Source organism: Leopardus geoffroyi, chromosome C1 (assembly GCF_018350155.1).
Source record: "Leopardus geoffroyi isolate Oge1 chromosome C1, O.geoffroyi_Oge1_pat1.0, whole genome shotgun sequence".
Lineage (NCBI taxonomy): Eukaryota > Metazoa > Chordata > Mammalia > Carnivora > Felidae > Leopardus > Leopardus geoffroyi.
Genome location: NC_059328.1, coordinates 23,650,375 through 23,792,760, shown reverse-complemented (window position 1 = coordinate 23,792,760; position 142,386 = coordinate 23,650,375). Strand labels below are relative to the sequence as shown.

Here is a 142,386-nt window from a genome sequence, read left to right as displayed (position 1 = left end):
TGAACCCCCACACTTAAAAATGGCTACACTGGTCAGTTTCATGTGATGTGGATTTCACCACAAGAAGGAAAAAGAGGGGGCAGTTTTCAAAGAAGAGTGAGCACTTAGCTAGGTGGGGAAGGGAAAGGTGTTCCTGCAAGGGGATTGGCACCTGCTAAGCTGTGAGAAACACAGTAGCTTCGGGGCAGCTGGCAAGAGAGGCTACAGGGGTGACGGAAGTGACGGCCAAGGTCCCTGCGGGCAGTGCCAGGGAGTCTGCACTTTATCCTGAAAGCCATGAGCAAGACTGGTGCGGAGGAAGCAGAGCATCAGATCTGCATTACAGAAATGTCACTTTGGGCACAGACGGAAGACAGACAGAGGGGGTGGTGGGCGGTACCTCTGGGAACAGGGCGAGAGCGCTGGTGGAACAGATTCCAAAAGGGAAGGAAGACAGATCCCAGAGTTTTTGTTGTGTGCTTTAACCCACGATATTTCCCCCTCTCGTTCATCTGGGGTGATATCGTTTCGATATCATAAAAACAGATCTCCATTTTAAATATATATACCATGTTTCCTAAGATAAATTACAAGCTCCTTGAAAACCAAAAAATAAAAGGTTAAAATGCAATCTTTTTAAGAAAAAAAATTTTTAATGTTTATTTATTTCTGAGAGCGAAAGAGCACGAGTGGGATAGGGGCAGAGAGAGAGAGAGGGAGACACAGAATCCCAAACAGGCTCCAGGCTCTGAGCTGTCAGCACAGAGCCCGACGCGGGGCTCGAACTCACATGACTGTGAGATCATGACCTGAGCTGGAGTCAGACGCTTAACTGAGCCACGCACAGGCGCCCCGTTAAGATTTTATTCTTAAGTAATCTCTACACCCAACCTGGGGCTCAAACTCACAACCCCGAGATCAAGAGTTGCATGTTCTTCACTCATATGAGGACTTTAAGAGACAAAATAGATGAACATAAGGGAAGGGAAGCAAAAATAATATAAAAATAGGGAGGGGGACAAAACATAAAAGGCTCTTAAATATAGAGAACAAACAGAGGGTGGCTAGAGGGGTGGTGGGAGGAGGGATGGACTAAATGGGGAAGGGGCATTAAGGAATCTGTTCCTGAGATCATTGTTGCTCCATATGCTAACTAACTTGGATGTAAATTAAACAATAAATAAATTAAAAAAAAAAAAAAGACTTGCATGGTCTACAGACTGAGCCAGCCGGGCACCCCTAAAATGGTAAATTTTATGTTATGGATATTTTGCCACAATGATACAAAAAACTGGTCCCAGCCAACCTAGGACTAGACGAAATACAAGAGAGAAGAGATCAGCCCCCAAAACACTCAGTGCACGCTCACTTCCCCCTGCAGCACTAAGAGTAATAGCCTTTTCCCCACCGTGGAACTCAGTTTCCTCTGCCATAAAATGGGCTCCTGTGGGCAGGACAGTGAAGTGGCTCAGACAGAGCCCAGGCTCTACAATCAGACAGCCGGGATGTCACGGGCTTGACCACTTCCTCGAATGTGGTCTTGAGCATTTTACCACCCTGGGGTGCTTCGAGTAGCCACTGCAGGCCAGCCTCCTGCTAAATATACTGGCGTGTTCATCTCAGTTCCATTTAATCGTCCCAACTGAGAGAGGCCCCACCGTTCTCCCCACTTCCTAATCTCTCAGCCCCAGGGAGAGGGGACCAGTGACTGCCCACGGTCCCACAAGCAGAGGAGATGGAGGGGCCGAAGTCACTGCCCTCACCAGGATCTGAGTCCCATAGTCTGACCCTTTCCTGCTCCCTCACACGTACAGGGCAGAGAATTAGATTCTACGGCAGGCAGATATTCAAGGAGGCCTTCCCGAAACATTCGGCCGTGTGCTGGCTTGCCCTGTGACTCCCATCCTGTTGTGCGCCCATCTTTGTTTATTTTATTTTATGTATTTTAGAGAGAGAGTGAGAGAGAGGACAAGCAGGGGAGAGGGGCAAAGGGAGAAAGAGAGAATCCCATTGTGGGACCATCTTATCTTCTCTGAGCCAGGACTCATGCTCGGCCCAATACAAATGCTGACCCAAGGGCATGATGGGCAGATGCAAATACGTCAAGGCTAGAAGTCTTCTCCAAGGATCCTCAGACTCCAGAATGTTCCAAAGATGCCCAGGAGCCCCCTATTAGAACTTTGCTCCTATGGGGCAAATCTCCATTGAAACAGGTTGTTATCAGTGTCCAGTCACACCCAACTGCACCGCTTAATACTGTGTGGCTGTGGAGAAATCACCTTCCCTCTCTGATCCAGTTTCATCATTTGTGAGAATGATTAACTACCTCACTGGGGTCACTGTGAGGACTGAATGACGGGATACATATATAGTGCTCACTGCAGTGCTGGCCTGTGCCACCACTGGACAGCGCCTGGACCAGGAAATCAGATTTTAATCTTGACTCTGCGGTTCCCTATCCGTTCACTGTGCAACCTTTGGAAAGTCAGCTAACCTCTCTGAGCCGCAGTTCTCTTCATCTGCGTGTTGAGGGTTCGAGCAAACCTGTCATGTGGCTTCTGGTCTCAGCCTTGTAGGATTCCGTGACTCAGTGACCAGCTTAGGCTCCAGAGGGAATTCTCCACCCACCTTTCCAAGATGAGAATAACAATAGCTCACTATTGGCCAGGAACTGGGTGGGGCACTTTTCAATCTTCCTCAAATGGCATTATGAAGGAGGTGGCGAGACCAGGCACAGGGGATTGGCAGGTCGCCCCTCAACGGGTGCCACTCCCAAGCTAGCGCAGCCAAATGGAAATCTGGTCAACTTGGAGGAAGCTCTCCCTCCCCCACCAGGAAGCAAACCCCTCTTGGCCACCAGAGCCAGCCCAAACCTAGAATTCACTGGGCAGAAAGGGATCTCGGGGACCAGCTCTTGATTCTGCACACGTGCGCCCCCACAGACGTCACAGGTGGGTAAATGGAGGCCCAGAGAGGACAGGGACTGTCCAGAGACCCACTCTACAGCTTTTCTGTGCAGATATCACTCTCAGAAAATGGTTGTGAAGTAAATCGCTAGATCCCTAAGTTGCCACCCTTACATCCCATCCTAACGCACAGACAAATCAGGGACAAAGGAAAGCAAGTCCTGAGATTCAGCAGCCACCAGACCCCCCTCTTCCTCTCTGTTCCTCTTTGTGTAGGGCAGAGGGGGAGGGAGCTGCCTGAATGAACCTCGGGTTTAATGAGGGGAAGAGGGAAAGGAGAGGGGGCTGGGAAGAGGGAAAGGAGAAGGGGCCTCCCAGCCGGGGTCTGGCTGAAGCTCCTCCCCTTTGCTGGCTGCGGGCCCCAAAGCAGAGGCTGGCTGCCCCCCACCCCAGGTCCCTGGGCCCAGGCTCCCAGGTACTCCCCCCAGGCTCTCAATTCCTGGGTTTTCCAACCCAGAGTTGGGCCCGGTGGCGGTGACAAACCAAACCGACCTCACTCAGGGGTGGCTTAGAAAGGCGGATGGGGGCTTCCTCCCCACCCGCATTTCAGGCTATGGGGCCCAGAGTGGGAAGGGGCTGGGGTTCCTTGGGGAACTGCCCGCACTTAGCGTGAACCAGGCTGAATGAGGCAGAGAAGGACGCAGAGAGACAGAACTGGACGGTAGGACAGACGGACAGACACCCGTGAGACAATAACCGATGGAGCAGCCACGGGCGGACAAAGACAGTCGGATAAACGAACGGACAGGAACAGATGTCAGACAAATACACATGGACAAACTGAGGCAGGCGGACAGGGCCACAGGCTGACGGACGGACTGCCGGAGAGACAGAGAAAGACACACCGCAGAGAGGGGCAGGGACCAGGCGGGCCACACAAAGAATCATAATGTCCGAGAGGGAGACGAGGGGCGCCCCGCGAGGAAGTTGGGCCAGCGGGGGCCGCGGCGCGCACCCCCACCCCGGGCTCTGGGCCTCAGTGTCCCCAGTCCCCGGGAGGGGCGCCCGCCCAAGGCCCTCCCCTCCCCCCGCAACCCCGGCGCGCCCCGACCCCTCCCCCCGGCGGTAACCCGAGCCCCGGACACCAGCTGTCCCCGGCGCCCGCGGGTCCGGGATGGGGGTGGGGGGACCGAGGGACACGGGGACCCGAGGGGCAAGGTGGCGGGGTGCGGGCCCCGAAAGACAAGTTTGGAGGAAGGAAAAAGAAGAAACTATTTGGAGGAAGACGACGGGACAAAAGTGCGGGGCCAAAGAAGGAGCCGGCGGCGCGCGGGCGGGCTCGGGGCTCGGGACTCACGCAGCTGAGCAGGGAGCAGGCGCCCAGGCAGGCCCCCATGGCGGCGGCTTGGGGCGCGGGGCGCGGGGCGCCGGCGGCGAGTTCGCTGGGGCTCCGGACGCCCGGTCCTGGCCCCGCCCCCGCCCCGCCCCGGCCGGGCCCCGCCCCCGCCTCGCCCAGCCCCACCTGCCGAAGCCGCTCGTCGCTTTCCGGCGGCGCTCGGAGCCTCCCGAAACTCACCTGGGGCAGGTGCGCCCGGGCGAGACCGGTAGGGAAAGTGAGCGGGGGGGGGGGGGGGGGGGGGGCCAGGATTCCCCGCGGCCGTGCGAGCCGTGCCGCCGACCCGACTCTGCCCCGGGTGCAAGTCCTGGTCCAAAGCGAGGGTTTGGAAATACCGAGACCCGGGTTCGAGTCCGACCGAGGCCACGGTGCGACCTTACAACACTGCCCCCCTCCCCAGGCGCTGAGGCCAAGTTGTGGTCACCCCAAACCCCTCGGTGTAGAGCCTCTACCCAAAACATGGGTGTTGAATGGCGCATGATTGGATAAAGAAAGTTGGGCAAGTCGCTTCACCTCTCTGAGCCTCAGTTTCCCCATCTGTAAAGTGAGGATGCCCACCTCATGGGGCTGTTACGACACATAATAGATGCCTGACAAATGTGAGCTCTTCATCATCCCTGTTGCTCCTAAGACCCCGGCCTCGCACTCTTTCAGCCATCCTTCCCTCCATCCACCTGTTGACTCCTGTCTTGGGCCACCCGCTCCCCTGAGCCATTCCTGCTGGCCGGCTTATTGCCGCCTAGAGATGCCCAAACTCTGGCCCCCAGCTAAGGAGGTCAGAAGGGGTGGGTGGATCACATTTCCAGCCGACCACACTGCAGGGTAGGTGGTAGAGACCCAGAAGGGGAGCTCTGTAATTACTCTCAGTTTACCCTCCAGCCCTCTCCTCACCCAACCCTATACAGATAATGTTAGGGCAGGAGGTCTAGGTGCCTCACAGCTGGCCCTGGGGCCAAAGACCCGGCCTGACTGCCTCCTTGGGTGATTCATAGGGTGTCAGGCTATTAATTGTGACCAGGACTGTTCCACAATCACACCCTACAGTTTCCCTCCTCCACACTTTTGTCCACATGACTGCCTCCCCCGCCGCCACCGGAAAGTCTTCCCCACTCCCGGAAAGTCTTTTTTTCTCCTTGCCCCCCTTTCTTGGAAGACTTTTTCTCCTTGCCCCCCACCCCCTTGGAAGCCTTGCTCACGTTCCATACCTACCTTCTCAGTAAAGAGAACCACCAACACCTCCAAACCACTACCCGGCCCAATTAGGAACGAATATCCGCCAGCTTCTATGTGTTTCTACCCAGCAGGCCCCTGTTATGGCCTCACAAATAACTAAAGTTACCACAAAGCTCGAGCATGTACCAAATTCTGTCACCCACACGGTCCCATTCAAGCCCCACAATAACGCTGAGAAGTAGACTAATTGCCCACCCCATCCAATTTGCAGATGAGGAAACTGAGGCTCAGGGAGGTAAACCGATGTGCTATATGGCAGCTGAGCACGGAACGAACAGTGGCCGTGACTATGGCGTGTTCTCGTTATCGTTACTCAAGGCCACACAGGTCAGAAGGGCGGGGCCGGAAGACCACCAGGCCTGGCCTTGACCTCAGAACCCAAGGTCTGCCCCTGACATCTCACTGCCTCTCTTGGAAAGCAGAGGTGACGATACCCTCTCTTTCTCTCCAGTAATAGGCGCAGTGCTGGCCTAGTCTGAGACCCTCAAGAGACTTTGTCCAAGTCGCGTCTATGCCAGCACCAGGCCTGGCACGCAGTGAGTGGTTGGTGCTTGCTGCATGAATGCATGTCTGAATTCTACTGTAAGCCTAGTTTCCTCAGCTTGCTTGTGACTGGTCTGATCCCCAAAGAGCCCATTCCCAGCCCTCTTCTCTCCAGCCATCCTCTGTGTCTGGAATGCTACCAAGCAGGCTGAAGTGAGCCCTTCTCACAGCTGTCCACCCCTGGGTCAGCTTCTTCTGACACGTGTGCCCCAAGGGCCTAAGGCTTCCTTCCTGAGCCTCTCCCTGTCTCCCACAGCCTGATCCAGGAGGAGGCATCCAAAACCAAGATAAGCAATAGCTGGGGGTGGGGGTGGGGGGCGGGGGGTGTCACTTCACCTCCATCACCTCCCCTGAAATGGGGGTGCTCGTGCTGCTTAACTTCACTGAGCAGTTGTGGACACGGAGAAAGCACTCGAAGCAAGAAGCAGTCGTCTGAAAGGAGGGAGGGATTAACAGGACCCCAAATACCGCGTATGGTTTTAGGTTGCCATGTTCCAGAGCAGAGTGATGCACGGCCATTGTCCCAGTGCCCCCCTCCCCGAGATCCCCAAGACCGAGGCGTGCGGCCCCCACAGCCCCCACGGCACCCTGCATGGAGGGGCCACCCGCGCTGTGGATAACTCACTGGGCTGCTTTCTCCCGGCGACCCCTCCTCCTTCAGCCTCATGCTTCTCATCTGTAAAATGGAGACCATGATTTTTGCTTGAGCTATCTCAGGGGGTTATTGAGAGGTGAAATGAGGAGGTAGATAAAGAGGCTTCGTTTCTTGCATCTTGCGCAGCCCGCCCAGCCCTCTCCCAGTCTTGAACCTCCTGCGTGGACCAGAGTCACTCTGTCTCTCACGCCTCCGGAGGCAAGATCACGGTCAGCAGCTTCTCTGAGCCTCACTGGAGGTGGGGGACTCAGGATCATCACAGCTTTTCCAACCACATCAAACTATGTCAACTGTGCCCATTGAGAGAAATACGCAAGAGTTCTTTGGTCCATCCCTCTGTGCCTCTCACCCAACCCAGGCAGGTGCTCAGCTCTCCAGATGCCAAAGGAAACAATCTCTACCTTCTTTGCCACTCACCCCAAGGCTTCTCCAATCTGATCTCACCGGGCCTCAGTTTTCAAATCTCAATATAAGAATAATCCCCTGATCAAGCTCCCAGTGACCCCCAGCATTCCCCGGTCCATTCTTGTCCCATCCTTTCTTACCATTCTCCCGTCCATAAGGACTCAGATGCACTCCCTTTGATCCTCCTATCTGCTGGGCCTTGCTCTCCCCACTGGCCTCCACTTCCTGCTTCTGACCCATTTAACAGAGTGGGGCTGAGGCTATCTCTCATGAATATGCATGTGGGATAATGAGGGCTTGGGACTGGAGGAGGATGTGGGAAGTGGTGTTCACTAAGCACCCTCCACCCGCTCTCCCCCTACCCAGCCCCCTACCAAGGCTGTCCTCCCCCCTCAAGGTGCATGGGAGTTTGGGGCAAAGGTTGAAATCATAGTCATAATCATAATCATAATCCACAGCAACCATTTTAAAGTGCCTACAACACGCCAGGCACCCTGCTAAGAGCATCTCCTGTAAGATGCTTTTAAGGTGGAAACCATTCTCCCCCTTTAACAGATAAGGACATTGATGCTCCAAGAAGTTAAGTATGGCACACGTGAGCCATATGTAGAAGGTACACAGTGATTACAAGCAGAGCAAGGACGGAACCCAGATTTTGTCGGGTACTCCTAACCCCCGCCACACAGATGCACAGGACCAAGCCCAGAGCCCTCCCTGGTCGTGGGGTCACATTTGGACCTCACACCCCAGCAAATGAGCTCATAGTGGTCTTGGGTGGCCAAGCCTTTGGGAAAGGATCCAGGTACTGGAATCGACTCCATCTGTGTGGAAACAGGGAAACAGGCAGACAGGTGTGTGCACGCAGCGCATGGTCCCACGTGTGCAGATGTGTGCACGATGCATGTGCGAGCATCGATGAACGCACAGAATGTCGTGCGTGCCTGGACGCACGTGGGACGGGGTGCCCCCGAGGCTGCTCGGTGTATGCACTGCTCTGCCACGTTTGTCCTGTTTTCAACCAACACTCGGAGGGGGCCTGCCACGTGCCACGTGCTGGGGACTCCTGGAGGGACAGTCTGGTGGGCTTTGCACCCATACCCATATGGAGGGACCATACGAACTTTGCACCCATAGGCGGTAACCCTCGGAAAGGATCTTTGCGGGAGGTGCTCTTTGTGGGGACGGGGCTAGGAGGTGAAAGAGAAGGCGGGGGAAACCAGGAAAGGTGGGACACGGCAGGGTAGGAGCTGCCGGGGAGCCCCTGACACTTGCCACAAATGAGGAGTGAGGAGCCAGCCAGGACCTGGCATGGGCTCCATGAGGGTCACAGGTCTGAGGAGTCATAAAGGTCTCTGGATACCTTCCCTCACAGACATCAGGGGGGGGGTGCCGTGAATGCACATGTGGGCACCGTGTGTGTGTCTGTGTGTGTGAGTTTACACGTGTGTGCACGGGTGATTATGTGCGGTGTTTGCTTGTGGAAACGCATACATCGAGTACACAAGTGTGCATAGGGGACACGGGTGAATCACACACGGTGTGTGTGTGCACATGGGGGCTTTACATGTCAGTGTGTGTGATACGTGATGTGTGTGCAGCAGGACCTGTGACTATCAGGGAGGAAGAGGAGAGAAGAACATCATTTGGCCCAGACCTCTCATTCATGAGCCTCAAAAATTCACCAAAAAATATGGGGCGCCTGGCTGACTCAGTTGGTTGGGCATCCGACTCGATTTTGGCTTGGGTTATGATCCCGGGGCCGTGGGATCAAGCCCTGCGTCGGGCTCCACACTGAGCATCGAGCTTGCTTGGGGTTCTCTCAATCTCTCTCTCTCTCTCTCTCTCTCTCTCTCTCTCCTCTCTCTTCTCTCTCCCTATGCCCTGTGTGCACATATGCTCTCTCTCTCTTTCTCAAAAATACATATAAATAATTTTTTTTAAAAAAGGATGGATGGAGGGATAGAGAGATGAGTAGATGGCAGGATGGATAGAGGGATGGATATGTGATGATGCAAATATTGCAAAATGTTTATTGTAGCTTCCAGGTGGGGAGGGTATGGGTATTCACTGCACAATTCTTTCAAGCTTTCTGGACGCGCCACGTTTTAACATAATAAAATGTTAGAAAACAATGCACGTGCAAAAGGGGGCTGGATGTCTAGTCCCAGAGAACCATGCACGAGATGGCAAGATTTGGATGCTCCTCACGCAGTTGTAAACTTCTGGCCCGCCGCTAGACTATGCGCAGCACTGTGAGCTCGTATCTTTCATGATTCCTGCGATTATCTTACGAATCTCTCAATTGCACGGCATTGGTGAGTGTGTGTGTGTGTGTGTGTGTGTGTGTGTGTGTTAAAAAAGGTTAATGTGTTAAATAAAAACATGTAAAACATCACAATTGTGAGCAGCCTGCTGAGGCATTTCTTCACTCAAAATTTTTTTAATGTTTATTTATTTACTTGTTTATTTATTTTTAAGAGAGACAGAGACAGAGCGCAAGCAGAGGAAGGGCAGAGAGAGAGGGAGACACAGAATCCCAAGCAGGCTCCAGGCTCTGAGCCGTCAGCACAGAGCCCGATGTGGGGCTCGAACCCACCAACCCTCAGATCACGACCTGAGCCAAAGTCGGACGCTTAACTGACGGAGCCACCCAAGTGCCCCCGTTTCTTCATTTTTAAACTTATGGGAATTTGCAAGAAAACAGAACTGCTTGGTTCTCTCTCGGCCTGTGAGAGTCCCTGCTGCATGAGGGTGTGTGGGTTTGTGCCCATGTGCACGAGAAGGGATGTGAGCACAAGAGGGTGGCTGAGGCTGATGCCCATGTGAGAACCCGCCCGGGAACTCAGCCTCCTCTAAGCCCCCATGAGGTCAGCACCACACCTGGGGTGAGGGGATGTCTTGGGGCTGAGGAAGGGCGGCCACTAGCCCCAGGGCAGCCTTGGGCACCAAGAACACTGTCATTTGAGGCTTGGACACGCTCAGGCCAAGCAGCGTCCTCGGGCCAGCAGCGGGAGTGTTGGCGGGGTGTCCCCCGGAAGAGATGGGGCACAGGTAGGGAGGTGTCCTGGGGCTTTGCGGCTCCTCCCCTCTCCCCCCCCCCCCCACATGCGTTCTGTCCTGTCTAGCCATTCTTCTTCCCCAGCCCAGGGCCTGTAAGCCCAACTGTCAGCACACTCCCCCATTGTACAGATGGAGAAACAGAGGCCTGGAAAGAATAGAGCCACCGAGGCTACCCAGCAAATCAGCAGCAGAGTCAGAATGGAGATCCACCATGGGCTCTATTCTCTGTATCCACTGCCTGCCATCTCTGTGTCTCCCTTCTTCAGTCACTGCAGGAGAGGCCTCCAGGCCCAGCAGACACGGCAGGTGAGGCCCCAGAGTGCCCTCCTGCCTGTGCAGGTCACACACGGGATCCAGGAGGCCATGTGGGCACTAGAAACGTGTGCGGCTGGGAGGCAGGACCTGATGATTTCCTATGGACCCTGTCAGAGTGACCCTGGACAGCTCCCTGCCCTTTTCAGGGCCTCAGTTTCTCCATCCATAAGATGTGAACTACAGCACTGGCAGAACCCCCAGCCCCCTACAGGAGTCGTTGCCCTGGTCAAGGAGGGAAGAAGTGGGTCTCCACCACCCCCCCCCCCGGGGCCCCTCACCTGCTCTCCCCCAAGAAGCTTGCCAAAGAAAGTCCCACCCAATCGCAGAACCAGTGGATAAACGATCAGGCTTCAGCACAGAAGCAGGGGCCAAATCCGGCTGGGCCACTTAACTCACTGCGTGGTCCCTCAGCACCGAGGGCAAGGCCCTCCTGGCCTCAGTTTGCTCCTCTGTAAAATGGGGATAACGATACCACCCTCCTAGGGCTATGTAAGATTAAAGGATTCATTTCCAGTGCTTGTACACGATGAACACATTAAAATTCGAGCGACAGTGTCTGTAACCACTAGTGACTGCGGCGGAGAACCACGCACGAGTTCACTGTCCTCACCATGAGTTGCATGTGTTGTTCCGGACCCCAAAAACGATGCATGTGGCAGCTGTTACCCCAGATTCCTCAGCCCATCTGTCTCTGCAGCTGTTCCAGAACAGCTGGGCAAGCAGAGGTTACTGCGGGGCCAGGCCTGGGCCAAGGCCCTGGGGAGGGGAAGCACAGGGCTCCCTGTAATCAGCCCAGGCGTTGGAGCAGGGTCCGTTTCATCTGGACAACCAAGCCCCCAGCAGGCCATCATTAGCTCCCCCACCCCACCCCTGCCCTGCCCCAGGCCCTGACCTGTTGCCAAAGTCCCAGGGAGAAGGCAGCAGGTATTTAGCCGGAGCCTTTCATTCCCAGGGCCCTCCTCAGGACCACTGGGGTCAGGGAAGGGTGCCTAGTGACACAAGTGGGAGGGAAAGTCTGCCTGAAGGCAGCCCCCCCCCCCCATCAGGCAGCAATCTGCCCTGCAGGAAGACAGAGACTTGCCCTTGAGAATGCTACATCATGGGAGCTGCGGGGAGCTCAAAACCCACCTGATGTGTATATATATATATATATATATACACACACACACACACACACACATACATGTATATATACATATACATGTATATGTATATATACATATGTATGTATATACATGTGTGTATATATTATACACACATATATGTATATATTATACACACATATATGTATATGTGTGTGTATATACATATATGTATACATATACATGTATATGTATATATACATGTGTGTGTATATACATGTGTGTATATATATATATACACACACACAATGGAATATTATTCAAACTTTGCAAGGAAGGAAATGGGGACCCATGCTGTAACACGCATGTACCTTGAGCACATTATGCTAAGTGAAATCAGCCAGTCACAACAGGACAAACACCGTGTGACTTGTACGACTACCCAGAGTAGTCACATTAATAGAGACAGAACATGGAGTGGTGGGTGCCAGGGGCTCGGGGGAGAAGGGAAGGGGGAGTTATAAAAAACAAACAGAAACCCCCTGACGGGGCACCTACCTCAGCGGGTTATGCGTCTGACCTCAGCTCAGGTCCGGATCTCACAGTTCTTGAGTTCGAGCCCCGCATCCAGCTCCCCGCCGCCAGCGCAGAGCCTCCTTCGGACCTTCTGTCTCCCTCTCTCTGCCCTTCTCCTGCTCACTCACTCTCTCTCAAAAGTAAATACACATAAAAGAAAACAAAAAAACAAACAACAAAAAAAGACCACATGTAGTGTCTCTTCTCATTTAACAGCTGGGGAAATTGAGGCCAAGACAAGGGGGGAAAGGACTTACACAGTGGGTGTTGGGAGGTGCCTCCCGGCTTTCTTCTCCTTCCCAAGGAAGCCCCATCCCACACCCTGGTTAGCCCAGCTGTTACACAGCCTCCTAACTGGACTCCAAGCTTCCATCTGGTTCCTTGGTTCACCTCGTGTCATTCATCTTTCTAAATAATAACTTTTCTTCTTTCCTCTGGGTTTCGTTCCTCCCAATTATAAAGTCAGGCCTGTTCCCTGAGAGCAGGGACCTCATCTGTCCGGTTCACCTCATTTGCACCTGGCAGGGCACTGCACAGGCGGAATACGTGAATTTTAGGAAATTGGGAACACTTGAAAAAGTGAAAAGAAACGGTTGATGGATTCCCACCCTCTCTCTGCTTTAATGTGTCTTATTCTAGGGGCGCCTGGCTGGCTCAGTCAGTGGAGAGTGCAACTCTTGATCTACACCCATGTTGGGCATAGAGATAATTTAAAAATAAAATCTTAAAAAAAAAAATTTAAAAATATATAAATAATAAAAAAACAAAAATAAAATCTTAAAAAATATATATAAATAAAAATATATATTATTAAATATTAATTTAATAATTAATATTTAACTGAGAGTGGCTCATCAGTGCTCATTGGCCACTCAGAAGTCACCTTCTGGGGCGCCTGGGTGGCTCGGTCGGTTAAGCGTCCGACTTCGGCTCAGGTCACGATCTCACGGTCCGTGAGTTCGAGCCCCGCGTCAGGCTCTGGGCTGATGGCTCAGAGCCTGGAGCCTGTTTCCGATTCTGTGTCTCCCTCTCTCTCTGCCCCTCCCCTGTTCATGCTCTGTCTCTCTCTGTCTCAAAAATAAATAAACGTTAAAAAAAATTAAAAAAAAAAAAAAGAAGTCACCTTCTTAAGCAAGGCCCCTGGGACCACTCAGGCTAAATTAGCTCTCCAACCACCTCACTTGATTTCTATCATGACGGTATCATATCTGAAAATATCTCACTCCGTCTCCTGTTCACTAGCATTATCATCTGTCTGCTTGTTACACTGTCCCTGGGGCCGTACGAGCTAAGGGACCATACGAACTGAAGCACACTGGTCCCCAGCACGCGGCTCCCCTCGACAGACATTTAGAGAGCGGGTGCCAGGCACAGTCCGGTGAACCCGTGAATAGAACAGACAGAAATCCCTACCCTTATAGAACTTACACTCCAGTGGGGGGAAGGAATGAATGAACGAACGAACGAATGAAAACTAATGATCGAATTCAACTACCTCCTGTTGTTGGACATTTAGGTGAGGGCTCCTTAAAACTTTTCCCTGCAGTACCTTTAATGGGCTGGCAGCAGGCAATTCCTTTAAATTCTCATATCTTATCATTAAAATGAATGCAAAGCTTGCATTCTATGCGGGGCAACCAGCTCCTCCTGTCTTGCCTGGGGCTGTTCTGGCCTTAAGCACCGAAAGCCTGTGTCCCCGGAAAAAACCTCCAGCGTTGGGCAGATTGGGACAGCTGGTCACCCTACTTCTATACCGTACTGTAGCCACGATTTTGTAGAAAACAACTTTATTGGGGGCCGCCTGGGTGGCTCAGTAGGTTGAGCATCCAACTTCAGCTCAGGTCATGTTCTTATGGTTCATGAGTTCGAGCCCCACATTGGGCTCTCTGCTGACAGCACAGAGCCCACTTCAAATCCTCTGTCTCCCTCTCTCTCTGCTCCTCCCTCCTTCTCTCTCTCTCTCTCTCTCTCTCTCTCAAAAATAAATAAACATTAAAAAACAACTTTATTGAAACACATACCACCCACCATCATAGCCACCTATTTTAAAACTGTACGACTCAGTGGGTTTTCGTACATTCACAGAAGTGGGCAATCGCAACCACCATCGAATTCCAGAATGTTTCGGCGCCCCAAAAGGAACCTTCAAGTCCACCAGCAGTCGTTCCCCATTCCCTCCCGCTCCTCCCCCAGCCCCTGGCAACCGCCAAGCTACTTTCTGTCTCTGCGGATGTGCTTATTCTGGACATTCCGCCTAATGGAACCGTATGAGTGCGTGGCCTTCTGGAACTGACTCCTTTCACTTAACATCCTGTTTTCAAGGCTCATCCCTGCTGCAGCCTGTGACAGCAATTTTCCTCTCTTTTATTACCAAATAACGTTCCATTATATGGATAGAGCACACTTTATCCGCTCGCAAGCCGGTAGATCTGTAGGTTGCTTCCACTTTTGGGGAAGTTATTGTATGCATGCGGACTTCTGTTTCTCTTGAGTATAGACCTACGAGTTGAGTTGCTGGGTCACACAGGAACTCTGTTTAGCAATTTGAGAACAGCCAAACTGTTTTCCGAAGTTGCCGCACCCTTTTACTTTACTGCCTTCTCCTTAGGCGGGGCCAGCAGGGGGTGAGCTCTCTAATTTCTCCACACCCTTGTCCAAACTTGTCATTGTGCGTATTTTTAATTGTGGCCCCCTTTGTGGTGTGGAAGGCCATCGTTGCTGCAATGTAAAAATTTCGATGTAAATTACTTATCATCAAATACAATTGATCTCCTTTGAATGTGCCTGATGTCAATCATGTGGCTCAGAGGACCCCAACACACTTACCAGTACCTGGGAGGACAAGGGTACCAGCCTGATGTGTGTCAATGAAAGGTACTTCCTGTGCGACTGGGTGGCTCAACCGGTTGGTTAAGCCTCTGACTTTGGCTCAGGTCATGATCTCACGGCTGGGGGGTTCGAGCCTGGAGCCTGCTTCGGATTCTGTATCTCCCTCTCTCTCTCTGCCCCTTCCCCACTCACAGTCTGTCTCTCCATCTCTTAAAAAGTAAATAAACATTTTTTTTTTTTTTAAAGGTACTGGGGCGCCTGGGTGGCGCAGTCGGTTGAGCGTCCGACTTCAGCCAGGTCACGATCTCGCGGTCCGTGAGTTTGAGCCCCGCGTCAGGCTCTGGGCTGACGGCTCAGAGCCTGGAGCCTGTTTCCGATTCTGTGTCTCCCTCTCTCTCTGCCCCTCCCCCGTTCATGCTCTGTCTCTCTCTGTCCCAAAAATAAATAAACGTTGAAAAAAAAAATTTAAAAAAAAAATTTAAAAAATAAAAAAAAAAATAAATAAAAAGGTACTTCCAGAGCCAGATGCTGGGCTTGAACTCACAAACCGTGAGATCATGACTCGAGCCGAAGTCAGACGCTTAACGGACTGAGCCACCCAGCGCCCCAGGAGAGAGAGAATCTTAAGCAGGCTCCACACTGGCATGGAGCCTGACGTAGTCTCACAACCTTGAGATCACGACCTGAGCCAAAATCAAGAGTTGGACACTCAGCTGACTGAGCCACGCAGGCGTCCCTGAAGTTCTTAACAAATTTTTAGCAAGAGATCTTGCATTTTTATTTTTCACTGGAACCTGCCAACTATATAGCTGGTCCCACTTGTTTGCCTTCTGCCTCTTGCACAGGGTAATTCACTCTTTTTTTTTTTTTTTTAATATTTATTTAAGTAATCTCTACACCCACATAGGGCTTGAACTCACGACTTGAGATCAAGAGTTGCATGGTCTTCTGACTGAGCCAGGCAGATACCCCAAGATAATATACTCTTTGACCTCAGGGTCTTCTCTACTCTCTGTGCCCCCAGTGCTTGGCAAAGCCAGATGAATGAAGGCCCAAAATGTATGAATGAAATGAATGAATGGATGAAAGGGGAAGGAAGAAAGGAAGGAAGGAAGGAAGGAAGGAAGGAAGGAAGGAAGGAAGGAAAGGAAGGAGCAGGGTAGAGAGGGAGGGAGCGGAAGGGGACAGGGAGGGAAGAGAGAGGAAGGAAGGGAGGGCGAAAGGGGAGGGGAGGGAGGGAGAAATTGAGGGAGGAGGGGAGAGGGGGAGGGAAAGAGGAATGGAGGGAAGAGGAGGGAGGAAGGAAGGGAGGAAGGGGGAAGGAGGGGTTAAGGGGGAGGACTGAAGGGGGGAGGGGAGGGGGGAGGATTTGAAGGGGGACAGGGAGGGAGGAACTGAGGGAGGAAAAGGGAGGAGGGAGGGAGGAAGGGAGGGAGGGGGTTGGGGAGAAAGAGAGAGAGAGGGAGAGAGTGGAAAGAAAGGAATTAGTCTGTTGCACCTTGAAGAATAAAGTCAGGGGCATTTGCACTGCAAACAAAGTCGAAATGGTATTCCAAGCATGCTAAGGGAACAGGGTGGACAAAGGCACCCATGGGTGAAAATTCTCCAAGGGCAACACCAGGAGGACCTGTGGTTTCAATGCCCTCAGCTGAATCCCCAGGATTTAGGGGAAGTGGGAGGATGGAGGCAATGCCTGCCCTCTGGAAGGAGCTGTCTCCCTGTCTGTGGGCAGAGAGAAAGGCCTGGAATCCAGAAGAGGATGTGCCAATTAGTGCCCTCACAGGGGCCTCTCCTGTCATTGGGGGGTAGGAGAAGTCAGTCCAGGAAGTTGAGGGGAGCCAATGGGACAGTTTGGCTCAGGGCCAAGCCTTCAAGGCTGGATGATTTTCATGACTCCAATCAAAATGCCTTTGCCACCACTGGGCCAGACCTCAGGGCCTCTGACTCAGGGGTCAGCACCTCCTGCCCGGCACCCCATGAGCAAAGAGTCTTCTCTGGGCCTCAAGCTCCACCTTGGCTCCCTTCCCCCGGAAACTGGTGGTCACCAGAGTCCCAGAACCAATAAGAAGTTCGAAAAGGCCCTGGCAGTGGGTGCCCAGCTGCTGGGCAGAGAGATAATGACCTCTGGGGGGTTGTGGGCATAGAGCTTGGCCCTGCCTGGCAAGGGAAAAGGACCAGAAGGCTACAAACCCTGGAGGAGTTTATATCGCCAATCTGGGTCCCTCTACTCCTCCCCACCTCCTACCTCCCTCTCTCCTCCATTTCCACCCTCCTAGCCCCCGTAGCTTTCTTTCCAATGAGCTTGATAAATCCCGCTCATTCTTGTTTCAGGGACTTTGCACTTGCTATTGCCTGCCTGCAACGCTTGTCCCCCAGCTCTAGCATGGCTGCTATCATTAGGCAGGTCTCAGCTCAAACACCGCCTCCTCACCAAAGGAAACTGTAAGCGTCCTCCCCAGCTGGACGCATAACCAGCCCCTGTCCGCCTCGTGACCTTGTTTGACTTTCAGCTTGCTGGCCCAGAATCCTACCCCTATCATCTCCTAGCTTGGGCGACTTGCCAGACCTCTCTGTGCCTCCATTTCCTCCCCTATGAAGTGGGGATCCTTGCGGCACTTACATCCTCGTGCCGTTGGAAGGAGTAAATGAGAGGACACAGGGTCCGGAACATAGTAGGGACTCCGTAAAGAATGGCCATTATGGGGGCGCCTGGGTGGCGCAGTCGGTTAAGCGTCCGACTTCAGCCAGGTCACGATCTCGCGGTCCGGGAGTTCGAGCCCCGCGTTGGGCTCTGGGCTGATGGCTCAGAGCCTGGAGCCTGTTTCCGATTCTGTGTCTCCCTCTCTCTCTGCCCCTCCCCCGTTCATGCTCTGTCTCTCTCTGTCCCAAAAATAAATAAACGTTGAAAAAAAAGAAAAAAAGAATGGCCATTATGACCATCACTGACTGCCCCCCTCCAGCTCCCCTTGAGAGAAGGGACTGTGTCTGTTTGCCCAAGGCTGCAACCCCAGGGCCTGGAGCAGTGCTTGGTACATCAAAGGCGCTCCGGAAATAGGTACTGATGTAACTGATCTGTGTCTTTCTTTCCTGGTATTTTGCCCTCTTCCTACACTATCCTCCCAGTACAGGCAGGCGAGAGGCCTCCCCAGGCTGGAAGGCGAGGAACGATGGAGGAAGTGGTGAGGACAGAGACATCAGTGGCCCTGCAGAGGGCAGCCGGAGTCCCAAGGGAGGACCTGCCAGAAGGATCTCAAGCCTCAGCGTGACCCCCAACTCAGCAGAGTTGTGCCCTCCGGTATAACCCGGAAGTGGAGAGAGAAGTCGGCCACAGGAGGGCCATTCAAAGCAAAAGGGACAGCAATGTCACAGAGGTGAGCTGTATGGACAGATGACTGGGAAACACATGGGCCCACCCAAGCCTGAGCTCTATAGGAATTCATCTCCCACCCTAATTTAGACAAAACCCATTGAGGAAAAAGAAAGTTCTATTCGTTGCACCCTTGGGCGGTGGCCTGGCAACTGGACCTGGTGCCCAACTAGAACGTTACATTGTGTGGCCCACTGGCTGACCTCTCCGAGCCTCAGCTCTGTCATCGGTAAGGTGGAGGGAGTTTCACCCCTCTCCCAGGATGCTCGCACAGGTTTTAGTCGTGATAAAAAGCTCCCGAGGACTCGCTATGCCTCTCACTGAATCCTTTCAACAACTCTAAGGACGACTATGATCTCCGCTTTACAGGTAAGGAAACGGAGGCACAAAGAGCTGAGTCACCTGCTCTGAGGTTGAGTAGTGGGTCTGACGGCAGCTCCCCTGGTCTAACCCCAGGCCCACCCTCTCCTCCACGCAGACAGAGCAGATATGCAGAGAGCGCCCCTGTCCCCGAAACCACAGATCTGGGCTGCTAAAAGGGAGGGGAGGGGACGGGGTGCCACTGGACACAGCAGGGACCAGGCAGAGGTGTGGCTCAGCACAGCCTGGCCCAGGACCACCTTCCCAGGGCTGCAGATCCTTAATGAAAGGAAAAGCCCCGCCCCCAGCCCACTTCAGCCATCCATACGGCTGGTGTCAGGAGGCCTGGGTCAAGTGCCAGTTCTGTCTCTGGCTCTCAGGGTGACCTTGGCAAGGACCTCGCAGGACCTCTCTTTTGGCGGCCGGCACCCAGTACAGATGAACCAGGGCTCAGTGAGCAGATCACTCTCCCAGCTGGGCTCTGTAGTGCCCCCTGGTGGACAAATGAGCGCATGCTTCTAGCAGCTCTGAGACCGGGACCCCTGGAACCGCTCCTCTTCGCCCTGAATGCATGAAGGAGACACCCTCAAGTCTCATTTCCAGGCCCCAGGAGGAGGGGGAAGGTCCGGAGGAGATCTGGGTGGGCCAGGAGAATTCTCTGGTTTTGTCCTTCACTTGCTGTGTGGCTTTGTGCTCACCTGCCTCTCTCTAGGCCTGTTTCCCTGACTGTTAAGAAGGGAATCCTTTTTTTTAAAAATTTTTTTAATGTTTATTTATTTTTGAGAGAGAGAGACAGAGTGTGAGTGGGAGAGGGGCAGAGAGAGGGGGAGACACAGAATCCAAAACAGGCTCCAGGCTCCGAGCTGTCAGCACAGAGCCCAACACAGAGCGGGGCTTAAACCCACAAACCCTAAGATCAGGACCTGAGCTGAAGTCGGACGCTTAACCGACTGAGCCACCCAGGCGCCCCATCTAAGAAGGGAATCCTAGGGGCACCTGGGTGGCACAGTCTGTTAGGCATCTGACTCTCGGTTTGGGCTCAGGTCATGCTCTCACGGTTTCTGGAGTCCGAGCCCCGCATCACGCTCCGCGCTGACAGGGCAGAGCCTGCTTGGGATTCTCCGTCTCCCTCTCTCTCTCTCTCTGCCCCTCCCCTTCTTGTGCTATCTCTCTCTCTCTCAAAATGAATAAATAAACTTAAAAAAAAAAAAGATAAGAATCCTGATCCGGGAGGCATAAGGTTTGAATGAGCTGTGCGAGCTTGGGCAACTCCCTGCCCTTCTCCGGACCTTATTAGTTGATCAGACCAAATGGCCTCAGGTCCCCTCTGGCTTTGACATCCAGAGGTCCAAGGGGAAACTATGTATTTAGGGAGATTTAAGAGGAGGTGCAAGGGGCCCCAAAGGGAACTTCCTTGAGGGAAGAACTGAGTCCAAATCGTCTCCCAGGGCTCAAAGGAGTCCACATGGCATTGACTACATATTCAGGTTTTTTAATTTGACATATTTAATGAGAAAATATTCAGCGCCAGACCCTGCACGAATCGTCACTGTCCACACAGTAACATACAACACACACAGTCTTTGCCCTTGAGGAAAACTTGACAGCCTAGTCGAGGGCAGTGATTAGTGGGCAAAACATTCACATTCTTGTCTCAAGTAACAAGAGGAATAGGGACCAGTCATAGCCACAGCACTGTTGGAAGATGAGGCTTCAGAAGAGAAGGGGCGTGTGAGTGGGGTTTTGAAGAATGGACAGGAGCCTATCAGACGCTGCGTTCTTTTCAATTTAAACAGCTTTTTCCTGTCACGCTGGCTTGTGCAAAGATACCGATCTTAGTGAGAGTTCCGCCTTTCCCTGGGGAAGAGAGTTGTGATGCGGGTGGAAAAACCTAACCAACAAGATCTGGCTGCTCCCCTGGGGGTCTGGGGTGAGAACAGGCAACTACTGACCATGATGAGTGGGGTGAGTTTCAGGCACAGGGTGGGAGGCAGAGGTAGGCTGAGGCCACGGGTCAGACGCCTCACATGTTGATGTGGAGGAATGAAAAAGGCCGTGACAAACCAGCTGTGTGGATGTGTCCCGCCCTTAAGTTTGCCCTTGAATCTCTTCGTGTCAAGTTTCTTCCTCTGCTCCAAGGCACAAACCAGCTCAGACTTTCCCAGGGCAAATGGGCCTCACCAAGTCTCTCCCGCCACAGGAGTCTCTTGTTGCCAGTGTGCCGCGGGATGCCTTTGGGTGGAGACGTGTCCGCAGTGCTCTGGAGCTGTCTTAGCAATTCACGAGTTGGCGGATTTTCAGGAGTTTTGCAAACCAGTTGTTGGGCAGTCATCATTAAAAATGAAATAAACTAAGTTTACAATCAACTAATCTTTACAATCAAATGCAGTTTATTAAAATAAAGACAAGACTCAAAACTCTTCACTTCCTCGTGATTTTACATTTTGCCATCATCGAGTCTCTTGAGGTCATCCGCGTCGATGGTATCTAAGGGAAACTTGAATAACGACGTGCTTCAGCACATCTCTTCCCAACTCTGTGTTTGGTGACATCACATTGGTAACTTGAAACTGGCCAAGGCAGGATTATTTACTACCCGGAAATTGCACACCAGGGCTTGATTTGCTGTTTTGACTTTCTAAAGAAAGTGATGGACAAAATGGTAATGGCACAGACTATACCGAAGCGATGAAATATAGTATAACAGTAGTTCATGTATCAGACCTAATGACAATAATTTTTTGAGAAAAGAGTTAGTAGACCGGAATGGAACCCCCCTGCAAATTTTGATTGAGTTGCAACAATAGGCTGACCAGAGATACAAGGGTTTGGCAACAATTAACAACAGCATTCTGTGAAATTAATGGACTGTACAGAATTTACAGTCAAGGGTGCATGCCCTGTGTTATTTGTAAACTGTGTGCAACACATCCTTTATATCCGTGAAATTCATAATAGACATACATACGTGTATAATGAATGTCTTTGGATTTCTGAAGAACCAGTCGTCAAACATTTGCCAGCACACCACTGGACAAATCTAAATCCAGGTTTAATAAAGTCCTTTTCAGAGCACGTTTCTTCTGGGGGAAGCCCTTTTCACCACAGGAAGTGATTTCAGGACAAAGAGACAGGTGACCTCACGCTTCCATTGTGGACATTCCCCTGACCTCGGTGGCTCTGTGCCTTTGAGCTCCGTCATTTTCAACAATGACAATAAAAATTCAGAGGCTTTGTGGTACACATTCAGGGGCTTTGTGGTACTTTATTTACATTTGCCAACTGAAGCGCCTTAAATAAGGCCGATTTGACCGCAAGTAACAGCAATTTCGCGGGCTCGTTGAAACAAGGCAGGAATTACCGGAAGTATGAATTCGGGCAGAGCGCGAGAACTCTCCTCTGCAAACCTTCATCCCTCCCTCACCCTTCCCCGGCCTGCGCACAGCTTCCTGCTTCTTTTCTCTGGTGCAAACAGCAATGAGGGGAAAGGCAGTTACTTTACAGTCAACAGGTTGACCCTTTCTTAGGTCAGGGACCAGTCTGAACGAGTTGTGCCGGTCCGTATCCCCCGAAGGATCTGATTGGCCCGCTTGGATCAGGTAGGCTTTCCTGGACCAATCAGCCGCGGCCATGGGCGTGGAGGGGCGGAGTCACACGCGCGCCGCCCCGGCCTCGAGGTCAGCGCCACCGACTGGGACGGGAGGGGCCCAAGGGCTGGGCCAACGCTCGGAAGGTCGTGTATCAAAGGAGGTGACACGTGAAGTGCAGACGGGTGGACGCCCAGGACTCCCCGGCAGGGCCGATTTCCTTTCATTCCCAGGGAGAAAGTCTCTGGTTAACAGGCCACCTCGTGCACTGTCCAGTATCACATTCAGTTGCCGCTGAATATGCCTTAATTACACACTTGATAGTTTTGTCTGTAAAGAGGTGAAAAACACATATGGCTCGCGCTCAGATAGCTTCTAAATATTGAGATCGAAGTAGAAGACAGTCATCTCTGTGTCTGCGGTCTGGTGACCATCCTGGGGCTCCCAGGGTTGCCCGTGGGTCCCCATCGGGGGGGATTAAGACGCAGATTATGATGCTGCGTCATAATCATGTTGTTTCCTTACTTCACAATACGCCCCGAGCACCTCCCCGCCCCCTTGCCCAGGGTGGGCCACAGAGCCACAGGGTCCACAGGGCCTGGCACACTCCAGGTACTGAAGCAGCTGACAGAGCAGGCTCTTCCGGGGGCGGATGGCCTGCCTGGGTTCGAATCCCAACTTCCCTACTAGCTGTGAGGTAAGTGACAACTATTCTGTGCCTCAGTTTCCTCACCTGTAAAATCGAGATAAATAACTGTGCCTACCACATATGGTTGTAAGGACTGAATGGGTTTGCTTTTTTAAATTTTTAATATTTATTTATTTTTGAGAGAGAGAGAGAGAGAGCGCGCAGGGGAGGGGCAGAGAGAGAGGGAGACACAGAATCCGAAGCAGGCTCCAGGCTCCGAGCTATCAGCAACAAAGCCTGATGCAGGGCTCGAACCCATGAACTGAGAGATCATGACCCAAGCTGAAGTTGGATGCTCAACCTACTGTACCACCCAGGTACCCCAATGTTCAAGTCTTAAGTATTATTATTATTAGCATTAGCATTCCACTCTCAGCTGCACCCCTGCAGACTGGCGTGCAGAGTGGCTGGAGGGGCTAGCATTTGCCGTCTCCTCTGTCATCCACTCCAAGCCGGCAGGCAGGCTGGTGTGTGTAGGGGGAGGAGCTGTGTGGGGCAGAGGGCAGGAGAGAGATGGCAGTCCTGATAAGGGGTGAGTGTAAGGGCCCTGGGGGTGGCTGCATCTGGCCCCCCCGGGGAGAGGCCCGGGCTCGGGAGGCTCCAGCAGCACAGGGGCCCTGACAGCGGCATGTTTGGGGCGTATGGCCTCAGTGCGGTGAGTGTAGGGGTGCGAATGTCTGCAGGTGAGCGTGTCTCCGGCAGATGTCTGTGGGACTGTGGGTCCCGAGGAATGGCCTGAAAGCCCTGGGGATGGGACCACCCTCAGGCGTGTGCAGTCTAACATCGCCTTCTGCTCTGAAGGGCTCTGCTCTTGGTCTAATGCTTGGCTGTCACCGTCTCGACATTCTTAACACATTTTTTTTTTAACCAGGGGCCCCTATTTTCACTTTGCAGTGGGCCCGCCAGTTATCTAACCAGTCAAGGGTCGGGGGTACGTGTGTATGTGTCTGGGGGTGCGTGCGAGGTCACGTGCGGTTTTAGGTGTATGTGCGTCACGTCTGGGCTTGCATGTGTGTCTCTGGGATGGGTCTTCCTCTGGACTAGGGGACCAGGATGCTGGTCTCTGTGGGAATTACCTCCCCCACCCCCACCCAAGACACAGAGAAAAGCCTCTCGCATCAGTTCCGCCCTGCACCCCCCAGCCCAACCTCACACCCACACCAGGACCCCTCTGTCTCTGCAAGATCCCAGCGCCCCACCGCACCCCTAGCCCTGCCCCTGTGGGAAGATGGGAAGAGGAAAAAAAAAAAAAAAAAAATCAGTCCTGGGGAAAGGGCTGGGAGAGGAGAGGAGAAAGTGTGACCCTGACAAGGGACCACATTCACCAACCCAGCAGCAGAGCCCAAGCTCAAACCGAGTCTTCCCGCCAACCTTGCCCCAGCCTCTCACCCCCTCCACGCCTCTGACGGCTGCGCCCGCCATCTCTGCCTCTGAACTACAAGCAGGATTCTATCTCTCTTGGGAAACGCGGCACCCATAGCACAGTCTCCACCAGCCCCCATCTCTCCTCCGGCCACAAATGAGAAAGGGTCTGAGGACATTGACATTATCGCGTTCATCCCTCATTGTTCAGATGGGGAAACTGAGACCCAGAGAGGCATAGCGGCTGCTCCAGATCACTTACCCAGGGTGGCACCAGGAGCTTCCTAACCCCAAATCTCGTGGTCTTGTGCTCAGTACTCTCCTCATTTCTCCTGTTGCTCAGTACTCTACACTCAGGTAAGCACCCAGAGGCCCTGGCGTCTGAGGGCTCTCTTTGCCCCCGCCCCCCCCCTCCAGCCCGAGGGGTCTTCAGGGGTGGTGATTGCTGCCAGCTCCCAGGGATAGAAGGGCAACCTAGGTGGGGGTTCTGCCTGCTGTTTGTCACAGCTGCCTGGACCCCCGTCCCCACCCCGCCTCCACCCCAGGCTGCAGAAAGAGCAGGCGGGGGGGGGGGGGGTTGCCAGGCCCACAGAGGCCCAGAGATCCAGCCGGCACTCTTTACCAGCAAGGGCCAGGCCCCTTCTCGGCTTCCACCATACAGCCTTCTCTTATCTCCTGGACGTGCATCTAAGAGTTTGTTTGAAGACAGGGTTCTCCGGTGTAAAGGTAGCTCACCGGACCCCGCCCCCCGCCCCATTAGCTCTCTCGTCCCACCCTGTTTTACAATCCGCAGCCTGGGGACTGGAACACAGGCCAGATGAGGGAGAAGGCAGGACAGCAAGTGGCTGCAACGCTCCACCCTCCTGGGACGGGTCACGCTATCATCTTTGGCGACCCATCCCTCCCGGGTGTTTAGCCCTGCAGATGCAGCCCAGTTTCAGAGCCAGGACAAACATCTTCTCAGCCATGTGGCCAGAAGGCTGGGCCAATTGATCTCCAGCTTCTGGGTGGGAAAACCCAGGTCCGGAGAGGGGCAATGGTGGCTGGAGGCCTGGGCTCACACAGCAGCTATGAGCCTGAGCCCCGCTTCAGGTGCCCTTGACTCAAAACTAACCACGTCCTCCTGGTTCTGGGGGATCTGTAGTCCCGTGAGAAGGAGCTCAGGGCTGGGCTGCCTCTGAAACTCCTGAGTCCCGGGGTATCTTTCCTTGAGTTACCTATTCTTTGTTGTTGTTGTTGTTAATTTTAAGGTTAAGAAAAAAAGTTTTATTTATCTTTTGAGAGAGAGAGAGAGCACAAGCAGGGGAGGGGCAGAGAGAGGGGGGTGGGGAACAGAGGATCTGGACTGACAGGCTGACAGCAGTGAGCCGATATGGGGTTCGAACTCCTGAACTGCAAGATCATGACCTGAGCCGAAGTCAGACGTTGGGTTTCCTATTCTTGAATCCCCTCCAAAATCAACCTTTCTGTTCCCAACATCTTCTCCCTGCCTCTTCTGCCTCAGCTAAACCATTGGTTTAAGGGATGGGGGCTGGATAGTTCCAGATGTCCCAGCCATACATCAGCCCCCCTCTGGGTGCCTCAGCCCTGCCAGGGCGCTCAGGCAGAACCTGTCCCCAGAACATCCCCTTGTCTCAGAAACTAAAGACAGCCCTGGACCTCACTGCGTGCCAGGCTCTACTCTAAGACTTGGCATATCAGCTCGTTGTGCCTCGACGGGGTGACGGAGGTGCAGAGAAGGCACGTAATCTGCCCACAAAGCTGACATGGTAAGGTAAGGCTTTAGCTCAGGAAACCTGGTTTCAGAGAGAGGACTTTTAACCACTGTGTCAGGGACCTTGTGTCCCGTGATGGCCACCCTCTCTGTTTTCCAGACTCACAGGCCGTCCAGAACAATGACCATGTGTCCCAGTTTCGCTTGCAACTAGATGTGGCCACGTGCCTAATTCCTGGCCAAGAAGGAGGCCATAAGTGCAGCTGCCAGGTCACGCCTTTAATTAGGAGAGGTGTGTCCTCCTCTGTCCCCTGCCTGCTGGCTGCTGGTGAGAGCCTGGGATGACTGCCATAGCCTCCTAACTAACCAGTGTCCAGTCCAGCCTCCACACGACAGCCGGAGAACTCTTAGCCATGATCTGAGTCAGATCATCGTGCTCCCCCACCTGAGCCCTCAGTGACTCCCCATGGCCTTCGGAAGAACGGCCAACTTCCTTGATGGTGGGCAAGGCCTTTTTTCCTCCGGACCTAAACGATCTTCCTATCTTTTATTTATTTATTTATTGTTTATTTATTTACTTGAGAGAGAGAGAGAGAGAGAGAGACAGAGAGAGAGCCTGCACATGAGCGGGGGAGGGGCAGAGAGGACAGAGAGGGAGGGAGAGAGAGAATCCCAAGTGCCACCCGTGCACAGCCGGACGCGGGGCTCGATCCCGCGAACCGTGAGACCATGACCTGAGCCGAAATCAAGAGCCGGACGCCCAACCCACTGAGCTACCCAGGCGCCCCTCATTTGCTGCTTTTATCCTCTGCCCTCATCCCAGATCAATCACCAGGAAAATCTCATCTTTCCTTAACTGTCTATTCCTCCTCTGCCTTCCCAATTTCTCACCCCACACCTGGCAAACTGCTATGCATCCTTTAAGATCTAGTCCAAAGGGTACGTCCGGTATGAAGCCTTTCCTGACTCTCCTGGCAGAGTGAGTGGCTTCCCGCTCCTGGCCTTCCGCGGTCCGTGTGTGGTCCGCACGTGGGATAATGATAGCCTTTCTGTATTGCCATAGTCTGTAGGCATCCACCTCTCCCCTCTCTCTATAGGGGTGGAACCTAAGTTTAGGCCATCGGTTGGTTGCCAGTACGGGTCCAGGCACCAAGCCAATGGCAGTCAAGTTCAAGAATGCACGTGTGTGTGTGTGTGTGTGTGTGTGTGTGTGTGTGTGTGCATGTCCTGAGCTGGCTGGAGGCCCAGGCCAAGGAGACAGGCAGGACATCTAGAAATAGCCACCTCCCTGGGTCCAGACCAGGCCTGGCCCCCTGATTAACTGACCCTGAGTGAGGGTGTCGGGGCCCAGGATGGGTGGGTGGAGACCAAGAGGTATGACTCAGGCAGAATGTGGCCCTATGGCCCTCTGGGGTCTGCTAGCCAAGGCAGATGGGCCCTGCCTAACTGTTAGTGGTCTGTTCTGGGACTCAGACCTCAGTGACCCTCAGTGACCAGTGGGTATTTCAGGACAGGGCTGGGCATCACCTGCTTCTTTGGCCCTGCGGCTTGTAGGTCAAAGGGGAGCCTGCCAGCCTACCCCCTGAGGAGGTGACGGGATTGGAGCAGAGACACTGGAAAAGTTTGTCCTCTCCTGGTTCTGGCCCCACCCCACCCTCTTCCCCCACTTGGAAGTACCCTCCCTGAACCACCAACTGCCAAAGCTTGAAGGATTAAAGGGTTCATCTGGCCCAACCACCTGCCATGGCGTTGGGGACACTGAAAGAAAGAGACTGGCCCAAGGTCACAGAGCGAGGCAGGGCAGAGTGTCTCTGGGAAAGGCGGTGTGGAAAGGTGGCAGGCCATACAAGGCCTCAGGGCCAGGGTCCTGGGTCCAAATCCCGGCTCTCATCTGTAACCTGGGGATGGGAACGAAAGCGCCTACATCACTGGGTTACTGTCAGAATCACAAGAGCTGCGAGGCTGAAACCTGCTGAATCCGGTGCCCGGCGCTTCGTAAGTGCCGCACGGCCGCGGGCAATCGTTTTCCGCACCGCGCGTCACAGCGTGTAAAGGTTCTCTGTCTCCACGATCTCATGCGCTCCTTCCTCCCACCCTGGAAGGTAGACATGACTATCCCCATCACGCAGAAAAGGAGACAGGCACAGAGAGATTGACTGGCCAAGCTCACACAGCCGGTTATCGGGTCTCCCAACTGCCCCGCCAGGGGTCTTTCCCCCTCGTCCTCCTGGCCCCTGACAGCTCATACAGTGACTCATCAAATGGAGAGAGTGACCGCGCACAGGCCAGTCCTCAGCTCCTGATGCCACCCTGGGCTGTTCTGACCCCTGCACGGAACAACCCCATTGCCCATCTGACGTCACCCTCCCGACTCTGGTCCCATCCTTCTAATCTCTTCCTACCTCCTGCCTCTAGGAGGGCAGCTCTTTCACCCAAGTCCACCCAGTTCAAGTCCAAGTAGATGGCTCCTTGCCTTTCCTATCTAGTGTCTTTGGTGACTACGGGGCCCAGAGATGCTGCCCACCCCCCACCCCCCCACCCAAACAGCCGACCCCAAGAGCCCAGGTCCCAGACTCCCGAGTCCAAGATCCCTTCTCTGCCAGACCCCTGCCAGGGCTTGCCAACCAGCTGTCCTCACCTAAGGACACACAGGGGTCACCTGTCCACACCAGCTAGGCTCATCAGATCTCCTGGAGCTGCCTGCCTCTTTCCAGAATCTTAAGCGGGCTGTTCCTGAATGAAGTGTGCTCTAGGGAGTGACCATTGAACCAAACGTTTGTTTGCCGCTAGGACACATGGCACATGAACCCGCCCCGGACCTCGGGGTAGTGTGCTGTTTATAGGTTTCCCTTTCTTATTATACTTTACTCAATCTCATATTATTTGTAGTTTTTGTTTTTTTTTTTTTTTCAACGTTTATTTATTTTTGGGACAGAGAGAGACAGAGCACGAACGGGGGAGGGGCAGAGAGAGAGGGAGACACAGAATCGGAAACAGGCTCCAGGCTCCGAGCCATCAGCCCAGAGCCCGACGCGGGGCTCGAACCCACGGACCGCGAGATCGTGACCTGGCCGAAGTCGGACGCTTAACCGACTGCGCCACCCAGGCGCCCCATATTATTTGTAGTTTTATAGGCATTAGGTTTCCCTTATTATACTTCACTCAGTCTAATCTAATATTATTTGTAGCTTTGCAGAGGCAAATTTTTCATTGGATAGAGGGGAAGGAGTGTGGGGAAGGAGCCGGGGGCTGTCTGGAATCTGGTTTGATTACTTCCCAGGACCGGAGCTGTCCCTAAAGAGAGCTACTGTCCCTAAAGAGGCACCTGGCTGGCTCAGTCAGTAGAGCAGGCAACTCTTGATCTTGGCGTCGTGAATTCAAGCCCCGCGCTGGGGATAAAACTCACTTACACACGGATGATAATAAATTAAAAAATAATGAAGAGCTACAGTTGAGATTCTGGCTACAGCTATGTGCTCAGAAGGGCAGTTCTCAGCCCCACGACCCACAGGACAGGGCGCAGTCTCAGGGCCCTGAGGGATGGAGTGGAAAGGAGGCTACGAGACAGGATACTCTGGCAAGAGAAAAGCTGAAAGTAACGGGAAAGTGGGGGGGGACAAGTGGGGGCAGAATTTGCAAACCGAGAACTCTGAAGAAGACAAGCGATTTCCGTTGCTCTCAGGGAGACTGCCTACTTCGCAGACCCGTGCCAGGCCCTGTGAGAGGCTCCGTGGACATGGCAGGGTCGGTGTAATAGGAAAAGTCAGACTCTGAGTCGAGTGGACCACATGGAAAGTGGGGTGAGCGCTTTGCTGGGGAAGACGGGGCTTCCCGGAGGAGGGACAGTCAAGCTGAAAAGTAAGGAATAACTAAGAGAGTAGCAGCTAGGGAGGAAGAGTCCTCTTAGGCAAACACAAAAGAGATACATGGCACCCCTTTGAGATACAACAAGAACAGAGTGGCTGCAGCGTGGAGGGTGTGGAGAGGCAGGTGGAGGCCAGAGCCTGGGGGCCTCCCTGGAAGGAGGCTGAGAAGAGAAACAATTACCCTTTGTACTGCATTCCCAAGCTTATCTCCCCAGAGTCCCTGGGACGCCGGCTTGGTGGGAACTGTGATGTGCTTTTCTCAGATAAAGAAATACAGACCCAGAGAGGTGGTGACTTTGCCCAAGGCCACACAGCTGGTCTGTAAGCAACAGGGGCAGGAATGGAAGCCAAGTGAGTCTCACTCCAGAGCCCCCAAAGCTAGAGACGTAGACAGATTCACTCACGCACCCACTCGTTCATTCATTCATTCAATCAATATTCCATACACTCCTTCATTCATTCGTTCAATATTCATTCATTTATGCCAACCATCTGCCAGGCACTATTCTCGGAATAGGATTTCAGTAATCAACTTAACTAATGAAACAGACGGAGCAAGGCGGAAGAGTTTGGGCTTTATTCTGCCAACAGGGAGGACAGCTGGCTTCTGGGAAAGCCGAGGTGACCGCCCCACCACCCTGAGCTACCCCCTCTCCTCCCTGGGCAGAGAGAACCATTGTTCTCCTTCCAGGGAGCATGTGCCACAGGCAGCAGTTTCTCAGAAGCAACTGGTGTTGAGTAAATCCCTACCTTTTGCCATCATTTGTTCTCTCAGACCCACAGTATCTAGAACTCTTGGGGAACGAGGAAGCGATTTCCTTGTGGCAGAAAGAACACTGCATTCCAGCCACCGCGCTGCAATCCCCCTACATAGTGAGCTCAGGGAGGATGGGGGCTGTGGCTCTCCTGTTTCCCCTGGAACCTGCTGAGCCCAGCACAGTGTCTGGGCGCAGGAGGTACTCACGGAGACTGGTGAAATGCATGAGTTACTTAAAGAGAAAGGGAGAGATGTGGAAAACTTGTCTGCAGTATCTGAAGGCACTTAATGGCCCCAGTGAGGAGACAGACACACCTGGTCCTTTGCTATTGGTTCAATGTCTCAAAGGGCCTTGGCTCATTCACGCGTTATCTCTGGGAAAACTGCCCCGGGGAGACCCAGAAGGGAGAACGTAATCACCACTCATTGAGTATTCTGTGTGTTAGGCTTCCATATGTTATCTCTTTTAATCCTCCTGTCAACCCTGGGAGTAGATGGCCCTTCCTCCATTTGGGAGGAAAGGAGACTCAGAAGGGGAAGGGACTGGCTCCTAGTCTCTTGACTAGTAAGTTGCAGGCTTGGGATTTAGAACCAGGCTTCTTTCCAAAGATGCCGCTTCTGAATACATCATGCACCAGGGGAAGCTATGGAGGGTGTGGAGAGAAGGGTTAAGAACTTGATTCCATGGCAGAGGGCTGCACCACCATTACCATAAAAAAAAAAAAAATTCCAGCAGCAGGTCCTGGGGGTGGAGTGGGGCAGTCAGCATGCACAGATTAGGCCCCAAAGAGGTTATGGGGGGGTCTCTATGTCCCTGGGTCAGTGGAGGCTCCAGCTCAGCTTCTTTGGCCTCTACCTCCGGCATTTCTCCCCGTGCCAGTGGCACATCCCCTATCGGAGGCGTCCAGATGGCAGGGAGGGTCCAGGAAGCAGCCCAAGATGCTGAGTAGGCCCCCTGCTCTCCCCCCAGCCCCGCCCCATGGCCCCACGGATCATCCGGTGCAGTTGGCCCATCTCATTGGCTCTCTCTTGGTTACTCGGCTCTCCTCTTCTCCATCTTCCCAGCCTGTGGTTGCCGTGGAGACACAGAACAGTGACATCACCATAGGGCGAGGGCTGCGGAGATGCGCTCTTGGCAGGGACTGGCCCTGCGGCCTGCCAGATGTTGTATCCACAGCTGGATCTGCCAAGGGCAAGAAGGAGGGGCAGGAAAAGGGAAGGGCTCACATTCCCTCCCCTTACCCCTCGTTCCCCAGATGCAGGGAGTATCACGGGGCAGAGAGGATGCAGGTAATCGGAGGGATGAGAAGCTGTACATATTTGGAAGGGAGAAGACAGCCCAGTGGAAAGCAGATAGGGCGTGCCTGAGGAGTCAACCGACTCAGGTCTGGGTGTGCTGGGGAGATGGGGGTAGGGCAGCAAGGCTAATGGGTCTAGGCTTTGTCTCCAGGCTGCTCAGCTTAGGCAGGGGACGAAAGAACTTTGTGGCAGTGTCCTTCTCAACCCATCCCCCAAGTCTCTGCAGCTCCTTCCCCACGGCTGCAGCAGGTTCTAATCCTGCCCAGAAATGAGAAGATTGGGGATTGGAGAAGCCAAGCGATCTGCTGTGGGGGGCCCGGCAGGTGAGGGACAGGGCCTGAGAATCCCACCCTATCCAAGGATGACAGTAACGATAACAGCAGTGGAATCGAGCATGGAAGTCCCCCATGCTCAGCGTTTTAAATGCACGATCTCGTTTGCTCCCCAGACATCTCTAGGGGGGTAAATACTGTCATCACTTCCATTTTCAAGATGAAACTGAGACCCACAGCCACACGTCCAGTACCCAAGGGAATCAGAACTGGCTCACAGATCTACCTGCCCACAGCTGTTAGCCCCAGCCCTCCATGGCTGCATCGGAAGGACCATGTAGGGAGACCGCTCTGGCCTCTGGGGTCTCTAGCCACCTGGTCCTTCAGAGAGGAGGTCCAGTGTCTAAAGGTTGTGACCTTGACTTAAAAACCATCCCACTCTCCTCCCCACCCTCCCCTGCACCTGCTCCGGCAATGAGGTCAGCAGGGCTCCGTGCCCGGCCCTAAGGCCTTCTGGCAAGTGGACCTGTCCGAACAAACCAAGAGCTTCGGCAAACGAGGGCTCTTCCTCCCTGGCTTCTTCCCAGAAAGTCAGGTAGGGGCAGAAGCTGTCCACTTCCACATGGAGAAACTGAGGCCCAGGAAGGAGGGTCTGCCACACTGAACATGTGCAGAGCTGCTGGGACCCCAGGGTTAGTGTGCCCTGTGCTCCTGCAAGCCCCCTGGGTGGACCTCTGCTGGCTTCAGTTCGGTCGGGCACCATTCACTTCTTTTTTTTTTTTTAATATTTATTCATTTTTGAAAGGCAGACAGAGCGCGCGATGTGGGGGAGAGGCAGAGAGAGAGGGAGACACAGAAACAGAAGCAGGCTCCAGGCTCTGGGCTACCAGCACAGAGCCCGACGCCGGGCTTGAACTCACGGACCCCGAGATCATGACCTGAGCCGAAGTCGGCCACTTAACAGACTGAGCCACCCAGGCGCCCCGGGCACCATTTACTTCTGCAGGGCTTCCTATCTGTTCGGCACTCGCTTACCCCTCACTTCCTCTGGGGAGTCTCCCCCAAGCCCCTAGGTCAGGACAGGTGTCCCCTCAAAGCCACCAGGCGAGGTGAGGTCTGCCTGCCCAAAGGGGAGCTACACGAGTGCGTCTTATTCATGGTGGTCTCTCCAGAGCCTAGCCCAAGGCCTGGTGAAAAGTAGGCGCTTTAATAACGGGGGGGATTAAGAAATGAATGGACCCCTCCAAGCTTCAGTTTGCTCATCTGTAAAACAGTGGAAATGATAAAACCTACTTGGTGGACTTTGCTCCGGAAGTTCAAGGAGAAAATGCACTTAAAGCCCTCGGCGACGTGCAAAAAAACACATCAATACAAGGTGGATCTTCCTATTAAAAGCGCTTTGTAAAGTGTCCATCACACCGCAGGCTCTGTAAAGGAGGTGAGGGAGATTCTGTGAAAGAGGTCAGAGAAGGGCCGGCAGGCAGGTCGGGGCTGCAGCGGTCAGGAGGTGGGGAGCTGCCCTTGGGCCTGTCAGGTGGCTGGGGGACGGAACTTCGGAAGGAGGTGAGGGGGCAAGTGACCCGATCAAATGCTCTGAGCCCTGCGTACAGGTCAGAGAAGCCTGAAGCGTTGGCAAGGAGGATGGGGAGCAGCCCTGCAGGGCGGAAAGGCCCGCGCCGCGCCGGTGACATTCCACGGGGAGGGGCGAGCACGTGCGGGGCGGGAAGGGCGCGGCGGCTGGGGTCGCTTTCGCCAGGGGCAGGTGGAGGGCACAGGGGCAGCTCAGCCTCCGACGGTGCCCCCCTGGTCTCTTCCCGCCACCGGCCAGTGCGGTGTGGCGGGAAAGCGCGGCTTCCGGGACCAGCTAAGACCAGGCTTGCAATCTGGGCTCCAATTAACCCTCGCCTTATTTCCTGCGACCTTGTCACTTCCCCTCTGAGCCTTGGGCTCCTCACCTGCAAAATGAGGACCGAGATGCCTGCGCCGCTTAGGGTCAGCCAGAGCTTTCCCGGCGTGGGCATCAGCCCTGTCTCCTCTAGTCTCTCACCTCTGCTCTAACCCCAAGCTCGGGGAGTCACTGGGAGACGAAGATGTCCGGAGCGCGCGCCCCACCTCGCGGGCACCGTGCCCTCAATGCTTCCTCCTCAGATTGCGACGAGCGCCTGGAGGCCTGGGAAGAGAGCAGGTCCCGCCAGCGCGGGGCAGGGACTCGGAGGCCGGGCCCCCGCGCTGACGCAGGAGAGCCGGGAGCCACTAGCTGTCCCCCTCCCCCGGCCGGGCGGGTCGTGGGGGATGGGCAGCCAGCTCCGGGCGGTGGAGCGCCAGCCTGAGGCTTCCTATTTCGGGAGCTGGGGGTGTGGGCCACGCCTCACCACGTGATGCAAGGGCTATTTAAAGCGGCAGCGCGGGCCGGGAACCGCGGGTCCCGGAGTCCTTGCACGCGTGTTCTGTCTCCTCAGCTTTCTCGGCCTAGCCCAGCCTCACCATGGTGGACGCCTTCGTGGGCACCTGGAAGCTAGTGGACAGCAAGAATTTCGATGACTACATGAAGTCGATTGGTGAGTGCGACTCGGGATGCTGGGCGGGAGAGGGCCTGGCCGCGTGCGCAGCCCCGCGCAGCGTTCTGGCTCTGGCTGCTACTACGCCTGCTGCGTCCCTCCTGCTCAAGGTTGGGGAGTAAGGGAACGCGGAGGGGGTGGCAGCATGGGCTAGGGCACGCGAGGCCTGTTGGAAGGGGGTTTTCATGGTCTGAACCCGGCTAGAGGGATTCCCAGGTAGGGAGGAGCAAGGAGGTAGGTGTGCAGGTCGACGTTGGGGCAGGGAGGGCTTTCGAGGAAGAGGCGTATATATATAGGATCTGGAGCTAGGAGGTGGGTTTGTATGAAAGGAGAGCATTGACCTAGAAGGTGGGAGGCTAGCCAGAGGACCAAAAAACCAGGAGCATGGGTGGTTTAGGGATTGGAAAGTGTAAATACGCAAAGGGAATGGGGCGGATGGGGAGTGTACTATGGCGTAAAGAAGCGGGAACCCCGAGGAGGAAGGAGATAGAAGAGGGAACTACCGGTGAATGGGATATGAGGAGGCGCCGCACAGTTAGCAACAACCCCTGCCCCTCCACGTTGAACTAGGGAAAGGATGGCTGCTGGAGGATGCCCTCCTTCTCACCATCCAGTCTGACCTTGTCCCGCAGTGGTGTGTAGCCAGGCTCTAATCGCGGTCTGAGAGCCTAGTGGTAGGGTGGGGCAAGAGGACCCATTATCAGCTGGCTCAGCCACTTGTTGGGGAGGGGTCTGGTGGAGAAAACCAGTGGACTTCTGGAGTGCAGCAAGGGTCCTGGAACAAGGCCAAGATCTGTTAAAGGCAGGGAGGGTCTTTGGTCTCCGAGGGCGTGGTGTTGGCTGGGGAAGAATAAAGATTCCGACTCTTTACAGGTGAGGTGCTTGGAGATCCCCATGCCTTGCCTAGTTTGACAGATGGGGAGACTGAGACCCAGAGAGACTGGAAACTGGTCAGACCAGCCCCACAGCAGAGCTGATAAGAAAACCTAGATTTCTAGATGTGCAACCCAGAACTGTTTTCCCCTATGGACCCTGGAGGGGGGGGGGGGGGAGTGGTAGGAACTGCTTAGCTAAGAATTGGCCTCCGAGTTTCCCCTCCTTGTATGGGCTTCGATGGAGGTGATGATGCCCTTTCACCGAAATCCCCAGGTGTGAGATTATCTTAGTCCCCCAGGCTGGGACAGGGAAACCAGCATATTGTTCATAGTCGAGCTCCATTCCATGCCTTCCTACTAGGGAAAGGGGGCTGGATTCTGGCAGATATCCAAATAAGGTGTGGGGGACCCACCTCTTAGCTCCGTTCCTAACCGTTTCCTGAACTAGGGACCACAGGTGTTGGCTCTTGAAACCAAAGCTCTCAACTGCCCCACCACAGTATGCTGGGTACTATGCCCACAGACCCCAGGAAAGCAGCCACACTTGGAGCAAGTGAGCCCCGGGACAGCTGCTGGGAAGTTGGGATGCCCAGAGCCAGCCCCTCCTCCCTTAGTAGACATTCCAGCCAAAACCTGTGTCCCTGAAGTGAGCTGCAACATCCTTACCACCCTTGTCCCCTTATTTTGCCCCAAATAAGGGGGCGAATTTGGGCTGCAGGGCTGAGAATCCATCCAGCCTGCTCTTCTCCATATACAGATGTAAAGAATGAGAGGCCCATGGGGGAGAAAAGACCGTCTTCAGCTCTGGCAGTAAATAGCTTCAGCTTCATCTCTAAGTAGAACCCAGCTCTTTCTGAGCCTCCAAAATTGTCAGCCCCATTTTTGGTCTCCGTTTCTCTTGGCTCAGTCCCTCACTCACCTCTCAGTGGTTTCCTTCCTCAAATACACCACACCTCTGGGTGGGTCCTATGCAAACAGAGCTCCTTCCATGGCGACAGGGCCCTGCTCTCTGCTGGGGAGTGGGATCGGCCTCACTCTGACAGCAGGGCTAAGGCCAGTGCCCTTACTGGCCAGGCAGGACAGAATCTGCCCTCGCCCCTCTAGTGTTAGACCCAGGGTTCTCAGGACATCCAGGCAGACAGACCCAGCCCAGTTAGTACCAGTGATCACAGGCACACCTGGTGGCCATGCTGGGAGAATGGCCCAGGGAGGAACAGCAAACAAGTTTTGGAGCCTAGATTCGTGTCTAGGTCAGTCACTCACTCTTTGACTTTGGCGCAAGTCACCTCTCTCCAAGCCTCATCTGTTAATTGGGGATATTAAAACCTGTTCGGGGCTGCTACGAGCATCAAGTGAAACAACCCGTGTAGGGTCTGGGTGAAGTCCCTCACTTCCAGCCAGGGCTGCGTAGCCCGGCACACCACCTCCCCACGCCGGGCTGCTTCTGGAGGGCTCACCACAGCTGCTGGGGGCAGAAGGGAGGGCAGGGTGTCGTGATGGGAGGTTGGAGGCAAGAGGGCAGATCTCAGGGAAGCTATGACCCGAGGGGCTTAAAGCTCTGTCCAAGAGCTCTTTGTTGCACACTCTTGCGGGACACTCGGGCTTTGCCCAGCACCCAAGGAAGCGGGGCTTGGGTCAGCAGGGAGTTCCTACAGGGCCTCAAGACTAGGAGCCAAGAGACCTGGACTTGCACCCTGACTGCACTAGCACCTGAGGTGTCTCCTAAATCTGTATACTGACACACACACTCCCTTCTGGGTTATGGATGAGAGGCTTTGAAAATACCTTGCCAAATAAATAAATAAATAAATAAATAAATAAATAAATAAATAAATAAATAAAAATATGTTTTTAAAAGGTTAAAAAGAAAAATAGAAAATATCTTACTGCTATACATAGAGGACAAGGGTACCAGTGCATTTCAGGGCAAACACTTCCAAGGTGGGAAATTCTTGTCCCTCAGGCTCTGGAAGGCAAAGTCTACATTTCTCTTCTTTCCTCAGCCTGTGGCTGAAAGCTGCTCAGGTGCCCTGGAAGGCAGCCCTTGCTCCAGCCTAGGGAGGCCACATAAGCCCGCTCTTCAGTCTATCAGTTCTGGGTGTGAATTCCAGGTCTGTGACCTTTGGGCTTCAGCTCTGTTTTTTGCATCTGTAAAGCAGAGCTAATAGCATCAAGCCTTCAGGGAGAATGGGAGGGCGGAGGGCGATAACATGCACACACACGAGGACAGTCCTCACCACACAGAGGCCCCTGGGCCACCGACTTGCTGTGGCATGCCTGTCCCTTAAGGTTCTCTTCTGTCTATTGCAATCAAGTGTCTCTTCACTGCACAGAGCTAACAGGAAAACTGAATTTAAAAATGGCCAGGGTCTCTGAAAGCTCTCATACTCCTCTGCTCTCGGTCCCACGTCCAGGCCTGAGAGTTGTTCACTGAGGTCCCTGTGCTCTGCCTTCCCGCTTCACTCATATGCTCATAACCTTCCCCCTGCTCTCAGGTGTGGGTTTTGCTACCAGGCAGGTGGCCAACATGACCAAGCCTACCACAATCATCGAAAGAAATGGGGACACTGTCACCATAAAAACACATAGCACCTTCAAGAACACGGAGATCAGCTTCCAGCTAGGGGTGGAGTTCGACGAGACAACAGCGGATGACAGGAAGGTCAAGGTGAGTCATGGAAGGGGGTCTGGGAGTTGGAGGGTGTGGAGACGTGGCACCTTACTGTTGCACCCCGAGGGGCAGGTGGTTATGGGGGACTGAAATGAACAAGGTACATAAAGCCTGTGCAGTGCTGGGATGCCCCAGGTGCTAGAAGCACACTAGTCCTGTGTTCCTCCCTCTCTTCTTGGGGAGCATCTATCTGGGAGTGGGCAGCACAGGGCCAGGATGTTCTTCTGACCTCAGCGTTGACTCCAGCTCCAGCTCAGTGACCATGCATGGCACGCAGTAGTTCTGGATTTCTTTCCAATCCATAGACGGGAGAGTTATGTGGCCATGGCTGTGACCTCCAAGTGCTTTAGGAAGAATGCCCAGAATTCAGAGCTCTTCCCTGATGGAGCAGATCATCCTGGCCTCCAGCAGCACAGGGGGCAGCTGGGAACAAGAGGTGGGGACCTACTCAGAGGCTTCCTTTTCTCCAACCTCCACCTCCCAGCCTTGGCCAGTGACCCTGAAGAACTATTTCCAATGTTGCCAGCCCACAGGCAGGAAAAGCTGTGTTCTGGATGGGGCATGGTCTATGGTGTGTTTGTATGTCTTCTCACCAGGCCTTAGCCCCTCTCCTCCCAGGGAGGGAGGGGACATCTACCTCTAGTCTCAGGACTTCTCACCTGTGGTGGCTCTTGTCTTTGCTGCTTGCCTCAGGCCTCCCAGCCCTCTCGGCCATGCATGGCAGACAGAGAACTAAGGGGCTTTGATCTCTAAAGGGAGTTCCTATAGCAGTATCTCCACCAGACCCTGTCAGCCAGCCCCTCAGCTGTTTCTCGGCTTCCTCACAACTGCCCCAGAAAAGACAGGACAGGGTCTGGTCTTCTCCTTGTCAAGGAAGCTGGAGCCCAGGCCAGAATCAACAGGAAGCTGGTGGCAGAGCTGGGATGGTGCCCAAAGATGTCATCCTACCTTGGAGAGAGGTAGCTGCCCTATCACATGCATCTGCCTCCTTGACTAGCCCACTTTTTGAGGAACAAGAATCCCAATGAAACAGTAGTGCTCTGGGATGCCTAGGCTAAAAATAATCTGGAGTGGGCAAAAATATATATAAATAAATAAATAAAAGAAAAGAAAAAAAAAACACCACCTTGGGGGATGGGAATGAGGAGTAAGGTGGTGGGAGCAAGGATGCACAACTACTCCCCATGTGGCCCCGAACACACACAGAGCCTCCTCAGATTCTCCTACTGAACCCTGCTCAGCCAGAGTCCCCTAGCCTGACCTAGAGCCCCCAAATTCCTAAACAAGAGAGACCTGGGAGAGCTGCCAAATGAGAACCAGCTGATGCAGGCTGGCAGAGCCCAGAAGACTAAGTGGGCATTTGACCAGAGTCTGGAACACTCCAAGGGCACCCAGTCCCAGGACCTAGCAGTTGCTGTCCACTTGTCAGCTGAAGGGGCCACATGATGTGGATCGGGAAGAGAGAGGAATACAAAGCAGGAAGTCTGATTTCCCAGCACCTCCCATCTCCACGGTCTGTTAGACGTTATGTGTGATCAGCACTCGGCCGGAGAGTCTCAGGACCCCTCCTCACCGGTCTTTCCTGGGGATATAGGATGATTCATGTCCCCTGTATCTAAGGGGCTCTAGGGCTGTGGATATCACCCAGAGGAGGGGATGAGTGCCCATCCCGAAGGCTGGTGGCACTTCTCAGAACCAGGCTGTCTGACTCCACCATGCTGCCGACGTCTCCCTACCCGCGCAACACCTGAAGGCCCCCGCCCCAGCCAGGCAGTCGTGGAGCAGAGGCTGGAGGAGGACTAGACCACCTGCGGGGCTAGGTTGGAGGCGGCCGCCTGAGCTCCGTTCGTTTGGGACAGAGGCAGGGTCCTCTGTGACCCCAATGACCAGACACCATCCTGTCACTCAGTCCTGGCTCAGATCGCAGCTCAGACCTCTACCCTCTTTCACAGTCCATCGTGACGCTGGATGGAGGCAAACTTGTCCACCTGCAGAAGTGGAACGGGCAAGAGACAACACTGGTGCGGGAGCTAGTTGATGGGAAACTCATCCTGGTAAGATGGACAACTTTGGAGCCTCACCCAACTGGTTTTACCACTCCTTCCCCTTCAGTCAAGCCTGTGGGAAAGCCAGCGTCTTCCCCTGGGAGCAATGGAGGGTGGAGGCGGGGTTGGGATGGCTTTAGGTGGGAGTTTTCTGTGTGGTAGCTTTGGGCTCATACAGGCCTGGATTCACATCTCAGCTTATACGAAACAGGGCTTCACACACGTCACCTTCTCCGTGTCCCGCTGTAAAAGGGGCATGAGCAACACCAAACTCGTGGGCCGCTGGGGCGTCAGGAGACCGTGACGTAGAGCACACAGCATCACACGGGCGAGGCAGAGGGCCACCACACGTGCCCCACGGCCTTAGTGTCCTCTGTTGCCACCTTGCCTCACCCGGGAGTAGAAAGCAGGGCCAAGCTGGATCCCAGGCCCCTAGGAGAGGCTTCCCTCTCTTCCCTGGGACGGCGCTGCCACACAGAAAGCCTCTGGGCAGGGACAGTGGGGCAGTGACAGACCATCCCTTTCCACCTCATTACAGCCCCACCGCCAGTCAGTGCTTTGCATGCCTGGCCCTCTGCGAGTACCTGATAACAGCCTGGGGAGGTAGGGACAGCCAGGCTGGCACGTGGGTCTGTTTGGGGACAAACTTGGGGCCTTCGCCGGAAGAATGTAGCCGTGACTGAACACCCCCAGGCCCCGGGCAGAGACAGCAGCCCCTGTGGTCTCTGTAACGCTCTCCCTGCATTGCTGCATCCAGGAGGTCCTGCAGAGTGAAGAATGAGATGTCTAGGTCTGGTGGGAATGTGATACGCAGGACCAAACACTCACTGGGCAGTTCGGCCTGTGATGAGGCCACGGGCCTGGCTCTACGATGCCAGGCTGGATGATGGTGGCTCGAGCCTCTGGTCCCTGCACTACTCTAAGTCGGGGAAGGAACGGAGAGTTGGTGGCCTAGCACAGTTCTTGCCCAAGAGTCTCTGGACATTTGTATTCACTATTTGTCTACTACGTGCCAGGCACCATCTTAGGCACTACGGGAATGGTGCAAGGGAGAGAAAACACCCTGAGATCTTGACCAGTCACTTCCTCTCTCGTAGCTCATTTCCCCAACTTTCTAACAGAGGAATTAAGTGCCTAACGAAACTAAAAGCTTGGTGCTAAGTATTAGAAAAAAAGACACGTAAAGTACCTGGCACACAGCAGGCAGTCAATAAATGAAGATTATTGGGATGAAGGTAGAGGCCCTTCCCATCAGGATGCGGAGTGCCCTGATACCTTCAGTGCCCTCACCCCTGCCCTAATCTGACTCTTGTCTCTCCTTTCAGACACTCACCCATGGCAGTGTAGTTTGCACTCGTACTTACGAGAAAGAGGCATGACCTGTCCACTCCTTCACCGACTGCTCCTCTGCCAACCGACCAGCCCTGGACTCAGCACCGAATTGCCTCATTTTTCCCTTTGGCGTTTTGTATAAATCCACCCGGGTTGGGGAAATTCTTCTGGGGTCAGGCGACACCAGCCTAGATCCGTTTCTGGCTCCCAGTGTGTATGTTTGTTTTTTCAACTGCATCCAAAGGGTGCTCTGAGGTCAATAAAGCAGAGCCAAGGTCACCAAATTGCCTTTTTGCCTTTGGTGACACGACCCTGGGAGTCTTGGTTTCCTGTGTGTCGGAGAGTGGGCAGAAATACTGCCTGAAGGTCACTCAGAAGCGGCACAGATGAGAGACTGAACTGGACGGTCTCAGGGACAGCGGTAGCTGATCACGTAACGCGTGTAAGAGCAGAAGAGCTGCACCTACACCTTGCCTTTACACTGTCCCCCCACCCCATGGCCAAATGAGCTAGTCCAACCTGGAATAATCCATCAGTGGCCCGGCTTCCCCAGGCTTGGCTACTAAACTGTCCCCTCCGGCCCATCCTGCGCTGAATGCCCTTGGGTTTGGGAAGCCGCTCTTGTCTGTGAAATGCTGTGGTCTCTCTCTTTGCAGAACGTAGGCTCGGGACACAGGATGCAGGCTTGTGCCTTCGTAGTAGGAGCAAATGCTCGCTGGCCAAGATGACTGCTAAGCTCCCTTCTATGCCCTCGGCCATTCAGGGCTATGAATTCTTACCGGTTCTCTAATCAGCTCTGGGGGGAGAGGTCATCTAATCATTACAGAAGGGAGGGCTTGTAAGTGATCTCCTAAGAAGGCTGTGACCTGCTGGTGCCTCTGGCTCTGTACCTCAGCTGGGCCTCTCTCCAAGGTCTGAAGTAACATATTAAATGTTTTTCTGTCAACTAATACAGACTCAGTGACTTTTAAGGCTGTAAATTACCCAGGAAGAGGGATTACGGCAATAAGAACCTTCAGTAAGTTTAAAACCAAACACACTTCCGTTTAGTGCCAGGAATTGAAGCAGAGACCTGAAGTGGGACCAAGGGACTCACACGGTAGTGAATACAAAGTAAAGCAATGATCTTGGCTTGAGCTGTCTGGTTCAGTGGTCTGGCAGAATGTCACACACAAGCTCAGTCACTGCAGACGATGGTTTTCTGGCTGTCACTTCTAGCATGATTGAATCATGTCAGGGGGAATGGAAAAAGTGAGCACCACTTCTTACCATGTTCTCCCTCATCCCGCCGATCTCCCTCGGCCCCCGTGTTGGATGCTCACCAAGCAGCCCAGGGCAGACCCGACGGGGAGGGGCCGCTCACTCTGTTCTCCAACTACAGCCAGACTCGCCTCCACAGCGGTACCTGTGGCTGGAGCCTGGACCCCTGTGCAGGAATCTGGCTCTGGCAGTGGCAGCTGGAGAGGGTAATAGGACCCCCTGCTGGATGAAGGACGTTGAATGAACGAACGGGCGAGCTGCAGGGGTCACTTGCAAAGGGACCAGGAATGATAAGTGGACGACAACTCATTCGGGCAGATGCTTCTGACTTCTAACTCCCAAACCTGCCTGCTGCGTGAGGGGAAGTCATCTCCCATGGGCGAGAAGCCAGCGGGGTGGGAGGCCATTTTCTCACTACTGAGTCTTTCCGGGAGCCAGGGCTTCAAGGCACCGGGCTCCTGGCCCCTCCTCCTCTCAGCCACCCCCCTACTCTCTCCGCTCTCACTCCTTGTGCTTCTTCTTGTGCTTCTTCTTCTTCTTCTTCTTCTTCGCTGCCTTGCTGTCCTTGGAGGTGTGCCTTGCCCTCTTGCCTGTGTCACTCTCAGAGTCTGAGCTGTCCGAGTCAGATGACTTCCTGTCTCTGTGTTTCTTTTTCTTCTTCTCCTGAAAAGAAAATTTAAAAAGCGGCGTTGCATGTGTGCGTTTGCTTGAAAGTATTGCGGCATACAATCGACAGGGGACCATTTAACATATTATGAAGCATTAAGAAGAGTAAGTTAAATCTTCAAGTATCAACGAGAAGAGATACCCCAAACGAGTGACAGGGCCGAGTCATGCTGCAGCATGTGTCCTACAGTCCAGCGTGTTTGCCATACCATATAATGTGTGTATTTACACATACCTGTAGACGTGTAAAATACACAGGTGTGTGAAATACACAGAACAACGGGAAGGACACAAACTGGCGACGAGTGACCTCAGGAATGAATGAATGGAGGGAAAGATGGAGTCTTTTACTTTTTACTTCATAGAACTCTGTCCAGTTAGATTCAAAAAACCAAAAAGCCAAAACACGAGTGTCCTTACTTTTATTTTTAAAAAGCACAGGGGAAGGGAGTCCTTAGAGGTCATCTAGCGTAGCTGGAGGCAGCGCCCCCAGGGGCCCGAGGTCCGCGGAATCAGAGTGAGAGCTCCAGGACCTGGGGGTCCCGCGCTGGTTTCCAGCAGACCCGATGCAGGGAGCAGAGCTGCCATCAATTAGAAAGGCTCCCGCTGCCGCCCTTCATGTGTGTCCTCTCTAACCTGCGCAACGGCCCTGTGAGATTTTACTGCGAGAGGGAAGAGCCCAGAAAGAACTTTCTCCAAACTACAACCACCACACCATGCCGCCAAAGGAACAGCACAGACTCAAAGGATGGGAGGCAGATTTCTAGACTTCCGTGCGGGGCTTCAAGCGGTTTTTAAGCAGTGCGTAGCTTTTTCCTTGAATTTCAAACGTCTGTATTGCCTCAGGAAGGTTTCTAAGAAGGGGATGTTAGGGGTAAGAAAGAGACGGGGCTGAAGAGGCACGGCTCCTGCTCCCTCTACGGGTTCCCGGCCAGCATCCCGAGGGCTGTTGAGTGCCTGAGCGATACGCCAGGTCTTAGGAGCCGCTGTGAGAAATGATGGACGGAACACCGGACCAGGTGTCAGACCCAGATTCGAGTTCTGGCTTTGCCACTGACGATCACTGCTCTGCAACTCAGCGTGAGCCATTTTATCTCATGAGACCTACTCTCCTCAAATGTGACGTGGAGCTGGGAACAACACCTGTGTCACACGTCTGTGAAGATGTGATGAGACAGTATCCGCGGCTCAAGAGGTTGAGAGCCACTTGCCCCAGACCACACGGGCAGGGCTGGGACCCGCACGCGCATGAGACAACTGGCAAGTTTTCCTGTGTGGAAAGTTTTCCTGTGTGGCGCACGGCCTCTCCTCCCATACAGCAATGGCAGGCCTCGTGGTATGGTGGCCAGTGCAACGATTTCGGAATCAGAGTAAAGTTCAAATTCTAGCTGCCGCTTACTAGCTATGTCACTTGAGATGAGAGACTTAAGTTTTTGGAACCTCGGTTTTTTCTTTTGTTAAAGCAGCTATGCAGATTAAACAAGACAAGCACTAGTTACCAGGCACAAAACGCCTGATACGTGGTAGGCGCTCAGCGGTAGCTACAAGTACTGTTCTCTCATTTCAGAGAACTCCTGGAATGTTCTGACGGTCTAGTCAGGTATCTCTGGCAGGTGAGTCAAAGTTTTGAGAGAAGAGTAGACCAAAACTGTTTCTTGAAGTCTCCAGTGGAGTAGGGAGACGGGAACAAAGCTGCCCCGGCCACATCACCAAGCTGTAGGGACCGCAGCTGGGGGAGCAGAGAGCCAGCAGACGGACGGTGCTGCACCTTCCGCTGACAGGCTCATGGAGACCAGTCACGGGGTACGGGGCCCGGGGAGCCTCACTGCGTTCTGCCCCTGAGGTAGGGCAGGGTCCTGGCGGAGCGAGTTTGGTACCTGTCCCTCCAAGCCTGGCACGGCGTGGATAAATACGTGAGGAAGGGGAGCAGTAGCATTTTACATCCAAACGGTACTTTAGTTTATCGAGCTTTCTGCACCCGTCCCGCTACAACAGTAATCCGGTAAGGTCAGACTTCAGGAATCCCCACCCCCACCGTGCAGATGGGAAGGCTGCAAGTAAGAGCATCACCACGAGGTGACCGAGGCCCAAGCGACAAGAACAGTGTACTTTGTAACTCACAGTGGGCGTGATGTCCACTGTGCTTGCTCTCAAAGACGTAAGCTCAAAAGGAGGAGAGAGAAAAACAAGTCACAGGCTGTGTGCGATGTGGACTCTACCTAGAAAGGAGGTGGGGGGGGGGGCGCGGGGAGGGGAATGGCCTTCTAGACCTCACTCTTGGTGCGAAAGCTCTTTTGTAAGCTGACCAAAGAAACTCTAGTCCTCCAGCAGGTGGCGTCGGTCGCTTCAGCGGGGGTGGTGCAAGACGAAGGTCTGGAGTTGGGACTAGGGAGAAGATGCACAGCCAGAGCCTACACCAGCTTCTGGTGCCCTGACTGCATTCAAGGGGCAAGTGGAAGAGAAAGCGTAAAAAAAATGACCCTGGATGTGAGTCCCTGGCAGACAGGCCAGGAGGTGCATGGGAAAGAAGCCACTGCTCAGAACTGCTCTCCAGGAAAAGCCAGTATCCAGTGACAGCAGCTAGCGCACCCATTTTCTCGGTAGTTGTGCAACAGGTTAGCAGCAGCCCAGGAGGAGAAAAAAAAAAACAAAAACAAAAACTGCGAAAGGGGAATAACAGCAGCTAACTTTTAATAAGTACTTAATTCCCTAGATGCTGAGCTGGGCACTTTGTACACATACCTCCCTCTGACCTTCACAACAAATCTGTTGTTTTTTTTTTTTCATGTTTATTTTTGAGAGAGAGACAGAGAGACAGAGCATGAGCAGGGGCAGTGCAGACAGAGAGGGAGACAGCGAATCCAAAGCAGGCTCTAGGCTCTGAGCTGTCAGCACAGAGCCCAACGCGGGGCTCGAACTCAGACATCATGAGATCATGCCCTGAGCCAAAGTCAGACGCTTGACTGAGCTACCCAGGTGCCCTTCACAACAAATCTATTCAGTGGGCATAATTACCCCTATATTTTCAGGAAAGAAAAAGGTAACTTCAGAGGGGATGACTGAGATGGACTTGCCCACATGGTAGGACATGGATTTGACTCAAGTTGGGTCCCAGAGGAGACGTTCTTTTTAGCCCTGTCTGCATTAAAGGCAGCACCTAACTTAGTTAGTACCTGCCAACCAAAGGCACTGATTTTTGGCCCAAAATCAATCAAGTGAGCATTTATTCTTATTTATTCTTAAGAATTATTCTTGAGAAATGATTAGTTCTCAAACTGAGAAGTTCACTGGGGTGAACTTTTGGGAACTAAGATAAGAGTGTAATTCCTTGATAGAATTTACCTATAATGCACCAGTTTACCATAGCTTGGAAAGGGTAAGACCAGAAGAAAATGGTTTATCAATCAACTCATAAATATTTAACTTTACCTACAAAGCACTTTAGGGAGCCACAGGGGCATACAGTGTTGCTTAAGAGATAAGGAGAACACACCAATTTTTAATAGAATTCAGGCACAGTACCTACTATTTCACTGAGTAGTGGAACTTGGCACCATTCCTCCAAACCTGAGCCAACCTCGTCAAATCGGAATAACTCATCCGACAAGTATTTATTGAGTGCCTTCTGAGAGCCAGGAATATCCATTAATTAATTTGTCTCTTAAAATAGGATAGTCGAGTGAGGTCGGAAATCAGGGATCATGAGCCTTCAAGAAACAAATTATCAAAGATAAAAACTAATGGAGATACTAGGGAGTCCATGGTGGTAATGTTAAGCACAAAAACCATGCCATTAACACACAAGGGAAAAATCGATCATGTCTGAGGAATCTGAGGCTGCCTTCATGAGAGATAATATGTAATGTGCTATGCTTCCGAAGCATGAATATGGTTTTGGCAGGTCGAATGGTGGTGGTGGTGCTGATGGAAGAAGGAAAGTGGGGGGGAGACGGGATGAAGGCAAATGCTTGGAAGATCTTTCAGGGGGTGACAGATCACCTCCTGTGTAGCTATTTACTATGCACTGGATTCCATCCTTTCTCTTCTACTCAAAGTCATCGATCCAGGAATTGTCCTCTCTCCTGGATCAATTTCCCCCTCTTTACTGGCTCATTCCCACCAATAAACAAATATGCTATAATAGTCCCATGAAAAAAAAAACACAAAACCTGGGGGGAGGGGTGCCTGAGCAGCTGAGTGGGTTAAACATCCAACTCTCGATTTTGGCTCAGGTCTCACAGTTTCTGGGATTGAGCTCCACGTTGGGCGCTGCACTGCCACAGCAGGGGTTTTCTCTCTCTCTCTCTCTCTCTCTCTCTCTCTGCCCTTCCTCTGCTCACATGCTCTGTCTCTCTCAAAACAAATAAAGTTTAAAAAAAAAAAAAAAAACAACCAAAAGTCTCCCGGGGCACCTGGGTGGCTCAGTCAGATGGGCGTCCGACTCTTGATTTCGGCTCAGGTTAATTATCTCACGGTCGTGAGATCCAGCCTCAAGTTGGGGCTCAGCACGGAGCCTACTTGGGATTCTCTCTCCCCGCCTCTGCCCCTCCCCTACTTGCTCATGCTCTCTCTAAAAAAACAAAAACAAAACAAAAACCTCCTGAACAACTTTAACCACACTGTCATCCTGGCACTCCACTGAAACAGCTCTTGTCCGGGTTACCAACGACCTCCACGTGGCCAAATCCACGGTCCTCATTTACTTGACCTGCCAGATGCATCTGACACACTCCATCTTCCTTAGAACATACTCCTCACTAACTTCCACCGCATTCTCTTACTTGTCCACTAACTTCGCTGGCTGTTCCTTTTCAGTCTCCTTTGCTAGTTCGTCCTCACCTCCATAACCCCTAAAAGTTGGGACACTCCAGTGTTCAAAGACCTGCCCCCTTCCTAGATTTATTCTCCAGGCGATCTCACACATGAACGTAAACACCGTCTGTATGCGCCGACTCCCACATTTCTCTCTCTTACCTGGGCCTCTCCTCTGAACTCCAAACTACACATGCAACCGCCTACCGTGGGTGGGTCCGCGTGGATACCTGGCCGGGGTCACTACCGCCGCACCCTGCCCTCATGCCACCCCTCCAGCTTTCCTCCCCACCGTCGTATGTAGCAACTCAAACCAAACCCCAAACCCCGACTGCTCCCCACTCCCCTACTTACTTCTGCATTCCTTCTCCTCTCAACTCGAATCTTCCAGTTACTCAGTCCAAAACTTCTAGAGCGCTCTTCAACTGGTCTCTTCCCTACCTCACATCCAATCCCTTAAAAAATTCTGTCAACTCTGCCTTCAAAATACATCCCCACCTCGACTCCCTGCTCACCACCCCCACTGCCTCTCACGGGGACTGTGAATACTGTCTGCTAACGAACGAGCTCGCTGCCCAGTCCCCACACAGCAGCCAGGATGAGTCTCCTCAACGGCAAGCCAGATCACACCGTGTCTCCAGGCAGAGCTCTGATGACACCCGCCTCCCTCTACTAGGACAGCTGCAGTCCTCACGCTCTCCTACGAGGCCCCCCATGACCCGGTTCCCCAAACTTCCTCTCTTGTCCCTCGCTTCACCCTGGCTACTCTGGCCTCCTTACTGTTCTTTACACATGCCAGGTCATCCCCAGCATCTGGCTACTGTACTGGCTGAAATACTCTTTCCACTTATCAGAGGGGCCTGCCTCCCCTCTTCCTCCAAATACCCACTCTGATGATGCTTTGAGAAAGGCCTGCCCTCACCACTCAGCCTGCGATGTGAGCCACCTCTCCTCCATCCTCCCATTCCAGCACTCCCTCTCTCTCAGAATCAAATAGGCTTTTCACCACAGCACTTAGCACTACCTGGCATATTGGTATTACTCTGCGTTTGCTTACCAGTTCATTGGCGGTGACCCCTGTTGGAATGCAAGTGCTGTGAAGACAGGGACTTGTTTTGTTCACTACTGTCCCTGCAGTGACTAGAACAGAGCTTGGCACACAGAAGCTCTTTTAATGAATGAGGTTAAAGAACAGTTGTGTGTGGGAAGGAACTGGTCAGAGATGATGCTGGGAGGCTGGACAGATTGTGAAGAGTCTCAAACTCAGACTTTATTCCATAGAAGGGGAATGAATCACTCAAGGCTTTTGAGTAGACCACCCTAGAAAGTTCTCTGTGCTCTATCTGAATGGGTCCAGGATTGGCAACCACCTCTCTCTCGCAGATGAGCACCAGAAGAAGTTCTCTGGACAAGAGGACAAAGCCAGCACTGCAGCCAAGGAATGACATTGCTATTTCTGTTCTCCTGGATACAGTACAGCAGAGAGTAATAGCAGTAGCCACATCAAAAGAAAATTATATTCTGGATCAAATATAGTTAAATGTCACTATAATTAGTGGGCAGCCTTACCTCAAGGCACATGCTATCTCATAATATCGTACTGATTCAGAAAGATCCACGGTGGCATACAGTTAAGTGAAAGAAGCCAGCAACGTACAGACCACAGGTTCATGGAAACATTACCCAGGGTTTTGCAACAAAAACCGCTATTCCTATTTTACCAACCACTTCATATCCCATTTCCATTTTCAACACACAGTTTCCTCTTGTTCTAATTATGCCCAACAAAAATGACTTACAATTTTCAGACACTTGGACAAAAATTGTCATGGTACTGACTGGGTTTACAGGACTAAACCAGTGCATACTAGATGTTTGGACAATGTGTGCATTCAGTGTGTGTATGTGTGTATTTTAATGTTTTTATTATTTGAGAGACAGAGAGCAAGCAGCGGAGGGAGACACAGAATCGGAAGCAGGCTCCAGGATCTGAGCTGCCAGCACAGAGCCCGACTCAAACCCACAGACCGCGAGATCATGACCTGAGCTGAAGTCGGCCGCTTAACCGACTGAGACACCCAGGCGCCCCCCCAATGTGTGTATATTTGATAAAACGAGGTGGGGGCCTCCGGGCTGGGAAGCTCTCATACTCCTGTCCCTGTTTCCTTCATTATTACCTACTGGCACAGCAACAGGAGTCAGTCTTTGCTCCAAACTAAGGGCAGGTCTCACTGAGTCAAGGGACCTACAGAGCTACTGAGAGCAGAGATTATCGATCTATCTATTCAAAGGTAGCTAGCGTGTGCCTATTACATGCCAGGCATTACGTGGAACAGGTGACCTCCTTCCTTTATCCTGGACCACTTTCTGGTTTCCCAACATGCCTAGCACCTTCTCCTGTCTGAGAAGCTTTGCGTTAGACATTCTCTTCACCAGATTGCAAAAAAGACGTGGGACAATGAAGTAGTCTAGTAAAGAAGCAGAGATGAGGGGTGCCTGGGTGGCTCTGTCAGTTAAGTGTCCAACCCTTGATTTCGGCTCAGGTCATGATCTCACAGTTGGTGAGTTAACCACCCCCCCCCCCCCCGCCCTTAGGGCTCCATGCTGACAGCACGGAACCTGCTTGGGATTCTTCTCTTCCCTGTCTCTCTGCCTCTCCCCTGCTTGTGCACTCTCTCTCTCACTCTCTCCTTCCCTCCCTCCCTCAAAATAAATAAATAAATAAATAATAATAAAAAAAAAAAAAAAAAAAAAGAAGAAGAAGAAGAAGAAAGAAAAAAAGCAGAGATGAGAACCCAATAGCCTATTTCTGACTTTCTGGTTCCAGTTCTGAGTGGCCCAACCACACTTCATTTTCTGTTGCTGGCTTTCTATGGGATCCGATAACCACCCCTCCTTGGAGTGGGTGCCTGTCCTTCGTCCCCAGAAATACCTTGGGTGCTTATCTTTCTCCTTCTGCTATTAGCCGTTGGGTGTAGCTGTCGTGTATAACCTTTATGTCATGTGACTTGCCCGTTGCCTAGGCCTTCCACACACTAGGCACTCCCGCTACCCACTAATTTATTCAGCAGCATGGACTGCTAAAGGCATTTCCCTTCAGGTGACTCTACCTGGTCCCACATTTGGTTCCCAGAGCCAACTAGTCTGCGACAGGTATCTGAATCTGCCACTGTCACACCCCCAAAATTTGCATCGCAAGTAGAAATGTTCGCTGGTAAGGAAAGTCAATCTCCCGTTGGAATCAAAGGTTTGGAGGGTAGGGGAGCCTGGCTGGCGCTTGTGACGTCCAATCTTGGGGTCGTGAGTTGGAACCCCACATTGGTTTTAGAGATTACTTAAGGACATTTTTAAAAGTATTAAAAAAAAAAAGGATCTAGAAGGTAAAAGGAAACAGACAGGAGGCCTAGAATCTTGATTTATGCTTGTGAACAGAAAGAAATAGATCCACATGAGAAAACAGATCGATAGATAACGTCAAATGGTTGCTAAGGGGTAGCTGGTGACAGAGCAAAACTAGCAAAAAAGTGACCTTACGAGTCCTGATAAGTCGAGCTCCTAGCAACACACAATGACATGTATAAGGCACTCAATACGTATTTGCTGAGTAAATAAAGAGAGCGCTAACTGAATTTAGTGGTTGACGTGCAGGATATAAAAAAGAACACAGGGTGTGCAATCCAAAGGCCTGGTTCTTACTGTAGGTCCATCTCTGGTAGCCGTGTGCTTTAGGGGAGACAGCTTCTCTTCCTCTCCATTTTCCATGTAAAATGGAACCGTAGTACCTACTCTGGCCACTTCACAGGAGTGATAAGGATAAAACAAAATAAAAAACATGAGGATATTTTATAAACTGTCAGCCCTAAAGAAATACAAAGCATAAAAGATAATGAAGGGATTAACAAGGAGGTGAGAAGACAACACTAGATGAGATCTTCATAGAAACGGGTGGGGGGAGTTTTCACAGTTTCAATTCTCTAGAGCACTTTTTAATCAAAAATGACTGATGAAGTTAGAAGTTCAAATACACAAAGGTACTTGAAAAAATAACGAGATGTGATGATTATTACTGTCATTGTTCATCAGACCATTCCTCTCCTAAGTGAGGTGGAGGGTAGGATAATGGGTTGACTAACCAGGTCAATAAAGAGCCTCACACCTAGCTGATCCTTAATAACTGTTTTTGATGAAATGAAATACACATTTCGAAGCAGCTTTAGAAACAAAGCAAAAACTTGGGAATGAAAGCTGGTGCAGCCACTCTGGAAACCAGTATGGAGGTTCCTCAAAAAAACTAAAAATAGAACTAACTACCCTATGGCCCAACAATTGCACTACTAGGCATTTATCCACGGGATACAGGTGTGCTGTTTCGAAGGGACACGTGCACCCCCGTGTTTATAGCAGCACTATCAACAGTAGCCAAAGTATGGAAAGAGCCCGAATGTCCATTGATGAATGAGTGGATAAAGAAGATATGGTATATATATACAATGGAGTATTGCCTGGCAATCAAAAAGAATGAAATGTTGCCATTGGCAACTATGTGGATGGAACTGGAGGGTATTATGTTAAGTGAAATTCGTCAGTCAGAGAAAGACAAAAATCATATGACTTCACTCATATGAGGACTTTAAGAGACAAAACAGATGAACGTAAGGGAAGGGAAACAAAAATAATATAAAAACAGGGAGGGGGACCAAACAGAAGAGACTCATAAATATGGAGAACAAACTGAGGGTTGCTGGAGGGGTTGTGGGAGGAGGGATGGGCTAAATGGGTAAGGGGCACTAAGGAGTCTACTCCTGAAATCATTGTTGCACTATATGCTAACTAATTTGGATGTAAATTAAAAAAAAAAAAAAAAAAAAAGAAACAGAGCAAAAACTAATTGTACCAGATGTATCAAGCAATGCAAAACAACTTAACCAAAGACCCACAGAAGTGAAACAGCCACAGAACCACTTTAGGAATCTGACAATATCATTTACACACTAAAAGGTTAAAAGAGAAAGAACAATCCTTGGAACACAGAAGTAGAATCACAGTCAAATATGAAGCTCTATTAAAAAAGTTAAATGACCTGTTTGTAGACATGTTCTTAAATGCAGAAAATCCTAAAGATTCCATGAAACAACTGTTAGAACTAATAATGAATTCAGCAAAGTTGCAGAAATACAAAATCAACACCCAAAAATCAGTTGCATTTCTATACACTAACAATGAGCAATCCAAAATGGAAATTAAGAAAACAATCTCACTGACAATAGCATCAAAAAGAATAAACTTAACCAAGGAGGCAAAAAGACCTATAACCTGAAAAGTACAAAATGCTGCTGAAAGAAATTAAGAACACGAGAAATAAATGGAAAAACACCCATGTTCATGGATTGGGGGACTTAACATGGTTAAGATGTCAATACTACACAAAGCGATCCACAGATCTGATGCAACCCTATCAAAATCCCAGTAACATTTTTCGTAGAAATAAAAAAATCCGTCCTAATGTTCATATGGAATCTCAAGCGATCACAAACAGTCAAAATAATCTTGAAAAAGAAGAACCAAGTTGGGGGACTGACCTATCCTGATTCCAAAACTTACTACAAAGTTAGAGTAATGAAAATCATGTGGCACTAGCCTAAAGACAGACATACAGACCCATGGAATAGCGTAGAGAGCCAGAACTAAATAAACCCTCACATATACAGTTAAATGATTTTCAACGATGATGCCAAGATAAATCAATGGGGAAAGGATAGTCTTTTCAAAAACTGGTGCTGGGAAAATTGGAGATAAACATGCAAAAAAAAAAAAAAAAAAAAAAAAAGAATTTGGAGCCACACCATATACCAAAAAACCCTCAAGATGGATCAAAGACCTAAATAAATGTATGAGTTAAAACTATAAAACTCTTAGAAGAAAACGGAGAAGAAAAGCTTCGTAACACTGGCTTTGACAGTGGTTTCTTGAGTGTGACACCAAAAGCACATGACACGAAAGGAAAAAATACGTATGCTGGGCTTCATCAAGATAAAAATTTTTGTGCATCAAAACATAATCACAGGGTGCCTGGGTGGCTCAGTCAGTTAAGCGTCCAACTCTGATTTTGGCTCAGGTCATGATCTCCTGGTTCAGTTCGTGAGATTTTACTCCGCACCTGCTTGAGATTCTCTCTCTCTCCCTCTCTCTCTGCCCCCCTCTCTCTCTCAAAATAAACACACACAAAATCATGTGAATGTACTTAACACTGTCACAAAAAACCATACACTTAAAAGTGACTAACATGGGAAGTTTTAAGTGTGTTTTCACCACGAGTTTTTTTTAAACGTAAACACGGAATAAAAACAGGACACTATCAATAGAATGAAAATGCAATTCAGATAACGAAAGAAGTATTTGTAAGAAGTCCTGTATCTAATCAGGGATTGATATCCAGAAAATGTAACAAACTCCCTGAACCTAGTCTACTTGAACCTAGTCTCTGACCACAAAGCCTCTTTTTTTTTTTTTTTTTTTTTAATTTTTTTTTTTCAACATTTATTTATTTTTGGGACAGAGAGAGACAGAGCATGAACGGGGGAGGGGCAGAGAGAGGGAGACACAGAATCGGAAACAGGCTCCAGGCTCTGAGCCATCAGCCCAGAGCCCGACGCGGGGCTCGAACTCACGGACCGCGAGATCGTGACCTGGCTTAAGTCGGACGCTTAACCGACTGCGCCACCCAGGCGCCCCCAAAGCCTCTATTTTGAAGCACCAGCTACTCATGGCTGACATGCATGGGCTGTGCTGTATGCCGTCCTCTGTGCTCAGAGTTTTACATGCATTACCTCATCCTAACAACCTTATGAAGGAGATGCTTATTATTCCCATAGCGGGGCACATGGGTGGCTCAGTCGGTTAAGCATGGACTTTGGATTAGGGTCATGAACTCACAGCTTGTGAGTTCAAGCCCTGCCTCCAGCTCTGTGCTGACAGCCCAGAGCCTGGAGTCTGCTTCATATTCTGTGTCTCCGTCTCTCTCTGCCTCTCCCTTGTTCGTGCTCTCTCTCTCTCTCTCAAAAATAAACATTAAAAACAAACAGGGTTCAGAGAAGGTTAGTAGTAATTAGTCTAAGTTCCACAGTGAAGACGTGGCTAAGCTAAGATTGGAACCTGGGCAATCTGTCTCACAGCCCAGGTTCTAAAGTGCCACTCTTTACTGCCTCCACAAATCCCTCCACATTCACCTGATATTGTATAGCACTGCAAACGAGCATCATGAGACCATGTGACACAAATGGAAAGATGCTTACGGCAAAGTAAAAAGAGCAGGAAACAAAACTGTACATGCATGTTTATTCCACGTAGGTAAAACAGGCATCTGAAAACAGAAGCAGTGTTGCCACAATAATACATATTCTGGGGGTGCCTGGGTGGCTCAGTCCACTGAGCGACTGACTCTCGATTTTGACCTCATGATTTGTGAGGTCGAGCCCCACGTCGGGCTCTGTGCTGGTAGCGTGGAGCCTGCTTGGGATTCTCTCCCCCTCTCTCTGACCCTCCCCCGCTCATGCATGCACACCTTTCTCTCAAAATAAATAAACTTAACAAAATTTTTTTTAAATATAAATTCTGGCAAAGGAGTGTGGCTATGGGTTGCCTTTCTTTTCTTTTGTTGTACATTTCATATTCTTATCTGTACACGTAATATTCTTATTGCAACATTAAGAATAATGTTATAAAATAGTGGAAACTTCCCTTTTCCCTCTTTTTATAAATTTTGTTTTAATTTATTTTTGAGACAGAGACAGAGCATGAGCAGGGGAGGGGCAGAGAGAGAGGGAGACACAGAATCTGAAGCAGGCTCCAGGCTCTGAGTTGTCAGCACACAGCCTGACGCGGGGCTCGAACTCATGGACTGTGAGATCATGACTTGAACTGAAGTCGGACGCTTAACCAACTTAGCCACCCAGGCGCCCCCCGCCCTTTTCCCTCTTTAAATCAAGTCCTCAGACCTCTGTGAAGAAGGCTCTAGAAACACTAGCATGAAAAACAAAGGTATGTAAGGCCAAGCCCTGCGTTAAAAAAACAGCAATACTGCAGACAGGACGGGTCTGGGGTTGCCTCTGTGAGGGAGCAAGGCTAAACGTGGCAGTGCTGAAGGTTTGCAGAGGCTCCGAGAAGACAGTGCTGGAAGCAGGGGCTTTTGTAAGTTTCTATTTCTTTGGTTCACAGGAGAACAGTACCGAACAGAAAAATATCTCCACAGTTCTAAATCCGTGTTTTCCAAGTGCCAGTCATTCCTACAATATGACCACAATTTTTATTCCATGTGTTTACAAACTGCTAATTTTTTACTTAAAATTTTAAAATTTTATTACTTTTCTTTTTACTTTAAGAAGTTTTACTTTAAAAACAACAACAACGGGGCGCCTGGGTGGCGCAGTCGGTTAAGCGTCCGACTTCAGCCAGGTCGCGATCTCGCGGTCCGTGAGTTCGAGCCCCGCGTCAGGCTCTGGGCTGATGGCTCAGAGCCTGGAGCCTGTTTCCGATTCTGTGTCTCCCTCTCTCTCTGACCCTCCCCTGTTCATGCTCTGTCTCTCTCTGTCCCAAAAATAAAATAAACGTTGAAAAAAAAAAAAAACCAACAACAACAAAAAAGTTTTACTTAAAAGGGAAACTTTATAACAATAACTATAAATAGAAAGCCTGCATCCCTTGCTCTAAGTAGAAGGGAACTATAAAAATAAATACATAGGGGCATCTGGGTGGCTCAGTCGGTTAAGCATCTTGACTCTTGATTTCAGCTCAGGTCATGATCTTACGGGGTCGTGAGATCCAGCCCCACATCTGGTTCTGGGCTGGTGGTGCAGAGTCTGCTTGGGATTCTGTCTCCTTCTCTCTGCCCTTTCCTCGCTTGTGCACATTCTCTCTCAAAATAAAAATACATCAAGAGACGAAACAATGCTTTAGCTAGATATAATTCACTGCCTGCTAAAAGCAGTAGCTGTGGGGTTAGACAGTTTGCTTTCAAGGAGGCAGTTTGGATTTTATTTTAAGTACAGTGGAAAATCACTGAAGGATTTTGAGTAGGAAGACACATGGTCTGATTGGATATCTTAACAACCCTCTCTTGCAAGTTTTTTAAAAATGAGAAAAAAACGAGAAAAGACACAGAAGAACTGAACTGAACAACACCATCATCTACTTTTACCTAAATGACAATCACCAAATGCTACACCCTGATGGAACCCTTGTGCACTACTGATAGGAATGTGAAATGATACAGTCACTGTGAAAAACCGTATGGTGGTTCCTTAAAAAAAAAAAAAAAAATCTAAACAGAATTACCCACTAATCCTGCAACTCCAATTCTGGGTATATACCCAAAGGAACTGAAAGCAGGCCTTGAAGAAATATCCGTACAACTGCGTTCATAGCAGCATTATTCATAATAGCCAAACAGTAGAAGCAACCCAAAGTCAGTAACAAAATGAATAGACAAACAAAATGTAGTATATATACACGATGAAATATTATTCAGTCTTAAAACGTAAGGAAAGTGACCCATGCTATAACATGGATGACCCCTCAGGAAAATTTATTAAGTCAAATAAGCCAGTCACAAAAACACAGGTACTGTGTTATTGCACTGACCTGAGGCACCTACGGTAGTCTAATTCTTAGGGACAGAAAGTGCTATGGAATTGTATGACATTTCTGGACATAAGAGACTCCATTTTGAAGCTCTTTTTTCCTTCCCAAACTGATGAACGCTCGAACTGGGACAGAACGTCAATTGTCTTACAGGCGGTTGCTCATAAAATTTCAACACGGCAACTGGTATTCGGATCATATGAAGACAGTAAAGTTAATTAATACATACCAGGGCCAGTTTCGTTTGATAGCGCAAGTAAAATAATCAATAAGAGAGTCATCAGAAGTGGCTCAAGCAGTCAACCCCAAACTAGCTGGGGCTTTCTTTTCTTCTCTTCTTTACCTAAATCATGTAATTACCCCATTTCCATCTCTCTCATAAAAAATCCTGCTTTCCCTAGAGGAGTGGGACACTTCTCTGGTTATTCCAAAATCTGTGCTCCCCAGATTGCAATTCTGAGACCCCAAATAAAGGATTTTGCTCTTTTTCAGTTTTGCCCCTCTTCTCAGTTGACAACAGGACGGTGGATCCCAGGTGCCGGGCGGGGCGAATGAGGAGTTAGCGTTTAATGGGTACAGAGTCTCAGCGGTGCAAAATGAACGGTTCTGGAGACGGGTGCCGGTGAGGACAACCATCTGCACTCAATGCCAGAGAAGTGTACGCTTAAACATGGCTAAGGCGGTGGGCGCCTGGCTGGCAAAGTGGCAAGAGCATGTGACTCTTGATCTCGGGGTCCTGAGTTCGAGCCCCACACTGGGTGTGGAGATTACTTAATAAAACTTAAAAAAAAAAAAAAAAAGTTTTTTAGATGCTGAAGATGGTAAAATTTATGTAATGGATATTTTACCACAATTTAAAGAAAACAACATTAACACCAAATCCAAAGGCTGCAGATTTTGCCTTGAGGAACTCGGTGAGTGGTGACCTATTCACGGAGATAGGGCAGAATGTGGAAAGAGCAGTTCTGGGTAGAAAATACAAGAGTTTTGGGGTGGGGCGCCTGGGCGGCTCAGTCGTTAAGCACCTGACTTCGACTCAGGTCACAATCTCACGGTTCCTGAGTTGGAGTCCCACATCAGGTGAGCACGAGCCCCACTTCGGGTGAGCATGAGCCCTGTTTTGGATGAGCTTGAGCCCTGCTTTGGGTGAGCCCGGCTTCTCTCTCTCTTTTTCTCTGCCCCTTGTGGGACTGTCTCTCTCTCTCTGCCCCTTGCTCACTTGTGCCCCACCCCCCAAATAAATAAAAAAAGAGTTTTGGGGTATGTTAAGCCTGATGCAAACTTAACAATTAGATGGAGATGTTAAGTGGGCAGTTAAATTTTTTTTTAAGTGTATTTATTCTGAGAGAAAGAGGAAGAGGGTAGGAGAGGGGCAGAGGAAGATGGAGAGAGAGAATCCCAAGCAGGATCCGCCGTCAGCACAGAGCCTGATGTGGGGCTCGGACCCATGAACCATGAGATCATGACCTGAGCTGAAATTAAGAGTCTACGCTTAATTGACTGAGCTGCCCAGATGGCCCTAGACAGCTGGATTTCCAAATGTGAAGTTCCAAAGAAAAAGTCAGGGACAGAATTACAGATCTAGACAAAAATAAGGATACAAATACTTAATTGGGGATTATTAGCATATAAATAGGATTCAAAACCACAGGATGGGGTAAGATTACCCAGAGAGGAGGTAGAGAATAGAAGAGGGAGTAACAAGACAACCTTGGAGCACCCCATTATTGAGAGTGAAAGCACAGGGCAAAAAAGCATAATAATGAAAAGAATCAAGCAGTGAGGGAAATAAGGAGACGCTTAAAAAAAAATCAGATGTCTAGACCTAAGCCTGGGAACTTGGAACTAAGAGGCGAAGGGCAAATAAAATCTCCCTAGGCTGTGAGAGCCGGGAGGGAATGCGCACGTGGCAGAGGCAGCGGGAGAAAGAAGGAGAACGGAATATTTGGAAGGTGCCACCGACAGGACTTGGTGACTGACTAGATGTGGGATGGAAAGGAGAGGAAATTAAATGACACGGTGGTTTCTTTTTGGCAGGTTACTGCCGTCATTAAAACAAGTAATACAAGGGGCGCCTGGGTGGCTCAGTCGGCTGAGCGTCCGACTTCGGCTCAGGTCACGATCTTGCAGTTCGTGGGTTCGAGCCCCGCGTCGGGTTCTGTGCTGACAGCTCAGAGCCTGGAGCCTGTTTCAGATTCTGAGTCTCCCTCTCTCTCTGACTCTCCCCCGTTCATGCTTTGTCTCTCTCTGTCTCAAAAATAAATAAACACTAAAAAAAAAAAAATTAAAAAAAAAGAAAAAAAACAAGTAACACAAGATGGAAGGACAGAAACAAGGGATTTGGGTTGTTTCTATAGTGGTGGGTCGTGTGTGTGTGTGCGCGCACGTGTGTAGGGAGGAGGGCCGAAGAAGAATGTTAGTCATGACAGCCAACATTAATTGAGCACCTGTCAGTGCTATCTATCTATGTTGGAGAGCTGGGGCATCCGTTTGCAAAGAACACTGTCATCAAGGAGCACAAAAATCCTACGTTGAAAATTAAGGAAGTGAAGTTAGCCCAAAGCCACACAGGTGGTATGCAGCACAGAGGGCCTCAAACCTGGGTCTGATGGACTCCGAGCCCAAGTTTGAGGTACCCATGGGATAGTAGTTAGGGATGCGGGAGTCATCAAGGCAGTTAAAGTCTTAGGAGTGATGTGATCACCCATGGAGAAAATATGCAGGTCAGTGAATTATATTATTCATACACTTGACTAACTCTTACAATGGTACAATAGACCTTTTCCTCACCTACAAAAAGGAAGTAATACCTAATTTGTAAGTAATGCCACTGAGGGCAGATTTTGTATTCCTAGGGTTGTATTACCTGGAACAAAAAGACCACTCCACAAAAGCTTGCTGAAGCTGTGAAAAACCAAAACCAAAACCAAAACCAAAACCCAATAACTGGCCACAATTAGAAAATTATTAAACAATATGAGAACAACTATTTCCTTACCAAATTACAGCATAGTTTTTTTTTGTTCCCTCTCTGTGTGGCATGCGATAAATGAACTGGTTCTTCCTGCACCACAATAGTGTCTGTTTTATGAATTGTTCTGTGATAAGTAGTACATGGGAGACAGAACTCAGTGAGACCTACCACTGAAAGGTTAAGTACGATCTGGAAAGACAATGTGATACAATGTATCAAGAGCCTCAAGGCCTTAACTCAGTAATCTTATTTAGGAATTCATCCAAAGAAAACATTAAGAGATGTGGCCAAAGGTTTAGGTTAGAAGTAATAAAATATCCAACCATAGAAAAATTACTAAATAAGCCATCATACAGACATAGGGCAGAGCATCATATGTGGCTCTCAAATCAAGTTTTTGAAGAACACTTAAAAATAGGAGAAAATGATTTTGATAAGTATAATGAAAAAAGTAGAATATAAACTAGACTGAGTACGACCATCATTCTGTGTTTAAATGTAGACGTAGCTATCTATTTATCATTACCCAGCAAAAAGATTACAGGCGATCATAATATTCTTTGTTTTTCGGGATTTCTAAAATTTCTGCAGAAGGTACATTTTCATTTTACAACTCAAAAATGTATGGTAAATAAAATAAAAGACAGCACTCACCTTCTTTCTTTTTCTAGAAGAATTCCTCGTGGGGTCAGGCTTCTCAAACTCTGCTGACTTTGCCTCTTCCTTCTCCTCTTCCTCATCTGGTATCAGAGAATATTTGGTCCCTCCTGGTTGCATAAAACAATCCTTTGCAAAGTGGCCTGCAGAGGAGAGGCAGAAGAGGTAAGGAGGGGAGAAGCAGCCTCTCCACTCAGCATGTGGACCTTCCCCAGAGGCTCCTGAAAGGGGCTAGCTGGTCCAGGAGGTATGACTGAGTTCGCTCAGAGTGGCTGCTGGATTCAGAGCAGATTTTTCTGGCACCTCAAGATGGCATCGCTCACGCAGCCAGAGTCAGGCCAGCATCTGGTCCTAGAGCCGGGGGAACCACTGGCACTCCTGTGGACATGGCAAAGGAGATGAGGAAGCAGGTCTGTGCTTCCTTCCACTAGCAATGGGGCTTATTTTTGAAGATCTATTTGGAACTTACTCCTGACACCCAAAGGCTGCTCCAGAGAGAATGCTTAGCAGAGGGAGCTGAGTGGCAGGCCAAGCCCTACAGGAAGACAGCTCTTAGGCAGCCGGCAGGAAGGTGGCATTCGCCTCCGAGCTAACACACTGAGACAGGCAGTCACCTGGGGGCACTCAACATCCAGACGGTCAGGTCTGGCAAGGGCCTTAGAGATCATCAAATCCAACACCGCATGTGCAGAGGATATAAAGGCCCAGAGTAGAGAAGTAGCTCAACGTCACAAAGAGAGCAGTGGAGCTAAAAGTTACCCCAGGTTCCTGCCTCCCTGCACTGTGCTCTTCTGGCTGCACCAAGACCGACCACCTTGGGTCTCTGCTGACTGGGCCCAATTCCGCATGTTATATTCTCTGCCCCACGTAACACCTGGAGGACGCAAGCTGAAGGTAAGAGAACCCCACTCCCCTGGAGCCTAATGTGCTGTCAGGGGGCCCTTTAACAGCTGCCACGGAGCTGGTTTTGTCCAAGTTTGCTACAGACCCTGTTTCGGGGGCACAGATGATCCCATGAGATCATCAAAAAGCTCTGTGTCAACTACTTTGCAACTCTGAATCCAGAAGCTGGATTCAGCTGGATGGTGCCTGCAAGGGGAATACAGCATTAAGTTTTCCAAATATCTGGACTGTTCCCACAATTCCCCTGAGGAGGTATTCTTTCAGTGTCATTTTTCCCTTCCTCCCTCTACATTAATGGTAAGTAGGGGCTTAAACCCCACCGCAACAACCGGGGCACAAATCTGCTATAGAAAATTCAAGAGAGAAGGGTAAAAGGAAGGCAAGGGAGATGGGGTGACAAATTGAGGTCACTCTGAAATGAGATGCTGGCAGTCCCTCTCATGATAGCTCTGGAGAGGGAAGTCAGGCTGAGTGAGCTCTTTAACACCCGAGTAAGACTAGAAGAAACCTGAGGAGGCAGCTTCAAGGAAGAGGCCAGCCTGTGTTCTTTATTACTCAAAGGGTACTGTATTTGGAACTCTGAAGTTAAAGAGATAAAGAGGGGAGCAAGAAAGGGTTTGACTTGGATCCTTGAGGAATATATTTCCAAGTCACTTCGTTTCTGCAGAATAATAATGGTCCTTGGAGGTAAAACTTTACAGTGCTCACCATAATCCAACACTCTCCCCCCTCCTGGCGTAGTACATGGGGACCTTGCCTGGACAGGGCATCAGCCGTGAAGAGGGGGAGCGGGGTGACAGTATAGTATTCAGCAGGGCCAGCATTCCGAAAAGGAAACAGGAAGAGCACGAACTCTGGTGAGAGTCTAGTAGGAATAACAGCAGGAGCAGGTGAGGCCATCGCCGGACTAAGAAGCAGGGTGAGCCACACGCAAACCAGGCGGCCTCCCGCATCCAGTGAGGGGCCACCACAAGGAGAGGAGGACCGGCACGGCAGAGGCTTCACCTTACCTTTACAGCCACACTTCTTGCAGGTGGTGTTCAGGACGGCCTCGAGGGTGATCTTCTGCCCAGTGTAATCCTGGAAGGACCGCCTCCGCCTCTCTTCCTGCCTGTAACGAAAAGGACACTGACTGACGGCCCTCTTAAGAGATGTGCCAGAGATACTAGAAGGTAATGCCGTACACTGGTTTTTTGTTTTGTTTTTTGGCAGGTAGAAGGAAAAAAGAAGGAAAAGCGTCGTGCATGAGGAGACAAGCAGTGAAAGCAGCGCCATGAAACAGATGATTCTTTTCATTCAGGACAGGCTCTGAATTACTAATTATGAATGAGACAACTTCAGCTCACCGAAGCACTGAGGATAAAGCTGTGATTACTCACCTCACTAAGCCCCCTATAACCCTGACAAGGTCACTCCTGGGGTTTAAAAGACCTCCAAAGGCTTCCTAAAAAATCAGGTCCAAATCCCTTACTTTGGTGCTTGAGGCCTTTCCCAGTCTGGCTCTAACCTGCTTCTCTGGCCCCTTCTTTACTTGTACGAGATGCTCTAGCCAAACAGGTTTAGTTTGCCTTCTCCAGATGGTTCGCTGCCCTCACCTGGGCAGTTCCCTCCCCCTGAAATGCTGCCTCCCCTCTCTCCTCCCACCTTGCCACCCCCAAACATCTCAAGGCTCAGTCAATGACCATCTCTCCTTCTATCGGGTCTTCTCCCAAGCCCTCAGCCAGAATTCATCTCTTTGTTCACATTCCTGTAGCGCTTCTTAAAAGTTCTAAAGGTACTACTAACGTATATGTGCAAAAAGGCGTTCATAAGCATACAGCTTGACCGGCTTTCACGATCTGAACACACCTAGGAAACCAGGATTCAGACAAGGAAACAGAAGGTGGCCAGCACCTCCAAAGTCCCGCTAGTCACCATGCCTCCCCCAAGGGTAACCGCTACTCTCATTTCTAACAGCATAGTTTCATGGATTTTTGTAAATTATGTGAAGGGAATCCTAGAGTACGGACGCTTCTCTGTTTGGCTTCTTTCACTTGTTTGGGAGATTCATCTGTATTGCTGTGTGCACTTATGCGTCACCAATTCTCACTGCTGCAAAGTATTTAGCTGTCAAGAGGTATCTGAGTAGTCTCTATCAGGAACAGTGTTTCTGTGAACTTTCTAGCACGTCTTTCAGTGAACAGATATATACGCATTTCTGTTGGGAAATGCCTACTTCCAGGGAGCAGAGGAACAGTATACTGGGGTGTAGGGCATCAGCTCTAGCAGACACTGCCGGCCGGTTTTCCGTGGCGTTTACCAATTACACTCCTACCAGCTGTCATGGCTTTCTTTGACCTTTACTGTAACACACAGTACCCGCACAGAGTGGGCACTCAGGAATGTTCGATCGCAGAGTGTTACCCTCGATCACTCTTTCTTTCAAACTCAAACTGTAGTCAAACACACTTCAGTCCCAGCGCACATCACACTTTATAGCCCGATCCCCTGACGTTTCTTCTCTGGACTGTGAGCCCTTTCTACAACACCTTACTTGTCTTTGTTCTCCCAGCACCTTAGCCCAAGGCTTAGCAAGCGACCACATCAATGAGTGAATGCTGAAATTTCTGTGGTCTTGACCCCAAATGTTTTTTCTTTACCTAAACCTCTTTAACTTTGAACACTGACTTCACCTAAGCTTTTCCAACTATTCTCCAGGTCTCTAGAGAGTCCAGCAAAACCAGAAATATTTTGCCAAAAACACCCCCCTCACCCAGAGAAATGCAGGATGACCATATCAAAGCAGAACTGCCCACCTCACATATTTTAGTTCACAGTTTCACGGGATATGCAGGCTCAAGAGAGGAAACAGAAAAGACCGAGATACTCCGTATTCTGTCCTGGTCATTCTTCAGTTCAGCTCACACACATCTTCTCTAACATGTTCCCTGCTACCACAGGCAGAGTTAATGACTCTTCTGTGCTCCCACACCGGTTTACTCTCTGATCATTTTGTTACATTTGTTTACATTTTGGCTCACCCTCCTACCCCGAGCAGGACTTCAAAGATAAAGTCCATGTCTTACTTTTCCCGATATCTGAATGGCAAGCATGTTCTCTAGCATACCGCTGTCCCACAGAATGCAATGATGGACAAGTTCTCCAAGTTTATGTCTGTACTGCTGACTAATATTTATATCTGTGGCCAATGAGCACTTAAAATGTGGTTAGTGTAACTGACAAATTAGATACTAAATTTTATTTAATTTTAATTTACATTTAAATAACCATACGTAACTTAGTGGCTACCTAGTGGGACAGCGCAGACAAGCGTCATAAGTTCTGAAAATGTCTGCTCAAATCCCCAGCTTTTGTCCTAGGATAATCTTACTCAAAGAATAGGGGGTCACTGTCTAGCATGGGTCATGGGAGAGGGTCCTTTCAAAGAGTAAAGCTTGAGTTACAGAAACCAAGGTGAGGGGACACCTGGCTGGCTTAGTGGGTGGAGCATGTGACTCTTGAGCTCGGGGTTGTGAGTTCAAGCCCCATGCTGGGTGTGGGGATTACTTAAAAAAATAAAATCTTTAAAAAAACAAAAACAAAAACGGGTGCCCGGGTGGCTCAGTTGGTTGAGCGTCATGACTTCGGTCATGATCTCATGGTTCGTAAGTTTGAGCCCCACATCAAGATCTCTACGCAGATCTCCGTGCAAGATCTCAGCACAGAGCCCGCTTTGGAAGCTCTGCCTCCCCTGCCCTTCCCCACTCACACTTTCTGTCTCAAAAATGGATAAACACTTATTTAAAAAAAAATAAATAAAAAAAAAAAAAAGGTGAGGTGAGTAGAGAGAGAAATGGGGAGTTACTTGTCAAGAGGCATAAAGTTTCAGTGAAACAAGATGAACTAAGTTCTAGAGCCCTGCAGTACAACACCGTACCTAGTAAACAATACCATAAGTACACTTAAGATTTTGTTAAGAGGGTAGATCTCATGGTAAGTATTCTTCCCACAATAAAACTCATTTTTCTTAAAAACCAGGGCAGGATCTTGGGGACATAACTTGACCAAGTCACACACTTCATGGCGTTCAGATGTCCTTATCTGCAGAGCTGAGTTTCACGTGATTATGAGCTGCAGCTTAAACAAATCCTCATTATAATCAATTCCAATATTCTGTGGGTCCTAACATACTACAAGCCAAACGGAAGTCCCACTTAATACTCAATTCAACAAGCGTGTCATTTACCACATCTCCCTTTCTGTGCTCACTGTCATCGCGCTGCTTTAGGCTTCTAACTACATCACATCCAAATGGTAATAATCCCCTCACGGGTCTCCCTGCCTCCAAGTTTCCTCCTCCAATCCATCCAGTGCGCATAGTTGAATTAAACTTTCTTTTTTTCAGTTCAACTATTAAGTGGTAGGCATCGGTGCGAGTACTAGGGATATGAGTAAGTACGTTAAAATGACAGAACATGGTCCTTCTCCTCAAGGAGCTGACAGACTAGCAGCAGAGGGAGACATACACACGGGTAACTACAGTGGTGAACCATAAATACTCTTTTTTTTTTTAAGTTTATTTATTTATTTTGAGAGAGAGAGAAAGCATGAGCGGAGGGGCAGAGAGGGAGAGAGAGAGAGACAGAGAGAGAGAATCTCAAGTAGGTTCTGCACGGTCAGTGCGGAGCCCCACGCGGGGCTCAAACTCACAAACCGTGTGATCACGACCTGAGCCAAAATCAAGAGTCAGATGCTTAACAGACTGACCCACCCAGCTGTCCCCCATAAATACTCCTCTAAAAGACTATGCTATACTGGCTAAACCTACCTGGAAACTGTCTTTCACCCTTTCCATTTACAGATTCACTTTAACACTCTGGGACTGAAGGGACGAAATGTAAGACATAATTTGATGAAAAACAAAAGGCAGCTGACAGACTGGGTGGCTGCAGACAGCATGAGGATACTGAGCATAAGAAGGCAAGGTCAGAGAATGGGACATGAGGGGAGATTAATCTGATCAGGTGCCTCTACTCCTCCTCAAAGGCTTTAAGAAAATTAATACTATTCTTTGGCTGATAGTCAAGTCAAAGCTCTCTACAATCTGACCCCAACATACCTTTCAAGCCTACATTCTAGACCTTGACCACACCCCCCTCTTTTTTTTTAATTTACATCCAAATTAGTTAGCATACAGTGCAACAATGATTTCAGGTGTAGATTCCTTAGTGCCCCTCACCCATTTAGCCCATCCCCCCTCCCACAATCCCTCCAGTAACCCTCTGTTTGTTCTCCATATTTGAGAGTCTCTTTGTCCCCCTCCGCTTCTATATTATTTTTGCTTCCCTTCCCTTATGTTCATCTGTTCTGTGTCTTAAAGTCCTCATACGAGTAAAGTCATATGATATTTGTCTTTCTCTGACTAATTTCGCTTAGCATAATACACTCTAGTTCCATCCATGTAGTTGCAAATGGCAAGATTTCATTCTTTTTGATTGCTGAGTAATACTCCATTTTGTGTGTGTGTGTGTGTGTGTGTGTGTGTGTGTGTGTATCACATATATCCATATATATCCACATATATCCATCGATGCACATTTGGACTCTTTCCATACTTTGGCTATTGTCGATAGTGCTGCTATAAACATTGGGGTGCACGTGTCCCTTCGAAACAGCACACCTGTATCCCATGGATAAATGCCTAGTAGTGCAATTGCTGGGTCGTAGGGTAGTTCTATTTTTAATTTTTTGAGGAACCTCCATACTGCTTCCAGAGTGGCTGGACCCCCCTCTTTTCTGAAACAAGACTCCTAAATGTGCCCTGTGTTTTCCTGTCTCATGCCTTTCCTTAACCCCTTTCTTCTATATGGAATAGCACTCCCTTCCCTGCTGCCTGACAAAATTGTATCCATTCTTCTAGACCTAGCTCAAATGCAACCTCTCTTCTAACCATCAGGGACTGAAACCAACTTGTCCTCTTTAAGCTAATTCCTAGAATTCTTCCTTTAATCCATTCTTTTGGCATTTATCCCACTTGCCTTCTATTAGAGTTATTTGCATAATGATCTCATTACACGAGGCCCTAAGGCCCTTAGGCAGAAACCTTGGTATTGCCACTGCACCTAATGTAGAACACGAACCTCTAAGATAATTGTTGAATAAATGAGTAAAAGAAAGCCCCAGCTAAATGAGCGATACGCATCAGGCACGATGGGAGATAAGAAAGAGGTGCAACCCCTGTTCTCCTGGGTCTTACATATTCTTTCAAAAGAAAAGGTGTGCTAACCACAGAGAAAAATGAGATCTTTGAAAACAATAACTACAATGGGGTGCCTGGGTGGCTCAGGCACTCGAGTGGCGGACGTCAGCTCAGGTCATGATCTCACGGCTTGTGAGTTCGAGCCCTGCATTGGGCTCTGTGCTGTCAGCTCAGAGCCTGGAGCCTACTTCAGATTCTGTGTCTCCCTCTCTCTCTGTCCCTTCCCTGCTCTTACTCTGTCTCTGTCTCAAGAATAAAGATTAAACAAGATTAAAGAGGGGTGCCTGGGTGGCTCAGTCCGTTGAGCATCTGACTTTGGCTCAGGTCATGATCTCTTTGATGAGTTAGAGCCCCACATCAGGTTTTGTGCTGACAGTGCAGAGCCTGGAGCCTGCTTTGGATTCTGTCTCCCTCTCTCTCTGCCCTTACTCTGCTCACACTCTATCTCTCTCTCTTTCTCAAAAATAAATAAACATTAAAAAAAATTAAAAAAAAACCCAATAACTACAAGTAGCCACCATCTGTTAAGTTTCTACTGTAAACTAGATGCTAATCTGGCTCTTTACAAACAAGACTGTATCGAGATCATTCCATCATTTCTGAGATGTAGGTATCATTCTCTCCAACTGATAGTGAAGAAGCTGAGGTTCAGAGACTCAAGGTGGTCTGTTCAAGGCCATACATCAGCTTGTAGCAGAACTAGGACTCTTTCTGCTTTACGTAGAACTCTAAAACCTCTTATCATTCCACTATACCATGCTTCTTTCCTGGTTGCAACTCTAGAAATAGTTTACAGTTACTGTTCAGCCACTTGGTTATTACTAGAAATAGCCTACACACAGAAACATGGACACCCCCAAAACCAAGTAAATGCCAAACTTAAAACAACCTTACTGAGCTCTGAGTTATAAAACATTTCTACTGTAACCGAAAAGTATTCTGTCAATAATCAGACTTACAAATGTCAATATTTGGAGACAAAACTATAGAAATATGGAAAAACTCTTAAGTCACATGCAACAGCTAGAAGCATCATGTGTCAAAAACAGGCATTAGCCTTAATGTCAAGGAAACCTAGATTCAGGTCCTTGACCCACTATAATTTGCTACTAACCACAGGCAAATTATTTATCACCAAGCATTAAGTTCAAAGTTAGGAATCCAGGGGCACCAGGCTGGCTCAGTCAATGGAGCATGTGACTCTTGATCTCAGGGTTGTAAGTTCAAGCCCCACAATAGGTGTGGAGATTGCTTAAAAATAAAATCTTCCAAAAAAAAACCTCCCCCCCCGCCCCACAACTAGGAATAAAAAGTAAAATGAAGATAATACCCATCTGGAGATTATTATGAGAATCAGATACACAAATGTATGTAAACTGCCTTGCATAATGCCCAGCACATAGTATGTATCCAATAAAAATCAATTCCTTCCCTTTTAGGTAAAATTCTTATTTATCCAAACTGATTTTGCTTATGGGACGTGTGGGTGGGTGGCTCAGTTGGTTAAGCATCTGACTTCAGCTCAGGTCATGATCTCATAGTTCGTGAGTTCAAGCCCCACATGGGGCTCTGTGCGGACAGCTTAGAGCGTGGAGCCTGCTTCAGATTCTGTGTCTCCCTCTCTTTCTGCCCCTCCCCCACTCGTGCTCTGTGTGTGTCTCTCCCTCCAAAATAAACATCAAACTGATTTTGCTTAGAACTATAAACACAGGTTTCCAAACTTTTCCCCACCAAGATCCCACACAAACATTTATTTTTTTCTTATTTTTTAAATTAATAACATAACTCCACTGAGCACCCGATTAGCCTGAGATAAACAATGTGCTATTTTAACAATATCAAAAGCAATAAAATAATGTTTTTTTTTCTTTAGAGAGAGCGTGTGTGCGAGTGGGGTAGAGAGGCAGAGGAAGAGAGAGAGAGAATCCCAAGTAGGCGCCAAGATCAGCGCAGAGCCTGATGCAGGGCTCGATCCCACAACCCTAGGATCAGGACCTGAGCCAAAATCAAGAGTCAGACATTCAACCAACTGAACCACCCAGGTGCTCTAACGTATGGTTAACCTGAAGGTAAATGCATGATTTGGCTGGCTTTCTGAAATACTGGAAACAGTTCATAAACCCTTCAGGGAACCTTAGGGAACTAGGAACCTCTAATCAGAAATCCCACTGGCATATATTCAGGAAAGACTTTGAGAGAGATAGCAAATTCCCTTGTATCACCAGACATTAGCCTACATGGATAGCAAATCTTCCATTCCTAAATGAAAGGTCCGAAGAGCCAATAAAACTAAGATGTGGTGTTCAGAACACAGTTATCCCAAGATGTGTTGCTTCTAGATTACCCTACCCTCCCACATGGTCTCTGTCTTCTTTGAGCCCCAGTGCTAGGACACAAGGAACAGGTGCTTCATGAATGCTTGTTGGCTGACTGGTTAAAGGGCTAATGCAGAAAGAATAAGGGGAAGGAAACAAAACCACTGATGGAGCACTTCTGGGCTAGGAGCTTGGCATGTTAGCATTCCATCCTCGAACTCTACACAGCACAGTGTGACCTACACTTCAGACCTCTAAATCCAAATATCACCAAGGCTACCTAACTCCTCAATATCAGAGACTATATATGGTAGAGTTCCCAGGTCAGTCTGATTCACTACAGCATTCTTTAGTTTGAGAAGCAGAAGGATTCTAGCCTTTCCAAACCTTTTACCTACTCAATGATAACGTTGTTGGGGTCAAGGTCTTTCCCAGTCCCTTGGTTGACGACTTTCATGGAGAGGGATACTTTTATCCTATCATTTTTCATCTGTAAAAGACAAAAGGCAAAGTCACCAAAAGTTAAGAGTACATCATTTAGACTGCTGATCTACAATTATCAAACTAAGAATCAAAGCTTTTATCATCATAACAAACACTGAGCTCCTCTAATGGTTGAGGTCCTGTACTGGGACCTAGCACTGGGAGTACTAATGAGAATAAATAGATCTTGTGGCAGAATAACTGTAGGAAGTAGTTTTTACCTTATTTTTGTTCCTCTGGGGAGGAAAGACAGAAATGGCTGCTCAGAAATTCAAGGCCTGTGGAGGTAGCCAGGCAGAAAAATAAAAGCCATTTTTCAAGTTCAGCATAATGATTAGTTCAGAGATCCATGAGCCCAGAATGGGTTTCTGAAACATTCCAGACTAGACTAGATCCTCCTTTGGACTTGGTCTAGAGCATCATTCTTTTCTTTTTCTTTTCTTTTCTTTTCCTTTTCTCTTTTCTTTTTTCTTTTCTTTCTTTTCTTTCTTTTTTAAAAATTTTTATTTATTGATTTTTAGAGCATTTTTAAATTTTTTTTTTTTTCTTCAACGTTTATTTATTTTTGGGACAGAGAGAGACAGAGCATGAACGGGGGAGGGGCAGAGAGAGAGGGAGACACAGAATCGGAAACAGGCTCCAGGCTCTGAGCCATCAGCCCAGAGCCCGACGCGGGGCTCGAACTCACGGACCGCAAGATCGCGACCTGGCTGAAGTCGGACGCTTAACCGACTGCGCCACCCAGGCGCCCCAATTTTAGAGCATTTTTAAACAGGAAGGTGATTGTTAGCCACATTGGTCTTCTTTTGCTCCCTCCAACCCTTGCAGCCCTTCTCCATTTCAGGGTCTTTGCATCAGCTGCTCTCCTGGCCTAGAACATGCTTATCCCAGCTTCTCATGTGGCCACTGCCTTTTCCTTTAGGTCTCAGCTCATGTGTCATTTCCTCAGACAGCCTGTGCCTGACCACTAAATCTACCTCTGACGCTGCCTGAGCCCATTACAGCACTTATTAGAACTTCCAATTTTTAAAAAAATGTTTATATTTATTTGAGAGACAGAGAGAGCACACACGTGCAAGCAGGGGAGGGGCGGCGGTGGAACAGAGGATCTGAAGAGGGCTCAGATCCTAAGCCACCCAGGCACCCCTAACTTACAATGATTTTATACATATGCTTGCTCATTTTAATGTTTGTGTCTTCCAGTTACATTCTGTATAAGCTCCATAACAGCTGATGTCACCTATGTCTGCTTCGCTCTTATATCCCTCAGACTAGTACATGAAAGCACTCAAACATTATTGAATGGCGTCTCTTTCAGCCCTACCTGCCCTGGCCGTTCTCTGGTGGAGGTCTCAGCGTCTGATCACATTTCTCCTGTAGGCTGCCCACACCCGCAGCCCACATGCCCTCAAGGGAGTTGCTGTTAACAGGGTCCTTCAGACTTTTCTCACTTCCCTCACACTGCATGGTGCCAAGTATTAGGATCAATAATGGTAAACTCTGTGTCTGCCCTTGTTTGGGTCCAAAATGAAGTGTACCTGGCAGCTGTTCTCTGAAGTTTGATAAAGACTCGTCCCAGCAATTAAGCTGCCTTCTCTCTTTTTGGTTCTTTTCTTTTCTGTTTTTTTTTTTTTATTTTTTCTTGCCACTGGACACTTGGATAAACTTCAGGGAGGAAAGTCTTATAAATGTGTACTTATTGCACCACTCTTATTATAGTTTATACCACGTTCCTTCTGAGTTTACAGGACAGCGGGCCAGGAGGTTTCAGTTCAGGACAGAATTCAAAAATAAGATCATCAGCCACAGTTAATAACATATACACATTCACCATCTTGCCCCTAGTTTTTCTTCATTCCTTCTCACCACATGAAAGTTGCACAGAACCTTACCTCTCGGCCAATAAGCTTCACCCACACTTTGTCCCCGACATCTACTATCTCAGAGGGCTTATCCACGCGACAGGAGGACATGTGAGTTCGATGGACCAAACCTGGGCACAAGAGGAAATGAAGTAAAGCACAGGGTATATCTGGTATTTATACTCTAAATAACAAGGTAAGGAGAAAACGGGAGTGGAGAATTCATTGCAAAATGTCTGTTAATTTAAAACTTTAAATTAAGACGATGTGGGATCATGTTTTGTAGCTGATCAACAAATATTCTTTAAAAATAATGCTCAGGGGCGCTTGAGTGGCTCAGTCGGTTAAGCGTCCAATCTCAGCTCAGGTCATGATCTCGAGGTTTTTGAGTTTGAGTCCCACATTGAGCTGTCTGTTGTCAGCACAGAGCCCGCTTTGGATCTTCTGTCCTCTCTCTCTCTGCCCCTCCCCGACTTGCATGCACACACACACACTCCCTGTCTTGCACGCACGCACACACACACACACACACACTCTCTCTTTCTCTCTCAAAAATATACATTTTTGGGGCGCCTGGGCGGCTCAGTCAGTTGAGCGGCCGACTTCGGCTCAGGTCACGATCTCGCGGTCCGTGAGTTCGAGCCCCGAGTCAGGCTCTGGGCTGACGGCTCAGAGCCTGGAGCCTGTTTCTGATTCTGTGTCTCCCTCTCTCTCTGACCCTCCCCCGTTCATGCTCTGTCTCTCTCTGTCTCAAAAATAAATAAACGTTAAAAAAAATTTTTTTAAATATATATTTTTAAAAATAAATTAAAAAAATAATGCTCAATGTTAGCAAACATGTGATACAATAACCACACTTACACTAGTAAAAACACAAGTCAATGAAAGTCTCTGAAAGCAAGGGCATCAAGATGTTTTTACCTTTGATGCACGAATATCATCATTAGAATTTTTCCAAAAGAAAAAACCCAATAAAGGCAAAAGACCTATGGGTAGAGAAAAATACCTGCAGTATTATTATCTAGAAAAGTTTTTAAAAACCTATATAAGGCAACCTAAATGATTAGCTTGGTAAACCATGGTAAATCAACCAAATGGAAAAGTAAGCAGCTATTTAATTTACAATTATGGAAAATAATTATGAGAAATAAGTGAAAAAAGAAAATCTAAACAAGGTGCTATTTTTAACCTATTAAATTAGCAAAATATTTAGAAAATAACAATACCCACTGGTGAGAGCATAGTCAAGTTAAGAAATATTGCTAGGGCTAGTATAAAATTTTAGAAATCATTTAGCAATCGCTATCAAGAGTGGTAAAAATATTTAATGAAATTTGTTAAAAGTTAGGGGCACCTGGATGGCTCAGGTGGTTAAGCGTCCAACTTTGGCTCAGGTCCTGATCTCACGGTTTGTGAGTTCAAGCCCTACAACGGGCTCTCTGCTGTTAATGCAGAGCCTGCTTCAGATCCTCTGTCTCCCTCTCTCTCTGCCCCTCTCCCACTCATACGCGAGTGTGCACGTACTCTCTCTCAAAAATAAACATTAAAAAAATTAAAAGTTAAATAATAGTCATTAAATAATTTAATAAAATATTTGTAATAGATATCCTTTTCCTGTCTGTCCAAACTCCTTTCCTGGGAGAACCACCTTCCCTATTTTCTTTTTTTTTGTTGTTAGACAATTTCAGATTTTTAAAAAGTTTTTATTTATTTATAATCTCTACACCCAATGTGGAGCTGGAACTCATGCCTCTGAGATCAACTTCAGATTTTTATGGAAAAAATTATTAAGGCATTAATCAACATCACCTTCCCTGCTTTCTAAAATAAATCTGGTCAGTTCATGTGATTTGCTTGAAGCTGACACAACCCCCAACTATGGACACATGACACAAGTTTAGTCAATCAAGATGCCTCACCCAGCTAGCCACAGTAATTGATTGGTTCAGGGATAGACACGAGACATTAGCTAAATCAATTCATCTTTTTCAGGATGTTGGGATTACGAACTACAAAAATTTACCAATGCCCATATTAACCACAAGGTGGCAAGATGTGACCAAAGGTAAGAGACCAAGCCCTCAGGGTGTAATCTCAGCACCTGATAGAGCCCTAGGGAAGCCAGATTTATCCTGCACATCCCAATGGGAAGAGTCAAAACACTTCTCAACTGTTTCTGTCCCTTGCAACCAAGAGTTTTGACTAAATTAATTTGACCCATAATCACTTCTGGGAATCTGTCCAAAGGAAGTAATCATATACACAGAAAAAGTGATATGCATCAGGAAAAGTGACAAGAAAATACTCATGTATTTATAAGACAAAAAAATTAGAAACAACCTAATATTCAACAACAGAGCAATGGTTAAGTCAACTGGGGTACAGCCATTGAATGGTCCATTAAAAATGTTGCTCAAAAGATGATGTAAAAATATATCCATAATTCATTCTTTTTTTTTTAAATTTTTTTTTTTTTCAACCTTTATTTATTTTTGGGACAGAGAGAGACAGAGCATGAACGGGGGAGGGGCAGAGAGAGAGGGAGACACAGAATCGGAAACAGGCTCCAGGCTCTGAGCCATCAGCCCAGAGCCTGATGCGGGGCTCGAACTCCCGGACCGGGAGATCGTGACCTGGCTGAAGTCGGACGCTTAACCGACTGCGCCACCCAGGCGCCCCAATCCATAATTCATTCTTTAGTAAGCAAACATCTGATTGCCGACTCTGTGTCGAGCACTGAGAACAACCAGCATTTTCCCATGTAAATAACAAAATACAACACAAAATTGTATACAGTATGACTACAAATGCTTCAAAAAGATTTTAAAAGTCAGAATGATCCAAAATGCTGTAACAACGATTATACTAGTGTACAAGATTACACGTTCATTTTTTTCTTTATTTTCAAGTGTTTCAATAAAGAAAATTGTCTCTATTCTGGGGGAAATAGATACAATATACAATTATTTTGAATGAACATAAACCAGGAATGTAAACTAGAGAAAAAACCGGTAAGTCAAAGAGTTACGTCTAAAATGACTGCCCTTCCTTAAGTTTCCTGGGGGAATTATTAGCCTATATTCTCTCTCTCAAGCTGTCTTGCACATGTGTGTGCCCACAAAGTCATCGGCACGGCAGGCACACACCTGTAATTCGAAGCACCTGGCTTCTGCTTAGAGCTCCTACTGGAAGTCCCTGCTTGCTCTGACCACCGTCACTGGGTCTCACCTACCTATGTCGGCTCATTCTGGAGGTTGATAGCCTATGAAGAACCCTGGGGCCTCCAAAATGTGTTATATACATCTTATACGTTCTTATGTTTTTAATTTTAGACACATCACGTAACCTCCAAATCGGATAAAATTTGTGAAGCTGTGTTTTTTCCCCCATGATGGTGTAATGGGCAGAGCTGCCTAATTGGGAAGTCTAGAGGGGAAATCCAGATGATCTGAAGGAAAGGGAAACCTTTCCCTTTGACATTTTTTTGACTGCAACTGTCCTCTCATGTTAAAATTTACTTCTTTCCTCTGTTAATGAAAATTATGAAGGAAATTAATGTTGAATCTAATAATACTTGAGAGATTTTTTTTTCCCTTTCCTAAAACAGAAGGTCTGTACCACAAACAAGGAAATAATGGCACTAACCATTTGTCCTCCCCTCTGATCCCAAAGTAGGATATTTTTTGGTCCAGGCATCTCTCCTGGTTCAATAAGGTATTTCTCAAAGTATTAGTAGTGAAAAACTGAAAACAACTTAAAACAATTATGTGGTACATCTGAATGACAGAATAATGTCATTTAAATGTTTACAAAAGTACGTTAAACGATGGAGAAATGTTTAAGGTTCACTAAGTGTAAAAAGCTACAATGTATATATAGACAGTATAATCTTAATCTCAGTATGTCAAATTTTATGTACATGTGACAAAGAAATATACCAAAATGTTAATAGCACCTGTCTCTGTGTGGTAATGGTATCATATAATTCCTTTAAAGTTTTCCCCCTTGGGGCGCCTAGGTGGCTCAGCTGGTTGAGCACCCAATTCTTGATTTCAGCTCAGCTCCTGATCTCACGGTCCATGAGTCTGAGCCCTGCATCGGGCTCTGTGCTGATAGCTGACAGTGATGGTGCAGGGCCTGCTTGTGATTCTCTTTTTCTGCCCCTCCTCCACCCACATGCACGTGCTCTCGCTCTCTCTCTCTCAAAATAAATAAATAAAATAAAGTAACTAAATAAACTTAAGGCCCCTGGGTGGCTCAGTCAGTTAAGCATATGACTTTGGCTCAGGTCATGATCTCACCATTTGTGAGCTCGAGCCCCACATCAGGCTCTCTGCTGTCAGCACAGAACCTGCTTCAGATCCTCTGTCCCCCTCTCTCTGCCCCTCCCCCACTTGCACTCTCTCTCTCAAAAACAAATAAACATTAAAAAATAAAAATAAACTTAAAAAAATTTCCCCCTTAATTTTCTATAGTAAGCATGCAGTATTTTTATTTTTTTAAGTTTATTTTGAGAGAGACAGAGACAGAGACAGAGAGAGAGAGAGAGAGAGAGAGAGAGAGAGAGAATCTCAAGCAGGCTCTGCACCGTCAGCGTGGAGCCTCATGTGAGGCTTCAACTCATGAACCATGGGATCACGACCTGAGCCCAAGTCCGACGCTGAACCGACTGAGCCAACCAGGCACCCCAGCGTGCAATATTTTTAATCATAAATATCTTAAAAGCAAAATGAAAAATGATATGTGTACTATGACCAAAATAAAACTATGTCTCATATAGACTCAGACTAAAGAGGAATATAAAAAGCTATGCTAAGGTGCAGGATTTTTATAGTTGAGACATTAATGGCTTATTACCAAAAGCTTATGGGGTGAATTAAACAAGGGAAATGGTCTAGCTGTCGGTCTTGAATGCAGATGTCAGGTGGGCAGTTGGATATGTAAGTCTATCAAAGTTCAGAGGATGTGTATGAACTGAAGATACAAATATATGTAGGAGTCTTCAGCATACAAACGTTTATGTACTAAAATATATTAACCAGATTGTCAATTTAGTGATTGGTACAGGGATAGACACAATTCACCAGTTTATCAATTTACAACAGAGGACATACTTTGTTTATTCCTAGTTCTCATCTCATAAACTACCCACCACTGCTCCAGTATCAAATACCTAAAAAATTAGATAAGTGGAAACTGCTTCAACACAGAATCAGAAAAGGAGATAAATGTTTTAAGACAGGTTTACAGTCCACAAAAGTTTAATGGACTTATCACTTCCTCATAAAAGAACCCATCTCTCTCCAGTTCCTGGCATCAGATTCATTTCTGCCCTAAATAAGGTAAGACAAACACTGCTATCTTCAGATTCTCGGACTTTCTTTTACTATGTTCCAGGCTGACAACCCCCACCTGCTCATATAATCTCCCCCTACATAGAATGATAGTCAATTAGATTTCAGTCTCCTGAGTTATAATTTCATTCCAATCCTTTTTCCCTGGAATCACACCCAAATTCTCTTGTCAAAGTCGTGAGTGCTCTCATCTCTCTGGTCACAGATTTATAGCCAATTGCCTGGTATATTTCTATCCATGGCTAATCCCATCCTCTGTGTGGGGGAATCCATCACTAGGTTTCATTCTCAGAAGCCAGTCTACATTCTTGGGAGGTGTTTCACTGCTAACCACATAAGCCACCAACAGCTGGATTAAGTGATACAGTAGAGGGCACCAAATAACACACTTGAGGTCCCCTCACCCTATGCTGGATACCTCACTATATACAGTATATTCACTTGTTCATTTCCTCCTTTGATCAACCCTGTAACATAGGTTCACATGAGAAAATACTGTAGAAGCATATTGGCCAAGGTCACAAAGCTGATAAAGAAAGAACTGCAATTCAAATATGAGTCTGTGGGGCACCTGGGTAGTAGCTCAGTGGGTTAAGCAGCCGACTCTTGACTTTGGCTCAGGTCATGATCTCACGGTCATGGGATCTCACAGGTCATGAGCCCCGTGTCTGGGCTCCGTGATGAGCATGGAGCCTGCTTGGGATTCTCCCTCTCTCTGCTCCTCTCCTGCTCTCACCCACACACGCAAGCATGCTCTTTCTCTCTCTCTCTCTCATTTCAAAATGAATAAATAAGCTTAAAAAAAAAAAAGAACTATGAGTCTGTCAGGTCTTCTATAGCATACTGATATTTCTCCATTTATTATTGATGATCTGTGCTATCTTTTCAATTAAAAAAAAAGAAAGAAAGATGGTCTCATCTACAGGTAGTAGAAACGCATCTAATTCTGCTTTAGCATATGCTCCGAAATGAACAGAAACAAGTATGCTATGCTTGTCAGTCTACATGGAAGGGAGTTGTTCGGAAGTAGTCTGTGCCTGGATTTCTGACATGAAGCCATAAATGCCCAAAGGGCATATCAAGTCCGTCATCATGTTCAGTAAACCCAACATGACACTTGAACAGAATGAATCCCATCTGAGTAGATGCTGGTAAAAGAAGGAAAAAAAAAATTCTGACAACTTGGAAAGAGCTAGCATCTCAATCACCATCTTTAAAAAGAAAAAAAAGGAGTAAGCCTATTATTGTTCCCTTGAAAATATTCTCCCAAATGCATTGTTCAACCTTAATTTCTTTCACAACTTCCACTTGCAATAAAGGAAAGAGGTGAAAAGTACAAACCATTAGGAAACAGCTGCAGCCAAAATCTGTCAAAATAAAAGGTCTCCTTTATCTTTGGGGGATATGAATTCCCTTTCTAGAATTTTCAAATAACTTATCTCCAATCAATGGTTTATGATTATAATGTAAGTCCATAAATTAAAGTGCTTTCATATCCTTTATCTTGTTGGGATCATGAATTCATTCAAATAGATACAAAACATCCACAATATTACAGGCAACTGTGGATTCAAGGACAAGACATGATCCTGACAGATAAGAAACTCTAAAACAGGCACATCATTCCCATTTCACAGATAAGGAAACTAAGGCTCAAGTCCAAAGCAACTTGAAGTCAAAAGCCAGTAAATGGTGGGGCTGGAACTAGAATGAATGTATTCATTTAATAAAATGTATTGAACAGCCACTATTCCTCAGGTGAATATCTCACAGCTCAGTGGATAACCACAACCTCACTTATATCATTGCGCTACATTGTAATTTGTTCGTATCTCTAGACTACCAACAGTAGGGCAGGAGGGACTATGTTTTCTTATTTCTTATCTCTGTGTTCACATCTAACATAGTGGCCAGGTAATGAAGTCAATAATTATTCGCCACAATGATTTCATTGCGAAAAATATTTGAGCTTCTACCATAAGCAGGACATTTTAAAGTGTAACATTGGGAAGCGCCTGGGTGGCTCAGTTGGTTAAGTATCCACCTCCTGGTTTTGGCTCAGGTTACGATCTCCCAGTTTGTGAGTTTAGCTCTGTGCTGGGCTCCATGCTGACAGTGTAGAGCCTGCTTGGTGTTCTCTCTCCCTCTCTCCCACACACAATAAATAAACTTAAAAACAAACAAACAAAAAAAAGTATAACGCTGGGGGCGCGTGGGTGGCTCAGTCAGTTAAGCATCTGACTCTTGATTTCAGTTCAGGTCATGATCTCGCAGTTCAGGAGATCGAGCCCCAGGTCAGGCTCCATGCTGACAAGGCTGAGCCTGCTTGGGATTCTCTCTCTGTCCCTCCCCTCCCCTTCAAAAATAAATAAACATTAGGAAAAAATGTTGAACAATCTGATCCCCAAATCTCATATGCTAGTGGGGCAAAGGATAGTAGGAAAAAAAAGAACGTCATAAAAAGCTGCACTGACACTACGATAGTCGCTAGCCATGTTGCTGTTGTTTTTTTTTTTTAATATTTATTCCATTTCACTTTCTTTTTAAAATTTCTTATTTTGAGAGAGAGAGAGAGAGAGCGCGGACACGTACAAACAATGGGGGAGGCATGGGAGAGAAAGAATCCCAAGCAGGCTGTGGACAGTCAGCGTGGAGCCTGAAGCAGGGCTCGAACTCATGCACCTCTAGATCATGACCTGAGCGGAAGTCAAATGCTTAACTGACTGAGCCACCCAGGTGTCCCATCATGTTGCTGTTTTAAGTTTAAATTTAAATTAATTAAAATAAACAAGGTTAGGGTACCTGGGTGGCTCAGTCAGTTAGGGGTCTGACTTTGGCTCAGGTCATGATGCCGCAGTTTATGAGTTTGAGCCCCAGGTTGGGCTCTTGTGCTGACAGCTCAGAGCTTGGAGCCTACTTCGGATTCTGTCTCCCTCTCTCTGCCCCCACCCCCCTGCTCGCACTGTCTGTCTCTCTCTCTCTCTCTCTTAAAAATAAACATTAAAACATTATTTTAAATAAACAAAGTTAAAAGTTAGTGGATACATTACTGGCCAGCACAGATGTGCCAGAATACCAAAATTTATTTGGTGTATGTCTCTGATTCCTCCACAGAACTCCTATAACTCTTGGAATTTCTCCAGTGATACGACAGTCTTTTGTTATTCATAAGCCCCTTCTGATCACAGAAGAGTTTTGCTAAGGAGGTGATTTAAGGTGGGGCTCTAGATGTCTCTGAACGGGGCAAGTCTCCAGAAGATTAAATGATGAGAGGGTTGGGACCACTGGTCTCCAGGAAAGAGGGAGAGGGGCTGAAGAGGCCCAATAAAACTCTTAAAACAAGACTCAGAGAGCTTCCTGGTTAGTGAACATATCAGCTTGTTGGGAGGGTGTTGTGTCAGAGAAGCTTGGAGTACCCCCGCCCCCCACCACCCCCATACCTTGGCCGGGCCTGACTGTATCCTTTATAATAAAACCAGGGAACATAAGAAACAGTGTTTCCCTGAGTCCTGAGAGCTGTTCTAGCAAATGATCAAACTTGAAGAGGGGGTCGTGGGAACCCTTGCTTCACAGCCCACCAATTAGAAGTACAGGTGGCTCAGGACTTACGACTGGCATCTGAAGTAGGGGCAGTCTTGTGAGTCTGAGCCCCTTTAACTTGTGCGATCTGACACACTAACTCCAAGCAGGTAGTGTCAGAATTAAGACACCTGCAGTGGGAATCCAGAGAATTAGCTGGTGTCAGAAAACCACATCGAAACAGATATAGAACATCTCCATCATCACAGATCGTTCTAGCAGGCAACACTATGAGCCAGGGGAAAATCTAGTTTAGATCTGAGTACGAGGAAGGGGTCTTCAGCTCAGTAGGGACAAAAATTCTGAGAACAGAAGGCTGAGAAAAACAACTCAAGTTAGAGTCTCCCTTCCTGAATCAGAACATTAAAATCTGGAGACCAGAATTATCTTATAGCTCAGTCCTTTTGGTGTGGGACTTCATGATTTTCTCCTTTTGAGAGCAGGGAAGTTGAAATACAACTGCTGGAATTACGCAGCAAAACCACAGAAAAGCCCAGGATTAGAGACTTCCCGCCTAATTACTTGGCTCCCTGCGCTCTCCCTCTGAGGCTTGTCTCCACCGGCTGTCAGACTAACAGATCCACTTGTAGGCAGGCAGCGACAATGAGAGGCATCCCCTGACAGGGCATGGACACAAGTGAGTTGAAGCCTGACTGCTGGGAGGTGTCAGGCCTTTCGTCTCCACACAGTCCCCAGGGTGCCACATAAATGCTCAAGTGAGTAGATACTGCAATGATGGTGAGTACGCTGACAAGATCTGTCTTCAGACCAAAAGAGGGGCATGCCTACAAAGATGGGGATGAGTCCTCTCGTTAAATCCCAGACAACACAAAATGAGCAACTTTATTATCCTCTGCTGACTGCTAGCTTGGAAACTATCGGGGAGCCCTTTCTAATTCCACGATGCCATTCATGGCACAGTAGTCTCCAAGGCTAGATGCACGGCTTTATTATCCAAAGATCAGCGGTTGGACTTTTTATTTTCAAGAAAAATTCTGGGTTAAGAAATTGCACAAAGTAAAAGTCCCTCTTCGGTGTCCATGTCTCCCCTAGCAAACTGAACCCTCCGGGGGTGACCGTTGTCAACAGTTGGTGGGGCTGCTTCCAGGCTTCCTTCTAAACCTATGCAGTAGTTCAAAAACGACATCGGCACGTGGACACATGCTGTAGAACTTCGGCGGGGCGGGGCGGGGCACACTATGGAAACTCTGCCGCAGCGTGCGTTTTCATCTCAGCTTGGACATCTTACCATCCCAGGAAAGTGGACGCACCCGTTTCACCAACTCTAAGAGGCATTTCCCTGCCCTCACCTTGGCGTCTCTGAAATCAGAGGGCTTCTTACAACCAGCTCCCAGTCAGGCACTGGTGCCGGGGAGTTGCCATCAACACTTTTCACAGATCCTTTCTGGTAAAATGAAGAAGGCACCAGCATCAAAGTATCAATTTTCTGATCATCTGCATAGTCCACTGCACAGATGTACATCAGGTATCTAAGTCTACACTGCAAACTAAATCCCCTAAGGGGCTGCTGGATCAAAGGGCAAGCAAAATGTTAGTGGGAGCGGTGCCTGGTGGCTCGGTTGGCTGAGCATCTGACTCTTGATTTCGGCTCAGGTCATGATCCCAGGATCCTGGGACGCCCCCCACCCCCTGACCCTCCTGGCTCCATACTCAGCATGGAGCCTGCTTAGGATTCTCTCTCTCTCTCTCTCTCTCTCTCTCTCTCTCTCTCTCTCTCTCTCTCTCTCTCTCTCTCTCTCTCTCTCTCTCTCCCCCCCTTTCTCTCTCTCCCCCTGCCCCTCCCCCACTCACGCTCTCTTCTTACAATTAAAAAAAAATTGTATATAAAAAACTGTTAATAAGTGTTGCCAAAATCTGTAACAATTTATGTTCCCAACAGTGAGTAAAACTATTGTTGGAAATAGCCATTTCCAAAACTGGGTATTAACAGAGATATTTTTAAAAAGTTTTTATTTAAATTCCAGTTAGTTAACATACAGTGTAATGCAATCACTTTTAAAAATATTTGGAAAATTTTAGGGGCGCCTGGGTGGCTCAGAAGCGTCTGACTTCGGCTCAGGTCATGATCTCATGGTCCGTGGGTTCGAGCCCTGCATGGGGCTCTGTGCTGACAGCCGAGAGCCTGGAGCCTGCTTCGGATTCTGTGTCTCCCCCTCTCTCTCTCTGCTCCTCCCCCACTCATGCTCTGTCTCTCAAAAATGAATAAACGTTAATAAATAATTTAATTATTTGGAGAATTTTAGATTCACATGTAGTCAGAGGAGATATAGAAAAATCCTGGGTACCCTTTACCCAGTTTCCTCCAGTGGCAACATTCTGCAAAACTATAGTACACTATTGCAGCCAGGATTTTGAGAACTGATACTATAGTGTAATAGGAAATATACATTTGGTCTTTATCTCTGGTTCCCGGCACAGAACTCATAAGCTCTTGGAATTTCCTGAGTCATAGGAGCATCTTGTTATATTCATAGGCCCCTTTCAGCATTACCCAAGTTTATGCTATACGGAGACTATTAGTGGGACCCTAGAAAGCTTCAAGATGGGGACTGATAACCACCAGAACCAATCCTGTGATGAGAGGGCTGGAACTTTCAGCCCTACCCTCTACCTTCCAGGAAGGAGAGAGGGGCTGGAGATGGAGTTAAGCCAATAATTTAATCAATTATGCTTATGTATTGGAGCCTCTACAAAAAACCTCAACAATAAGGTCTAGAGAGCTTCTGGGTTGGCAAATACATCCACAGGTCGAGGGTGATACACACCTCAACTCCACCGAAACAGGGGCTCTTGCACTTGGGACCCTTCTGGATCTTACCCTATGTACTTCCTCATTTGGCTATTCATTTGTATCCTTTATCATAAACTGTAACAGTAAGTATAACATTTCTGGTGTTCTCTGGGTTGCTCTGGCAAATTACTGAAACTGGGGAGGTGGTGTGGGAACATGCAAATATGTAGCCGAGTCTGACAGAAGTGTGGGTAACCTGGGGACTCAATAATTGTAACTGGCATCTGAAGTGAGGGGAGTCTTATGGGATCGAGCCCTTAAATACTGTTGAGTTTGCCGCTACCTCTGGGTAGTCAGTGTCAGAACTGAATTGAACTGTAGGATACCCAGTTGGCATCAGAGAATCAACCAATCAGATAGCTGAAGAACTGGTTATTAATTACATCCCACATTTTGGAAAGGCAATAAAAACAACTAAGGTACTGATGCTTCAGAATGGAGGAATCTTGAAAAAGTGCGAAGTGAAAGAAGCCAATCATAAAAGACCACGTGTTGTCTGACTCCACTTATAAGAAATGTCCAGACTAGGCAAACATATAAAGAAAGAAGGTAGACTAGTGGTTGCCTAAGGCTGGGGCAGGTGGGACCGTAATCTGGAGTGACTACTAACAGTGATAGAGTTTCTTTCTGGCATGATGAAAATGTTCTCAAATTAGATCGTAGCTGCAAAACTAAATATTCAAACAACCACTGAACTGTACATTTGGGTGAAATGTATGGTATGTGAATTACATCTCAATAACACCGTAGGAAAGAAAAAAGAATGTTTCACAAAAGGAATCATAAGGTATGCAACCTTTTGGGATTAGCTTTTCCCCCTCAACATAATTTCCTAGAGACTGATTCAGATTGCATCACGGATACTTCATTCTTGTTCCTTTTTACTGCCAAGTGGTATTCCATTGCGTGGATGTGCCACAGTTTAAGTTAGATTTTTTTTGTTGTTGTTGTTGTTGTTGTTTTTAATGTTTATTTATTTTTGAGTGAGAGAGAGAGTGCTTGTGAGCAGGGGAGGTGCAGAGAGGGAGGAAGAGAGAGAATCCCAGGCAGGCTCCAGGCTGTCAGCACAGAGCCTGATGCAGGGCTGGATATCATGAACTGTGAGATCATGACCTGAGCTGAAACCAAGAGTTGGACGCTTAACCAACTCAACTGAGCCACACAGGAGGCCCCTAAGTTAGTTTTAAATCAATCCTGAGAATGAGTATCTTTTAAGACATTGATTGATTAGTTGCTATTCTTTCTCCTGTGAATTCTTTCCATATTCTTGGCCCCTTGTCCTACTCCTTTTTTTATTAGTCTTTTGCCATGTGTGCTACAAATCCTTTTTCCCAACGTAACTTTGCTTATGATTTTTGAGAGAAAGTTTTTTACTTTTATGTAGTCAAATATCATTCTTTGTTTTTAATTTCTGCTTTTCTTTTCTTTATAAATGATTATTTATTTTTTAGAAAGAGGGTGCACACAAGAGTGGGGGGAGGGACAGAGAGAGAAGGGGTCTGAAGCGGGATCCGTGCTAATAGCAGAGAGCCGGATGTGGGGCCCGAACCCACGAACTGCAAAATCAGATGCTCAACCAACTGAGCCACCCAGGTGCCCGGTCAAATATCATTCTATATTTTCTTCTAATAATATCCTTATAGTTATATTTTTTACATTAAAATCTTCGATAAATCCTTAATTTATTACAGCATGAGGAACCAGCAAGTTGAGTTTTTGGATGTACTAGCACTGTGATATGGTAGAAAGCCAACTAGGCTAGGAAGCAGGAGGTACGGGTTCTAGACCCGGCTGTGCCATTACCTAGCTAAATCACTCTAAGCAGACCACCAGTTTGTGGAACTTGTCCTTCCTACTTAACACAATTATTTTAAGGAACGAGTAAGATTATAGATGTGAAGGGGAGTCTCAAAAAATGTTCAACAAAGACCTATCACTTTAAAAACGTAAAGCATGATATATACATATATATATATATATATACACACACACACACACACACACCTCTACCTATATACATAACGTATATACTATATATACTATATATGTGTATGTACTCTCTCTCTCTCTCTCTCTCTATATATATATATATAGATAGATAGATATATCAAGTTTGTATTGGTTATGGCACTATTCTCATTCCATGTGCCATATATTAGAAAACTCACAATGTTAGCCTCAGAGTGTAAGTAGCTTGTCCTACCCCAAATCGTAAGACCAAAGAGGTCAAGTGACTTGCCTAGGGTCACAGGAGAAATTTAGGCAAGAGCTGGTTCTGGAAGTGAACCCAAGTAGCTATACCCACCCTCCACCAAGTCAGAGAGCACTTCTGAGTGAACACCTACGAAAACATGGACTGTCATCACTTGTCTATATTCCTATCTCTACACTAAAGACAAAAAGAAAACTACTGTTTGAAAAATGAGCGTCTGTAATCAGGATGTGGTAGGGGTGACAGAAGAGAGTGGAATGGGAGGTCTGAATTTCAAGTTATAAACTCCCACCTTGCTTCCGACAGCCTGGGATTTTGATAAAGGCTCCATAGTCTGTCACCATAGCAACCTATAGAGACAAAAAAAAAAAAACACAAAAAAACAAAAAAAGAATCAATGTCACACAAATGAGAATCTCTCTTCTGTGGCATTTAACCTAGTCTCCCTGAATTTCTACTTGCCACTGACTGCTGCAAAGCTGCCTAAACTTATGTTCTGTCGAATATTCTTTCTGTTCTTTATGAAATTCAGACTGGCAGGTATGTGGGAACATGTTAAGAACACTGGTGAGATGGAAGTGTTGTCAGATGGCATGACAGTATCTAGGGATGCCCAAGTCCCACACCTACTGAAATCCCCAAAGGAGGTATTTCAAGAAAAGGAACAAACAGCAAAAAATCTAGTCACACTTTCCATTAGCTGGGACTGAGGCCTCCAATCCTAACACTTAAATAATTTGGGATGGATTATGGAGGACATCCTTTTTTCCTAAACTTCAAGTCAAACCAGACTATATATAGCCTGCTCGATTTCACTCCAAACCAGCCTTGGGTTTTATCAAGACAACTACAGAAAAAGCCAATATACACACATCTGGCAGAACCTAAAAAGATGTAATCACAGGGAAAAAGAGTTGTCTCCAAGTCTTTTGTGGATAAATCATTATCCTAAACTCTATCTCTACCTCTCATCCATCCTCTAGCCCACCCTCCAACCCGTGGACCGGGATTAAAGTTGTCACTACACTCCACATTTATCACCTAATTCATTATTATTTATCAGGTATTCAATACAATCTTATAAACTTCATTTTTTCAGTGACTTCAATTAGTTGTTTCATCTTGGGTACTCTCTATTTCAGCCTCACAGTAACTAAGAGAAGTGGCATGAACAGGATAAACCCTGCAGCCCTGCTCTTTGCTAATCTACACTGAATGCTCACTACATGTAAAAAGCTGTTCAAGGTGCTTCACATAATCCTCGTGATACCCTATGATATTGGTGCTCTTACCATTCTCACTTGATAGATGACAAAACTTATGCATGGACAGACTAAGTAACTCACCCAGTGTTCAAAGCTAGGAGGTAGCACAGCTGGGATTTGAACCCAGTGAGTCTTAGCTACATTAGGGCTACTCACGGGTTCCTTTTAATTACACAGTTCTAACACAGAAGCAATGTGACATTTGACATTTCATCTGTTCCTGGGAATGATCTTCAGAAGCACACACGGTAGGTTTCCATGCTGCAGATGAGGTAGAATGACACAGGTGTAGGAAGAGAATGGGCTTTGGAGCAAACGATTGGCTTCCAATCCCAACCCTGCCATTCCTGACTTGTGGGATCTTGAACATGACTTGCCTTTCAGGGCCTAAGTTCCCAAATGTATTCACTTTCCTGCTGCAGATAACAAATGAGCACATAAAGTGCCTCGCAGCTGTATTTGACACCTAATGTACATTCAATAAATTGCAGCTTTTTAATAATTTATAGTTCAAGACACCGATGCACAAAAAGGTTAGTGACTACTGGAAACAAAACACAAGGCACAGAACTTAAATCCCTTGATGTCTAGTCTAGTCAGTGCCCCTAACTCCACCAAATACCATTACTCACTTCAATGTTAGGATGGAAAAAGACTTCCATTAGCCTCATTTATTTTATTTTATTCTATTCTATCCTATCCTATCTTATTTTATTCTATCTTATTTTATTCTATCCTATCTTATTTTATTTTATTTTATTTTATTTTATTTTATTTGGGAGAGAGAGAAAGATAGCAGGGAAGTGGGGCAGAGGGGGGAAGGAGAGAGGGGGGAGAGAGGGAGAGAGAGAGAGAGAGAGAAGGAGAGAGAGAGAGAGAGAGAGAGAGAGAGAGAGAGCGAGCTCCATGCTCAGTGTGGAGCCCCACAGGGGGCTCAATCCCATGACCCTGGGATCATGACCTGAAATCAAGAGTTGGACATTCAACTGAATGAACCACCGAGGCATCCCCATTCACCTCATTTTGTAAATGGACACTTGAAACTAACTCCCCAAGATACAGCATTAGTGGGTTAAGAACCAGAAGTTCTAAAATCCTCTTCTGTACTGATGAATGTGCTACACTGGGGCAGGGACCACACAGTCCCAAAGAAGCAGTACAACCAGGCAGATGCTAGTACTTGAAATCAAGGTAAAGTGGAACTGAAGGAGGGACCTTAGACATTAGCTGGTACAATCCTATCATGTTTCGAATAAAGAAAGTGAAGACCAGAGACACAAAGTGCTTACCCAAGCCCACAGAGCAAGTTGTTTTCCGTAAAATGGAGCCACATGGATAAAGACAAGACTGTAAGTTTTTAATTACAATAAAAGCAAATCTCTTCTTTCTGGACCAACTAAAGGCTTTTGCTCCACAGTTCTAAAAAGATGGCTGAGGTGCTTCATACTGCATTACAACATTATTAAAGGGCATAGTTATCTCACAAACTTAAAAGAAGCATCTGGAAGTTGGAGCCCAACTCGCTTTGCTGCAGTAAATTAAGACCATCTCACTTTTCAATCCTGAAACTCCAGTGTCACATTACGATCTTTTGAGAAAAGATCATTAACAGACCTTAATTTGGCTTCTCCCAAAAGGAAAAGTTAATGTGTTCCAGAATGGATGCAGTCAAGTGTTCAGTCAGGCAAAGGCATTCTTGCCGATTTCCAGGGCCAGGTGTTTCCATCACTGTGTCTCCTAGGGTGCAGTCAGACTTGCAATGAACAGAATGGCACCTGCTGTAGATGATCACACAGTCTGCCTGGTGTCCCAAGAATAATTAGTCAAATAGCTCAGGGGGAAAAAATTCAGTAATGATCTCAACTGAACTCGGGACTTAGGTAATCTTCAGATTAGAGGTTGCATTGGCCTTGGAACTAGTTAGCCCCATAATGTGAATGAGAAGCTTGAGACTCAGAGACCTAAGCTGCCTGTCCGAAATCACAAAGGTAGAAAGTAGCAAGAACAGAAGTTTCCTTTTTACTTTGTTCCATGCTATTTCCACCTCACCAACACCAATTCCCCCTCCGCATTTCTTTGGCTATGGCTGCGCTGAGCCAAATCCCAACTCCCACTGCTACGCTTGTACCTGCTACCAGGCTGCATTGACGTGGGCACTAAGATGCCTCTCCGAGGGTGGGAGAAGGACGAATATTGGCTTCTCAGCTGTTTGGTTGCTAAGCTTCCCAGCCCTGCTGAGCCTGCTCAGAGAAGAAGTGCTAGGTTACAGGCTGCACCACCAGTTTCTTCAAGGATGATTGGTCCTGAGAGGCTTGGGTTCCATTGTATTCACACATTTACTGAGCACCTACAGGCGAGATACCACGTCAGGTACTGTGAGATTAAAACTTTAAAAAAAATTCTCAGCCTATTTTTAAGTGAATTTGAAGTAGTTACCAAGATATATGAGACAACCCTAGCCCTTGCTCTCCAGTAACTCACAATCTAGTGGAGGAGACAAATACGTACATGAGTAACAATCCTACAAGACACTGCGATAGGCGCCATAACTGAGAAAGAAACAAAGGACTGTGGAACAACCAGATTTACCGTCTACCTTCCTCCTCTGCCTCAATTCAGTTGAAAGAGTTCTTTTAGGGTTCTTTTGGTTCCTCCATGCATTTATGCACAGGTGGACAACCCCAGGTGCAGTTAGCAGGAAGCAGACTCGGAGAGAGGACTTGATTTAAAATCCCAGTTTTAGGGGCACCTGGGTGGCTCAGTTGGTTAAGTGTCTGACTTTGGCTCAGGTTCCTGGGTTCAAGCCCCACATCGGGCTCTGTGCTGACAGCTTAGAGCCTGCTTTGGATTCTGTTTTTTTCTCTTTCTCTGCCCCTCCCCTGCTCATGCTCTCTCTCTCTCAAAAATAAATAAACATTAAAAAAAAAAAACTTTAGGGGCGCCTGGGTGGCTCAGTCAGTTAAGTGTCTGATTTCGGCTCAGGTCATGATCTCACGGTTTGTGGGTTTAAGCCCCACGTCGGGCTCTGTGCTGACAGCTTGGATCCTGGAGCCTGCTCTGGATTCTGTGTCTCCCTTCTCTCTGCTCCTCCCTCCTCCAAGAATAAACATTTAAATTAAAAAAATAAATAAATAAAAACTTAAAATAAAATAAAATCCCAGTTTTTGCCATTTATTAACCATTGGCAATTACTTAACTTTTGAGAGAAGTTTCCTTATCCATAAAACAGAGTTAACAATTTTTTGGAGAGAATCGAAGACAGAGTGTGTCAAAGTGCTGACATATGTTAAGCTTACAAAGTTTTTGAATTTCAATGTAACAGGGTCTTGGGGCGCCTGGGTGGCTCAGTTGGTTGAGCGTCAGACTTCAGCTCAGGTCATGATCTTGTGTCTCGTGAGTTCAAGTCCTACATCGGGCTCGCTGCTGTCAGTGCAGATTCTCTGTCCCCCTCTCTCTCTGCCCCTCCCCTGCCTGAGCACGCATGTGTGCTCTCTTGCTCACTCTCAAAAATAGATATAAATTCATAAGTAAATAAATAGAATTTAACGTAACCAGGTCTTCAATATCAGGCACTCATTAAATGTTTGTGGATGAAGGGGCGCCTGGGTAGCTCAGTCGATTGAGCATGCAACTCTGTTTCAGCTCAGGTTATAATCCCAGGGTCATGGGATCGAGCCCTGCAACGGGCTCTATGCTGAGCATGGAGCCTGCTTGAGATATTCTCTCTCTCTCTGCCCCCCCCGCCCCACCCGCCGCTCACGTGTGCTCTAATAAAAAAATAAGAATAAATAAAAATGTTTGTAGATGAATATTCTGAAAAATAGTTTCTTCTTTCTGATTTATCAAGCAACTTCTCTCTCCCTAATTCTGTTCACTTCTAAACCATCGTTTTTCAAAATGTGCTCCTGAAATACTAAGCTAGAACTACTAAGTTCTCTCCAAATATTCTCCTAGCCCATCCATCCTTAATAGTAAAATATGTAAACCCGACACTAATTCAAGTCCCACCTCATTTAAGAAGCTGTCAGTCGGCAGCCACTTTAAAAATCTGAGTCAGTTTGTGAAAGGGAACAGCACTCTTCTGTCTTTTGTGCAACATCTGACAAATGAAGGCTTCGTCGCCGGAAAAATCAATTTCATCTCTAGTGCTACTACTTCCTTTTCCTGAGCCCTTGTACCTACCTCACTGATCTTTGGAGATACCTCGGGCCTTAAAGAAAAATATAAAGGCTCTGAAGAGCAGAAGTTTCCTATACGCTAGAATGTTATTAACCTTTGCATCTTGACTTCATATTACAAGTCGGGACTGACTTAACAGGAGTCAAAAGCCACGATTATCTACAACCGACTGACAGACACAAAGTCTGTCCTCAAAGGCTTTACATTATTAGAAGATGAAACTTTTGTGAACCATAAAGCAAGTATGAATACCACAGGAATGATACTGTAAAGATACCATGGGCACTCATAAGGCAGTAAAAACAATTTTTTGGCTCTACTTTTGCTTTGAGAAGAGGAAGGCAACATTAATGAATTCCTACTGTATCTCAGGCATTGTTTTTACAGATGATAGCTTATGGAGCCATCAGGGCAATCCTCTGGAAGGAGGTATTATCTCCATTTAACAAATGCGAAAACTGAGGCCCCAAAGAGAGTAAGTGGCAGTCTCAAGTAAAAGCGCCAGGTTTTGTCTGCTCTCCAAATACAACGCCTTCTTCCTCAAAGGCCGATCGTTCATTCAGTCACCAAAGATGTAATGAGCACGTATCATTTTCTACCCACCTACTTGGGACTGAGATACACGACCACGAACAAAACACTCAGGGCTCTGTCCTCATGGAGCTGAGTATCTTGTGAGGAACACAGACATTACACAAGTACGCAAACACAGGGTGAGCCTATTTATTTATGGTGGGGCAAAGATCTCTGAGGAGATGGCGCTAGGGTTGAGACCAAAAACATGAAAAGAAGTTGGTGGGAGAGTGGGGTAGTTACAGACAGCATATGCAAAAGTCCTGAGAAGGAAGCAAGCTTAGAATACTCAGAGTTGTAAGGAGGCCAGTGTGGCTGGTGTGTAAGTAGAATGAAACAAAACCACACTGTCCACGTAAGCAGAGGCCAAGTCATGTAGGGATCATGAAATTGTTTGGATGAATTCAAGTACAATGAGAAGCCTAGAAGTGAAAGAAAGCAGCATGTTCAATCTGTTCTAGATGTTATTCTGGCTGCAACGGAAAGAACAGATTAGAGAGGAACTACAATAGACATTGGGGCCCCAGTAAGGCCAAGTCAAGAGATGGCGGGCTTGAACTAACGGGGTGCCATAGGGGTAAAGTATACAGATAAGAGATACATTTGGGAGGTAGTAATGACACAAGTTGCTGGCGGACTGGAGGGAGAGGAAAAATCAAAATCAAATCAAGAGGAGAAATGAAGGATGAGACCCAGACATTTAGCATGGGTACCTGGAAGGGTAGTGGCTGCATCTGCTGAGATGAGAAAGACCAGAAGAACAGATTTAGCTAGAAAAGGGAAAAAATTAAGGGGCCCCTGGATGGCTCAGTCAGTGAAGCATCTGACTCTTGACCTCAGGGTATTGAGTCCGAGCCCCATGTCTGGTGTTGAGATTACTTAAAACAAAACAAAACAAAAAAAACATTTCTAGAAAGAGAGAAAGAGATAATAAAGGGAGAAAGAAGAGAAAAAATTCAGTTTAAAACATAAATTAGACATGCTGTGAGGTATCCAAATGAAGATGTCAAGTATGCAGTAGGGAGTCTGGAGCTTAGAGGAGGTACAAGTGGTAGCCAGATACTCCTCTAGTCCTTCCTGTTGGAACTGCAATGCTTAACATATTCTCAAGTGGACAGGAGCTCCAGACCCAGCAGCTTTTCACCTTCAGTCCATGCTTAACATAAAGAGTAGGTGTTCAAGCCAAAAGAGTATACCTCTCCTTGGAAAATAGTGTAGAGAGCAGGCAAGTTCTCCATGGTCTCGGGTCTTCCTGAATTCATCCTTGATGTTCTATGGCTCCTCCATTTCTCCTCTGGTAAAGCTAATTCAAGTGTCCTATCACAAAGAAATAAGACAACACTATGAAAGACATCCGCATTAAAGAAGAAATGTACACATAACCCACAGCTAATCTCTACAGAGTAACAGCATTAGATTTAACACCATGTGCTTTCATCCACCTCTCTCTTGCCCACTGTGATCACGGTAAGTTGTGGAAACTTTGCTCTCTCTCTCTTTTTTTTTTTTTTTTCCAATTTGATACCTACCCAAAGGCATTAGTCTGTTTTTTTGTCTTCTAATTGCTATTACTACTATTCTTTTGTCAAGGGAAGGCTTTTGAGATGTGCGTGTGAGAGACTGAATCTTGAAAAAGGGAATGATAGTAGCAATAAGAGCTAACGGTTATCAAGAACTTACTATATCCAGGTACTGTGCTAAGCACTGAACATCCAGTATCTCATTTAATCCTCAAAACTCTCAAGATGTAGGTTGTATTCTTATATAAATGACAAAAACAACCAGGCTTCCAGAGGTCAAATTACTAGGCCTATGTCAAAAAGCTAGGAAATACTGAAGTCAAATTCTGGCTGACACCAGAGTCCCCATCTGTTTCGTTTTGTTTTGTTCTGGTAGTTATATTTATTTACGTGATGTCTACACCAAACATGCGGCTCAAACTCACAACCCCGAGATCAAGTGTAGGATTCTCTACCGAGTAAACCTGCCAGTGCCCCCCTACCCCCGCCTGCTTTTAAACACCATGCCAGGTGTTAATCTGAAGTGACTTTCAAAAGAGACAATAGCTTATTTTTTTCCTTATAAAACTAAAACCACACATGCTCATTTTAAAAGTTCAGATGATAATACGTAGTCATAATAAAGAAAAAAATCACTCATCATTCAATTCTGTTTATATTCTTTAAAATTTCTTTATATATATAGGTTTTTTAATGGAATCATGAAATTATTAACCATTAATTAACAATCATTTAAAAATATATTTTAGTAATTTATACACACACATATACACTTGTATGCACCAATTTTACGTATTTATGAATCATGTTAAAATGCAGACTGCAATTCAGTAAGTCCGAGGTGGTGCCCAACTGTGCATTTCCACAAGCTCCCAGACGATGCTGATGCTGCCTGAGTAGAAAGTCTTACAGCTTTGGGTGTGTCTGGGTGGTTCAGTCAGTTAGGCATCTGACTTTGGCTCAGGTCATGATCTCACGGTTTGTGGGTTCGAGCCCCGCATTGGGCTCTGTGCTGACAGCTCACAGCCTGGAGCCTGCTTTGGATTCTGTGTCTCCCTGTCTCTCTGCCCCTCCCCCTCTCGTGCTCTGTCTTCTGTCTCTCAAAAATGTATACATGTTAAAAAAATAATTAAAAAATTAAAAAAAAAAAAAGAAAGAAAGAAAGTCTTACAGCTTTGGAGTTGGAAGGGACCTCAGTCTCCTGGTTTTAAACAGAGAGGAAACTAGCAGTCCAGTGGCTTTTAACCATGCCACTTTACTCTGCCGAATAAAATCAGTGCTACACAAAGATAAATCTAATGGTACTGCCCTCAGTTCGGTTTTTCCCATTTACATTTGCCAACAGTAAGACTTGAACCTCTATTTTCCCTAGATTTTCATAACCAAATACTTTCTTTTCTCCTCAATTCCCAGCACAACCCCTCACTTTCACATGATGGCTCTGGGTCCTGGTTTTGGAAACTCTACCTGATCTATAGCATCGTCTATTAACTGCACTGCCTCACTTAAAACAGAACTGAAAGAAATCCCACCAGCTTTCCAAACCCTGGTTCTTGTATCATCCCCAGGTTCCTACATCCTTGTCCTTGAGTTCCATAAGACAACTTTGTATCCTTATAATAAACTCGCCCTTTTCTGCTTAGGTCAGCCACACGTGGTTTTCTGTTACTCTACTAATAGCACATGGAATGAGGGTAGATTTGTCAGTTCTTGAGAAATGGCTGGTAAACAGGTTAAATCCAAGTATCACAGCCTGGTTGGCTCCTGCCTCTGTCACTTCCTAGCTCTGCAGGCTCATCTCCAGTCTTCCCCTCTCTCTGACTAGCACCTTTTATCTCACATCCTAAAACAGAGGTTACTGACCTGAGGCCAGTGGCTCCATCAAGAGACTTTAATTCCTCCAGCTCCTGGAGCACTAGTGAGGTACAGAGTCCATAGAGGCATCAGCAGCTGGGACACCTAAATTGAGCTCAAACATCTTAGTCCAAAACCTGTTCCTCTCTACACAAAGGTCATGGAAAGAGAAAAAAAAAAAAAAAAAAACCAGAAAAAAATCTAAAGTTGATTCTTACAGATTTCTGCTGTGGTCAGTGTAGGAATACATAACTTAAAGCTCTCCTGTTGGCTCCTGCCACAGAACAGGAGAAACCCTATGTGATTCTTCAAGAAGGAGAGTGGCATGCATTAATGAGGGAAATCTGGAAACATGACAGTAACAGGTTTACAATTTCAGGAAAGTAGCAGGTTGCCATTTTTAAAAATGGACCTTGATGTTTTCTTTCAAATTATGTCCTATAAAAACCTAGAGTTTTATGGTGGTTGTTCAGAAACTCCTCAACCTGAGTTTATTTGTAAACAGTCAACTCTGAAATATCTAGGGACCACAGGGTTCAAGAAAGCCAAAGAAGTAGGGCTGGAGGCCAACCAACCAGAGGAGAGTCCTCAAAGGAAGGGGGAACACATCCCCAAAGAAACCAACTTCTGGGAGGTCCTGTCCAGAGCAGTTGGGAGCCAGTAGTCTCTCTTCAGTAATTAGTAAGAGACTGTTTATTGCCAATTCCCACTTGCCCTCCCCGCCTTGGGTTGGACCATGGGAGCAAGGAGGAGTGAAGGATATAGGAGTGTATTCTGCTTGGATCCGATTTACCTATTAAGCTTCTAAGTAAGATGTCATTTGAAAAAAAGAGTCCTGCTGTTTTAAGAAAGTTTATGAAACACTGAGATATAGTCAGTCCAGTCAAATAGGACCACATCTGTAGACTTAAAAGAGCAAGTAAATTGACAAGGATCGAGGTATACCATTTAGGGTTGCTTTGCAATAATTCTAGAAACAGAGTATCTTCTTTAAGTGCTTCATTTTACGTGACGTTTTTTAAACACTGTAATGTGTAGGGAGGCAACAGGGACCCAGTTACTAGCCACCCACTTCCCAAAGCAAGGGACAGAGCAAGGAGAGTGTGGGGACGGGAGGTGTGGCAGGGGAACGAAGGCCCAGAGTGAGGTCAGAACCTATATTGGGTGAGGAGGAAATTTGCAAAGATCAACCGAGTGTGAAAAGGAGCAGGGTAATGATGGCGTCCACATATTGGGCTGTCCAGAATGATGACAGGGCCTAAAGACTAGAAGAAGTAGGGGCGCCTGGGTGGCTCAGTCAGTTAAGCGTCCGACTTCGGCTCGGGTCATGATCTCACGGTTCGTGGGTTTGACCCCCCGCATCGGGCTCTGTGCTGACAGCTCAGAGCCTGGAGCCTGTTTCAGATTCTGTGTCTCCCTCTCTCTCTGCCCCTCCTCCACTCGTGCTCTCTCTCCCTCTGTCTCAAAAATAAACAAACATAAAAAAAATTAAAAAAAAAAAAGACTAGAAGAAGTAATGCAATGTTAACTTTCTGATTATAGTAGTTACAGTGTGGTTATACAGGAGAATGTCCTTGTTTGTAGGAAAACTAAAGTATTCAGGGATGATGGGACATCAGGTCAGCAACTTAGCTTGCAAATGATTCATTAAAAAAAAGGTTATTTGTACTGTACCTCCAGTTTTGTGACTATTTCAAACTTGTTTTTTTTTTTAAATGTACATGCAATTAAAAAAGAAAAACATCCTGCTCCCCCTTCTCTCAAGCAATGTGAAGCTCATAGAACAATATTAAATTGGTAAGATACTGTTTTGTTTTGTTTTTTGAGAAAAAGCAACATGAGCAGGGGAGGGCCAGAGAGTGAGGGAGAGAGAAAATCCCAAGCAAGCCACACACTGTCAGCTCAGAACCCACCCCCCCCACTCCCCGATGCAAGGCTCAAACCCATGAACTGCGAGATCATGACCTGAGCCGAAACCAAGAGTCAGATGTTCAACCGACTGAGCCACCCAGGTGCCCCAAATTGCTAAGATATTTTAAGGCATCTTTGGAACTTCATTTCATGTGTCACCTTACTGATCTGGCCAAGATTTTTGTTGTTGTAGTTAAGTCTGTTTGAATTTAGATCTGTTGTGGTCATTACAGAACAATAATAACTAGATAGAACCCTAAGAGTTAAAGGGATTTTAATTTATCTTTAACCTGTGCATACGAATTGAGAGGAGAATCAGTTGATAAGCAAAAATACTGGGATATGAGCAAAGACAGAATGACTCCAGAGCCTGCATTCTCAACCACTATTCTCCATTGCCTCAAAAGAATTCACAGTGCACATCTAAATCTTGTGAGAGTTTCCAACATGAACTAAGTCCCAACATTAGAGATTCCAAGGAGGAGTCATCGTCAGAATGGCATTATTCATGGATGAGGCTATGATGAGCTGGGTCTGGATTAATTCATCTAAACATGTAACCAAGGATCATTTCTTATTTGGTCTTCTGTTCCTCATATCTGGTATGCAGTAGGTACTCAAAATTTTGTGGGTTTTTTGTTTGTTTGTTTGTTTTTGAATGAGTGAATGGCCTCACTATACGCCAAACAAACAGGGAAAGAAAGAAGGGAGAAAGCATTCTGGTCTAAAGAATGTAGAGGAAATAACTTCCACCCAATATGTAGGCTAGATTAGAAGGGGGGAGATTTTCAAATGCCACAATGGTAGCCAAACTTCCTCCTTCCCATCAACTTGATAGAATGACTATCTAAGACAGATGCTTCTTCCTTTTTGAACTTCAGTCATGGATTGATTGAGAAAATGTCCAAAAGCAGGAAAGAGAATAGTAAAGTGCAAAGAAAAACACAAAAAACGGACTCATAAAATGTGAAAGATGAAAAGGAATCATTCACCTCATTACTTTTACTTAACTGAAAATAGGGCTAACAGAGGTCAAGTGACTTGACAGAGGCTGCTTACAGCTAGCCATTGGCACGAGACCCCATGACCAGTACTTACGCTCTACCCCACACTGTTCTTAGTCAATAATCTTGGAGGTCCTCTCCAAGTCGTCTGATAACAACAGTTAGTATTCGAGTATTTATTTGCTGTACGTTAACCTAAGAGCTTTACTTGTCTTAACTAATTTGATTCTCTTTCGGACCACTCGACAACATAGGCAATTATTATTGCCACATTATAGATGAAAAAACTAAGACATGAGAGAAGCTAAGTAACTTACTCAAGATTACAAAGCTATGAATGATGAAGATGGGATTCAAATCATATGGACATTTTTTCTTCCCTTTCTAGATTGTGAAATTCTTCTGTGCATGCCCTTGTCTTACACAGTATCATATCCATCCCCCCGCAAATCTGCAGCGTCTAGCACACTGAAATTTAGAACTGTCTACTGAAATACTGAAGTACTTCGTTTAATCCTACTTCAAACTGTTAACTCATCAGTTCAGCGCATTTACTGATGTTTACGCCAGGCTCTGTGGTAAGCACTTCATAAACCTCCCTCCAGGCCTTAAAACAACTCTACAAAGTAGGTATTCCTGTGTACAGAAATGAAGTAAGTTGCCCAAAATGCATGGCTAGAAAGAGACAAATAGTAGGCCATTCCAAGGGTCATATGCCCAGGCCACTGTTACTACCCCTTTCAACACAGTCCCTGTCCTCACAGACTTCCTAGTCTGGTAGGGATAATGGTAACCATTTGCAATGCAATGTGATCAGTGCTAAAATAGTGGCTAGGTTCAAAGTGCTGAGAAAACAAGACAGAGACCAATGGTTTGGAGGACACAGGGAAGTTTAAGAGGTGACAACTGAAGAGGACTTTAAGGATAAATGGAAGTCCTATAGCAGAGAACACTGTTCTTTGACCTCATTAGAATCCTAATCTATCGACCTCTACTTTCTTCCAACCTGTTAGCCCTCTCCAGCTTGGACTCCATAGCCCATCATTTTAATAATACTCTGACCACCCTTTAACTCCTTGTCTTTACAGCTCACCTGTCTGGCATGAGTGAAGTATGGTTGCAGACAACAGAACCCATGCTAGCTAAGATAAGCCAAAAGGGAGTTATCGCCAGGGATCATGTGGCTTACAAAATTACTTGAAGGGCTATGGGAGCAGGCTCTGTTAGAACTTACAGGAACAAGTCCTAACCCGCAAAATAAGTCTTCGCCATGATCAAGAAAGTTATGGCTATCATTGCAGAAAGTCACTAAACCAGAAAGTTGGTGACTAAAGAGACAGCTCTGCTACGAAATTTGCCAGCAGAATTGGATGGCTCTCACCCTCTTTGTCTCCACATCTAACTCAGTTCCAAATTCAATTCTCACCTTAGGTGCAAAGGAGTCTACGAAATCGTTTTTGGCATCTCAGAATTTTCAGTAAGAGAAGGCCATGTGCGCTGCCTTGTAAGAGGTAGAGGTAGAAACGTGCGCTGAGCAAGTCAAACCCACAGTCCTCACCACCATACCTTGGTATGTTTTCTGCATGCCGGCACAGAATAGCCTGATGTTGCTAGAAAAAAATTATGATCTCCAACCTTAAATCTGCCAGACAATTCTACATGTCTCTGGTCACACAATTCTCCCACAATCTACAACGTCTTTCACACCTTCTGCAATCTTCTCAAATCTCTGATCTCCTCTCACTCTAAGCATATGATCACATCACCTACTTTACAGAGAAAATAAAAGCCATGAGAAAGGAATTCATTTTATCAGTACCAAATATACAAACAGACTGAACCTACTGCCTTCATTTCCTTCTTCCTTTCTATTCACTGGAGAAACTGTCCATCTTCCTAAGGTTGGTCTAACTGTACTTTGGATCCCATCCATTCCCACGTTTTCACAACACGATCAATGACCCAATTTCTCTCTCTCTCACTTTCTCCTTCGCCCTCTCAGTTGGATCCTTGGTGACCCCTCATCTCCTTCAGCTTCCACATCCTCTCCTCTCCTTTACAATCTTATGTATGAAAAATACTCTGTAGATTCACTGCCTCCATTTCCTTTCCTGAATCTCTGCCTCATATCTGGCTTCTGGTCTCATCACACCAACTCTCACGAAGGACACCATAAGCTCCATGATGATAAAGCCAACAGACATGTTTCAATTCTCATGTTATTTAAATTCCAGGATTTTCTAAAAAAAATTTTTTAACATTTTTTATTTATTTTTGAGACAGAGAGAGACAGAGCATGAATGGGGGAGGGTCAGAGAGAGGAGACACAGAATCTGAAACAGGCTCCAGGCTCTGAGCTGTCAGCGCAGAGCCTGACACGGGGCTCGAACTCACGGACCGCGAGATCATGACCTGAGCCGAAGTCGGCTGCTTAACCAACTGAGCCACCCAGGCGCCCCAAATCCCAGGATTTTCTAACACAGAAACTTTTTCTAACACAGAACCTTTTTTTTTTTTTTTTAAAGATTTTATTTTTATGCAATCTCTACACCGAGTATGGGCCTCAAACTCACAACCTCAAGATCAACAGTTGGCACACTCTACCGACTGGACCAGCCAGGCACCACTACACAGACCATTTCCTGCTGCTGAGGCAACATTCCTCTGGTCCTCCTCTATAGCTCTTGTGTTTCTCTTATGGACTCATGCTTTCATTCTTGGCCATTACAAGTTGGGACAACTCAAGGTTCTCTTACCCACACTTATGGCTCATATTGTCACCTATATGCAATTATTCCCAAGTAAATGTTTCCCGAAAACTCGCTTCTGAGTTCCAAAGCCATATTTCAAACTGCCTCCTGGATATCCTACCACCTCCCTCTTCTTCTTCCAAAAAAAGAACTACCCTGTTGCATAAGCCAGAAACCTAGGACCTACAGTTTGATTTCTCTCCTTTCACTCCCTAAATCCAATCCATCATTAAATCCTACTAATTTTACCTCCTATATATCTCTAGAAACTGTCCAGTTCCTGTAGTTGTACAAATACCTCAGTCTTCATTGCTAATAGCTCTCACCCAAGTAGTCTATCTGTACCTATCTCTCCTCCTATCTGTTCATGCTACTGAGCCCGAGGGATCAAGCCACTCTCCCACCAGACAACCTCCTCCCTCCCCCATAAAAAACATCCAGTGGCTTCCCATCATTCTCACAGTAAGATTTCTGCACCTCTACCCCCCCTCCGGCTACATCCTGTACCAGACTCTCCTTCATCTCCTCTGTATTGGCCACAGTGGCCTCTTTTTGCCTTTTAGTCATTTGCCACAGGGCCCCTGCATATGCTGTTCTAGATGGAATATTCTGCCTTCCTCTCTTGACCTAAGTAATTAGAATTCTCCCTTTAGGTTACCGGTTCAGGCACCTTTTGTTCACAGATGCCTTTCTGCTGATTTTAGGCACGCATAACATCAGGCCCCTCTCTTAGGCAGCGCTATTTTACAGTTCTTAGTGAGATCATTGTTTTTACATGTTTGCACCACCAGACTCAAGCCCCTGAGGTCAGGGACCATGTTTGGTTCACAATGTATCCCGAGGCTCTGCACAAGAAGTATCAGTTGGACGATTAAGGAGGAGACCTGGTTCCCACGTATGAATCCAAAACTCTCAACAAGACCGTACTCAGGAGAAGCAGGCGTCGGACATTTCCCTCATCTCTGTTTCTCTGAGGCACAAAGCAGGCCCTAGTACAAGGCTGCACCATCAGTGGTAGAAACAAGCCGGCCTCCTCAGCCATAGAGGAACCTGGTGGAGCTGGGAGACAGGCCTTTCCTCCCTGGGAGCGTCCGGCACAGGGTTCTACACTGCAGGCGCTGGACAAACAAGCCAGCCGTCGAGAGCCCCAGGGGGCCGCAAAGACCCCAACGCTCTGCCCCAGCCTAGAAGCGGAACCCACGCTGCTACCTACCGGCGCGGCGAACTCCGGGCCCGCCTCTGCCTCCTGCAAACCTTCAGCTGACAAGGGCCAGGCTCAGGCCACACAACCGAGGCGCCGCCTCCAAATGCCGCAGCCACCCACCCCCGACCTTCCTTCCACTTACTCGGTGTCAGCTCCGGGTCTCCCCGCCGCAGCATTGCGCGAAACGCCAAAACCCAGACAGCGCTTCCACCCACAAGACACAGCGCGCCTAGGTGGGACTCCAGCTCTACCCACCAATCCTGGCACCGTACTCTCGTGACGCCAGGAAGAGCTGACCAATAAAAGAAGAGCGTTCAGGGGGCGGTGCAGAGGAGAGTACTGGAAGCCGATTGGTTTCTCCAAGCCGGAAGTTCTGGGGGAAGAACTAAGTCGGAACCAATCGCGCGGTGCCTGAGCCTGTCGGCGCGGTCAGTGGCGGCGCTGAGAAGAGCGGTTGCCGCCATGATAGAACAGCAGAAGCGCAAGGGCCCAGAGTTGCCGCTGGTACCAGTCAAACGGCAGAGGCATGAGTTGCTGTTGGGAGCGGCGGGGTCGGGCCCCGGAGCCGGGCAGCAGCAGACGGCGCCGGGAGCTTTGCTGCAAGCGGTAAGTGAAGTAGGAGGCGGCCTTCGGCCCTCAGCTCATCCTTCATCTCCGAGAGCCCTGCACCGGGAGATCCCGCACTGCGGGGGCGGAACGAGAATCGCTACCTGCAGTTAAAGCAGAAAACACTGTAAAAGCCGTCGACACCCCCCCCCCCCCCCCCCCCCCCCCCCCCGCGGATGCTGCGTTCGTTAGCCCGTCGGACTCCTGTTTTCAGCGTCTCGACCACCCTGTGGCGTGGCGTTAGAATTAGAGTTTAAGGACCTTGAACTCAAAACCAGGACCAGGGCTTTCTCATACTTAATCTCCCAGGGATCCGACATAGAGTCTACGTTCAGAAAAGTTTGTAGAATGGACGGATGAATGAATGAGTGAATGAGGGGAGAAAGGAAATGAGTGACACCGACTCGCTTTGGGACTTCGGGCAAGTTGCTTTCCTCTTTACCTCTCAGCGCTAGTACTAACAACAACCGAACAATAGCTAACATTCATCGAGTCTTTGTATTGAGTACTTTGTACATGAAAACTCTGTTAATCTTGGTAATAGCTAAAGAGGTAGGAACTGTTTGTATCCTGTATTGTAAACTCTTATCTGGTAAATGATAGAAACAGATTTTAAGCCCAGAATCCATGCTCCTAACTGCATTTCTTGTGAGATAGAGGTAATGATCACACCTCTCCTCCTGGACTATTAGGCTCAGATCAAGAAATACATGGGTCTCCTCTCTCAACCTCTCTGCCAGGCCATGAACAAATCGTGCTGGCACCCTCCTCAAAATATATCCCAAATTGCTACCACTTCTGTCAACTCCATCACTAGCTCCTGGTCTAAGCCATGATCATCTCATCTGACAATTGCAGTGAGGTTCTAACTGGTATTCTTGTTTTCTGCTCTTGTCTGGTCAATCTGTTCTCAGTCCAGCAGCTAGAGGAATCCTGCTAAACGTTAGATCACGTTACCCTCTGCTGCAGACTTTCAGTGGCTTTCCACTTCGCCCAAAGTGAAACCCAAACCCTTACAGCCTTTTGCCCTCTTTCCCTTTACCGCTCAGATGTGCCAATTTTCCATTGCTCACCCTGCTCCAGTCACACTGGCTTCCATGTTCTTGCCCCAAAGCCTTTTCATATGCTACACTCTACTGGAGTGCTCTTCTTCAAAATACCCACATGGTTTACACACTCAGCTCTTCCAAATCTTTGTTCAGATACCACTTTATCAGTGAGGGCTTTCCTGACGACCCTGTTTTAAGTTGCAATTCACCGTGTGCATTAACCCACGTTGCTTTTTTTCCTCCATAGTACCTACCACCTGCCATCTGTTTTATTTGTTTTCTCTCTTCCTCCTTCCTCTTCCTCCTTCCCTCTAGAACACAAACTCCATTGTTTGTTTTTATTTTGTTCAGTACTGTTTTCCCAGTGCCTAGAGAGTGTCTGGCACATAATATATATATTTTTTAATAAATGCATAAACTGGAAATGACTGAAGAGGTTTGGGGATTACTGATAGTGTACTAGTTTTCCTCTCTGACAAGAGTATGAGGTTTTAGTGACTTGTCCAAGCCTAGGCTTAGTGTCGAGACCATAATCAAAACTACTTTCCCCAGTAATCTGTACCCTGCGGAGTTGTTGGGAAGGTCAGTTCACTCATTCATTCATTAAATGAGCTAGAGACTGGGAAGACAGTGTTGGATGACGCAAGCAGGGTCCCTGCACTCACAAACCTTTTGTAGTGGGGAAAAAGGACGAGATACGTTAAAAATAAGGTAAAATAAGGAAGGTAATTGCAGGTAGTGATAAGTGCTATGGGGAAATACAGTAGGACTAATCGAATGCAGAGGGGAGGTGTGGTGCTGCTTGAGTTTGAGTGATCAAAGAAACACTTTCTGAAGTGGAAACATTTGAAAGGAGCTAAACACAGGAAGATCTAAGGGAAGAAGATCCCGATCAGGGACAACAAGGATAAAGATCCTGAGGCAGAAATGAGTTTAACATGTTTGAGCAATTAAAAGTTGGCTATGGGACGGGAGCAGAATGAGGGAGTAGTTAGAATAACAGATAGACACTGGACACTTCAGCAGGACCGCGTTGCATTGGAGGCAGAAGTTCACGTGAGAAAAGTTGCTGTTCTCTAAATCAGAAGAAATCCACTCGATTATTGTTCCCCGTGTCTTTTGCAGCCTCCTTTGCCTGTATGCAGCGACTACCCTATACTTCTGTCTTTTGTTTAGGGACCTCCCAGGTGTTCCTCCCTTCAAGCTCCAATCATGCTTCTCTCAGGACATGAAGGGGAAGTGTACTGCTGCAAGTTTCATCCCAACGGATCCACCTTAGCATCTGCAGGATTCGATCGACTGATATGTAAGAGAGTTTTTGAAGCTGGAGTAATTGTTCTTTGCCAAATAGTGATTCTTTTTTTAAAACCTTCAGTGCCACAGAAGGTATCAGTCTGAGCTGGTCACATCACAAACTGCATGGCTAACATGCTGAAATAGTGTCATGAAAATGTTGAGTGATCTTGGGTATAGAACTCAAGGTCCATGTAGTACAGGAGAAATCATGTTACTACTTGGGAAGTGAGTTGTCCTAGTTTGAGGGTATCTTCCTCATGGCGGCAAATCTTGAGCTGATTTAGCCAGACAAGAGATCTAGGCATACCAGGTTAATGGAAGTAATGAGAGAGATAGCTTTTCCTTTTCCCAAAGGTGTGAGGCCTTCCTCTTGATCCACTCATAGAATCCTAGCATACGAAAAGAAGGAGGGGACATGGGGATCCTAAAGTGGCAACTCACTTGGATAATCTGCCTGTACGTCATCAGGATCATACGGCATTTAGATTCTCAGCTGCTAGTTGGGAATACCCATTTTTCAGAAATAAGTAGAAAAAATCACCTCAGAAGAGTCATGAGAAAAAACAAGAGAGAAGATACCAGAAACATCTGACTCTTTTATCCTGGCATCGTTTGTTGTATTGTGAGATTAAGTGAGTCCTTTAGCTCTTTGCTTATAAGATTGTACCTCAAGGTAGATGATAGCTGTCTTTGCTGTCTTGATGTAGGTATTCTAGTTCTGTGATCCTTCAACTTAACAGTGACCAAGCATCTGGAAGAGTTGGGGATCTTTGCAGAAGATTAATTAAGATCAATCCCTTAAATTGATGTGCTTAATTTCATCAAACAAAAAAATGGTTTATCAACAGAAAAATACCATATGTACATGCCTTATTACATATAGAGGTGCTCCTTAATAATACTCAAGCCTCATTCCTTGCTAAACCAAGCTGCCTGAGGACAGGAACTGTGTCTATTCGCTTATCTCATTTTACCCCAGCATCTGGCTTGTTACGGGTACATGGTACATGTGGAATGAGTAAATGTAATAGAAAGTCATTGCCATGTGCCCTTCAAGTCAGTTTGCAGCTTCTTGGGTTTTCTGTAAGTGCCATCATTTTGCAGTTCTCTTATACTCATAGCAGACATGTAGGAGTGAGTACCAACTTTTTTAACATTACAGCAGAAAACTTTCAGATTTAAAAAATTAATTTTTTCAACCTTATGAAATATGAAAATATGGCATTACTTTTGTTTTAGTGTCAAGAAAATTGGTCCAGCTGGGAGAACCAATCGGGAGAATACTCCAAGGGAGTATAATTTCAAAACTGTTGTGATAAATTTAGAAGTACCTTTTCTGTGGCCAATGATGACTTTTCTTTTGCGTAGTAATGATCACAGAACCCCTGTCTCCCTGACAGTGCTGTGGAATGTCTATGGTGACTGTGATAACTATGCCACATTGAAGGGACACAGTGGGGCGGTGATGGAGCTGCATTATAATACCGATGGCAGGTGAGTAGTTCGCACAGTGGAAGGACAGCTCTTCTCCTACTAACTTGTCTCGGCATCCTTTCACGTTGCATCCTTGAGTTTTCTCTCTCAGGAGACTATGCCATCAAAAACTACTGCATTTTGAGCAGCTACTTTATTGTCCTATCACTGTTAAGCCAAGTTTGGTGTTTCTTGCTCCATGTATGCATATGTGAATACATCTCTATCACCTAACATCGACAGCTGAGACAAATCTGTTTCTTTTTAAAACCAAACAAAATGTAATTTGCATATGCAGATATCAGTTATTTTTTTTAATAAAAACAATAAAATGTTTCTTTTGAGAAACTCAAAAACATAAATGAAAAAATAGCCCATATTCCTACCACTCCAAAGATTATCACTGTTAATCTTATGATATGTTTTTCTCGTTTTTTTCCTACTCGAAGCCATTTGGTTTTTCGTATACGTTAGAGCTTCATGTGTGATCTTTTCTGCTGCTTTTTTCCTTACTGTTATTCACCTGTTGTATCTGTATCATAGTATACATTTTATCATAAACATTTTAATGCCTGCATAATTTTACAATAACCTAGGTAATATAAAAATGTGATCATACAAAGTCATTTAATCCTATTAGGTATTTTAGTGAACATTCATTGTTTTGTACCTCTGGCCTCTAAAATCTTAGAGTCCCGGAATCAATTGGTACATAACCTTGTATACATTTTCCCTGTTAGTATTTGAGTAAAGAATGCCTTATGAAATCAATTATAACTTAGAAATCATTTTTGGAGACAAAGTAAAAACTTTACCGAGCCACCAGGTCAGGAATTGCTACAGCGTGTCTTCACTCTGCAGCAGGGTGTGATTAAACATTTCCAGGTGGGAGAATGTCTAAAGTGTTGTCTATCTCAAAGGAGAAAAAGATTGAGAAAACTACTGGTATTAGGTTGTAATACATCATGGGGACTGACAGAAGGAAATTTTTTTGACATTTCATAGAGTAGACCTTGTAACTGGGTCTAGAAAACCAGCAGGATTTTGTTAGGGAGGGTGAAGCATTCCTGCATCATGTGTCAAACTGTCAGAGCACAACCTGTCAGTGGCCTTAAAGAGTGGCACGTTTTGGCAAGTGTTCTGTGTGGGCGGGGAGGGGGTGGGTTGCCATTGCTTTTCTTCACTTACTTCTTTTTTTGTTCTTCTTGTAGTATGCTCTTCTCCGCATCCACAGATAAAACTGTGGCAGTATGGGACAGTGAGACAGGCGAGAGGGTTAAAAGGCTGAAAGGACATACTTCCTTTGTGAATTCCTGTTACCCAGCCAGGAGGGGCCCCCAGCTTGTCTGCACTGGCAGTGATGATGGTACAGTTAAGGTGGGTGTTGTCTGTCTGTCTGTTGCAGTTTCTAAGGTTACATAATGGGAACCTATCTTGCTTTCCACTTGTGCCATACACTCCTCTCCACAACTTTGCTTTAGCGGTCATTTCTCAAAACAGAGGCCTTTTAAAATAATACGGTTTTTTTTTGTTTTTTTTTTAATTTTTTTTTTTTTTAACATGTATTTATTTTTGAGACAGAGACAGAGCATGAATGGGGGAGGGTCAGAGAGAGGGAGACACAGAATCTGAAACAGGCTCCAGGCTCTGAGCTGTCAGCCAGAGCCCGACGTGGGGCTCAAATTCACATGACTGTGAGGTCATGACCTGAGCCAAAGTCGGACACTTAACTGACTGAGGCACCCCTAAAATAATACGTTTTAAGTATCCTCTAGAATAATAAATATTAGAACCATGTTGAACCATTGTGACATGGAACGACATGAATCACCCGAATTGGATTCTTGACTCAGCTATTTACTTAATTATGTGATCTCAGGTAGTTCACTTTCCTGATCCTGTTTCTCAGTCTTTAGAACAGTGACTGTAATATACATGTCTTCCAAAGCTGTTGTAAAAGTATAGTCACTATATGGAAAGGTCAATATGTGGTTTAGTAACAGGGTCATTTATTTAGTCCAGTGATTTCCAACCTGTCTTCATATCAGACTCACCTGAAGAACCTGTTAAAAATACCCAGGTTCTAGTTCAGTAGGTCTGGAGTGAGAATTTTGGGGGCTTTTGTTTTTGTTTTCTTAAATTTTTTTTTTAACCTTTATTTATTTTTGAGAGTGAGAGAGAGAAAGTGCGAGTGGGGGAGGAACAGAGAGAGAGGGAGACACAGAATCCAAAGCAGACTCCAGGCTCCAAGCTGTCAGCACAAAGCCCAACGCGGGGCTCGAACTCACAAACCGTGAGATCATGACCTGAGCTGAAGTCGGACGCCCAACGGAGACATCCAGGCGCCCCAAGGGAATTTTTGTTTTTAAATTAAGACATTTTTTTTTAGAAGAGCTTTAGGTTGGCAGCAAAATTGAGGGGAAGGTACAAAGATTTCCCGTATACCCACTGCCCCCACATGCACAGCCTCCCCCATTTTCCCCCACCAGAGTGGTACATTTTTTACAATTGGTAAACCTACAGTGACACATTATAATCACTCAAAGTCCATAGTTTTTGTTGGGGTTCACATTTAGTGTTATACATTTTGTAGTTTGGGACAAGCATATAATGACATGTATCCATCACTGTGGTACATTTCAGAGTATTTTCCCTGCCTTGAAAATTGTCTGTGCTCCTTCTATTCATCCCTCCCACCCCTGGCAACCACTGATCTTTTTACTGTCTTCAGAGTTTTGCCTTTTTGAAATTGGCTTCTTTTACTTAGTAATACGCATTTAAGATTCTTTCATGTCTTTTCATGGCTTGATAGCTCATTTTAGTGCCAAATAATATTCCATCATCGGGATGTAACAGTTTATCCATTCACCTAATAAAGGATATCTTGGTTGCTTCCAAGAGTTGGTAATGATGAATAAAGCTGCTGGAAACATCTACGTGCAAGTTTTTGTGTGGACCTAAGTTTCTCAACTCTCTTAGGTAAATGCTAAGGACCGTGATTGCTAGATCATATGGTAAGAGTATGTTTAGGTTTGTTTTTTTTTAATGTTTTTTATTTTTGAGAGAGAGCACATGTGTGTTCAAGCGGGAGAAGGGCAGAGAGAGACCGAGAGCCAGAATACGAAGCAGGCTCCAGGCCCTGAGCTGTCAGCACAGAGCCCAACGCAGGGCTCGAACTCCCGAGCCGTGAGATATTGACCTGAGCCGAAGTCAGACACTTAACTGACTGAGCCACCCAGGCACCCCTGAATGTGTTTAAGAAACCACCAATCTGGGGCACCTAGCTGGCTTAGTCAGTGGAGTGTGCAGCTCTTGATCTCAGGGTTATAAGTTTGAGCCCCACATTGGGTGTAGAGATTACTTAAAAATAAAATCTTAAAAAAGAAGGAAAGAAAGAAAGAAACCACCAATCTCTCTTCCCAAGTATCTATACCATTTTACATTCCCACCAGCAATGAACGAGAGTCTCCATTGCGCCACATCATCATTTGGTGGTGTCATTGCTTCAGATTTTGGCTCTTCCAATAAGTATGTAGTGGTACCTCATTGTTGGTTTAATTTGCATTTTCGGGATGACATTTGATATGGAGCATCTTTTTATATGCATTGTGTTATCAGTGTATCTTCTTTGGTGAGATGTCTGCTATCTTTAACTCATTTTTTTTATCATGTTGTTTTCTTATTGTTGAGTTTTAAGAGTTCTTTGTACGTTTTGGATAATAGTCCCTTATCAGATGTACAAATATTTTCTCCCTGCCTTGTGGCCTGTCTTCTCATTGTCTTGACATTGTCTTTAGCAGGCAGAAGTTTTTAATTTTTTTAAATTTTTAAAAAATGTTTGATTATTTTTGAGAGCATGAGAGCACACCAGCAGGGAAGGGGCAGAGAGAGGCGGGGACAGAGGATTCAAAGCAGGCTGCGTGCTGACAGCAGAGAGCCTAATGCAGGGCTCGAACTCATGAACCAGGAGATCATAACCTGAGCTAAAGTTGGGATGCTTAACCGACTGAGCCACCCAGGCGCCCCCAGAAGTTTTTAATTTTAATGGAGTTCAGCTCATCAGTGTTTTATGGATCATGCTTTGGTGTTGTATCTAAAAGTCTTTGCTATACCCAAGGTCATCTATGTTTTCTTCTGTTACCTTCTCGGAGTTATATTTTACATTTTATATTAGGTCTGTGATCCATTTTGAGTTGGTTTCTGTAAAAGGTGCAAGGTCTGTGTCTAGATGCATGTTTTTTCATGTGAATGTGCAGTTCTAGTACCATTTGTTGAAGAAACTCTGCTCCATTGTGTTGCCTTTGCTCTTTTGTCAAAGATCAGTTGACTATATTTATGGGGTTCTACTTCTGGGCTCTCTATTCTCTTCCACTCATGTATTCTTTCCCCAGTACCACCCTGTCTTGATTACCGTAGCTTTATAGTAGGTCTTGAAGTCAGGTAGGATCAGTCCTCCAGCTTCATTCTTCTCTTTCAGTATCGTGTTGGAAATCTTGGGTCTTTGTCTCTCCACATGAACATTAGAATCAATTTGTTGATTTCCACAACACATTTTGGTTGGGATTGCATTGAATTTATAAAGTTGAGAATGACAAAACTGAGTTTTCCTATCCATGAACATGGAAAAACCATTTATTTAGTTATTTGATTTTGTTCATCAGAGTTTTGTTTTTTGGGGTTTTTGTTGTTGTTGTTGTTGTTGTTGTTTTAAACTATTTTTTTAAAGTTTACTTATTTATTTTGAGAGAGACAGTGTGAGCAGGGGAGAGGCAGAGAGAGAGAGAGAGAGATGGAGAGAGTGAATCCCAAGCAGGCTCCGTACTGCCAGCGCAGAGCCCTGTATGGGACTGAAACCCACCAACTGTGAGATCATGACCCGAACCAAAAGTTGAACACTTAACTGACTGAGCCACCCAGGTGCCGCCATTCATTACAGTTTTGAAGTTTCCTTCATTTGGATTGTACATATTTTGTTAAATCTATACCTAAATATTTCTCTTTTGTTTTGGGTGCTAATGTAAATGACATCGTGTTTTTTAAGAACCAGGATTTTTTTTTTTTAATGTTTATTGGGGCACTGGATTACTCAGTCAATTGCGTGTCTGACTTTGGCTCAGGTCATGATCTTATGGTTTGTGGGTTTGAGCCCCATGTTGGACTCTGTGCTGATAGCTCAGAGCCTGGAGCTTGCCACAGATTCTGTGTCTGCCTCTCTCTCTGCCCCTCCCCTGCTCACGCTGTGTCCCTTTCTGTCTCTCAAAAATGAATAAATGTTTAAAAAAAAATTTTTTTTAAGTAAAATGTTTATTTTTGAAAGAGAAAGCATGGGGTGGGGACAGAAGATCTGAAGTGGGCTCTGTGCTGACAGCAGAGAGCCCACTGTGGGACTTAACTCACAAATCGGAGACCATGACCTAGGCCAAAGTCGGATGCTTAACTGACTGATCCACCCAGGTGCCCCACAAACCAGGATTATAAAACATGTTCCTCGGGGAGCCTGGGTGGCGCAGTCGGTTAAGTGTCCGACTTCAGCCAGGTCACGATCTCGCGGTCCGTGAGTTCGAGCCCCGCATCAGGCTCTGGGCTGATGGCTCAGAGCCTGGAGCCTGTTTCCGATTCTGTGTCTCCCTCTCTCTCTGTCCCTCCCCCGTTCATGCTCTGTCTCTCTCTGTCCCAAAAATAAATAAACGTTGAAAAAAAAAAAAAAAAACATGTTCCTCAACATGATTTGATGTAGCAGGTGTGACATTTTGGAAGCCATTGATCTCATCCAGCATCCTCATTTTATTTTTTTATTATTGTTTTTATTTGAATATGGTGATACATAATGGTACATTAGATTCAGATGTACGACATAGTGATTCAACAAGTTTATACGTTATGCTATGTTCACCACTGCATCCTCGCTATCAAATGAGGAAAATGAGGCCTAAAAATAATTACTTATTTCAAGAGCACACAAGGACATACTACTCTGTAGTACCACCATTTTTATTCTTTCTTTGGCACTAATTTGGTACTCTGGGAAGTATTTTAGTGATTAAACAAGGAGGGACTTGAAAGGAGTATATCCGAGAAACCACACTAACCTTGTGATTGTTGCTTTTTAAAATGAATTTGCTTTCTTTTCGTAATTAAAGTGGTGACACTGACATACTGAATCATCTGCTTGGAGATACTGTCCTACCAAATCATTTTTATAATAAACCCAGTCACTTGGGGCCTGGTGCTTAGCTAGGAAGAGAGTGTATGGCTTATGAATGATTCCAAAGCCCAGAGCTCTTAATCTCCGTGTGCCATGGTTGGAGAGTCTTCTTTGTAAACTGATTCGCCAAAGGGCCTTTCAAAAGGTGGTAAGAGACGACAGGGCCCTAAGGAATTTTACCGAGGGCCTGCTCTATCAACATCTAGGAACTCACTCCTGTTTATTTTTGGCTTTCCTTCACCTTTTCTCTTACTTTCTCTCATTTTGCCTTTTCTTTACCTCTTTCCTCATGTTTGCCTTTCTGTCTCTCCTCGGATTTTCTTTTTTCAACTACTCCTTTGTGAGTACATGTTTGTGTTTTCTGTCCTCCTTTCAGTTTCTTGCTTCTCTTCTCCTCTAATTAAACATGATTTGAAATAAATGTTTTAACTTTGTCACTCAAGCTAATATTTATCTTAGTGTGCAATATGTCACATCAACTAAAGGTGACTGTTTTTTAGCCAATTCCTTATTCTTAATTTCAACATATTTTTTATAATTAATGCTTTGTCGAACAGCCTTTTACATATGCCTTTTAGTTAGTTATCAGGTTGGAATGCTTTGTTGATTATTTTCTGTTTTAGGTTTGTAGGTGTAGGAATTTAATAACCTCTGTTTCTCTAAGGGGGGAAACCTTGTGTTACATTTGATGTATCAGGATTCGCAACAGAAGACGAAGCTTTCAGTAATGCTTGCATTTTCAGTCTAGAAGTGGCATCCTGAGCATTGTCCATACTAGTAGTTTTTTCTGTTGTTTTTAACAATATTTCATACTGTTTTTCACAGTTTTTTCATATTGTTTTTAGCAATCTATTCTTTCTGGTAAAGTACTTAGAAAATCATTTTTGTATCATATCATATGTTTAAGGCATATACATTACTATAGATGTGATATATATACACATACATATAAATGCAAATTGTTACAATTCAGTCCTAGTGCCATTATGTAGACGAAGACACAGAAGGTTTTCAGGTTAGAGGTGGAGGTGTGGGCCATTGTGACCCAGAGTGGAGTATGAGGCCCAAGTGAGGTGAGGAGAGCATCCATGCAAGTTGGGGGCAGTCCATTGTAGGGAAATGGGGACTGAGAAGGGTGAGGAGGGCAACCACATAACACAGGGTCGGTAGCCCAGAATAGGGAATTGGAGTGGGGAGCAGCCCAGCATGGAGAGTTGGTACCCTAGCAGAATAAAAGGGTCATCTATACGTTAGTGGAGTAGGGGGAAGTATGGATGTCACAGCCTGAGCTGAGGGTGTCCACATAGTGTGGGAGCAGTTTGGGTAGGGAGTCTGGGGCTGAGGCTAGCATTCCTGAGGAAAGGCAGCCTGGAGAGGGATATTAGAGCCAGAGCAGGGTGAAGGGCGTATTCATACAAAGGGATGACCCATATGGGATGAGGAGGGGTTCACATAAGATCAGCCCAGGATGGGAATCACAGTTCAAACAGGGAAGGAAGAGGAGAAGGGTAGAAAAGGATGTGGGAGATCGGTTACATTCAGGAAGCTTGATCAGGTAAGTAAATATAATAACGGGAGGCAGGTTTCTCATTGTCGGAGAAAGGAGTTACCAATGCAGGAGGGAAAACTAAAATGCATTTTGTGTTGTTGGTATTGAACTGGAAGTGTCAGTGTGAACTGATAAACATTCAATACATAAACAGGCGTAGAAGAAATGGGAGATGTAAATGGGTATTTACAGGTGTGTGTGCACGTGCGCCTGTGTATGCATATATTGGCAACTGTTCACTGAGAGGGTTTAGGAACAACAGTCCAAAAGCAATGAACATATCTACTGTGCAGGTCTTGGCCTTTAAACACCATTTTCCACTGAAGAAACCAGGGCTCCCTGTTTCAGGACTGGGCAGGGAAAGTACAAGATGAACCTGGAACATCTTGTGCAGAAAGCTTGTCAAAAGAACATCTTAAATCAAATGATCAAACTGAACATTATTCATGATGGGACAAAACAAAATTGTGAGCCACTCAGTAAAATACACTGAAAATGCAGCATCACTTCAGTGATATTCCTGCCAAAGAGGCATAACTTGAATCTAATCATGAGGAAACATCAGACAAACCCAAATTGCGGGACATCCTACAAAATAACTGTCCTATAATTTTGAGAAATGTCAAGGTCAAGGAAAGTCTGAGAAATTCTTCCAGGCTGAAGGAAACTAAAGAAACATAACTGCTAAATTCAACACATGATTCTGAACTGAATCTTTTCTATAAAAGACATGTTGGAACACGTGGTGAAACTTGAATGAAATCTGAGAACCGGTTGGTAGTGATGTGTTGGTGTTAATTTCTGCATTTTGATTGATTGTGCTGAAATTATACAGGATTGTATATGTTATATGTATTATATATATTTTTATAGGACAAATACACTCAAGTATTTAGGAGTGATGGGACATTAGGTCAGCAGTTCTCAGATGATTCGGGCAACAAAAATGTTCTCTTTTACTTCCAACTTTTTGTGTAAGTTTGTGAATATTTCAAAGTAAAATAGTCTTTTAAAAATGATGGTCATCTGGAACTAATATTCTAAAACATTTGAATCAGGGGCACCTGGCTGGCTCAGTCAGTGGAGCATTTGACTCTTGATCTCGGGGTTGTGAAGTTCAAGCCCCACGTTGAGTATAGAGATTACTTAAAAATAAAATCTTTTAAGAAATTAAATATTTGAATCAAACTTTTTTTTTGAATATTTATTTATTTTGAGAGAGAGCACATATGCACATGCGAGTGGGAGGACCAGAGAGAGAGGATTCCAGGCAGGCTCTGTGCTGTCAACGCAGCCCAACGTGGGACTCGATCTCACGAACCTCAAGAACATGACCTGAGCCGAAATCAAGAGTCAGACGCTTAACCCACTGAGCCACCCAGGCGCCCCTGAATCAAGCTTTAAATGACTACCGTAGCTTTTAGGATAAAATCAAAGGTTGATTTGATCTGTGCAGAGATTATTAAGACAAAGATTGTACTAAATCTGGAAGAGATACGGAGAGGCTAGATTATCAAAGCTTTGAATTCCAAACTAGTAGGTTTGGACATGATTCTGTAGCCAGAGGAATTAGTGGGCAGGGGTTAGGTACTGGTTCTCCAGAAGAGGGGTGAAGCACTCTTTTTGGACCATTTACCTGAGTAACCAAACCTAAGCCTTTTTAGGTTATGTTTTCATGAGTTTGCATTCCAAACCGTGAGAATTGGGAGGAGGAATCCTTGTTGGCACAGAGGTAACAACCCAGACTGCTTGTTTACCGCAGATTTGAATGTAAACTTAAGGCCTTTCCTGAGATTCTATGGCTGGTTCCTTTTTTTTAAGTATTTGTTTTGAGAGACAGAGAGCACAAGCTAGCAAGCGAGAGCACGTGCACCAATAGGGGAGGAGCAGAGAGCAATGGAGAGAGAAGATCCCAGACAGGCTCCGCCCTGTCAGCACCAAGCTCCACTGGGGGCTTGATCTCCCAAACCATAAGATTATGGACCCGTGAGAGTACGACCTGAGCCCCAATCAAGTGTCGGGTGCCCAGCCGACTGAGCCACCCAAGCGCCCCTAAAGATTTTATTTTAAGTAATCTCTACACCCAGTGTGGGGCCCAAGATCAACAGCCACATGCTCCACCGTCTTAGCCAGCCAGGCACCCATCTTTTTTTTTTTTTTTTTTTTTAATTTTTTTTTCAACGTTTATTCATTTTTGGGACAGAGAGAGACAGAGCATGAACGGGGGAGGGGCAGAGAGAGAGGGAGACACAGAATCGGAAACAGGCTCCAGGCTCTGAGCCATCAGCCCAGAGCCTGACGCGGGGCTCGAACTCCCGGACCGCGAGATCGTGACCTGGCTGAAGTCGGACGCTTAACCGACTGCGCCACCCAGGCGCCCCCTTTTTTTTTTTTTTTTTTAATGACATGTGTGTAAAACTTGGGACACCATCACCCCAGTCTTTGTCATTTGAATGAAATGACCCACACTCTTAAAACATCATGGTTCACCTTACCAAGTCTGTCAGTCATTTGTTGCAACATCTCTAAGGTGCCTGGGTGGCTCATTAGGTTAACCATAGGACTCTTGTTTTCAGCTCAGGTCATGATCCTGTGGTTCTCGAGTTTGAGCCCCAAGTTGGGCTCCACACTGGCAGTGCAGAGCCTGCTTGGGATTCTGTCTCCCTCTCTGCCCCTCCCCTACACACACATGGGTGTATTCTCTCCCTCTCCGACCCTCCCTCTCTCCCTCTCCCCCTGTCTCTCCAAGTAAATAAAAAAACTTTAAAAGAAAGGAAGGGGGGTCGCCTGGGTGGCTCAGTCGGTTGAGCGTCCAACTTCAACACCGGTCATGGTCTCACAGTTTGTGAGTTCGAGCCCCACGTTGGGCTCTGTGCTAACAAACAGCTCAGAGCCTGGAGACTGCTTCAGATTCTGTATCTCTCTCACCCTCCTCTGCTCATGCTCTGCCTCTCTCTGTCTCTCAAAAATAAATGTTTAAAAAAAAATTTTTTTTAAATAAAAGAAAGGAAAGAAACATCTCTAGGCCTTCCCTATTATCCACACTCTATAAATGCAGATCCATGTTGGGGTACCTGGCTGGTTCAGTCAGTAGAGCATGTGACTCTTGATCCCAGGGTTGTGAGTTTGAGCCCCATGTTGGATGTAGAGATTACTCGAAAATAAAATCTTTAAAAAAAAAATGTAGTTCCGTGTTATATAAATTTATTTTTTAAAAATAGAGCCTAATTGTTTAGGGTATGGGATTCTAGAGTTGTTATACCTAATTTTTTTTTTTAATGTTTATTTTATTTTTGAGAGAGAGAGCACGGGGGAAGGGCAGAGAGAGAGAGGGAGACAGAGGATCTGGAGTAGCCTTTGTGCTAACAGCAGAGAGCCTGATGGGACATCAAACTCACGAACTGTGAGATCACTACCTGAGCTGAAGTCAGATGCTTAACCAACTGAGCCACCCAGGTGTCTCATTATACCTAATTTTTATCTACTATTACTATTTTTTTTAAGTGTTTATTTTGAGAGAGGGAGGGAGAGCACAAGTAGGGGAAGGGCAGAGAAAAAGGGAGAGAGAAAATCCCAAGCAGGCGCCCCACTGCCAGCACAGAGCCCAACTTGGGGCCTCATCCCATGAACCGTAAGGTCATGACCTGAGCTGAAATCAAGAGTCAGACACCGAACCAACTGAGCCACCCAGGCACCCCTATCTTCTATTATTAATAAATCAAGTAGCCATTAAAAAGTTAACGGTATAAAACAAGTGTAGATTACTTTAGTCGTTATAAGAAATTAGCATATATTTTAGTATGTTTAAGTTAATATAACATGAACATAACAGAATCAGACAGTACTAAATTCTAATTCTTGTTTTGCTATTGACTTGCTGGGTGTTTGTCATCAAGTTAATTCCTTCTTGGAGATTTAGTTTGCTCATCCATAAAAATTGGAGTTAAACTAGATCATCTAAGTGTAGTAATTAAAAAAAATTTTTTTAATCTCAATCTGCATTAAGGAATACATTTTAAACTGTGACCCAGTATATACTCCCCTCAGAATGTCTGTGTTTATGAATCAGCCTCTTCTATATGTGACATCATCTTTTCTATATATTTTTTAAATTAGGGTAAAATTTACATAATATAAAATTCACCATTTTAACCATTTTAAAAGATGTACAATTCAGTGATTTTTAGTACATTCACAATGTGTGTGATCATCACCATGATCCAATACCAGAATATTCTTGGCACCCCCAAAAAGCACCTTCCTACCCATTTATCAGTCAGTACTTTTTCCCTGCTTTCCAGCCCCTGGCAACCATAATGTACTTACTGTCTCTATTGGGAATAGAATTGTACGATATGTGGCCTTTTGTGTCTAGTTTCTTTTGATTAGCTTAATGTTTCAGTCTTCATCCTTGTAACATGTATTAATACTTGATTCGTTTTTAACACTGCTACGAAGATTTGTGTACAAGGTTTTGTTTGAACACCTTTCATTTCTCTTGGGTATATATCTAGGAGCAATCTAGGATTGCTGGGTCAAAGAGTAACTCTAACCTTTTGGGGAACATCCAGACTTTTCCATAGCAGCCACATCATTTTATATTTCCACCAGTGATGGTCGAAGGTTCCAATTTTTCCACATCCTCACCAGCACCCCTTACTTTCTGTGGTTTCTTTTTTTTCCCCACTAGTAAGTGTGAAGCAATATCTAATTGTTTTGATTTGCATTTCCCAAATGATTTATGATGCTAAGCATCTTGTCTTGCGCTTATATCATCTGAAAAGAAACGTTTATTCAGGGCCTTTGCCCAGTTATTGGACTCTTTGTGTTTTTGTTGTTGAACCATAGCTTCTTTTTCTGGATACTGGATCTTTATCAGGTATATGATTTGCAAATAATGTCTCCCACTATTGGTTGTATTCTCATTTTCTGGATACAATCCTCTGATGTACAAAAGTTCCTAATTTTTAAAAATTTTTAAATGTTTATTTGTTTTTGAGAGAGAGAGAGAGAGACAGGAGGGACAGAGAGTGAGGGAGACACAGACTCTGAAGCAGGCTCCAGGCCTGAGTTGTCAGCAAAGAGCCCAACACGGGGCTCAAACTCAAGGACTGTGACGTCATGACCTGAGCCGAAGTCAGATGCTTAACTGACTGAGCCACCCAGGTGCCCCTAAAAGTCTCTAATTTTTATGAAGTTTATTTTTTCTTTGGTCACTTGTGCTTTTGGTGTCATATCTAATAATTCATTGCCAAATCCAAGGCCATGAAGATTTACCCCTGTGTTTTCTTCTAAGAATTTCATAGTTTTAATTTTTACATTTGAGTCTTTGATCCATGTGGAGTAAATTTTTGCATCTGGTGTAAGATAAAGGTCTGCCTTCGTATTTTAGGTATGGTTATCCAGTTGTCCCATCATTTTTTAAAAGATTTAATTTCTTTTTTCTTCTGTAAGAGCCATACTTTTTTGCTTGTTTTCATGCTTCATAATTTCTTGTTGAAAACTGGACATTTGAATATTATAATGTGGTAACTCCAGAAATTAGATTCTCCCCCTGGGGTTTGCTGTTGCTCCTTGTTGTAGCTGTTTGATGAATTTTCTGAACTGATTTTGTAAAGTCTGTATAGTTTGCCGTACGTAGCCACTGAAATCTCGGTTTCGTTAGCTTGGCGATTCACTAATGATTTTGGTAGAGATTTTCTTAATGGCTTGTGATTAAAAGAAAAACTCCTGGTCTTTGCAGATTTGCTCTGTGTGCGTGTTGGGTCTGTCTCTGCCTCTCAGCCAGGCCGTTTACAACTGTGCATTAGGCTTCACTTCTTGCTTATGCACAGGTTTGAGCCTGTGCAGGTCAGCAAGAGGAGAGCTTAGGGCCTTCTCAGGGCTTTTCTGAGCATGTGCCCAGACACGGCATGCAAATGGCCTTCTAGAGTCCTAGGAATAAGTCAGCTTTTCGACGCCCCTTTTCTCCAAATTGTCTCATTCCGCAGCTTTCCTCACAAGCTTTTTGGTTTGTCTGTGGTTTGCTCCAACTGCCATCCCTTGCTCCAGACAGCAGAGGCTAATGCATTTGCCTTTAAATGTTGTAGACAAATGTCTCTGCGCTGGAAGCGTTCCCAGTTAGGCAAAGTAAAGTCCATCCCTTTAAGCTCATCCTTCAGGGAGCCACCAGACAGTTAAAAACCACCACAGTTCTTTGAGAATAAGGAGTAAGGTCCCTTCTGCTCCCTCTGATACCAGGAACCTATCCTGGGGATGTGGGCCATTGTCTTCAAAGCTATTGCTGCGTAAGAGATGGAGTCAGGGTAAGTTAAGATGCTACAGAACTCTGTAAGATTCAGGAGGATTCGTTCCTCATTAAGCAGTTGCCTGGCTGCTATAAGCTTCTGATTAGTTTCGAGAGTTCTGACAAAGTTGGTTCTGTCAGTTTTTTTGTCACATAATTCTCTGCTCTTGTGGAGGGACAGCCTTTTAGTATTCCCTGCTCTTCCATTTTTGCTGATGAGAAAAGGTTTTTTTCTCTGTATTTTTTCATGTAAGCCACAGCTCATTAATGAGTTAGGATCTCCAGTTTAAAAACACTGGTCTAATATCCTTGCTATGTTAAAAATATATGAACTAGGGGCGCCTGGGTGGCTCAGTCGGTTAAGCGTCTGACTTTAGGTGAGGTCATGATCTCGCAGTTTGTGGGTTCGAGCCCCGTGTTAGGCTCTGTGCTGACAGCTCAGAGCCTGGAGCCTGCTTCGGATTCTGGGTCTCCCTCTCTCTCTGCCTCTCCTATGCTCATGCTCTGTCTCTCTCTCTCTCTCTCTCAAAAAATAAGCATTAAAAAAATTTTTTTTTAAATACAAACTAAACAAGTAGAGGATTTCCATTCTAAGGGCGTGTTGATTAACTATATTTATTCATACTTTAACAAAGGAATCTGAAAATACAACCAAAGTGATTGGTTCTCCCAGCCTTCAGATACATTGGCAAAATTGTGGTCACTTCTCACCGTGTTACTAGGAAATCCAGACAAGTTTCTGAACAGGATCCCTATTAAAAATCTATTCACCTGTACAAAGTCCTTGGATTTCGGGATGTATTATGCAATTACTTCTTAGAATGATGTTTGACTATAGACCCTCTTGTTCCTCTGCTTCAGCTTTGGGACATCCGGAAGAAAGCAGCCATCCAGACATTTCAGAACACCTACCAGGTGTTAGCTGTGACCTTCAATGACACAAGTGATCAGATTATTTCTGGGGGAATAGACAATGATATCAAGGTATGTTTAATGTTTGTGTTACATTTCCCTTTCACCTCTCTTCACTCTCAGAGGTAATGTTTTCAAACTTCTGAGATTTTGGTAGCTTTCCACTTTATACCAACTACAAGGAGGATAGTAAGTTACATCTTGTTTTCCTTCTGTCCTGTCTTCATTGACAGAAGTCAAAGGTTGCATTACAGCTCATATAAATGCCATCAGGGACCAGACAGTTAATGTGAATTGTGAAACCCCGTGTGTGGATTCTGTGAACATGAAGAATGCATTCCCTGCCTAAAGACATTTGCAAACTTTTTTTTTTTCCCACTGTGATGGCCTGATGAGATAACACTGAAGCAATTTGTGATTCTCAGCTCCAATCTCTCAGCATATCTTTCTTTTTGAGACTATGGAAAGGAAGTTTTGGGGAGTCCACAGCTAAGAATGAGGGAAGTGATGATGTCATAGAGAGTGGCAGTAGTCCATACAGCAGTACAGTGTGGCTCTGGCTTTTGAGTAATTGACTTGGATTCTAATCCCAGTTCTATCATTTTCTAGTTTTTTATGACTCCAAGTTGTTTAACTTCTATAAGCCTCTCAACAGTAACAATAACGTCTACCTTCTAGGGTTGTTGTGGGAATTAAATGAACCTAATGCATTAGGGCACCTAGCAGTTTCTGGACACAGCAAATGCCAGTAGAAGGGAAGTGTTTTGGGGGGCTACCCAATTTGCGTCTGTCTTTACCTGTTGGCTTCCTTAAATATTTCAAAGATTTTGACCTTACTTTCTGTTGTACTGTTAGGGTGCTAACTGGTGAGTAAATATTCAGCTTCCTGTGTTGTCACCACCTAAAACTTGTGCTGTATTCCCATCCCTCCTTGCCTCCTTCGCTGTTACAGTGGATGACATGTGCTTGCTTTTGTCTAAAGGTAGTCCCTTCAGCAGAAGGATTTCATCTCCTTTTCCTGTCTGGGCCTTCATGCCATCAGTTTTCCCAGATGGTGTGTTTTCTTTCTTTCTTTCTTTCTTTTTTTTTTTTTTTAATGTTTATTTTTGAGAGAGAGAGAGAGAGAGAGAGAAAGAGACAGAGTGTGAACAGGGGAGGGGTAGAGAAAGAGGGAGGCACAGACTGTGAAGCAGGCTCCAGGCTCCAAGCTGTCAGCACAGAGACGGACGCGGGGCTCAAACCCACGAACTGCGAGATCATGACCTGAGCTGAAGTCAGATGTTTCACCGACTGAGCCACCCAGGCACCCCCGCTTCCATGACTTTAATTGTCATCTCTGTGCTGATGACTCCATATTCCTGGCCCAGATCTTCAGCTCCAGACCCCTGTATACGACCAGCCCCTCAGAAGTCCCCACTTGGATATCCCACAATACTTGAAAATTGACCACTTCCAAAATGTAACTTCCCATTCCTTTTCTATCATATAACTTGTATGGAGAATATGGAATCCGGGCACAGGAACTTAATTAGATCATCTTAATAGCTAATGTAGTGTTTCCCAGAGAGAAGTTTGGGAGCCCATTAGCTTTAGAATCACTAGAGGGCATCTTCTGTAACTGACAGTAGGTTTGTGTCATTAAGGTATTGTAATTTTCATACTTTTAAAATTATTATTGGGGTGCCTGGTTGACTCAGTCAGTAGAGCATGCGACTCTTGATCTCAGAGCCGTGGGTTCAAGCCCCCCCCATGTTGAGCATATAGCTTACATCAAAAAAAGAAAAAATTCCCATTTAAAAAAAAATACATTACTATTAAAGTTTACACATGGTGAAATTAACTTTGTACAATTCTATGAATGTTTATGCTTGCATAGATTTGTATAGCTACCACAAAGAAGGTTCAGAACAATTTCTATCACCCCCAAAATTTATAGTGCACTCCTGTATCAAACCCTCTTTCCATTCCTAAGTCCTTGCGACCATTCTTTGTCATATAGTTTCTTTTCTAGAATATCATACAAATGGAAGCATACAGTATGTAACCTTTTGAGACTGGCTTCTTTTACTTAAGGTCTGAGAATTTGATGCCCTCATCTACACTGAGGGGATAGACTAGTTTAAGAATAATACTCTTGTGCCAGTAAGGCCTTGTTACCACATACAGTGTGACTTACTCCATACTCTTTATCCTAGCCTATTCCTGGGTCTTCTATAAACAGATATTTTAAATGTATGCTATAGTCCTTCAGGGATACTTGGTTCTTTTATAGGATTTGAAGGTTTTCCATGTCCTCTCAGACACACACCATATGTTATTCCTTCTCTTAGGGTAGGTGGTTTCTACAGATAGCTAGTCAATCATACCGGTTTTATTCTGACGGCTGAACTTACCTTATATAGAGAATGTGTAAATAAAATCCCATAAGTACAGCAATTACATATATCACTAGCTTTTTTCTTTTACTTATTTATTTTTTTACTTTATTTTATTTACTTACTTTTTAATTTTTTTTTAATGTTTATTTTTGAGAAAGATAGAGTGCAAGTGGGGGAGGGGCAGAGAGAGAGAGGGAGACACAGAATCCAAAGCAGGCTGCAGGCTCCGAGCTGTCAGCACAGAGCCCGACGCGGGGCTCGAACTCACGAACGGTGAGATCATGACCTGAGCTGAAGTCCACTGCTTAACCGACTGAGCCACCCAGGCGCCCCATATTTTAGAGAAAGAGAGTGTCAGTAAGGGAGAGGGTTAGAGGGAGAGAGAGAATCCTAAGCAGGCTCTATGCTCAACACGGAGCCCAACACGGGGCTCGATCCCATGACCCTGGGATCATGACCTGAGCCAAAATCAAGAGTTAGACACTTAAACCGACTGAGCCACCCTGGTGCCCCTCACTGGCTTTTTTCTAAAAGAATGTCCTTCATGTTTCTTTGAGAAGTCCCCTGATTCTGGTTTTGTATAATTTAATGAACTAGTTCCTGGTTATCATATGTGGGTTTTTCCCCCCCTTTTTTTGGTAAAGTTTATTTATTTATTTATTTTCTTGTAATCTCTACACCCAACAGGGGGCTTGAACTAACGACCCCAAGATCAAGAGTCGCATACTGCTGCCACTGAGCCAGCCAGGTGCCCCAGTAGCTTTCTAGTCTTTATCTTTTAAACTAGCGTATAGACATTCAGATTACGTGTTTTTACATCGTAGCTTTCTAGTCTTTATCTTTTAAACTAGTGTATAGACATTCAGGTTTTTCTGCCAGTGCTTTGTTTTCAGGAAATTTTTTTTAGGTTTATTTATTTATTTTGGAGGGAGAAAGGGAGGGAGGGAGAAACAAGTGAGGCAAGTGCAGAGAGAGAGAGGGAGACCCAGAATCCGAAGCAGGCTCCAGGCTCTGAGCTGCCAGCACCGAGCCCAGCGCAGGGCTCGAACCCACAAACAGATCATGCATGACCTGTGCTGAAGTCGGATGCTCAACTGACTGAGCCACCCAGGCGCCCCAGGAAATTTTTTTATTAGAAAGTACACAGTATTCCAAAAGCTTAGAAAAGCTTTCTACCCTGTTATACTGTTTCCAGTATGAAAACTCATAGTGTTGTTGCCCACCAATCAGATGCCCAAGCATTCACTGAACAATTGATTTGGGATTTGCAAAATGTCTTGCTTAAATTAGTGCTACTTTCTACAGCAAATCTGGGTATGTGTTGGCTGTGCACAACGTGTACATGCCTCAAGAAGGAAGGTCTGGAAATGGCACCCAAGTGCTATGAGGGATGGCTTTGCATTCTCTCCTAACAAGCTGAAGACTTCAACAGTGTCTTCCCTGAAGAGGAGGAACAGTAGCTTGAACAAAAGACGTCAGCCATTTCAAGCTTTCCTGATTATTGAGGCAGCAAACACCTGACACAAAAATGATTGTATATAAAGTGTGTTGGGTTCCACACATGAGTGAGTTATTGATGGGGAAAGTGGAGTTGTCTGCCTTCTGCATTGCTTTGACATGCAGCAGCAAACTCATTTCTAGATAAGGGAAGTGCCTTGCTTAAATAGGCAGCAAAAACATTTTTTTTCCCCACTCAGAAAAACTACATGGCAGTATTAAATCAAATTTGGAGGAAATTCTGTGTAATACCAATGACCTTACCAAAATTGCTGTTCTTTTTTCCATATGACATTCCAGACCATTGCTATTGGCTTTATTTTTTTTCCACATAGTTGCAGTCTGTGTAAATATAAATGTATTTTGTATCTTCTTTATTAGCTTAATAGCTTATTATTGGAACATTTCTCCATTTGGTCCTCAGAGTTATTTTTAGAGGTTGCTTAATAATAGCTACCAATTATTGAGGGCCTGCTGCATACCAGGCATCTGCTGAGCATTCTATTTGAGCCATAAGAGGTAAATGTTGTTATCCCCATCTTACAGACCAGAAACAGGCTCAGAGAGGGTTAGTGGCCCAATAAGACAGAACTCTTAGGACTGGGTCAGTCTGACCCTAAATCCTCAGTCTTTCCACTCTGCTGTACTGTCTCTAGCAAAGTCCCGTGGTGTTGCAATGTGTTCATGGGCTGTAACTTAATGAACCATTTATATTCCCTGTTTGATGTTAGGTTATTTTTAGCTGAACTGTTTCTTCTACGTTTCCTACCCAGGCAACAGTGAATCTGCAGTTCATTTTTCTTTTAATAAATATGCTTTTCTGTAGTGTGTGTGTGTGTGTGTGTCTGTGTTTGTGTGTGTGTGTGTGTGTGTGTGTGTGTGTGTGTGTGTGTTGTGTACCTATAACATTAAATGAAAATTTTTAAGCGCGTATATTTCTGTGTATTATCTTAAGATACATTTACATGTAATCATAATGCTCTTTTCAAATGACATGTTCACTTGTTTTTCTATAGTTTTTTTTTTTAAGTTTATTTTGAGAGAGAGCATGCATGCGCGTGCGTACGCATGATTGGGGGAGGTGGGGAGAGGGGGGTTCAGAGAGAATCCCAAGCAGGCTCCGTTCTTTCAGCACAGAGCCTGATGCAGGTCTCATCCTCACGAACTGTGAGATCATGCCCTGAACCAAAATCAAGGGTCAGATGCTTCAACTGAGCCACCTAGGTGCCCCTTCTATAGTTCTAATAGTTTAAATTGCTAAGAATCATAGTTGAAGCATTTTAAATGCTACTTAGTTTTTTAATTTCTAATACATTTTGTTATGATTTGAGAACAGTCTCTGTAAATTTTATTAATTTTTGTTAAACATAAGTTTTGACATTTATTAGCCTTCTGGTCAGACAGCACTTTTGACTCCCTTTTTAGAAAGACAAGAGTTTTTTCCTCTGACAGAAATCCTCTATTTTGTGCTAAAGTTATACTTGGCCCACAGCCAGATTGAGAAGGGTTACCAGTTTCTCCAGGCCATTGAGTCTTTAGTAAAAACTCTGTTTCTTTGCTATTCTCAATTTGATTTCTGGGAGCAACTTTTTTGTTTTTATAGGTCTGGGACTTGCGCCAAAACAAGCTCACCTACACCATGAGAGGCCATGCAGATTCAGTGACGGGCCTGAGTTTAAGTTCTGAAGGCTCTTATCTCTTGTCCAATGCAATGGACAATACAGGTAACATTGAAAAGGAAAGCTCTCCAAGTGCCCAATCACTGTGGACCCTAGAGAAAGTGGGCATTGGGTGGTAGAAATTGTGCTGGGATAAGTGTGGATCCAAGGAAAGAGTCAAAACTGGCTCGCAGGTTTCTACCAGGGCAGTTAGGAAAACACATTGTAACAGAAAAAGCTTTAAAAGATATGGTCAAGAAGCCAGGATTCTAGTCCCAGATCTGCCATCTAATCCCTGAGCAACTTGACACAAGCTTTTAAGACCCATTTCAGCGTCTGGTGTGCTGCGGATGTAGGCAGCATACTAGAAACTCTTGGTGATCATTCGTTTGTTGAGAAATGTGAGTCTGCAGATCCATCCAAAGCAGTTCACAAGCATTTCAGAGAGCACCGAGCTTGGCTGATCAGCAGAGCTGTGGGTAGAACTGTGCTCTTCCTGCCAGCGCGTTTGCCCTTCCCACTTCAGAGCACTGACTGACTGGTGTGACAAGAGGTCCTCATTACGACATCGCAACATTCCGCATTCACACCAACACTCTCCTCTGGTTGTTTCTGAGTTGCTATGTTGGAGGATGGGTTTACTATAGCAAAAAGGAGGATGGAGTATATGCTTTGTGTTGGGAGAGCTTAGAGATGCCCCTCTGGTGTACAAGTTCGTAGGCTTGTCAGGAACTGAAATGCTTTCACTGACATTTTGTAATACAAACAGAGCCTAGCATTCAGCGGGTTCTTGAATGAATGAGCACCCTTATTTTCTGACTATCCTCAACTCAGTAGCAAACTTTCATGCATACCTTCACCTTTCTGTGCCTGATTTCAAGGACTGTTTTGTTTTTCACACTCAATTAAAATGACATCGTCACTTGAATTCCACTATAGTTATAACGTTTGTTAACAACTGTAGCCACTGCTTACCACGCATGTTTATATCCTGATTATGATGTGTTTACCATTGACTAATTGTAGCAGTGTTCGCCCTATATAAGGAAAGATGAGATTCCCTGAATGGTTAGTAAAATAATAAGAATTTTTATTATGGCTGTATGATAAAATTACAAAATCCTTTGGTTTATTGCCTCCACTCTCTTAGAGCCCTGTCCCTTGTATCCTGAAAATACTCATGAAAAAGTAAAAGAACAGATGGTTTTCTCATTTTACAGAGACAAAACACAAAACACAAAAACTCACTTTTTACCTGATGTCACCCATACATATAACAGAGCTAGAATGAGAATCACAGCTCACTTTTTCTAATTCTTAGTATGGTACTCTCTGGATATATTTCCTTGTTCACGTTCAGACTGTCAGGTGTCCCTGTGAGCAAAGTTAGAAAAGGTCAGTCCTGAGTTTGGTGTTTGTAGATGATTGTCACAGTAGTCCATGGTATTTAGAGTGTCATGTTTAAGGCTTTGTTAGATGTGACTTTTTGGGTTGGCAAGAAAAATCCTTTGCAAATGTTTGGTGAAATTAATGTCACACCCACCTACTTTCTGTTGCAGACCCCCAGCTATGTGTTTGGCATTTCCCCTTCCTGCCTCCTCAGCTTTCCTCTGTGCCCTTAGTCACTGTTCGTGGAATTTGTATGCATTTCATTTCTGTTAGAAAAAAAAAGAGAGAGCCTTCCCATGTACCTTCTACCGTGTTGGCCCTCCTTCGTCCAGGAAACAGCATCTGTCATTGACATGATACTGACTTCGGGTGGGTTCTCAGGAGGCCTCCAGCTGATAACATGTTTTGCTCCGTTTGCAGTGCGGGTCTGGGATGTCCGGCCATTTGCTCCCAAAGAGAGGTGTGTGAAGATATTTCAAGGAAATGTGCACAACTTTGAAAAGGTGAGTCCTGCATGGCAAAAGAGTTTTACTGTCCATTTGACTCGGAGATACATTTAAGGTGGTGCCAAGGCCGATATTTATATATATCAAATCATTATGTTGTACACCTAAAACTAAAACAGTGTTATATGTCAGCTATATCTCAATTAAAAAAAAAAAAAAGTGGTGCTAAGGATAGAGGGCAGTAGCTCTACTAAGAAGGGGCTATATTCCAGTGAACACTGTTCTCCATCAAAACCGTTCTTGCCAGAAATAAAACTAATGGAAGCATAGGGAGGAAGGCAGTTACATAGATAGACGGTGGTGTGACCGCCTTCAAATTCAAGACTTCTGACTTCAACAAGATAGTCTTAACCTCCTTTTCATTCCTTGGAAACTTTGACCCTCTTGGGTCAGTGTTACATATGGGACTCAGGCTTCCTGTCTGTTACTCAGGTGGCTTCCCTCACCTTCCCAGTGACCCACTGTTAGAACCCTGAGAATACATCCCTTTCCTCAGTAAGGACCATGGCCCAGATTTTGAGAGAAATTTTTCTTAAATCTCAAGTCCTAGGTCAGCTCTTGATAGCAGCTTTTCCTCCAGATACTTTGTTAATAATAAGACTAATGTTTTTCTTTTGAGAGTCTGTATGATTCAGTTTCACTTTATATTTAAAAATATATTTATTAATGTTTTATTTGTTTTTGAGAGAGAGAGACAGAGAGGGAAAGAGGATCCAAAGCGGGCTCTGCACTGACAACAGAGAGCCCGATGTGGGGCTCAAACTCATGAACCATGAGATCATGACCTCAGCCAAAGTCGGATGCTTTAACTGACTGGGCCACCCAGGCACCCATTCAGTTTCACTTTATAAATCAAATCTTGTTTTTTGTTGGATTTGGTTTTATTTTTATTTTCCTTCAAAATGAAATTATTAATGAGGATCGAGATCAGTGAGCACAGAAAACCTTCATTTGCAGGCAGAACAACATTTTGTTGCCAGGTCCACTCTAATTTACTGTGAATGAAGCATTTTCTACAGTTGGTTTGAATGTTGTATGAAATAAAGTATGCTGTCTTAGGCCACACAATATAAGATGATTGCTGATCATCTTTCTGGGGAGACTAATTGAAACTCTGCTTAAGAAATTTAAAGTCTTAGGGCACCTGGGTGGCTCAGTCGGTTAAGTTCTGACTTTGGCTCAGGTCGTGATCTCGCAGTCCGTGAGTTCAAGCCCCGTGTCGGGCTCTGTGCTGACAGCTCAGAGCCTGGAGCCTGTTTCAGATTCTGTGTCTCCCTCTCTCTCTGACCCGTCCCCATTCATGCTCTGTCTCTCTGTCTCAAAAATAAATAAATGTTAAAAAAAAATTTTTTTTTTTTTTTTAAAGAAATTTAAAGTCTTTTGGTGATTCTGTAGTCCAGTAAAGAGGGGTGTGGTGCATTAATCACTGTATTCGTTGAATTCCAATCTTTGTAGAATCTCCTGAGATGTTCTTGGTCACCTGATGGAAGCAAGATAGCAGCTGGTTCAGCTGACAGGTAAGGATTACCGGGTGTGCGGTGAAGAATGATGGAGCTCTGCAGGTGCCTGCTTGTGTCTAATCCATTAAGGGCAGATGGCGAGCCAGCACGGACGTAGAGTTACAGCCGTGCTCAGCGATGAAGCCATATGCAGTAAGAAGGGCCTAAGGATCATGTCAGACAAACACAGCTTCTCTGCTCTCTATGGATACCTTTTTGACCTGGAAGGTAAACAGTTTTTTCAATTCTGTTGGATTCCTTTTGCCATCAAAGTGAAATTTAGACTCCTAATCTAGCCCCAGTTTCCCTCCTCAGATTCTTCCGCGGCGCTCCAGTTCGCTCAAATGCATGTTGTGTCCTCTCCTCCCTCACCATCGCCACAGTGCTTCACTCACACAGAACTCTCCCTGTTCTTACATCCCTTGTGCCTCCAGGCTTCTCCTAGCCCCTCTTCTCCATTTTCCAGATTTCTGTGTCTCTCTATGAATCACCTCTGTGTTATGTCTGTAAACTTCCCTGGTCCTCTCTCCCTTTCCTCTGGGGTATGACTAACTGCTCTTTACTCTGCACTGTAGTCACACCTTATACATCGAACCTTTCTCAGCATCCAACACGTCTTACCGTGAGATAAACAGAGTGGGGCACCCTCACCTAATTATTTGTTCCTAGAGGTCAGGAAATGAGTCTTAGTCGTCTCTGAACCCAGAGCAGTATTTGACCTGTTCTAAGCACTTAGTGAATCTTACATGAATGAATTCCTAGCTCAAGGATGGCAGTCAGATTTTACTCTCCATATCAGCTCAGCTGTTGGTAATGGCTGCCTGTGTTGGGGGTGATTCAGAGCTGGGTGTGGGCTCAATAGGAAAAGTACCATGATTGCTAGATGAGGGTTGTGTCAACATGTGAGCTAGGTATTTTCCACCCCTGAATTCAGAGACCATGAGACTTTCTTAGCTGTCACTTTAAACTGGCTCAGCCATTCGGTGATGAATTAGAAAGAGAAAGGAGAGAATTCTTCTATCAGACCCTGCTGTTTAGTATATCTATGGTGACCTGCACTTAGGACGGGGTCAGAGGCGGGGGTGTGGGTGCCCATGCCAGACTAATGGGCCACAGATGTGGAGTGGTGAAGAATGTTAAGGCCCTCTGATGGCCGACTCTGGCTTTAACTTCCACTGAGAGATGTCTTAACCCTTTTTAGCTTAACCCCATCTTTCTCTCCGTTGAGAGATTTTCCTACTACCGTACTAAAACAGGCACCATCTTACAAACATGAAGCCTTTTGTGGCATAGCTTGGACTCTTCAGCATGTTCCAGGGTTTTCTTCTCTATTTGGGGCCCTACCACAGCCATAGAAAAGCCTCATGTTGTTGGTCTGTCCTACACCTTGTTGCTTGTGGACAGTGCTGAACATACCTGAAGATTCCAGAGTCCACTTTTTTTCCCTAGCAAGTTTCATACTGAGATAAAAGGCCAAGTACTGGGGTGTTTTCTGGGGGTAAAAGGTCCAGGCCATCAGTGCCACATTGATGGTTTGTAACCCGTTGGTGTAGAGAGCTGCCTTGCAGAGGGTATCTAAGGGATTTTCAGTAGTCAGGTTACTAAAGAAGACCTTAAGAAACAGGTCCACAGCCTAAGGTATCTTGCATTCTAACAGAGTAAGAACGATTCGAAGTGTTTTTACATAATTCTCAACAGAGATCTCTTTTTTTACGTAGTTAAGCTTTTAAATGATATTTGCCTAAGCTTTTCTTCTGAGCAGTTTGTTTCTGACATTGGCCCTTTCTGACTTTCAGTGTCCTCTCTTCTTCTTTCCCTCCCCACTGTTCCTTTAAACCTTACATGCGGGAAGCATGGCCCTGGTCTGGGCACAGCCTGTGTATCTACCTGCTGGGGTTGGCCAGATTTCACAGGCCACCTCGCCAATTAGCCCCAAGTCAACAAGCAACTCTGTTATATAAGGAACCTGGTTCCTGCCGAATGTTCCCGTGCCAAAGTAAGGAGAGGACAAGGAACCCCTCTAAATTTAGCACCTAATTGGCAGCCATGGAGAGTGAGGCCTTCAAGTAAACCCTTGGAGATCTGGGGTTCTGCTGGCTTTTATGTGCCTGGGAAATGTATCCTTCTCAGAAATTTGCTTTTTAGCTTGGCCTGGATTTGGCACATTTCCCCTCTCTACTCGCAAATCACCTACCGCCTCACATTCAAACTCGAAACCCTTCAACAGTTCCTATCCAGGACTGTGGGAAGACTGGTCAGTCTGTCTGCCATGAGGGAGTTAGTCAGCCTCCTGACTTCACGTTCTTCTGTTTTGATAATAAATGTCCTCATAACAACAGCTGTCATGTGTGTGCCAAACACTGTGCATATATTATCTCCTCTTTTCTCTCAACCAAGCTGTGAGATCAGTATAGTATCCATCATCACAACTAAAGAAGGAGAAGCTCAGAGAAATTAAATATTGTCTAAGCTTACTTAGTGATTAAACAGTTGCATGAGACTTGAGCCCAGGTCTTTTGGAGCCCAGAGCTCGTACACTTTGTTACTCTGCCATATCTTCCTGGGCTGGGTTAATGAGGACGTTATTTCTGCACAGCAAGAACGAACACAGTAGGGAGAGCAGGAACATTGGAGCCAAGAAGTCTGGAGACAGATGGGCTTCCTGCTTCCCTTCCATCTTGCTTGGAACTTTTATTAAGTTCCTATGGAGCCTAGCACTTGAGAACTAAACAGTGTAAATAAGCTCGTGTTTAGTTGTATTTTAGACTACAAATGTGATGTTACATCAACACTAGGCATTTTATTTTAGTATTTTTTTATGTTTGTCTTTTTTTTTAAACGTTTATTTATTTTTGAGAGAGAGAGAGAGAGAGACAGAGTGCAAGTGGGAGAGGGGCAGAGAGAGAGGAAGACGCAGAATCTGAAGCAGGCTCCAGGCTCCGAGCTGTCAGCACAGAGCCCGATGCGGGGCTCGAACCCACAAACCATGAGATCATGACCTGAGCTGAAGTCAGACACTTAACGGGCTGAGCCACCCAGGCGCCCCTATGTTTGGTTACTTTTGAGAGATAGATAAGAGACAGAGCACGAGCAGGGAAGAGAGAGGGAGAGACAGAATCCGAAGCAGGCCCCAGGCTTTGAGCTGTCCCACAGAGCCCAACACGGGGCTCAAACCCATGGACCATGAGATCATGACCTGAGCTGAAATTGAACACTCAACTGACTGAGCCACCCAGACACCCCAGCATTAGGCATTTTAATATCAAGTACTGGTAACTGTACCTACCCTTTTAGATGTTGACTGAACAAAACAAATATGCAAGTAATGTTTATAACCTGCTTGAAAACCACCAGCCCTTTAAATTTACCCACAGATTATTTTTGCATGGGCATGTGAAGATAATGTCTCTTTATTTTACCCTTCAGCCCCAAAATAACCCAAGCAAGGTTGAAGGTCAAAAGAACTTCCGAGGGGCGAGAGGAATTAGAAGATGTTTGAGGGTGGTAAGAGAAAGGAGATTACTAGAATATATTAAGAGTTCTGATTGTAGGGGCACCTGGCTGACTCAGTCAGTGGAGCATGTGACTCTTAATCTCAGGGTTGTGAGTTGAAGCCCCATATTAGGCATGGAGCCTACTTTAAAAAAAAAAAAGTTCTAATTTTAGTTCTGCCTCTGATGAACTGTGTCACCTTGGGAGAGTCACTATACCTTAGTTTTCTTATCTGTAAACTGAGTTTTGACCAGCTGGTCATGGAGTTCCCATGAATTCAGGGCAAGATTGGGTCAAGTCTATATTTGGTGTGTGTTATACCGCAGAAATTTCCTGTCCCTTCTCTGAGCTCTGTGATTTGAACGCAGTCCTGGGAGGCTCAGATGGGCCCGCACCCTAGGCTCCCAGCCTGCTGAGAATTGGGTTAGCTTTAAGACATCCTAGATGCCTATCAGATGCCCTTTGAAGATTTCTGTGTGGGGACCGTAGGAAAAACGGTCTTCCTCCGTGTTCTTTCCTATTTCAAAAGCTTACGTTTGAAATACAAGGAATGCTTATAGTTGTAGCTGTTGCAGTTTCTCTATTCAGTTGCTCAAGGGTCCATCCGTTATTCAGAATCTGTATTTCTAGTCTGTAAACACCAGAACACAGTTCAGTAAATACGGGGGGGATGAATGAGTAAATTGTTGCTTCCATCTCTGTTAAAAAGCCGTGCCTCTACCCTACCCTCAGCTCTGGGAAGTTTTAACACTGCTCTTCATGATACCTTGCAGGTTTGTGTATGTGTGGGATACGACAAGCAGGAGGATTTTGTATAAGCTGCCTGGACACGCTGGCTCCATCAATGAAGTGGCTTTCCACCCCGATGAACCCATCAGTAAGTCTGTCCTGACTTTGGGGAAAGGGAAACTGGGGGAAATCGCCCTCAAGGGGCCCTGCAAATACAAAGGCAGAAGTGGATATCTGTTTTATGTGAATTTCCTTGTTGTCTTTATGGCTGTCCATTGACAGCCTCACCAGTGTTTTAAGTGATGAAGTCAAGAGCAATGTTCCATTTTCCAGTGACTCTCAAAAGAAGACTGGTTAATCTATTTCTAGTTCTCTTGAGTTTACTTGCTTCAAGTCTGTGTTTCAGTTACACGTTTGGGTAAAAGAATAATGTTTCTTAATGTTCAGATATAAATTGCAGCTTATGTTATATTGGCTAGCTAATTAAACAATGAGCCTTGAATTAAAGGAGAAAGTATAACTTTCTCCAGGGCTAAATAGAACTAGCAGAAGCACATTTACAGAATGACTGGCACAGACGTTGATTCTTCTGGAGAATGGCTGAGAAGGTCTTTTCATAGGGTGTGGCTGAAGAGGGACATCGGGGTTTAGACCCTGATAAATGCATTTCCTAGCACAGTCCACCCTTGGGGTTGGTTTCAAGAGGACTTGAACTGGGGCACCTGGGTGGTTCGGTCAGTTAAGCGTCCGACTTTGGCCCAGGTCATGATCTCGTGGTTCACGAGTTTGAGCCCCACGTTAGGCTCTGCTGACAACTTGGAGCCTGGAGCCTGCTTCGGATTCTGTGTCTCCCTCTCTCTTTGCCCCTCCCCCGTTCACGCTCTCTCTCTCTCTCTCTCTCTCTCTCTCTCTCAAAAGCAATAAAACATTAAAAAAAAAAAAGGAGGACTTGAACTAAAAAGCCAGGCTACAGTTTTCCTGTGAATGGTGTTGGAGAGGAGGGGAATTTAAGCTAAATCCAATTGCTTTTTTTACCAAAATTGGCTCTTGACACAAGAGCCCTTGAGCACCAAGTCTCCTTGAGCCTTCATTAGTCCCCTCATCTCATCTTCTCTGTTCTTCTCACCTCAGTTCTGTCAGCGTCCAGTGACAAGAGACTGTATATGGGGGAGATTCAGTGAAGACACAGAATGGAAGACTCCACCGCTGCTTGGCCTTGAGACCTCAGACTACAGAAGCGGCATCGAATAGTGCCCAGGCCAGCATCCTACCTTCAGACGAAGATCATTCATAGCAAAAGGCAAGGAGGATGTGGCCATATCCCAACCACCACTGGTATCCCATTTTACCAGGATGATTAAGGCAAGCTTACAGTGGCTTCTACAAACCACCTGCCAGATTTCAGGGACTGTTTGGTTTTTGCCTCCTTTTTTTTTTTTTTTTTTTTTTTTCCAATAAGATTTCTTCAAAGAGACAGACATTGGTTGGTTTGCAGTTTCCTGTCTTCTAATCCAGGCTGAAAACAGGAAATGTGACTGAAATTTCTTTGTTGGGTTTTTTTTTTCTTAATTCAATAACTGGCTTGTATGATATTTTCTTTCTGTGTTTCTCTGAGTCGTTTTGTATTAAAAACCAAATAGATGCCTTTTTACAAGAGCCATGTGGATTGGATTTATTGCTGTCTTTTCTTTGAAGCTTGATGGCTGTAAATCTGAGCAGGGCATGATGTGGCCAAGGGATACAATCCATTTGAACTTACAGGATCCTGTTTACAGGGATGTTTAGAGGTTTTCCCCCCTTCTCATGTTTCTTGATTTACTCCCGTGAAGATTTATTCCCAGAGAGTATCCATAACGAATGCTTTCTCTCCTACTTAGAGACTAGCAGTCAAAAGGTAATAAGGTCTGAAAGAACCTAGTTTTTGTATACTTTTACATGATCTTTAATGAACAGGATCTACTTCGACTCTGCCTTCTGCCACAGTTCTGAGCAGCAGCCCCTACAGTCAGGGCTCCTGAAGCGGGCAGACAGATGTGGGCAGTCTCAGCCAGTAGCGGTGATGGGCTGGAACACTGCACCGGTCTCCACTCAGAAGGAATCTGTGAAGGTTTTGGCGTAACTGGACCATGACGTTGCCTGAGACCTTTTGTAGTTCTGCTTACTCGCCTGTCTTTCCTAAACTGACAGGGACAGTAAGAAATGCTGTTGGTTGCTTTCTATCCTCAAAACAAGTTACTGTCCCCCTGGATCCTTGGATGACTGCGCCCAGCACACAGATTGACACTAATGAGTCCCATCTGGCACGGGGGAGTAGTGTGTGTCTTTTTTATTTTTGTTTAGAGAGAGAGGATGCACGTGTGCAAGTGGGAGGGGGAGGGGCAGAGACAGAGAATGTTGTTATTCAAAAAAATTTTTTTTGGCTTTTACATTTTTATTTATTTATTTTAATTTAATTTTTTTTAATTTACATCCAAATTAGCATATAGTGCAACATTGATTTCAGGAGTAGATTCCTTAATGCCCCTTACCCATTTAGCCATCCCCTCTCCCACAACCCCTCCCATAACCCTCTGTTTGTCCTCCATATTTAAGAGTCTTTTATGTTTTTGTCCCCCTCCCTGTTTTTATATTATTTTTGCTTCCCTTCCCTTGTGTTCATCTGTTTTGTCTCTTAAATTCCTCATACGAGTGAAGTCATATGATACTTGTCTTTCTCTGACTAATTTCGCTTAGCATAATATCCTCCAGTTCCATCCACGTAGTTGCGAGTGGCAAGATTTCATTCTTTTTGATTGTCAAGTAATACTCCATTGTATATATATACCACATCTTCTTTATCCATTCATCCATCGATGGACATTTGGGCTTTTTCCATACTTTAGCTATTGTTCATACTGCTGCTATAAACATTGGGGTGCATGTGCTCCTTCAAAACAGCATACCTGTATCCCTTGGACATATACCTAGTAGTGCAATTGCTGGGTCCTAGGGTAGTTCTATTTTTAATTTTTTGAGGAACCTCCATACTGTTTTCGAGAGTGGCTGCACCAGCTTGCATTCTCACCAACAGTGCAAAAGAGATCCTCTTTCTCTGCATCCTCGCCAACATCTGTTGTTGCCTGAGTTGTTCATGTTAGCCATTCTGACAGGTGTGAGGTGGTATCTCATTGTGGTTTTGATTTGTATTTCCCTGATGAGGAGTGATGTTGAGCATTTTTTCATGTGTCAGTTGGCCATCTGGATGTCCTCTCTGGAGAAGTGTCTATTCATGTCTTTTGCCCATTTCTTCGCTGGATTATTTTTTTCTTTGAGTGTTGAGTTTGATAAATTCTTTATAGATTTTGGATACTAACCCTTTATATCCGATATGTCGTTTATAGATATCTTCTGCCATTCCGTTGGTTGCCTTTTAGTTTTGCTGATTGTGTGCTTCGCTGTGCAGCAGCTTTTTATTTTGATGAGGTCCCAGTAGTTCATTTTTGCTTTTGTTTCCCTTGCCTCTGGAGACGTGTTGAGTAAGAAGTTGCTGTGGTGGGCAAGATCAAAGAGGTTTTTGCCTGCTTTCTCCTCGGGCATTTTGATGGCTTCCTGTCTCACATTTAGGTCTTTTATCCATTTTGAGTTTATTTTTGTGTAAAGTATAAGAAAGTGGTCCAGGTTCATTCTTCTGCATATCGCTGTCCAGTTTTCCCAGCCCCACTTGCTGAAGAGACTGTCTTTATTCCATTGGATATTCTTTCCTGTTTTGTCAAAGATTAGTTGGCTGTATGTATGTGGGTCCATTTCTGGGTTCTCTGTTCTGTTCCATTGATCTGAGTGTCTGTCTGTTCTTGTGCCAGTACCATACTGTCTTGATGATTACAGCTTTGTAGTATAGCTTGAAGTCCAGGATTGTGATGCCTCCTGCTTTAGTTTTCTTTTTCAAGATTGCTTTGGTTATTCGGGATCTTTTCTGGTTCCATACAAATTTTAGGATTATTTGTTCTAGCTCTGTGAAGAATGCTGGTGTTATTTTGATAGGGATCGCATTCAATATGTACATTGCTTTGGGTAGTATCGACATTTTAACAATATTTGTTCTTCCTATCCAGGAGCATGAAATCTTTTTCCATTTTTTTGTGTTTTCTTCAATTTCTTTCATAAGCTTTCTATAGTTTTCAGTGTATAGATTTTTCACCTCTTTGGTTAGATTTATTGCTAGGTATTTTATGTTTTTGGGTGCAATTGTAGATGGAATTGATTCCTTGATTTCTCTTTCTGTTGCTTCATTGTTGGTGAATAGGAATGCAACCGATTACTGTGCATTGATTTTATATCCTGCAACCTTGCTGAATTCATGAATCAGTTCTAGCAGTTTTTTGGTGGAATCTTTTGGGTTTTCCATATAGAGTATCACGTCATCTGCGAAGAGTGAAAGATTGACCTCCTCCCGGCCGATTTGGATGCCTTTTATTTCTTTGTGTTGTCTGATTGCAGAGGCTAAGACTTCCAATACTATGTTGAATAACAGTGGCGAGAGTGGACATCCTTGTCTTGTTCCTGACCTTAGGGGGAAAGCTCTCAGTTTTTCCCCATTGAGGATGATATTAGCGTTGGGTCATTCATATATGGCTTTTATGATCTCGAGGTATGATCCTTCTATCCCTACTTTCTTGAAGGTTTTTATCAAGAAAGGATGCTGTATTTTGTCAAATGTTTTCTCTGCATCTATTGAGAGGATCATACGGTTCTTGTCCTTTCTTTTACTGATGTGATGAATCACCTTAATTGTTTTGTGGATATTGAACCAGCCCTGCATCCCAGGTATAAATCCCACTTGGTCGTGGTGAATAATTTTTTTAATGTATTGTTAGATCCGGTTGGCTAATGTCTTGTTGAGGATTTTTGCATCCATGTTCATCAGGGAAATTGGTCTGGGAAATTCTCCTTTTAGTGGGGTCTCTGTCTGGTTTTGGAATCAAGGTAATGCTAGCTTCATAGAAAGAGTTCGGAAGGTTTCCTTCCATTTCTATTTTTTGGAACAGTTTCAAGAGAATAGGTGTTAACTTTTCCTTAAATCTTTGGTAGAATTTCCCTGGAAAGCCATCTGGCCCTGGACTCTTGTTTTTTGGGAGAGTTTTGATTACTAATTCGATTTCTTTACTGGTTATGGGTCTGTTCAAATTTTCTATTTGTTCCTGTTTCAGTTTTGGTAGTGTATGTGTTTGTAGGAATTTGTCCATTTCTTCCAGATTGCCCATTTTATTGGCATATAATTGCTCATAATATTCTCTTATTATTGTTTTTATTCCTGCTGTGTTGGTTGTGATCTCGAGAGAGAGAGAATGTTAAGCAGACTCCACACTCAGCAGGGAGCCTGACACAGGGCTGTATCCCATGACCCTGGGATCATGACCTGAACCGACATCAAGAGTTGGACACTGAACTGACTGAGCCACACAGACGCCCTCATGTGTCTTTTCTGGATCTCCTGTCAGAACACAGAGGGCTTCACATCTCCAGCCTGTTTGGAACATAATTTGGTTTTATATGTTTAGCACCCAAACCTCAGTCATCTTTTTCTCTCAAGAAATAGATTTCTCTTTTGTAAGAGAGAGGGTAGTTTTAAGTGAGCACGTGTCCAAGATTTAGTTAAGTCATTAAGGAAGGAAGCCAATTAGTAAAGTTGTCAAACCAATTACTTTTATTATTTTAATTAATTTATTTTTAAAAAGTTCATGCTCTCAATGCAGGGCGTGAACTCACAACCCTGAGATCAAGACCTGAGCTGAGATCAAGAGTCTGATGCTTAACAGACTGAGCCACCCAGGCACCCCACAAAGCAAGTACTTTTAATACAGTCAATGGAATTTCAATAAAGTGCACTGGAAACAAATTTATTGTGGGGAGCCTGGGTGGCTCAGTCAGTTAAGCGTCTGACTTTGGCTCAGGTCATGATCTCGCGGTTCACGGGTTCAAGCCCTGCATCAGGCTCTGTGCTGACAGCTCGGAGCCTAGAGTCTGCTTTAGATTCTGTGTCTCCGAGACTCTCTCTCTCTTTCCCCCCCTCCCCTGTTAGTGCTCTGTCTCTCTCTCTCAAAAATAAATAAACGAGGGGCGCCTGGGTG

General features: G+C 46.3%; 4 protein-coding genes and 1 long non-coding RNA gene across 11 annotated transcripts in view; 2 read left to right on the top strand and 3 right to left on the bottom strand.

The window, feature by feature from the left end:
* SERINC2 (serine incorporator 2) overlaps window positions 1-7,308 on the bottom strand; it is a 23,292-nt gene extending 15,984 nt beyond the window's left edge. Inside the window, exons 1-2 of one of the 2 annotated variants that reach the window (XM_045476457.1) lie at window positions 7,258-7,308; window positions 6,683-6,733 (exon numbers count right to left, since the gene is read on the bottom strand). In XM_045476457.1, the coding sequence (XP_045332413.1) occupies window positions 6,683-6,733; window positions 7,258-7,272 (66 nt within the window). In that variant the 5' untranslated portion in view covers window positions 7,273-7,308. Of the gene's footprint in view, window positions 1-4,242; window positions 4,363-6,682; window positions 6,734-7,257 lie in introns of those variants that run through there. The other variant, XM_045476458.1, reaches the window with a different exon arrangement.
* Window positions 7,309-29,761: 22,453 nt separating this feature from the next.
* On the top strand, window positions 29,762-42,011 carry FABP3 (fatty acid binding protein 3). The gene is made up of 5 exons (XM_045476456.1): window positions 29,762-29,857; window positions 34,711-34,809; window positions 38,180-38,352; window positions 40,308-40,409; window positions 41,726-42,011. The coding sequence occupies exons 2-5, from the start codon at window positions 34,737-34,739 to the stop codon at window positions 41,777-41,779; spliced, it is 402 nt and encodes a 133-aa protein (XP_045332412.1). The 5' UTR covers window positions 29,762-29,857; window positions 34,711-34,736; the 3' UTR covers window positions 41,780-42,011.
* LOC123597508 lies at window positions 31,132-34,717 on the bottom strand. Its single transcript, XR_006712147.1, has 3 exons — window positions 34,299-34,717; window positions 33,545-33,678; window positions 31,132-31,863 (listed from the first exon to the last, which is right to left on the bottom strand). It is a non-coding gene; the product is annotated as an uncharacterized LOC123597508 (long non-coding RNA).
* Window positions 42,012-42,751: 740 nt separating the features above from the next.
* Window positions 42,752-104,026, bottom strand: ZCCHC17 (zinc finger CCHC-type containing 17). Of its 6 annotated transcripts, XR_006712146.1 has the most exons (10): window positions 103,898-104,026; window positions 94,709-94,829; window positions 87,788-87,845; window positions 73,569-73,669; window positions 71,592-71,683; window positions 63,651-63,751; window positions 61,735-61,880; window positions 61,105-61,269; window positions 43,055-43,655; window positions 42,752-42,946 (listed from the first exon to the last, which is right to left on the bottom strand). XR_006712146.1 is itself a non-coding variant. In XM_045476450.1 (9 exons), exons 2-9 carry the CDS (start codon window positions 94,772-94,774, stop codon window positions 43,494-43,496), a joined length of 891 nt encoding a protein of 296 aa, XP_045332406.1. In that variant the 5' UTR covers window positions 94,775-94,829; window positions 103,898-104,026; the 3' UTR covers window positions 42,752-43,493. The 6 variants fall into 6 exon arrangements, 5 of the variants coding, with proteins under 5 accessions (XP_045332406.1, XP_045332407.1, XP_045332409.1 ...); XM_045476450.1 differs by having other exon boundaries at window positions 42,752-43,655; XM_045476451.1 differs by lacking the exon at window positions 103,898-104,026 and adding an exon at window positions 103,765-103,890 and having other exon boundaries at window positions 42,752-43,655.
* A 143-nt stretch (window positions 104,027-104,169) lies between these two features.
* On the top strand, window positions 104,170-137,935 carry SNRNP40 (small nuclear ribonucleoprotein U5 subunit 40). Its single transcript, XM_045476449.1, has 10 exons — window positions 104,170-104,361; window positions 106,587-106,716; window positions 108,107-108,200; window positions 109,391-109,556; window positions 123,081-123,203; window positions 128,610-128,730; window positions 130,474-130,556; window positions 132,015-132,076; window positions 136,324-136,427; window positions 137,411-137,935. The coding sequence occupies exons 1-10, from the start codon at window positions 104,218-104,220 to the stop codon at window positions 137,458-137,460; spliced, it is 1,077 nt and encodes a 358-aa protein (XP_045332405.1). The 5' UTR covers window positions 104,170-104,217; the 3' UTR covers window positions 137,461-137,935.
* The last annotated feature ends 4,451 nt before the right edge of the window (window positions 137,936-142,386 follow it).

Excerpts from the sequence above, each read along its gene's own strand:
- SNRNP40 (XM_045476449.1), top strand. The coding sequence starts at position 104,218 with ATGATAGAACAGCAGAAGCGCAAGGGCCCAGAGTTGCCGCTGGTACCA. Across the intron at positions 104,362-106,586 it reads CGGGAGCTTTGCTGCAAGCG|GGACCTCCCAGGTGTTCCTC; the intron begins GTAAGTGAAGTA and ends TCTTTTGTTTAG. Across the intron at positions 123,204-128,609 it reads GAATAGACAATGATATCAAG|GTCTGGGACTTGCGCCAAAA; the intron begins GTATGTTTAATG and ends TTGTTTTTATAG.
- ZCCHC17 (XM_045476450.1), bottom strand. The coding sequence starts at position 94,774 with ATGAATTCAGGAAGACCCGAGACCATGGAGAACTTGCCTGCTCTCTAC. Across the intron at positions 87,846-94,708 it reads ACACTATTTTCCAAGGAGAG|GTTGCTATGGTGACAGACTA; the intron begins GTATACTCTTTT and ends TTGTCTCTATAG. Across the intron at positions 73,670-87,787 it reads CCCAGGCTGTCGGAAGCAAG|GTTTGGTCCATCGAACTCAC; the intron begins GTGGGAGTTTAT and ends TCTTGTGCCCAG.
- FABP3 (XM_045476456.1), top strand. The coding sequence starts at position 34,737 with ATGGTGGACGCCTTCGTGGGCACCTGGAAGCTAGTGGACAGCAAGAAT. Across the intron at positions 34,810-38,179 it reads TGACTACATGAAGTCGATTG|GTGTGGGTTTTGCTACCAGG; the intron begins GTGAGTGCGACT and ends CCCTGCTCTCAG. Across the intron at positions 38,353-40,307 it reads CGGATGACAGGAAGGTCAAG|TCCATCGTGACGCTGGATGG; the intron begins GTGAGTCATGGA and ends CCTCTTTCACAG.